Below are 135,383 nucleotides of genomic sequence, written 5' to 3' on the forward strand. Positions count from 1 at the left end.
ATTACAGAAACCGCCTACTTCGTCCCTGGAGCAAACTGGCTCACAGAAAATGCAGCCCTTGACTTCCTCATACACGAAAGGGTCCACTGGCTGGTCATCCGCATACCATGTACCAAGGGCTTCGTCCCCACTAAATCCAGATAGTTCGAGCACATCTCTTACGTATTTAAATTTATCTTTGTCCTTTGTGTCTAACCGATCTTTCAAAAAGTCACTGTCTAGATCCTTCTTTAGAGTCTCTACTTTCTCAAATTTAGCTCTGCCCTCAGCCACCTTAGGGAAATCCTTGAATTCATGTTCCTCATCAGCTAAAATGTCAAGTCTTGTGGGAAAGCCGTGACTTTGCGTTAGCTCCAAACCTGCTTCTAACAGTACCATAATTCATTTCAGCCACGAAACATGAAGATAAATTGATAAGGAAATCTAATCTTCCGCAAAAGAGTTCAAAAAGATCAAACAAGTTATAAGAATATGATCTGCTCCGTAAGGTGAGAAAAAGAATTAAGAGGGTATACCCTGTGATTTGGAAATTTCTGCAGGAGTACTGGCCGTTTTCCCTTCTAAATTGAAGTTGAGCAAAGGGATAGGACTTGGTTCTGCCAGCTTTGTGATAGGTACTACTATTTCAGGCTTACTGTCTTGTTCACTTTGAGAAACTATGTCCCCTATTATCAAGTTTCCCAACTCATCACTAGTTTTTCCCACTTGAGCTATTGTCTTACTATGTGTAGATGAGTTTGATGCTAACTGATCAGAAGAAACTGAAAGTGTTTCCCTAATGCCTGTCAAATTCTCTTGAGACTCGCTTTTTCCAAGGGTACCTAATTGTGAGTGGTAATCCAAAGCAGCCGAAACATCTAGATTGTTTTGTTCAGTTGAGCTGCTTATGCTTAAAGTGCTATCTGCAACAGTAGTTGGCATATCTGAAGAAAATGCATCAGAAGAGTCCTCACTCTGATAAAAGTAAGAATGTAGTTCAGGTGAGGAAAGAATTCTTCCCAGGGATTTTGGGGCACTCCTACGAGGCAAAACCATCTCTTCTTCTCTTCTTTCTTGTATCCTTTTGGAGATATGTTCTTTGGCTTCCCTGTTGAAACTAGATTCATACAACTGCGTATATCTATCCATAGACTCGTTAAAGGATGATGCTCTTCTTTCGTGCTGAATTCTTCTCTTGCTGGTAGAAGATTCAGAAAAAACATCTCTAATCCGTGAAGGGTTCTTAAAATAATCAACAATGTCCTTTGTCAAGTCCTTGGAAAACCCTTTCTTGTGAGGAATTTTGTGAAGGACCGCATCCATGGCAATCCTATGCCTCTCTTTCTTGCTCTCCCTAATTGCGTGTTTTATCTTCTGTTTAAGATGCTTGAATCTCTTTTTTGCCACTTGATTTCCATCGGATTTTTGCTTCAGATGGTTGGATGATGAACCTGAAGTAGTCATATCTGGAACTTCAGCGTTTGCTTGGTTTAGTTGGTGAATTCCATCTGCCCTGTGGTCTGCAGCTTTCAATGGCATCGACTTTCTACAGATATCTTCTGTAGACTCATGATCAGGCGGCTTTTGTCCATCCCGCACGTGGTTTTGTTTCCGTGGTCCCGAACCTCTTCTGCTCGATGAGCCATGTGAAGGGAAAGTCCCTGACTTGGTTATTCCCATTTTAGCACTGATAGCTTGTTGCTTATGGAAATAGTGAGCCAAAGGAGAGCCCGGATCCTGTAAAATTGTCAGTAAAAACCCTTTGTTCATGTTGATTATATCCCGAGCATCCGTGAAATACTTTGATTGATGTGCCGAACCATCTTTAGTTAGTTCTTTCGAAGAGATCGATTTCTGTTTCAAGAAAGCTTGCTTTCTGTCATTTAGATCATGACAAAAAATGGCCTTCTCAATCGAAAGTTTCTCACTTTCATCAACTTGTTCATGGCTTGAGTCGTTCCCACTAAACATGATACCACACTCTTCACCATTTTCATCACTGGTACATGGTTCCTCCGAAGACTTTGGTAAAACTTGATCCTCAGAACTGCTATCAGAGGAGATCTCCTTGTTCTCGTCACCCACTCTGGGGCTTTCATCATTCAGAGCTATTTCAGGGAGAGGATCATCAGTATGAGCTTCTGCAAGAAGGTCTGAACCAGTTCCTGTCAATTGTGATCCTGCAGGGCAGGTTGAACTTCGGCGATGCCGGCCTCGGCCCTTCCTTTTAGACATCTCTTCAGTAATAAGTGCCTTCAGTCGAGATTTCACTGAACTTTTACTTGCTGGACTGGACTGTCTCTTCTTACCTTCAACCTGCCAATTTTCAAATTAGATACAACTACACATTCCCCTATTTCTGGATGTAAAAAAGAGATCGATGAATCCTAATCAGTGGATTTCTGATTCAGATGCAATTGCAGATCAGAGTCCTTATCAAACAAAGAGAACAAGAACAAACCTTTTCAAGTCTTTACTAATGAAATGATATACAAATTCAAGGCATAAGTAAGCTCAAGAAATGTGCCAAGGAAAACCTTTTACATTCAAGATTCAACTCACCTTAGAGTTGGCCCCTTCAGCTTTCCTGCGTTTTGAAGAATCATCAGCAGTCGAGGCTTGTGCATCATCCCCAGGATTTTCAGCCACTATAAACCAGAAAGCTTATATCAGCATCCATGAAAGAAGAACAGATACTACGCTCAAAACCTCTGCCTAAAAGGCAAAAAGTAACCCTGGCTAAAATTATCATGTTGGCTCGACCTAGGCTAGGACGTTATTGTTGATCTAGATTCACTTAATAAAGTAACAATACAATTGATTAGACTATCTCAAACAGTCCAGCAAAGAGCATAAACACTGCTACTAGATCAAAGATGATTATGCCACTCTATAGCAATTTGTCGGACAATTTTCAGTTTAGAATGAGAACCAGGGCTGCTTACCTGCATCAGATTTTCTACCTTCATGCTTCTTATATGTAAGTCTTCTCTTAATAACACGCCAATGCCAATGTTGGTAGTTAAGTACTTGAAGCATACGCCACATGCATCCTGGATGACCATGCGGAAATGGGTTGCCAGCGCTCTTGTGCCGCATGTGCTTCCCCATTTCTCAGAGAAACTGCCTTTTCAAATCTACTTCGGTGACAAAATTACTTCAGCGACAAGCTTGTCTTTGAACCTGATTCAAGTTGAAACAGATTATCAGGTAACAATCAATGGTTTATTTCATCCAGCAACTCTTTAGCATTGGATTGGTCATAAAATGAATAGTAAAATCAACTAATTAAGATGGATTTTGCTGCTTCACTTGCTGCTCAGTTACCAGGAAAACAGGGGAAATGGTCTAAATCAGTATAAGCAACATGAAAGTTGGAATGAGAGAATAAAAAAAAAAGGAACCCAAAAACATTTGGTTTTGTTTTCTTATTCTGGGTTTTTCCAATACCCCATTTCCATCAACCAAAGCACATTAGCAAGGGGAAAAGAAAAAAGAATCAAAATCTCCAACTGAACATAAAAGAAACATGAATTACACGTAAAACAGACCCTGGAATTTCACTCTATATACAAGAATTATGATGATGAATTACGTGAAAAGAGAGATGGCTCAAAGTCATTATATTGATGTATACTTCATAAATACATACCTTTGACAGGAGAATCACATTCACATGTTAAGAAAACAGAGTCTTTGCTCTTTGTCGTCAGCCATGGTCGAGAAGTCAAATGATTAACAGGGACGAAGACAAAGGAAGGAATTCGAAGAATTGAAACATGGATTCCGGGTGAGGTGGGATCTTGTTTTGGTTTTGTCTGGTTCTTAATTAAAATTCTCCTCTTTATCAGTTTTCCTACTTTTGGGATGGCTATTTACCCGCCATCCCCTTCTCCCTCGTAAACGTCGGTTGCCCACTTGGCACTTGCCCCTTCTAACCAACTTAACTGTCTAACATCTCTCTCTTTAATTTTATATCAAAATATTTTCAATTCAAAAATTACTTATTTATTCACATTTAAAATATTCTTTAATTTTATTAAACAAAATTAACAGCTTTAACTCCCTATAAAAATTTATCTGTAGAGTACTAATTGACAAAAAAAAAATACTCTCACGATGGGTTAATAAAAAAAATTAATAAATATCATGTAAAAAAAATTAAAATCATAAGAGATATGACTAGAGGTTATATTTTCTTTTTAATACATAAATACTTAAATAGAAAAACCAAGTTTAAAATTGTGTAACATATTCATTTAAGTACAAATAAAAAAATCAATATGTTAATTAGTTTAAGAACAATCCCATCTCGTGAGAATCAATGGCAATTGATAAACAGTTAGGAGTAATGTTTTTCTCCATGCAAGGAAGGGACAATCTTCTCTTTTGTATGTTAATTAGAATTTGTGGTCCTTGAGGTCCAGATTAAGTGGGCCAGATAAGTTTTTCCCATGGGCCCAGTCTCCGTTAGCCTTCCACCTGGAAAAAAAAACAAAACATTTTGAGATTGGGATTTGAGCCCACATTATCTTTTATTCTCAAAACTCTTTTGGATAAACCCTTTTTTTTAATTATTTCAACATTTTACACATAAAAGAAATAATTTAGAGATCTTTTTAAAAATATTACATCTAAATAAATTTAAATTAAATTTTAAATTATTCAATTAAAAAAAATCTTTTGTAATTTCTCACTAAATAAACAAAACGGTCTCACAATCAATAGTATCTTTGGAATATCTTCGATAAATAGCTATTTTATTTAGATGTTGATTTTTTTGCAACAATTACATCCATTAATAATTTATCCTTCACTGGAAAAGAAATACCTTAATAATAATAATAAGAGCACAAATTTTGTTTTCCCTCATTGCCATTAATAGTATGTGAAGTCTGTAACTCAATTTAGAAATAACAAAAGAGCTAAAAGCTGGGTTTTTTTTTTTTTTTTAGCCCTTTTTCTTCTTTTGGTTGCTATGATTCTGGTAAAGAAAAGTGAATTTTTTTGGCAGTGGTCACCGAAGATTGAAGAACCTGAAAAGCAAAATAAAGTAGAATACTGTGGTCACACCCCAGAATTAAAAGGAGAGATACCAAATATATATATATAAACCTTGACAAAATGGATTCCTTGTTCTAAATCTTTTGATTCTCTAATGTCAAGGAAATTTGATTCTCTAAGGTTTTTGAATTGTTAATTTGATGATCAAAAGTGTTTGGGTTTATTTGATTAGCAAATTGCATAAATCTTTGCTTAATTAAATGAAATGTTGGTGTTAGAGAATTAAATGGAATCTGTCTTTGGTTGATTGAATCATTCATGCTTATGTTTGCTCGGTTTAAGTAGCTGTTTGTGTCCTGTTTTCAATTAATTATCTTCACCTAACTCTACAATTTATGATTTTTTTTTCCCTCTTATAAGATCATGAAAAATTACTTAATTATGTTTAGATGGTTACTAATATTAATCTCAAAACTCGTTATTAAAATAAAATTAAATATAAGTCATCTTAAATGGATTTATACGGTGAATAAATTTCACATGTCATCACTTAATTATAAAGTATCACTTTATCAATATGTAAATATAAAAGTTTATAAGTTTCTCAAAATAAATGTTTTTAAAAATTATGAGTTTTTTTTAAATTTTCAATTTTGATAACATTTGATTTCTTATTACTGTATAAGATTTATACACCAATAATCATATGATATAAAATCATAAATATATATAAATATATTTTTAAAGTAATATAAGACTATATATTAATTAAAAATAAACGTACACAGAAAAGTATTAATAAAATAATTAAAATATAATAATTCAACATGGAAGTAAAATCATTTATTAAGTTATTGTTATATACTATATTTAAGTAATGGTTTTCCATATTTACTTTAAAATTAAAACAAATAGAATCTCAATTAATTAACCCACTAATCTCTCAAACCTTTGACTTTCGGGATTTGCCTTCCCATTTTATTATGAATTTCGTCTCCCCTACGCGCTTACCATCATCGATAGTCAACTCCTCCATAAATTCCTAAAATAAATCAATTTGCAATTATTATAAATCCCCTCCCAAAAAACAATACCGCCCCCTTTGGCTTCTTCCAAACAAAGCTCTCCCAAAAGTCAACTCCCTCTTCCTCCTCCTCCTTGCAACGTTAAAGTAAACAAAAAAAACCAAAACCAATTGGGGAAGGAATTTAAATTTATGGGAAACAGTATTAGAAAGCTCAGCCATTGCTGTTCTTGCAATGGAGAAAGCCATGAAATGACGACTCACATTATGCCACACCCGACCCAAGATTTCGTTGGCCATTCTTTTTGTTACGTTCGACCCGACCCGGCTCGTCTCTCCTCCTCCAAAGTCCACTCTTTAAACGACTGTTCTTCCTCGACCGCTACTAAAGCGACAACGTTTCGTTCCATATCCGGAGCTTCCGTTGGTGCCAACATAACGACGGTTCCATTGGCGTCATCCCCGTTACCTGATCGTTCCTCCACGTTTGCAAGCTCTGAGTTATTTGCTTCCCTCACTCTCCAACCAGTGCCACGTGGCAGCTCCCATTGTTGGTCTGGTCCAATGGAACGAGGGTTCTTGTCAGGACCGATTGATAAGTTCCAGAGAAGCTTGTCTCATGGTAGTTTTAATTCGAAGAAGAAAAGTTTGAGTTTGATGAAGAGTTTCAAGAGAGCAATATCAAATAAAATGCTAAAAGCTTCTGTTTCAGATAAAGAATTATCATCAGATACAGAGAGGAGTAATGAGAATTTTCTTGTCAAAACTAATCCTAGCAGTAGGGGGAGTTTGAGTGTTGATGATCATGGTGATCAAAATGATGATGATGATGATGGTGATGATGGAGATCAGTTCTCGATGAAAAGTCAGAATTTGCAATGGGCACAAGGGAGGGCTGGTGAGGATCGGACCCATCTCGTTGTTTCAGAAGAAGATGGTTGGATTTTTGTAGGGATTTATGATGGTTTTAGTGGACCCGATGCACCTGATCATTTGCTTAGCAATCTTTTTAATGCTGTGTTCGAAGAGCTTAAAGGGTTGTTTTGGAATGATGACAAGGCTGAATCAGATGAAGCTTTGGGATTGGATTCTTTTGAAGGTAAAGAGAATTCTGGGAAAAGTTTGAAGAAGTGGAAGTGGGAATGGGATAGTGAGAGATTGGAGCTGTCGACGAATTCAATGGAAAGTGTTGATCATTCTGATGTTCTGAAGGCACTTTCAGAGGCTTTGAGTAAAACTGAGGAGGCTTATTTAAAGGTTGCTGATTTAAAACCTGAATTACATGTAATGGGTTCTTGTGTTTTGGTAGCTTTGTTGAATGGAGAAGATGTTTATTTGATGAATGTGGGGGATAGCAGAGCCATTCTGGCACAAAAAGCAGGGTCTATGACTAAGCCTGAGATCGAAACCCCTTTTAATTTGATTTCTCTTCAGCTCACAATGGATCATAATGCAGATGTAGAAGAGGTGATTTAGTATTTTCAATTGATGTTATGGTATTGCTCTGTTTGTTCCTTAACTTTCAAGGCTAACTGACAGGGGTTTCCTTAATACCAGGAAGTTGAGAGAATCAGGAAAGAACATCCAGATGATGATGAGGCAGTTGTGAATGAGAGAGTGAAAGGCTATTTGAAGGTCACTCGGGCTTTTGGGGCTGGCTTTCTCAAACAGGTAAGCACTGAAAAAAATGTAAAGCTTACTTGATTCATATGCTCTGTAATTTATACAAGTTTGTCTGAAATTTCGATATAAATAATATTCATCAAAAGGTCAAGCCTATTGTTTGTAAGTATCAGTGGTATTCTTTTTCATTTTGATCCTAAATCAGTTCAAAAGCAGAGGTCAAAAGATGGTTAAGTCCCTCTAAATGGTTTTGTGGGCGGTTCAATATTTTACTTCATATTTGGCTGATTTTCAATGTTTACTCTGTTGCCTTTTTGGCAGCCAAAATGGAATGATGCCCTCTATGAGATATTCAGAATCAATTATGTTGGGACATCCCCATACATCAGCTCTTCTCCTTCACTCTATCACTACAAACTGAGCCCCGATGACAGATTTCTGATACTGTCCTCTGATGGACTCTACCAATATTTCACCAACCAACAAGTTGTCTCTGAAGTGGAGTGGTTCACTGCTTCATTTCCTGATGGAGATCCCGCTCAGCATCTTGTTGAAGAAGTACTGATCCGAGCAGCTAAGAAAGCTGGTAAATTTCCCTGTCATAACAAGATTCTATTTATCTAGCAAACAAACTATAGCCTTAGTTTAACTCCCTCTTTTTTTTTTGTTCTTTTTGTGTCTTTCCCTTGGCAGGTCTTGAGTTTCATGAGTTGGTTGAGATCCCACCAGGGGAACGTCGAATGTACCACGATGATGTTTCTGTGATCATTATTTCTTTAGAAGGAAGGATATGGCGTTCATCAGTAAACAGAAATACCAGCTAGTAGTAATAAACAAAAGACATTAGAAAAAAAATTTAGGTTATATTGCAACCGATTTTCTTCTATATTTTGGTGTAGAGTTTCACTTGTCAGGTTAGTAAAATCCATTGATAGATCGGTCATCCATTAATTGGTAAGTCTAATTTCTTCCTCCCTTTCTTTCCTATTACTGAGGTAATTATAAGGGTAACTCGAGCGGAAAGAAGGAAGGCAGAAGAGTCAGCTTGAATGGAAAAATTTTGGTACTTTTGCATGGTTCCCTCTTCCTGCAATCATCATGGAGCCCTCTAATTATGCTAAATATTGAATGGAAAAGTCCCAAGGAATCATAATGTTGTGATCATAACTTAGTATCCTCCTGTTCTTTAGATTGGAATGCTTGATTCAATATTCAAAATTTTCTGTTAAACCTAATGGGTTAACAATCGTTTAGGAAAAATATTAAAGAATGAAGTCATCTTGCATCTACTTTCTTACCAAATCCAAGCTTATTTCAATACAACTTCATCAACTGCTTGTCTGTCATTATGCTTTGTCCTCTCCCTCACTATAATCTTCCTTATCTCAAACAGAAACCAATCGTCGATTTGTGTTCCTTAAAGTTGGGTCTCCACTAAGCAAAATCTGACCCGCGTTAATTGCATCATTGCACACTAACCTGTTTGGTTTGATTTTTTTTTAACTTGATTTTTTTTTAACTTAAAACTTATTATGAAGCTCTTATAAAAATAATAATTTTAAAATTAAGTTAAAATTATTTGATAAATTTACTTTTTATAAACTTTATTTTATAAATAAATTGTTTGACAAAATAATTTATATAAACTCTAAATCTAATTAAAATTATCATAAAAAGTATTTAATAAATAACTTTTTATTAATAACTAATTTTTTTGTTCAAAATTTAAAAAAATCAATTTAAATTTTTTATTTAAAATAAATTTTTGAAAATATAAANTTTTTAAAAAAAGAAGAAAAAAAAACTCCTCTTTAGTAGTTTTTTTTTAAACTTCTTTTTTTTTTTAATTTTTGTTTTTTTAAAAAAAGTTTTTTTTTAAGAGCTTTTCAAAAAATTGACTTTTACTTTTAAGAGATAGATTAAAAAAAGAGAAAAAAAAGCTCCTCTTTAGAGTTTTTTTTTAAACTTTTTTTTTAAAAATTTTGTTTTTTTAAAAAAAGTTTTTTTTTTAAGAGCTTTTCAAAAAATTGACTTTTACTTTTAAGAGATAGATAAGCTGAAAAAAAACTAAGCCAAACATGCATTTGGGTATGGAAAGATTGACAAATCATCTTTTTCTAATGGCGGAATACTTTTAAATTTTCTTCTAGAAAGGAAAAAATTTAAACAATTATATCATCTTATGACCCAATATAAAATTCAGATTTAGAGTGTGTAGTTGGATATGATAGCAACAGTCAATAACTCCTCTCATTTGTCTCTAAATCTCCAACTCCTTTATTGTTTATAATGCAAGGTTTGAAAACTAATATCTCAGACTTTCTGCAACACAGAAAAAAGTCAGCTAGCATGACTTCAGGGGTGAGTTTCAAACTCCCAAAACTCCCTTTTGAAATATTTTGTAGCAAGAAAACAAGTAACTGGGAAGATTTTGACCAACTAGGAGACAAAACTGTTGCTGTCCAAGCTTCCAGTTAACTCTTCCAGGCGTAGGATCTTTGGGGATGATAAAGAACACTTGGTTGGTTCATATGTAATAAATGAAGCTGCGTAGGGCCATGATTCATGTATCAGATTCATGCACAGAAAGTTAAGACCCATGCAGGTTAGTGGTTTTTGTGTGACAGTTGCCGGTTGGTTAAGGCCTTTAACATCCCGTGACCTACCCATTTAATGTTCAAAGGTAACTTGGGTTTGGATATTTAAGCTGTCATTGTCGAATTCCTTTTGTTGGAAAACCTGAAGAGAAGCCAACTGTAATCTGGATGGATTGGAGAAACTTTGACTCTTCATTCCTAATTCTAACAATGGCTCAAGTAATTTCAATTTGAAATGTAGTAGCTAAGATTTTAGGTTTTGGGTTGGAGAGAGAGAGAAACCAAATACCAGTTCTTCCAAATTCCAAAGGTCCTTTCTTGCTTCAGGTAAAGTGGATGGACCAATCCATAAGCCAACAAAGGAAAGTCAAACTTTATGTTTCCATTTTCAATTTATCTATAAACAGGAGTCAATCTCACGTTCCGTGACCCAAGAGGAAGGGAGGAATGGGAAGCAATTGGCAAGCCAGATGCTATGTTTAACCCACTAATCAAGGTTCATAGAAATAAGTATGCATGTTGGAGGCATCATTAGCCAGGTGGTAGTCATACCTCTCAACTTAATTACCAAATATTGATAAAAGGTGTGAAGATGAAATGCAATTGGATAAAAATCAAGACCTAAATTGAAGCTAAGTAAACAATTGGAGGATGATATACAAAGAGTGCATTGAATTTATCTCCAGATGAGGACAGAGGACAGTGTTCTGAACTTTGCAGGGTGTCTAAATTCTCAGTATATGAAACAACTCCGATGAAAGTTCACTTCCTCTGGTCAAATATAAACTCCACTTTTACAGCAGCAAATCAAGTGATGATCTGACATCAACTATGAAAAGTGATCTGATTCTACATACTGTCTTTCAATATCCAAGATCCTTCTTTGAATGCAGAGTGGAAAAATCTTCACCAGGATTATTTTTTAAATTGGAGATCTTGAGAAAATCAGTAATAGAGATGTGCTTCATAAACCTCGTGTGAAGTCCATGTTATAGCAAGTGGGATTGCATGGATATGGGCAATCAATCTGCTTCAATACTTTACGGTTGAAGTACCAATCACCCACAGACTCTGCAATGGTCTGTTCCAAAAACGTTACTCATACAAAATGGTTAATAATTATTAGAATTCCAAGTGCAGAGCAAGTATTGACCAAAGAACCATTAGCACAATCACCAGCCAGACCAGATAGAAGCCACGGATGTTGACATTCATAGAATCAGATGATAAGCCCTAAATCAATTGTTTTTAATTGTACCTTAATTGCAATTAAAATTTTTTATTTTGAGAATCATGATAGATCCTGAAAACTATCATTTTATCTCCATAATAGATGATAAAAACATTCCTTACCTTATTGTTGATTCTGGGCGAATGCCATGTCTCAGCCATCAATGTCTGGCAATGAATAAAGCAAGAATTTATAAACATACCCACTTCCTCGTTTTGCTGGAGCTCACTTAGTGCCTTAAGCAGAGAATTACGGAAACCTATATGTCAGAAGCGATAAGAAGATCAGGCCACAACATAAGAGCTGCTTTGTTGCTTGGAAATATTAATTGCAATGCATATCTCCAATTTCAATGTTCTAAAGTCTCCTTAGATTGTCAGGCAAAGTGTATTGGGTGCATATTACATATCCAACTAACCTTGTAGTGTTTCAATCTGGCTAGAATTACAATTCTGAATGTTCAATCTGCATCTGCTCCAGTAGCCATGAGGATCTGATGAATCAGGGACTAAGATATGTTGTATCTAAAGATTATCTGGTCAGCGTTAGAAGATATAAATGAAAAGGAAAATAGCATTACCTAATTAGCAAATAGTTTCGCCTTTCAAAAAGAAAAAAAATAGAAAATAGTTTCCAGTTTGATAACAAGGTACCTGCCAAAAATCATAAGCTGGGTTGACAATGAACAGTGGGGTCCTAACATTTTTGACAATTTCTTGAGGAAAGAAACACTGCAATGGCAATCAGCAACAGACCATGGCAGGTAAATATTTGCAATTCAAAACTTGTTGAACGTGAACAGCAAGTGAGATCAATGATCAAATAAAACAGTGACATGATTACCATTATGAAAAGAAAAGAAAAAAAGAAAAGTAAAAACCTGCCTTAGATGGTTCCATTCTTCCGACACAATTCTTGTGCAAACTTTTTGCTGTACCCTGACATGACATGTAAACAAAAGATATCAACAACTTTAGGAAGGGTGGAATAATAGAAGGAAAAAGAAAAAACCAAAAACAGGAACCACTGATTAGGACCCAGGGGGATGCACCCTATTGATCACCTTAAAATTTTAATGCCAGTCGTCAAAATGACCATAACCAACTAACTTATCATTTTCTAAGGATGAATAATCCATGGCAAGATATTATATAGGCATAATATATTGAGATTGGCAGAACCTGTAGTTGGACAACATCATGATAGAAAGCCCTCATGGTGCGTTTTCCAAGAATATCTGGCCTGCAATAGAGGAAACAGAAAGACTAAGTTTCAACATATGCAGTCAAGACTAAATTTAAGCAGGATTGTTAACTTAATGTATATGGGTAAATGAAGCAGTATTTGCTAAATCTGGATAAGTAAGTATCTCAGCACCCACTATATTTTTGTTGCAACATCAAAATGACTTATGATTTTGCATGAATGATTGCATAATACATATATACTTATAATCTATAAATATATATAAAAGCATGGATGTTGGTGGAACTTTTGATTGACAAAAATGGATATATTTGTTTTTTTTTATTTTTAAATTGTCATTTTAAATATTTTTTATAATAAATATAATAAATATCCAATTTATAAATAAGAACTCTAATTCATTAATGTCTTTCATTAAAAAAAAAATTTTTTTAGTTCTAATAGTACTGAATAATTTATAAATTAATATAACAAAATTTCAATTTTTTATACTTTAGAAACATTTGAAGTTATATATAATTACTATATTCGAAAATAAATAAAAAAAAAGTATGCATGCGTGACGCACATGACAACAAATACTAGTAAAAATACAAAAAACATATATAAATGTGTGTGTGTGTATTTTTACATCTGCTCATGTATATAGAACCGTATGATCAGTTCAAGTATAGCTTAAAAAGCATTGATATGTACCGAAAAAAAAAACATACTCATCAAGGAAAAAACCAGCATCAGCAAGACACTTGACAGTTGCATCGTTTGGCAGATGATCTCGAAAGTCGTCACAATGTATAAGAGTTGCCAACCCACCGGCAGAGCACCCTGAAAGAAGTGCCTGCAAAGTCATCGAATCCATCACCTTGCTACTAAAGATTGCATGACAACAATCATGAAAAATGAAGACAAATGTACTTAGTAACACTTTTTCACCTTCAAATAAGAAAACTCAACCAAAGCATCAATGTTGCTACCTGTTTAGCATTAGACAATCCAAGTGATAAGAGTTCATCCGTAAATGCTTCCCAAATGAGTTGGCCTCTGAAGAAAAGCTTTGTTCCATTCTACGAAAGACAATAAAACACCCCGAAAAATTAGAAATGTAGTCCAAATTTTCATTTTATGCAAAGAATTACTCCAATCTTAAATAAATAACTAAAAAGTTTTACCTTGAACTCACTTTCAGGGTGGCCAGCCAAAGATGCACCATCACAATAACGTATCTTAACCTTATTCCAATTATAAAAATCTGTAAAAAAAGAAAAAATCACTTTTTTTTTTGAAAGCATATTCTTTCAACAACATAATTTATCAAATTAAAAAAAAAAAGAAAATCAATGATGCAAAGAATATACCAGGATTTTGAGAAGGATGACGGCTTAAAATGCCAGAAAATTGAACTAGTTGGTCCATGTAATTTGAGGAACCTAAAGCTGTTCTTTTTCGATAATTACATGATTCTATCGAATTACACCAACCTCCACCCTAAACCCCAGAAAATAAAACTTGAAAACAAAGTCAAATTCTGGTGAAAAATCAAGAACCAAAAAAATTAAAAGTAAAAGTAAAAGTAATTGATTTACCTCAATGTGGAGAACCCAACTGTTAGAGCCAGATCCAAAGCCCTTCTGGAAATGGTATGCAGGTAAACTTCCATCTAAGCAAACTGAAAAATGAATTAAATTGAAAAGTTTATACTAATAATCAATTTTACAAGAAAAGAGAAAAAGGTTGAATTTTTGGTGGAGAAATAAGGGTGGGGTTGGGTACAGGCGCCTGTAGCTTTGGCTCTGTGGAGCAAAGTCAAGGGAACGAGATCGTCGGTGGAGTTGAGATCGGGGTTTCGAGAATCGAAGAGGAGAGTGAAAGCGAAGAGGATGATGGTGAATCCGACGGCTGCGATGGCCCAATCCCTCTTCGCCCACTTTCTCCACCAAGTCAAAGTGCGAATCCTTGGATTTGCCATTGTAAAAGAGCCTCTTCTTTTTTGCGTCAGGTGATTTTCCGTTGGTCGAAAGTCCTAACGAACTCAACGGACTACCAAGCTCATTCAATAGAATAAAAGAGAACATGGCCTAAAACGGCGTCGTTTTATTTTATTTTTGAATTTTTAGTTCCCCGCTTTCTTTTAGATATCACATTCAACATGATTATACTTGTGGATATTGCAAACATTCTATCTCCATTGAACATCTGAAATTACTGCTTCCTGCACATGTTGCTTGAGTTTCCCATGGACAACAAAGCTGGAAGATATTATGTCAGTCTTGATCTTGGACAGCTCAAAGCTGATAAATATTGATTTTATGTAACATTTTTCATCAGCCATGGCAATTATCAATGAAAAGAAAAAATGGAAAGGGGTACAAATACGCCAAATGAGTAACAGCAAGAATCTTAAAGTATGCTCACCACCAACATCATTTGGTTACAAACTGCATATCAAACAAGAACAAATTTCATTTGCTTGACATGAATGGAATTACAACATAAAAGAAGGGTTAGTTTTCCATGAACCAGTAAAGAATCCCAAGGGTGGAAATTGACAGGGTGAGGTGCTGATATAAGATTAGCAAAACCAGTGAGTTACGTGATGATAACCAACTGCCAGCACTTTTCTCATTAGGCTTTTAGTATTTGCTATCTACCATATGAACCTCTGGACCCCAGGCTCATGGTCCCAATGGAATGGCCGAAACAAGAACATTCTCATTGTGAAGACATTAAGCACTGTATATAGAATCCCCATCAGAAGCAAGCTTTGGCAGTCATTAATACCAGTATGAAGCATATAAAAATAGAATGGTATCGTATAGTATCTGAACTCAATTAGTGGAGCAGGAACAAGAACAGCAGAAGTAGCCAAGAAATACACCAATACCCAGATTCTCCTTTGAGTTTTATCTGCCAAGGAAAGGTATATAGCAACCTCAGAAAAGTTGGGATACACTATGTACAATAGATATGTAGTGCTATGTACTAACCCAATAGATGGAATATTGAGAACCATGAATAAACATAAACTGGCACCAGAAGATACTTCATTGACCAATGAAAATTGATTATCTTCCTCCAAAGATAGAAGGTATAATGCCGATTGTCAGCAAGTAGATAAGGGTGAGCAATGCTGCAAATCCATTAACCGCATGATGTAAAAGTATAAGTGTTTGATCTAAAAGGTAAGAAGAAGAAGAAGAGTAAAGCAGTTCCAAATTAATGTCAGATAACCTGGCATCAGTATATCATTTGTTGTTTGAACTAACCTGAAAAAATGTACAGAAAGGAGGCTAGCCATCAAAGCCAAGAATCCTAGGAAAAAACCAAGCAGCCTGTTCTTCCAGAATGACCAAAACAGATCTAGAGCTTGACCTATTGTGAAATGCAGAGGAGCCGCAAAAAGAGCAGAAACAATGCTAAAATACATTATTTGTGCAAAATGTGGAGAAACTGTGTGAGCTTCTTTTGCACCTGCAATATTAAAAGGCAGAGTGAGAAAGAAGAAAAGAAAAAAAAAAATAGAGGTAAAGGAACCAAAAACATGGTAATCAGAATGATACCTAAAACAACACTCCCATTACAAATGAGAAAACCAACAAATGCCAGCAATACAAAAAAGAATGGGCTAAAGGACACCAAAAGCTCCCACTTTATGCGCCATGCAGTGAAAACAATAGCCTGAATCTCATAAAGCAGACCTGCATTATAATGCCAAAAAAGGACGTCACATTAGCATAAATGACATCTTCTCTGGCAAAGAGTGATTTCTTAAACCCTATGAACAAGCAGTTGACAAGTAAGTCCATAACAATTCAACTGACATGGTTTTACAAATTAACTAACAAAAGCAAGATCAAAGATGTCAAAAGAACCCGATGTTTGGGATGTTGAAGAGGTGTTTGTCCTGTAAAAGGAATGCTTATTAGCCTCTGAATTTCCCCTGGACTTCCTTTTCCTCAAGTTTGAACTCACATTGACACTGGTAATGAGGGTTGACGGACTAATACCCTTATTTGCTTTTAAATTATATACTTTTGCACTATCTCTTTGATGCGCCAGTGTAATATCAATGACCCCAGAGCAGGTAACAAAAAGCATCCATATAATATTTGTCTGTCGAATAACAACTGCCATGGCCCCAAGCTGCAAGAACACAGGTGGAAACGAGTAAATACCTACATGAAACAACAAAGGAAATAACAACAACAGTCAGGAAAATGTGAAGCTATCCCCAAACTGTTTGATTTGATTGTCCTTTTAAAAAGTTGTACCTTCGGGGCCATGCATAGCAAGATTACTAAGTTTAAAACCTTAAGAATAGCTTAGCACTCAGTTTTCCATATGCAATCCAAAACATAGGCAGGTTATCTTCTTCCCAGGTAGTGTGTGAAATAATATCCAGGAAATTTTATCATTTATTGACAGCATAAAAAGAAAAATTTAAGCTGACTCATTTACCAATGCACTGAATAGATATTTCTTCTTCAGACATGCAAGATACATGGCGAGCACAGCAGTAAGTGATGCAACATCAGTGTAGTAAAAAAAAGTGAAGAACCAGTGGAGTGGATACAGGGCTAAAACTGCTGCAAAAAGCGTTGCTTTTCTATCATCAAGAGCTGGCCTCAAGTGGGTTATTATCTCATATACTAGAATGCTGCATAGTACTGCCAAGACTCCATTTAGAGAGCGAAGAGCAGCGGTGGAGCAAACTTCCGGGAATGATGAAGCCAACTGTAGAAAATAATTGCCCGGAAACAAAGCAGCAACATGAACAAGTGAAAGATAGTACCTGTAAAAGTATTTCTAACAAAGTTATAATAAAAGTTTACGACATTCAAGCAATAGAGTCAAAATAATAGGGAAAGCATGGAAGATAGCAATTGGTTCAAAAACCCATCTTTGCAGAAGGAGCAAAGAAATTCCTAATGCAACGTCAATTAATCTAATTGAATAGAGCACCATTAAGATTCAGTAAAGTAAATCCCAAACTTTTATCTAAGAAAAGGAATAGAATGGAATTGGAAACAGAGAAGAGAAAGAGCATTACAGGCCAGGTGGGGTAGTGATCATGGGATCCCAGCTCCTGAAATTGCCATTGCAGTATTGTTGAGCCTGAGGTATGTGGAAAATCTCATCCTGCCCACATAAAAAGATACGTGTCCGACTCAAAATGAACTATTTTTGTGACGATCAAAATCAATGGAAAGTAAGGAAGAAGATTCAAAGAGGAGAGCCAATTTGAACTGTTTCTCTTACCATGTAAGGATCAGGAACAATGCGATTCACCAGGATGGATATGGGAATTACCCAAACGCTGACTATTGCCGCTACTGCTATTCTACCCATCTTTTCTCTTCTCTTAGCAGAGTTCAGATATCCCCGCAATTTCAACAAGAAAAATCTATCATTTCTTAAGCTTTGGGTACAAAAAAGAAATTCTACTTTTCAATGCTTAATTCAGCTCGAGTGGATGCCGGGGCCGCTTCTATTCACAAACGGAAAGCAAAGGACGCGTTTCGTTGTGTAATCGTGCTGACAGATTGGGTTTCTCTTAAAAGGCAAAACGAGTCGTTTTTGCTTTTAGCATGATGCCTATGAAGAAAAAGGGTTCTAAGTTTCCAATCTTATTCTTAGGATTTATATCTCAATTATGTCGATTCAAAACTTTTAATAAAAACATAATCTGAGCTAAATTTTTTATACAGGTTTGAAACTTTTAATAAATAATATAATTTTGAAAAAAAATTAATCAAATAACCGATATAGATTCAAAACTTTTAATGGATAACATAACTTTTAAAAAAATTAAACTTTCGAACTATTTGAACCAAATGGTTAGATTCTAATTGGCTTAGAGCCAATTACTACAAATTTTAACCTAGTAGACTTATTACATCTAATTGAACACTTTACATGTGATTACTAAGATGTTAAGGACAATCACAACTCCAGAGATGTTAAGATTTTTAATTCTTGTTGCATTTCACAAGTTACTCCTTTCTCTCATGCATGACAACACAAATAGAGCCAAATGTGCTGGATATATTTTCACAATTTGCTGGAATTGTTTCATTCTATGGAAAAATTTATCATTAATTCATTCATAAAATTGGTGGTAGCTAACCAATAACATAGAGATTCAAAGAAAGAAAACAGATTAACATGAATTAACATGCTAACAACAAGTTTGTTGGGCAATTGTCCCTCACTAGGAAAAGAGAAAATGATAACTGAAAATATTCCAACAATCATCCATCCTTTCAAGGTTATTGTTCAAACAGGGAAGTGATGGGACAAGAAAAACAGATGATGAAACCAAAATATGAAAATGCAAGAAGCATTTTTACTCCCTATAACAGAGCAGAGAAAATGATAATATGAATTTTCTTTTCCTTGCCCGTGCTCAAAAACATTTCCTGTGCACAATTGAAGGCCCAGATTCATCATATTCAGCTTTGGCAATCCACATCTGCACTCGAGGGAAAACGTAGGGTTCCATGTTAGAAACTTTTCAGAAAGCGCTTTGATAAAAACATTTGATGGTAATTGCATAATTAACTTACCTGTTGGAAAGTGCTGAGGGATGCCAATATGGAACCTCCGATCCACACACTATACTTCCTCTCAGGAGGAGCAACCACCTTAATCTTCATGCTGCTAGGAGCCAAAGCTGTGATCTCTTTGCTCATTCTATCAGCAATACCGGGGAACATGGTGGTACCACCACTAAGCACGATATTGCCATACAAATCCTTTCTGATATCGACATCACACTTCATTATGGAGTTGTAAGTTGTTTCATGGATACCAGCAGCTTCCATCCCAATCATGGATGGCTGGAAAAGGACTTCTGGGCACCGGAATCGCTCAGCCCCGATGGTGATCACCTGACCATCAGGCAACTCATAGCTCTTCTCGACAGAAGAACTGGTCTTGGCAGTTTCTAGTTCTTGTTCATAGTCAAGGGCAATGTAAGCCAACTTTTCTTTCATGTCCCTCACAATTTCCCGTTCAGCTGTGGTGGTGAATGAGTAACCACGCTCAGTTAAAATCTTCATCAGGGCATCAGTGAGGTCACGACCAGCAAGATCAAGACGCAAGATTGCGTGTGGAAGAGCATATCCCTCGTAAATAGGGACTGTGTGGCTGACACCATCTCCAGAATCAAGCACAATACCTGCAACAAACACACAGCACAAAGATCTCACATAACTCTGCATTACCATAGTGAACTGAAAGCATAACTAAATAGTCACAAAAAACACGCAAAGAAAAATGAAACTGAGAATGTCAAAGATCTTTCATCACTGAAGTCATTGTTGGTTGGCTAAGTCAGGTGATCTACCCTCCGAGAGATCCCAAAACAAGGCATTGACACAAAATATTGGGAAACCAATTAAAACATATCATAGTTTAGACAAAATGAATGCTTACCAGTTGTTCGACCACTAGCATAAAGGGAAAGAACAGCCTGAATGGCAACATACATAGCAGGTGCATTGAAGGTTTCAAACATGATTTGAGTCATCTTCTCACGGTTGGCCTTTGGGTTGAGAGGGGCTTCAGTGAGGAGAACTGGGTGCTCCTCTGGAGCAACACGAAGTTCATTGTAAAAGGTATGATGCCAAATTTTCTCCATGTCATCCCAATTGCTGACAATGCCATGCTCAATTGGGTACTTCAAAGTCAAAATACCACGCTTAGATTGAGCCTCATCCCCAACATATGCATCTTTCTGTCCCATGCCAACCATCACTCCGGTATGACGCGGGCGACCAACAATGCTAGGAAACACCGCCCTTGGAGCATCGTCCCCAGCAAATCCAGCCTAAGCAACAATTTTAAAAACATATTTAAAAAACAGGTGTAAATTATATTATATAAACAAAAAAGGGAGGTACATTAGCTTATAGAAACAGCATTTAAATGATAAGGATTCCGGTCTAGTACCTTAACCATTCCAGTTCCATTATCGCAGACAAGGGGCTGAATGTCCTCACCATCGGCCATCTTCTAGACTTCTACAGCCAGAAAGAGAAGCAATATCATAACATCAGCATAGTTTACCGGTCAGAATAACAGCAATCCTAGCTTCATATCGATTCTTCTAAAACAGAAATCATATCCAACAGTACCGTACATTGGTCCGAAACAAACTTCTTAACAGCTCAATCACTAATACCCTCACATCTTGCAACCCAACCAACATTGCCATTTGGAAACTAAAAATGGATGAGACCCCAAAGGCAGAAGAACCAAACAAAAAGGAAAGAGAACAGTTTAATGTACAAAGACATCAATGTCAGCAAGTACCAATTACATATTGAATTTAATATAATGTACAAAGCGAAAAGCCCAAAAGAATTAACGCATTGCTTAACAATCTAATAGATCCACACAGTTTGAAAGGAACCCGAAATCGAAATTCAAATTTTCCCAACACGGTTTAAGAAAACATGAACAGAAACATGATTTAACAGAAGAAAACGACAGATCAAGAAAACATTGTCAGAGATCGAAGTGACAAGCTCCGAAAGGAGAACATTACCCAATGTGGGGAACAACAAATCTATAAATACTAATCAAGCAAACAAGAAAAGAAACAACCAAGATCGAAAAAAAAAAAAGAACCTAAAAACGATCGAAGATTATCGTAAAGGTTTCCGAGATTTCGCGTTCTTTGAGGTTGTCTTCTCAGCTGCTGTACCCGCCTTTAGAGCCTCAAGTTGTTTCAAAATAACATGAAAGAAATAAGCAAAAAAAGGGACAAAGTGGGTTTGTTTTGTCGACAAAAATAAATAAATAAATAAAAAGAATTATTAAAAGTTTTCAAAAAATCAAAATGAAACTCTGCCACAGTCGAAATGAAATGCGAATTAAATGGCACTAAATTCGGTATCGCACGAATTTCAGACCATTTGTTTTGTTCTCCTTTTTCTTGGTTATATATAGGTTTATAGGATCTAAAGGTCCAGATGAGGGGGCTTAGTCTGATCTGGCGGTTGTGGAAGATCCAGCTGTCGGTTATTTATTTTGAATTGTTGGGGTGACGGTTTTGCCATTATTATTTATCGGTATTCACTGATGGGGCCACTCACCACGTGGAATGATTTAGGTTTGGTGTGTGCCGGTGCCTCCGTACCATCGAGCTACATCTAACAAATCAGATGGAGTACATTAAAAGTCTATAATAATAATTAGAGTAATTTTTTATTTACATTTTTTGTGGTTTTATTTTTTTTACCTAATATTTTGTGGTTTAGTTTATTTTAATTAGCATTGCATTTATATATATATTTTAATTATTTTATGAATAATGTTTACTCTTACAAAGAGTTAAATCGTTAATTTTATTTATTAAAATTATGAAAATACCTTTAAAATTAACAAATGAACTAATTTTGAACTAAAAATATTTTGATAATTTTACTAAATCAAATTATCAGTTTAACCTATTGTAGTTATTCACATGATAAACAAAATTCAGAAAGTGCTAATTAAAAAATAAATTTTTTCTTATTAAACTTTTGGGTTATCTTTTTTTTTTTTAATTAGGATATCTTATAAGTTTTTTGTTTAAGTTTGTTCCTAAATTCAAGTTCATCTTCAAACTAATTTATCTAAAGGACTTGGGTTTTCTTTTTAGTATGCAATAATAAGATTCATCTCTTTCCAATTATTTGTTACATCATGACACTTTAAAATTATTTGCTTCAATTTTAGAGTTTTGAGTTAGAACTTAGCCTTTACAAAATTCCTCTTTTATATCAATTATTGGTTGAGACACAAAAAATCAGTGATAGTACATCGTATTTTATAAAGTGATCAATTGCATAGTTCAATTACACAATGTACTAAGTTTAAATCTTTTTTCTTTTTTCCTATAAAAAGATCTTTTCTTTTTGTTCAAAGATGTTAGCCAGATTTATACTTATATAGCACGTTTGGTTCGCGGAATAGATAGGAATGGAATAGAATAGTTATTACGTGAGAATAGAATGATGTGAGAATAAAATAGAATAAGTATTATGTAGTTTAGTATGATGAATGGAATAAAATAAGAATAATTATTATGACTTATTACAGTATTTGGCTGGTAACAATAGCTTTGGAATAGGAAAAGAATAGAAAATAAAAAGATAAAAATACCATTTATTAATATTTAATTATTTTTATTTATTTTTAAATATTAATAATTATAATTAATTAAATAATTAATAATTTAATAATTTAAGATATCAATATTTTAATATAATTTAATTACTAATATTTTAATTAATAATATTTTATTTATAATTTAAATATTAATATTTTTAAGTTAAAATAGTTTAAATTAAATAATTTTATTTTTTAATATTCATTAAAAATTTAATATATTAATATTATAAATAAAATATTAATAGTTTAAAATATTAATATTTAATATTTTAATCATATTAATATTAATAATGTTTAAATTATATATAAAATATTAATATTCTAAATTTTACAAATAATTTATTCCTTTTTTTTTTTTTTTTTTTCTTTTTTTCTTTTTCATGGGCCGGTCGTCGGAAAGGCGACCGGTGTAACAAAACGCCGATCTGAAGCACCATGTGGCCGGATCTGGCCACTACGGCGCCAGATCGGCGCTTCCCCGCGGCTGGATCTGGCCGTGGAGTGCCAGATCCAACCGTGGGATCTGGTCGGAAAGCACCAGATTCGGTNTCCGACCATATTCGGTCATAAAATCGCCGTCACAGCCGCTTCCGTCGCAGTCGCCGCCGTCGCCGCCGCCGCTAACATCATCTCCGGCGTTGATGCCACTTAGAGAGAGAATGAGAGAGGAAAAAACATGAGAAGAGAGAGACAAAATAAGGAAAAATGAAACTAATATATATATATATATATATATATATATATATATATATATATAGGTCTAGGGTTGTAATATTTTTAAATGATAAGGGGCATTTTAGTCTTATCATAATTCAGAGTTATTTTCATGATCACAGAATAGCCAAAACTATGGGAAACCTCGGGGTTTAATTATGCCTGAGTTTTACCCCTTTTGAGAAAATAGCTATTACTAGGTAATAGCTATTCTTTGTGATATTGCCATACCAAACGGAGGTAAGCTATTCCCTTGGGAATAGACAGAGAATAGCTTAGCTATTCCCTGTACCAAACATGCAGATAGAGTATTATTTAAAGCAATTTAATTTTGGGTTTTACTAGGATAATCTTTAAAGTTATTATATTAAATAATATTAACCCTTAGTTAACTTTAAAAAATATCTTTACAATACTTGATAATTGAACTTTTTAATTTTCATGTAGTATTCATGCTTCGGGGGAGATTAATAGAATAAAAATTCTTTGTCTTTCATTTAGTGTCTCATTTAGTATCCCTTTTATAATTTTGCATGTCTAATAAATTTCATATATTAAGATTACTTTTACCATTAAGTTATTTATTTCTATGATTAGAGTTCGAGAATCAAAATTTACGGTTTAAAGTTAAAAGATTAAAGTTTTTTATTGATAAAATACGACCGGACGAATATCACAAAATTAATCTAATATCAAATAAAAATAGGGAATTTTTATTCAAATTAAGGAAGGGGGCAATATTACCCTATCCTCTCACCTACCAAGTTAATAATCATAATCAGGCAGAGCTGCTAACTACTAAGCTTTAAAGGAGGGGGGATACTGCCTGTCAGGTGTCAAGCTCGAGTAAATACTTTGCACATTGTTTTCCCAATTCCCACTATGTTTCTTACTTGGATATATAACAATTTCTAATAATTTTTTTGGGACTTGGGAGCATATGGGAATGGGATGATATCTTTGTATGATTGTGGTCTGGAAATTTCTCTTCTATCAAAATTCAAACACCCTTTTACTACTACTTTTGCATGCCTCAACACTTTATGCATGGGAAAAGGAACTTTTAAAAGAGGATCTTACTATTCGATAATGCCTTTTTCTTTATTTAATTAAACTGTTTCTTCTCACTTTCTTGACTTAATTTTGAGCCAGGACTAATAATTGAACTGCATAATGTTCAGGCAAAGCTGATGTTAAAGTAATAAATTTAGATAGATTTCTGCAAAAGGATTTTTCTGTGATATGAGGAGAAACAGTACTGTTGCAAACAAGTGAAACAAGATGTGTTAAAGAAGCGATGAAGAAGAAGATCGGACGGAATGTGAGAAAATTAGGGAATACTACTTGGATCTTAGATCTCAGCTTCATTAGAGAGTGATAATAACAATTAGATGAAATCTGAATTAATGTTACTAAGAGAAAATGCAAGCAAACTAGAATCAAAATTCAAGGTACGTACTATGTACGCAGTAACCTCAGCACAAGGAGTTTGAATATGAGGAGTGTGATATAATGATGAAAACTATTCTTGGTAGCCCATTTAATACTACCTTACATTGGCTTAAACTCTTAGACAGTAAGACAGAGTGGTTTTTGTCTTGAAATGGCTAATATCAAAGCCTTCCAAGCTAGGAACTCTGGACTCTAAGCATAGTTCTATTGCAGTTTCTAGTTTCTAGTTTCTAGTTTCGATTTCGTACAAACCTTGGGACAGTTGTTATACCAGGTTTTGACCCAAGACAGAGTCGATCAAGTAGGAGAAATTATAGCTATCGTAGAATCCAATGTTGAATTGTTTTCCTGACTTTGAGTCGAACCGATCTGTTAGTTTCTGTTCCCACGGCATGGCCAGTTTCAGCTCCGTGATCTCCATGATCAAGTGTTCAAGTCAACCAAGCTGAAGCTTTTCAAGGTGACCCACACGGAGAAATGGAAAATTGAGGAATGCCCCACCATTATGGTTTCTGACTTTTAGACGAGGATGTGACTTGATACCCAAAAGAAAGAAATTGTTTTCAAGATGAAAAAAAGAAAGGTGGGGTGATAGAAAGTGATCAAAATCTTCTTAGAACTGTAAATCATGATGATGCAAGGTTGCCTAACAGGTTACATGGGTGTGTGGGAATCCTGACATGCGGATGCCTGAGTCGCTGGCAAGAGACACAACATAGTGGACAACATGACTTTTGTGTACCCAAAAGAAAAGTTCTGAACAACAAAACCCAACTGGCAATTGGCTAAGGCATCTTCCAAAAGTAAGGGAATCTATGCACCAGACAGCAGAGTATCTGGACCCAGATCCCCATCAGATATACATACTAATCTACTTCATATGTACATACTGTGTTTACACAAATTGCATGGAACAGTCTCAAATGATGAGGGGAAGATCTTTGAAGGGTTGTTGTGATGCAAGCTGTGAGATCTACACATCTTGCTTGAAACCAAGCCAGAAGCTGCAAATCTTGTTTCTGTCCATATTGTTGTTTGATTGAAGTACTCTGGTAAAAACCATATATTCTGTACGATATTCCTTCAACTTCAAAAATCAAAAACTTGTCCTTGCTGTGTAAATGGAGAAGGCAACAGCTTTTATACTCTTTTCATCCGAAAACTTACTGTTTACAGCGCTCTATGGTGTCACCTTACCAAGGACATATTTACTGTTCTGAAGCAGGCATCCTTTGATGGCGATATTGTGTGGGGAATAGCTGTGTAATAATAATCACCCTTCTGAAGCCTAAAAGAACTATCTTTCAGCTTCGTAATAATACTAATGTTACCATGGTATTTGGGGGTTAAATGTTTGGTTAATTAATCTCCCTTAGCTATCATTCTTTAGGTGTCCTAGACCCTATTATCTTCCCATGTTCCTTGTCTCCTACAGGACTTCCATTTCCTGGATTGATCAAGCAGTGTCATATGTGAGAAAGTGACCAGCAGTAAGAAGTTTCATGTGAGGTGTCCCCTGCATAATTTTTTTTTGTCCCATGCATCAGTTAAATCCACACTGACTGATGGTTTGCTAGAAGTAATGGTTTGAGGAGTTTGTGCCAGTAATAGGCTTTTCTTTCTTTTCTTTTTGGACCTTTCAAATGCAAAAGAATCTCACATGCAGACATATATACATAACTTTATAATCTTTAAACTAAACTACCCAATGTTTGTAATTCGAAATTGAGTTCATGATGATACGATTGGTAGCAGAATTTGCTTCAAGCAACTCTCTTGCAGACAATGAATTAGTGCCTCTGACCATCTCGAATAAGCTTTGCTTCCCTAGGTGTACTTGACAGCACTTTTCCTTGATCTAATCTCTTCCACCACAAACGCCAACCTTTCTCTTTCCTTTTTCCCCTAAAACACAAGCATAAAGATTCAATAAAATAAAGCATCCACATGCAAACCCAAAAAAATTTTAATGTTCTGATTTGCTGTGGGGTGGTCCAAAAATATAGATAGTTGGATCTTGGGTGCCAAATGGCAGCCTTATTGGAAAGGGGATATTATGAAAGTAAAACCAACTTGAAATGGAGATTTGTGGGGTTGGATTGGAAAATAAAAAGCAGGGGGAGTTGAATTTGAGAGAAAGAGGTAGAGATGATTGTGAGGCATGGAACATGCATGATGGTTGGCAATGGGGGCAATATCATGATCCATGTGCTTGACAAGCAATTATTCTGCATCAGGGAGTGCGTGCTTCAACAGTTTCTTCCCTCGTTATCCTGCTAAAACAGGCATTATTAAACTAGTTTTAACATGTACTTAAATCCCCTAAACCCCAAAAGTTCCAACCTCCAGGATTCACCTCCCTTTTGAATGGACCCTTCACCCACCCTCCAATCACGTAACAAGTGAAACCCATTTGCTGCAATGCTGGCATAATTTGACTGGAGAAGTATTGTTACATCAAGAAAGTGAGGGTGGGGATGGTAGGCTTTCTGAAAAAGCTGGCATGTAAAACAATCTGATGATGAAAACCATGCACCCCAAGGGCGGTCCCCTGCTTTGCACTCAAAGCATGGGATAAGCTTCCATGTTCTTCTCTTCAATTTATCATCTCCAAACAGTGTTGAGATTATGATCCATTTACTTATCCTTTTAGCTTTGTTGGGTTTGAAACAATTTGTTCACATTAAATTGATGATAACAGATATGGGGCTGGTGATAGTCGTTAGTTGAGAATGGAAGCTTACCAAATCTCAACTCCTGCCATTTTCAGGGCAGGAATCCAAAGTTACTGATCCCCAAAGACTGCGTATCAGTTACTCCACTGCAAGAAAAATTATGGAAAGCGACCTCGTTGGCAAAGCAGAGCATCCAATACAAAGCACAAATCTATCATCTATGTCTCACTGCCCAAAAAGCAAAACAAATTCATTCATTACTGCCACTCATTAACAAGCAGCATCATTCAGCTAGTGAATTTTTATTTTGGGTTTTATATTTGCCCTCCAAATTTTCTGTTTTTCAATCTTTTTTGAAGAAACTGACTGTTGACAATTAGTTGCTTTCTACTACAATATTGAAATAATAAATGCAACTAATAGAGGTACCAATAATTTAGCTTTTAAACATTGTGGTGCCATCCCATTTTGATTTTTGGTGATGGTACCTAATGATGTAACACTCTCCTGGGCTAAGCTACAAGAGAAAAAGGAAAATTTAAACCACCCAAAAAGGCCTATTTGGGTAGCATTTATAGTGCAAATATTAGATGGGGGCTAAATTTTGTTGATCTTTTAGCAAAAACAAGTAAGTACTGCAAAGAGTTAGCTGAATCAGTTAATTAGAAGATATACCATTTCTGTTAACTGAGCTGTTTGCTTTGAAAACCCCTGAAAAACTATCAGAATTCAAGTGCTCAGCATAGAGTTCTTTGTACCAAAAAAGGGAAAAAGGAAAAACAAAAGCCTTCCCCTTACCTAGTGCCTAAATCAAGCAAAAGTAAATGCATTGTGCCTAGCCAAACCCCTTAAACAAAGCAAATTAATATCAAAATTTGCATAGAATTCCCTCGGGGGGGGGGGGTGTTGGGGCGGGGCGGGAAGGAAGTGGGGAGTTGGTGAAGGAAATCCCGTGTATTAAGTTTTTTTGGTTTGACTGAAATGTGAGAACTATATTCAACATAGTTTCATACCACACGAGTGGTGAAGAAGTTGATCCATACATTGGACAAAGAATACAATCGATCAACCTATGATTCCAAAGATATGAATTTTGACAATGATTTCATGTGGGAAATGATGTTAAAAACAATATAAAAAACACAAAGTTGGGTAATAAGAAAATACAAAGTCAAAGTTAGTTGATCTCTTGCTTGCAAGATAAACAAAGCATCTGCTGTAAGTTCCGTGACAATATCATGAGATGGGGTTGATGATCATGTCAAAGACACCCCCTCCCTCCCAAATGGTCCCCAATGCATAGCAAACCACGTGCATAGATGCATCAAAGTTCGTAGAAACCCATCACAATATATATATATATATAATAGAGAGAGAGAGAGAGAGAGAGAGGAGAGGAGATGAAAAGTAAGTGCCAAAACAAAGATATTATAGTTCTAAAATTCTTTTACTTGAGAGAGAGAGAGAGAGAGAGAGAGAGAAGAGAGAGAGAGGGTAGTTGGTGAATGCGGAGGCTTTCAAAGCAACCTCTTGGGGCGAAGGATCCGATGCACACAAAACTAAAAACTCTATCTATCTCTCTCTTTATAAGCTGTCTGCTGAAACTGATTCCTCCTATTTTTCTCTTACTCTCACCAAAAGTGTAGAAAAAAGCCTCGAAGAAAATCTAAAATAATATGCAAACAGAGAGAGAAATCGAGTAAAGAAACAAGGAAAAAAGATGGTGATTTGATGATTATATTCCATTCTGTTTAGGATCTCTATATCAAACATCTTTTCCCTTCTTATAGTTTCGCCTTGCTTTGTCTCTTAGCAGCTCCTCCTCTCCCTCTCTCTCTCTCTCTCATTCCCTTCTCAATATTCTCCTGGCAAGTTTGATCTTAAATGTACGCAGAATTCAGCCAGGTTTCCGTTCTTAGCATGTCGAATTCAGAGGTCTTCCTGGTTAAAGATGATGGAGAAGGGATGGAACTAGGTATCGTGAAACGACCCGCATTGGAGTTTCGAGAGGAGTGTGCTCAGGCTACAGCTTCTTCACATAATCCTGATAAGGAACCACAAGTTGATGAAGAGAAAAAAGGAGGAGAACGCAGCGTTACAGCTTCTACGGAAAGCGAACAGAAGAAGCCATGTTTAGGAGAATTCAAGGCAATAGATGACGACGATGGGTTCAAAACTCCTACATCTTTGGATCACAAAATCCCAGTGATCAAACAATGCCCACCTGCACCGAGAAAACCCCAGCCGGCGCCACTCCCATCAAATAAAAGAAAAGCATCGTCATCGCCAATTACACGCAGGAATCTGCAAGTCGATCTTTCACTAGAGATCGAGTCCTTGTTTCCCAGGCCTCTTCTTGCTGATTTACACCGCAAGGTCAAGAAAGCTCGAAACGAAGACAACCATTGATTTTTACCAACTTATGTTTAGTAGAATAATAATATCTACTCAAATTAGGTGAGAATTATGTAAAATGAGAATCTATTTTGTTCATATGAGAATTGGTGCAGTGCTGGATATAAAAAATCCCATTACAGATATATGCATTTCTTCTTTATCATTTTCTCTTTCTTGGGTTCCTTACTTTCCCGGATCATGATCCTCATTCATGGTGGAATTGGTCTAAGAAACTTATGAGAATGCTGCTGTAAAGTTAATGTGCAGCAAAAGATGAGATAAGCAAGTACAGACCAAGAAAAAACATAAAGAGAAAAGATGTGTAGAAGAGTTCCAACTTCATCGCACCCCAGCTTCTTTTGTACTCAAGGTGTTATACTCCTTTAAAGAAGAGCTGGAATTTATTTCTAGACTTGGAATAAAACAGAAGTTGCTATCTTTGGTATCAAGCTTCTGATTTAGTTTAATCTTCTTCCTCTTTTTAATCAATATATTATTCTTCATTTTGATTTCTCTTTGGACTCTCTCAAGAACAATGGAAATCATGTCTTTTTAAATTGGAGATTAAAACAAAAAAGTTTGATGATTGTGTACTCTTTGATTATATTTGAGGGTCTTGGATAAAAAATAATATACATCCAAAGTCCCTTTTTTTAATGAAAATACTTTAAGAAAAGTTAGTCTAAAATCCTTAGATTTTTTTTATGATGAAAATATTATATAGTCGTATTCTTATATATTAGTGTATGTGTGTCATGGGTCATTACCCTCTTTTCAAAAGATTAATATGATAGAGTGTACAGCACTTCTAACTATGTATCAGATGTGAGATTAAAATAATTTATTTATTTATTTTTTTGAAATTTTTAGGATGACATATGTATGTATGTGAAAGTATCGTATTATCATTTGTATGGCAACTTTTGCATTATTATTTTTTTTTCAATTAAGGAAAATGGTGTTCATAAAATTTCAAACTCAGTTGTTTTTATAAGATTTTAAATTACAAGATTACGTTTCTTTTTTTTTAATTTTGTAATGTTTATTTATTATTTTAAACACATTCCGATATTTTACTATAAAATAGAAATACCTAGAATTAAGTTATTAAGTTGTTACCAATCTAGTAAAGTGCTATAATTATAGATTTAATTTCTTGAAGAAAAATATGGAAGAGAAATTTGAAGGAATATAAAAATAGGAAAAGCATAAACATGAAATTTAGGGCCTTTTCCTTCCCATCTTTTAAATGTGTGTGTGTGTGTATATACTTGAAGGCTTTGAGACTTGAGACTTGGATAGAAGTCTCACCTTGCAGTTTCTTTGCATGTAGATAAATAAAATAATGAAACTTTGTTTTGGATTAGTTTTGGTTTAATTAATTAATAAATATTAGTAGGAACTATCACAAAAAAATCCAAGAAAATTTTAACAGTGTGAATGGTATGAATATACTTCATTTTTGGAAAGGACATCTCGAAAAGTTAAGGAACTGTGTATAAGACATGGAGATTGGTTGCTAAATTGCATAATTGTGTAATTAAACCACATAAACATTAGAGTATTGAATACTAAATTTCTGAAAGGCCTCTGCCACAGTCGGTATGTCCGAGTGGTTAAGGAGACAGACTTGAAATCTGTTGGGTTTCACCCGCGCAGGTTCGAATCCTGCTGCCGACGAATTGTATTTTATTTCTGCATGCCAAGGCCCAAGTTGCAAATCTCTCTACTTTTCAACTCAAACCCAAGCCTAAACATTTACTAAACCCATCCGTTTTGTTTCTTCAAGACAAGGCCCAAAATACACAATCCTTCCTCTCAAGTCAATCCCCTGTTTCAGTTTTTTTCATTCAAAAAAGGGGAAAGGTAATCAATTTTGGGTTTTCTATCTATTCCTTAATGTTCTGGAGCATGGGATTTTGCAGGCTGGTCACCGCTGGTGTTGTGTGGAAGTCGGTCTCTTTAATGTCAATATTGTTGTGTTGGGATTTGAGGTTGAGCCCATCAGGATGAGAACTTGGAATTTATATTTGGTTTCATCAGGGCAATGAATGTAACTTTTCTGTTTCAAAAAAAATCTATTCCTTAATGCATCAAAATAATGACCACCCATAATTTAAAGAGTTGGAGTTGAGTTTTGACCGAATTAGAGCTGAAAATTGCTTAATTTGTACCAAAAAAATCACTAGTAAAACATTCCAATCATGAAACTAGTTTGTGGGAGACCATGAACCATGACCTTTGAATGATGAAGAAGGTAGCAAGAAACATGTGGCGACTTCATGCGGATGCACAACTCCACCTTATAGACGTGAGGAGACTGTATCAGGATACATGTCACAACTAAAACGACCCTGTTTGACCGTTTCTCTTCCTTGTCCCCACTCCATAACGGGAACCTCCCTTCTTTTTCTCTCTTCCATCCTTCCTCTTTCTCTTTCCTTCCCAATCCCTCCCAAACACATCAAACCAAGAAAGAACAAAGATTAGTGGAATCGAGATTTATTTTGTAACCCCAATCTTTCTTTTGAAACGTAAGTTTCAATCTGAAAAGGGTTTTCTTTTTGTTTCATCGAATGTGATGAAATGGATAGTCGCAAGATGGATCGAAGGAAAACTATGACCATGAATTGGGATGGCCTACGAGACGATGACGACGAGTTCTTTGAATCCTACGATCGAATGTCCTCCGTTGTGCCTCTCGACTTGGCTTCTTCGGGTTCCGAAGATGAAGATGAAGATTTCGATGATTGCCGCATTTCTTTCGCTTCCGCGGTGTCGTCGGTTCATACTCCACAGTTCCGAGCTTTTGCCACGAAAGCGACCCCAATGTCTCCTGACTATGATATTTGGATGGCGTCTCCAGGGTCCGTTAAGGAACGGAGGCAGCGGCTTTTCCAAGGAATGGGCTTATCTCCTGACAAAGAGCTTCTCAGTTTCAAACGTGTGGTTTCCAACAAGGTCCCTAACGGTCAGGTTCAGACAACAACTAAAGTGCCCGTAGCCGTTACGAGTGTTTCCACAACAGATAATCAAGATAACAATGAAGATTCTTCGAAACCGGAACTGCCTCACTCTCCGCTTCCCATCCTGTTCGTACGATCCCGGTCCGAAGGGGAGATCGAGTCACTTTCGATTGAAAAGAAAAGAAAAGAAGAGCTTCTTGGTTCCATATCAAAGCAACGTCTCACGAGAACATCTTCTTTAATATCAACCCCACATGCGAAATCGTATCCGTACCAGGAAAGCATTAGAGCTTCCCCTAGGGGTGCAGGGAATAGTCGTACAATTAAGCAAAACGGTGGTTTAACCTCGATGTTTTCGAAAAATAGGTTCGGAGCTTTTTTCTTGATTAAGAATTTGGATACAGGGAAAGAGTTTATAGTCAATGAGTATGATCAAGATGGGATGTGGAACAAGCTAAGTGATCTTCAAACAGGGAAGCAGTTGACAATGGAGGAATTTGAGAAATGTGTGGGGTATTCGCCAGTGGTCAAGGAGTTAATGCGTCGAGAAAATGTTAACAGGATGATCGGTGATTCCGGAATTGATCGGAAGTTTAATTCTTATCTTTCGAAGAGTTTGAGGATGAGCAAGAGAAGAGGTGCAGCCGTGTTGAGAAGTATAAAAGGGGTGGCCAATTCCATGACATTGAGGGGCGAGAAGGAAAGGGAGAGTGTGTTAGCGCCGGATCCAAAGAATGGCGGCAAGAATGGAAATAACCAGTGGGTGAAAGTTAGACAAACAGGGAAGTCTTATAAGGAGTTGAGTGCTTTGCATTTATGTCAAGAAATTCAAGCTCATGAGGGATCGATTTGGACCATCAGGTTTAGTACTGATACAAGGTTTTTAGCGAGTGCTGGCGAGGATAAGATAATTCATGTGTGGGAAGTTCAAGAATGTGAGGTTATGTCGATGAGTGAAGGGAGTTTAACCCCAGGGAATTTAACCCCACTTCATCCGTCGCTTTCTAGTTCACCACTTCATCCATCGCTCTCCATGTCCCAAGATCAATCAGGACTTTTGGAAGCTGTAGGTAACCTACATGAGAAAAAGAAGAAGGGAAAGGGCTCATCTAGTAAAAAAGGCAATCAAATTCCCGATTATGTCCATGTGCCAGAAACTGTGTTTTCCCTATCAGATAAACCAGTCTGTTCTTTCAAGGGCCATTTGGATGATGTTCTAGACTTGTCCTGGTCTAGATCTCAGGTTTGATTCTTAGAATTCTTGCCATTTTTATTTAGAAAATGTAGTAGATCAAGATAAAACCAAATAATTTTTATTTTTCCAATCAAATAATTGGCCCATGTCATTGAATGTTTGTCACATATTATCCACAGATTCAATCTATATATATAACCTGTAGGGTGACTTTTATGGATTTGCAGCAACTGCTTTCATCTTCAATGGACAAAACTGTTAGATTATGGGACCTGGAATCAAAGAGCTGTTTAAAATTATTTGCCCACAATGACTACGGTAAGATACCATTCCATTTCAATTTCAACTAGAGTTCATGTTGAGTCTATCAAACTACAAACCTACTAATGGCTTTTGGTCTTTGTTTTCTTTGGCAGTAACTTGCATACATTTCAATCCCATGGATGACGATTATTTCATAAGTGGTTCACTTGATGCCAAAGTTAGAATTTGGAACATACCAGATAGGCAAGTTGTTGATTGGACTGATCTACATGAAATGGCTACTTCTGCTTGCTACACCCCCGATGGCCAGGTCCTGCTAAGTAACTTTTGTTGTCTACTGATTGCTTGAAACTGTTCATCCTGGTACAACATTCATGGTTTTACTTGGCTTTATCTCCTTAATTATCTTCTGATAGTTATAGACTCTGTATGTTATAGTTCAACTTCACCGTCGGTATAATTCGTTAGAGGTGTTTTTGGTACCCAATAAGATTTGAAATGCTAATCAAGCTTATATTATACTACTTCCTTGAAGTTTCACAGTACTGCTTGACCTGATTAAATTTTTTTATGAAATGGTTTTCCTCAAAGATAAGCTCCTCCCCTTTCTAAATTATACATGTTTTTCATTACTGAAGGGTGCTATAATTGGTTCACATAAGGGCACTTGTCGCATGTACAGTACTGAGGGTATGGTTTGCTCTTTCGGGTTCAAATTTGTATACAGTTTTCTATTCAAAATTTACTATCTCACCATGAATACATTATAATTATTCTCATTTGAACTGGTGATCTAGATTACAAATTAACTCAGTTAGAACAGATTACCATTCAAACCAAGAAGAAGGCTCATGCTAAAAAGATTACTGGATTCCAGGTAACTTTACCAATTTTGCGTTCAAGTTCATATCCATATACTCTACCATTCCCCCATTGTTTTTTGGAGTTAAATTACTTATAACCTGAAGGCTTTCCTTCTGAACAGTTTTGCCCAATTAATCCATCCGAAGTACTCATTACCTCTGCTGATTCTCGAATACGAATTCTGGATGGTTCAGAGGTCATTTACAAATTTAAAGGTATCATTTCCGGAAAAAAACATTGGAGCCTTATTTTCTTACTTGTCAGTTCGAGTCAAAAATAATGCATATGTTCTTGGTTATCTGTCAGGGTTTCGAAATACCAGCAGTCAAATCTCAGCTTCATTTACTTCAGATGGAAAATATATCGTAAGTGCAAGTGAAGATTCTCAGGTATTTGTTTGGAGGTACGATGAGTCTCGGAATACAGGCGCAGGGAAAAGAAGTGTGATCACTGCTCGGGGTTACGAGTATTTCCCATGTAAAGATGTTTCGGTAGCAATCCCATGGCCTGGTACTATAAGAGGTGAAGCTCCATCAATGCCGATAGCACATTCGAAAAGGCACTCGAAACGATCCCCGCCGCAGCAAACTAATACTAACTGTGAATCGCCGACCAAAGAAGACAGCCCTCGAGCGAACAACAACAAGAAAGGCTTGCCCCCACTTCCCAAGAAAAACAACAACAACAACAACAATGTAGAGAGAAGTGTAACCCCTCCAGAAGAAGAGCTTCCTCAAATTTCTCGTACAGTTACTGGGATTGGCGAGTCACCGTCCATTTCGAAGTCTTCCTCCCTAAGGTATGGCGATTCGCCTTCTGTTTCCGCTGCTAGCAACCTAAATGCTTCTTCCTCGATACGAGCTGGGGATTCACCTTCTATCTCTTCTGCTTCCAATCCAAGTTCTGCCTCAATAAGATACGGTGATTCACCTTCTATCTCTTCCGCCACACCGTCGTCGTCTTGGTCTGCTTCTTGGTCTTGGTTCGATGTTGGCGGCCATGGAAATCATCATACGCAAGCAACAGCTTGGGGCCTAGTAATCGTCACGGCCACAGTGGGAGGTGAAATCAGGATTTACCAAAATTTCGGGTTACCACGTAGAATCGGCCGCCTCTAAGAATTTTTTTTACTTCCCTTCCTTTTACCCAAACAAAGCTTCTGACTTTAGAATATGAATTATACACAGGAATTTATAGAATTTTACATGACAAGCACCATGCAATTAAATTAAACTGCAAGAGTGGTTTTTTTTTTAATTTAATTTTGTAAAGGTTTAAGCTTTTTTATCAGATTCTTTTTGTAGATTAATTAATTCTGTTAATCGAATTTCATACACGATTATTCAATTATGATTTCATAATTGGTCAAAATCTAAATCTTTTGTTCACTTTTTTTTATCTCCTTTTCTGTCTCAACTTTAATAAATTATTTCGATAATTCTATAAAATATCACTGGCCTAATTATAAAATTTCAATTCATAAATATGTAAACATAGATATTCAAATAAACTTATGAGTATTTAATTTTTAGAATTTTTTATTTTAAATGTATTTATTTTTTAACGACAAGAGGCTGCTTCAGGCTTTAATATTTACCTTTTTAATAAAAAAAAGGGCTTAAAACTTGACGTTATTGGCTCATGACTGAGATTCAGTTCGCATTTGTGGCGCGAAAAGTATAGCAGAGAAAATAAGAATGGAAGATTCTGCTCCTTTGGCCACCGTAGAAGACATCCAAAAACGCCTCCTCCGCCCTCCCTCGCTTCACACTTCGCCGTACTCTCTTTTTTCTCTCCGTCTAGTCAAAGCGAATCCGGTTCCCTTGAATATCTGGTTTGATTAATTGAATATTTTCCTCTTTGCAGGGAAGGCTTAAACTCTTCGCAATTGAAAGTGAGTTTGAAACAGAGTGGAACGGTTAAAAAGAAGCTGGAAGATTACTTACATCCGGTCCTGCTGGCGGCAGTCTCATCCAAGATCGGTCATTCAAAGAAGGCAAAAGCAGAGACGGGATTGAAAAGAGAGGTTAGGGGATTCGAGTGGCCTGTCGATGAACTCAAGGTGTTCGTGGAAGACGATTCGAGGATCGCTAACAGAGCCAGTTGGAGAAATAGAGAAGCCGTTGACCTTAACAATGATTTCGATTCGATCGGCGACGGCGGAGATGAAAATGAAGAGATCGCTTCCCCGTTTCAGCGTTTCGAAAAAACGGCGTTGAAAAATTTCAAAACTTGAAGATTTAAAGAGTCAAAAGATTCAGGCCAGGTTCGTTTGTTCGTTATGATTGGCATACAGAGTGCTAAGAAATTCGCGCGTTGGCAGAGTAAATTTTCCATTTCTTACTTTTTACAATTTGTTTTAACCCCGAGGAGAAAAATACTTTCTTTATGGTTTGGTTTGATAATGGAAATTATTTTGACGAAAGATAATTTTTTTAAAAAATAATTATATTGAAAATTTTAATACATTTTATTGTTGAATAAATTGAAAAATAAAAACATAATATAAAAAAACACTTAAACTATTTAAGAAAATTCAAATAAATTTTTATATATTTTTTTACTTTTAATCATGCTCTTATAATTTTATTTTAAGTCAAATAAACTATTATATTTTTTATTTAGAATTATTAATTTAGTCAAAATATCATTTATTATTTTATGTTATATAACACTAATATGGTATACTAAAATATTGTTCTATATTGACATACAATAATTGATGATAATATAACATAGTAATTTAATATGATAACATGATCATGTGACATTTTTCACTTTTCATATTAATGTCATGTTAATGGCATATAAATGTAAAATGACAAATGATATTTTTACTAATGACAATAAATCAATTATTACTTATAATGGCTTGTTTAATCCAAAATAAAAGTATGAGAGCTTGATTAAATGTAATAAAAGAATAAAGATTTATTTAAATAATTTTAAATTATTTAAGAATTTATTTGAAAATTATGTCAAAAATATATGTTCTGACACTAATTGACAGAGGAGGTCGAGATAATGATGGATTGGTAGGCATGTCAAAGAGAGGAGGGAGGAGATGACAAAGGGTTTGGAAAATTATTTTACGTTTTTGGAAGATGTAAGATAAGTTTCTTAAAATATAAATTTAATTCGTTGACTCCAAAAATTTTCATATATTTCCTCTTCCAAATATGAAAAAATATTAAATGTTTTTCCTTTTCTCTTTAAGATTTGAAGCTTGATTTAGTTTACTAGGTTTTTTCTTTTATTTTTTTTCTATCTTTTTGCGTTCTCAAAATTTACTAGATAAATGATGAAAATGGCTTAAAACTAGAATTAATTCATTCAAACATAAAAAAAAATTACATCTGAAAACGATTTTCTTATTTTAATTTTGAAATTAAAAAAAAATAAAGTAAAAAATAAATTGATTTAAATTTTTTTTAATTTTATTTAATGTGTTGGACAATGAAACCCAAACAAAATGTGGATAAACCTTTTCAACTGAGGTGGGCCTGACCAATTCTGTGTGGACCAGTTGGCCCATTCTAACCAACATGTGGATCAAATTCCGCCTAACGAATCCTGAATTCCTTCACCCAGATAAGTGCCGTACCGGGGAAGCCTCTGGGAGTTTTTCTTAAATACGACCGCGTTTTACTTCCCTCTCCAGATTTGAATTCAAAATCAGATCCATTTCCCCGCGCCGCTTTCTCCCGAAAGTCTCGCTGCACTGTCCAGAAAAGCCATCGGTAATCCAATTAGATCTCTCCTTGTTTCCAAAAAATGAACTCAGTAAATTCACCAATAGCCTACACCGTCGAAGACAAAGACCTAGACGACGCCGCATTGTGGGCGGTAATTGACTCGGCCGCCGCCTCCCACTCCTCCTCCAAACACCGTAAAACCTTAGCAATCAAATTCCCCAACCACCAATCCCCGCTCACCCCCGCATCCCACCCCTCTCCGCCCCAAAAAATCCCCCATCAAAACCCTAGCCATCACCTTTATTCCCCACCTAACACCAATCACCGGCGACTCGCTAATGCCGGTGAAGACTACCACCGGCCATACAAGATAGCGAGGTCTTGCGCTTCCGAGGTCAGCGAGTCAAGCCCGATGGCAATAGTGCAGAGGACCCCAATCGCTTCTTTTCCGGAATACCGGTCACCGGAGACGTACTTGTCGCCGGGGTTCGGAGGTAATGGATCGGAGGTGTCTCTGGAGAGTTGCGGAAGGAGCGATGAAAAGGAAGGAATGAGGCATAGCTTGTCCGGGAAGTTTCCTTCGGTTGAGCTGTTTAAGGAGTATCAGAATGCAGCCATGGCGGTAATTAAAGCTTCTACCGTCAGAAATTATCCTTTAGCGTTTTAAAAACAAATTTACCTAACATTTGAAAAAAAAATGTGTCATTAAATGAACAGATATTGGAGAAATCTGATTATACTATGATATCTGGAAATCCTTTCATTAAAAAATCAGGTAAATTAAGTCTGGTTCTCCTCTTTACTCTTACCATAATTTGACATTAAAAGGTAAAATGGGGTGTGTTCATGTTATGTAGGTTGGAGGAAAATATCGTTTTATTTCAATCTCTCTTTTGAAATCAAAGACAAGAACATTGAATTCGATGAAAATCGAAATGTTCAGCGGGCTGAATTCGTGGTTCGGGCTTATATGCAGTATGTTCATTTTAAGCTCTTGAAGATCTACTTCTTTGATGTTTACTACTATTTTTTGCATTATTTTCTTTCATCATGTTACTAGGGGTGGACGGTTCTCGGATGGATGGGGCTCGTGTGAGCGGAGGGAGAAGAGATTTCTAAAACCAAACCATGATATACCAAGTACAGCAGAAACTAGAGCTAAGAACAAAGCATGTCAGGTGGGTGTTTTCTTTTGACTACTCTCACATTTCAAGTCCAGGTTTCATGTGGCATTTTAAGTTTGGGTTAATCTCATTTCTAAATGCTGTCCCAAGATTTTGCCTGCTGTTTGTTTACCTAGAAATATTAATCCTGCTAAAAATTATGTAAAGTTCAAGTATTTAGTTTGAGTTAGAACTCTTCAGGGTATTAATGCTTTATTCATGGTTGCATAATGACTTCTTATTTGGATTCTCTAGAAACTTGTTATTGTCACTAGTGAAAATATAGACTTGGCATGAGTTACAATTTCCATGGAAAAAGAAAAAATTTAACCTAAGACGGGGGAAATGGTGGGATTTTGATTTCTCAGAGATCATTGAGGATGCCTAGTTAAGAAGTATTACAACCATATACTAGTGTTTTTCCAGCAGAAAGCGGTTTCTTTTAACAAACCATCCTTAAGCTAATCAACAATCAGAAATATGGTGCTAATATAGTGCTTTTGTTCTTCCCCATTTTTCAATCTTAGGAAACCATAAATCTACAAGTTTTATTGGATCAGTTTATTCGTACCAATGAAGATTTATTTACACAGAAACTGACTCATTGTGAATCTGTGATGTTCATATGTTATTTTCTCTGCTTAAAGTTCAGATCTTTGTGAACATTGTTTGCAGGACCTGCTAGGAATTGGAGAGTATCGTCCTGGTGCAAGCCAATTTCGGCAATAAAGATACCCATTCATTGTTTTCACCTAATGCTGCACTTAATTCTCTGACATTAGAAGAATCACAGCCGGAGAGATCCATCAATTTAGATTTTCTTGCCTATAACTTGAGCAGGTAAAAAGAAAACAAAAAAGAAGAGAGAACATTTCAGCTTAAAATGCTATCTGAGGGTCAAGAATGCTAGTTGCCCCCCATATTACTCATCTGCCCTTCAAAGCTTGTCTTTTTAAATGATTAAAGGAAGAAAAAATAAAGAGTTTCTTGGTGAATTTAAAATAGAATGCTTTGTCTTCGAGGAGTTAAAACTCAGGGCAGTAGCTACTCTGTTTGTTCCCTGGTGCACTGGTACAAGTAAATTTATTACTGACAAATAGCCAATAATGAACTGGTCTCGACTCAAAGTTTCCCACCTGAGTATCACTGTTTTGATGATTGACATGAGGGGGGGAGCCACACACCATTTCTGGTGCTCCTGGAGCAGCACTTTATCGCCATTCATTAGTTTTAAGAATCAGACGTCTGAGGAATTGAGAAGCCTTTGGAACAGAGCTACAACAACAAACTGAACAGTGAACAGAGCTTGTGGACCAAAAGGAAAGAAAAAGGTAATCCCCCCCTTCTCTCGAAATGCAGGACGAAACAGTTCATGTGCACCAAAGCAGAACCATTTTCCTTTTTCCATGTGTTTTTTACAACTCTTTTTAACGGTATCTTTTGCTCTCTCCCCCTTATATTTAAAATATTACTAGTTACCGGTCGTGACAACGGGCGTGCTAGCTTTTTCAGAAATGGCTTCAGGGTCCCCATAAGGGATGAGTTCATAATGATGTCAATTTTTTTTATAAGTGATAGTTTGAATTTGATATTTATCAATATAAAATCTGAGCTTTTATTTCATCAATTATGTGATTCTTTTACTTTTGGTAATTGGTAGGAAGGAAGGGAAATAAAAAAAATAAAAGAGAAAGGAAAATTATTAATTTTAAATGTTTGATTCGAAAAATGAAAATTAAGAAAAATTATTTGAATGGGTGTATAGATTTTATTTATTATTAGTGAATTAAAATATTGTTAACTCACTGATAAACAAATTTAAAAGTTAAGAATTTTCGAAAATAAATATTTATAATTTTAAAAATATTTAACTTATATATTTATAAGTTAACGTTTTGTGATAAAATGATAGTCTATAGATATTATATATGGGCAATATATTAAATATAAATAAATAGATTATTTAAGTAAATAAGTGATTTCTTCCCATTTTTTAAGAAATCTGATTTAGAAAGAACGGAAAGATGCAAATCTCTTCATTTTTCTTCTCTTATTTATATCCAAGAAAAAAGAAACATTATTTTCCTTCTAGTTTCTCTCTTTCTTTCATCTTTCTTTCTCACCAAACACAATTGTTAGGGATGGAAATTATTCAGATTCCAGGATCAAATGTCACTCCCTTGACGATGAAACATACAAGTTGCAGGTTCAAACGTCCGTAGAACCATTGGCTTTTGGACTCTTAATTCATAAATTGGGCATTGGGACAATAATTTGCATTCCCACAGTCCTTTGATCCTCTCTAACATAACAGAAACTTTTGTTTACATTGCATTAATGGAAGTTCCAACATGATGGGGAATTTGCAAAAACAAGGGATCTTTGGGAAGAACGGGTATGAAACTATAAGGGGTATTTTGGTCATATGGGAAAGATACTGGCCCTGCCGTGGAGTCAAGAGTCAAGCTGGCCCACTCTGCATTGTCATGTTCTCTTTTCTCTCGCCCCGGGACAAAAAATTATTCCACTTCCTCTCCTTCCTCCTCCCCTTCTGTCTCCTCAACAGGGGAGATGTCCAAGTGAAAACGGTAACACGTCCCTTTCTTTTCCTTCCCCCTAGCTCTTTCTCTCTTGATTGTGATGTAATTTTCAGTTTGAATTGAAAATGCTCTTTGGCTTGGATTAGAGAAGGAAAGTTTACTTGGTTCTTTGATCTGCACTGTTTTGTACTATAAGCTGCCATTCTTTTCAACCCTTTTTCTTTTCATTTTCTTAATGGAGCTCGATGGTGGAAATAACATCTAATTCTCTATCTGAGGTGACTTCTCTCGGTACATCAATCAATCCTTGCGGTTTTCCAGTGTACTTGGAAAAAGAAGTGAAATCTCATGGCTCAACGGGTACTACTTGTCTCTCTTTCAGACCGATGGTTCTTACTTTCTTCTGGTTTTTTATTTGCTGTATTGAGAAGTTGACATGATGAATGAAACATTTTTGTCGGTGCAGGAAGAAGGGTGGCCGCTGGGCCTTCAACCATTGAATGCAAGAATTGGGTTGGTGAGAACTCGTGATTTCTCTGGTTCAGTTTCATTCAGTACTTTGCTTACCGCTTCTCCCAGTTCCTCTAGCATTTCTTCTTCAGATCTTGACACACAGGTCAGTCTTTTGTTCTCCTTAATACAAAGATTTTCCTGTTTCTTTTAGTTTTTAACAGAAGAGAAGCCACTGCCGTGTAGCCAACTGGTTTTAACAAACTTTATATTAGAGAACAAATGCTTGATTTTTTGTTTCCTTTTCCATATAAATGTACGAAAAACAATCAACAGGGCCGCCTGTGCTTTTAACTGAAGTTCTAACTGCAACTACAGTGAGTTAAAGACCACCTTTTTCTTTCTTTGTTGAATTCCTGAATCCTGAAAACTCTTAACATGCACTAGGAGAAAGCCAGACTAAAAGGGCACCCCTGCACCGTTTCTATCAATGTTCAATTCTGCTTTCCGTACACTAATGTTAAGTTTGTAAGGGGTTTTCACTCCCGTCCAGGTGTACCGTCTCTATTCAGTAAAAAGCAAAGCCTGATGCAGCAGCTTTGCTCCTTTTTCACATGGTCTTATTATGATTGTGTTTTGACTGCATTATGTTCTTCAATTGCTCCAACAATATATTAAACTTATATCAATATGTTTAACAAGATGAGAACAAAAGGGCAGATGCCCACAAGACCTCGGATCACTAGCTGATTGATCTGTTTAAAGTGGCTTGTCATGCTAGGTGAGGTGACTTTGGGGTCCCAGAGCATGGTCTAAAAGATCATTAAACTGTCACTTCCAAGCTTCTGCAATGATTCTTGCATGCATTGATCCAAAAACCTAGTTCCCATCTCTGCTTGTTCTTTATTAAAAAAAAAGGAGACAATCTGCAACACTTTTTTGAGAGTTTGGATGCAAACAAAGCTAAATTTCACAACTTATATTGCTTTACCTGGTTTTGTGTTTTTGATTAATTCTTTGTTTTTTCTTGTAATGATTTCAGTCCACGGGATCTTTCTTCCATGACAATAGCATCACGCTTGGAAGCCTCCTAGGAGCGTCTAGCTTTCTGGAGCTCTCTAGGAGATCAACCAGGAGAAGAACCACAGAAACCTTGAGAGACCAGAAGTCTAGGCCCTGGTTGTTCTCATTATGTTCAAAACTAAGCACCGACGCCGTGGACACTAACAACGCTCACTCTCTTGGTCATTTTCTTGAAGTAGAAAGGAGAGCCGCCAACATTTACAGAAGGAATCAAACCCCTACTGCCTATGGACCTGATGATTTCTCACAGGTAATGCATACTTCAGAACCGAATTCACTCTTCGTCGGTGACCAGATTGCTCCTGGTTCTAATGCTGCATTGAGTGCAGAAGATGGTAGGAAATCCGACAGGGAACTACTGGAACATGGCAATGGATATGGAGTTCCATTACTGCTTTCATGTTTGTGTGGACAACTCATCAAATGAGGACTTCTCACTGAACATTTATTATGTTTTCTTTATAAAATTTATTCTCGATCTCATTTTCGTTCTTTAAACTACAAATCTATATCTTAATTACACTGCTTGTTGACGAGATTCATTAAAGATACCAAAGGGTTTTTCCCTTGCAACGGTGTTGCATTCACAATCAGCCTTGCAGAACTTACAAACATAGATCAAACCAAGCTTGCCTCACTGGTCAGTCACAGACTCACAGCTCTGCTTTAAAGGGATGCAATGAAAAATGCAGTACAATAAACTCAGTTGGCTTTAAGTAATTAAAGTTTATATAACCGACAATTACGAGCATCCATTGAAAATATGACTCCATTATGTTTCTTGGGAAAAATAGTACTCCATCGCTTCTTCATTCGAAAGAGCAGACTGTGTTGACAAGATTCTACCAATTTGAACTTTACAAAAGTATTTAATGACTCTTGTGCTCATCTTCGCTCATTATATTCGATACAAACCACGATTAAAAATGGAGTTCAAAGTGCATACCAAATATACTCTCCATCCTGAAGCAACATGAACATCAGTACCTTGGCTGGTTCATCAACCAATAAGACAGGAAAGGAGATCCATGGCTGTTGCTTGTTGGAACTTCTCGTTCCCTTCACTGCATTCAGCTGGCACTTTTCCTACCACGGCTACCCATTTTCCCAAATGAGCTGATGGCCGATAAACCCTTTAAACTGCTGCTTCCTTCACTGAAATTGGACTTCCTAGATTTAATTGGCTTAGAGGGGCTAAATTCTGGTCCTGTATCATTGTTGGTGATATTTCCACAACTCAGCCTTAAAGGAGGACTAGCTTCAGCTGCTTCAGCTTCATTGTTGTTGATTTTGGCAACAGCTAGTTGGGTGATGCCCCTGCGGCAGAAGGGGCAAATTGGGACTACAGGAGATGATGTTAGTGGATTGGGCTTCTTGTGGCAGCAAAGAGCTAAGGTGCAATGAGCACACATCCGGTGACCACATTGTCTAATCTCTATTGTGCATAGCTGGTCAAAGCATATGCAGCATACATCGACATCACTAGCCTGTTTGAGAAGATTCACCAGTTAATTAAAAACAGAAAAACATACATATTCCAAATAGAATATTAATTCTTTATTCCTGCACATCACTACTCAAAATATAGTTTCTTTCAAGCCAAAATTAGCAATAAAATTTCCACAATGTAATATATAGAACAAATCAGATGGTGATGCTCCCTTATTATTCATCTTGGATTATTCACACCTGATAACCTTGCAATCCATACATGATACATCTTAATTTGTCTTTGTTTAGCCGTGAAAGTAAAACTGCAATTGTCCTGGTTGAGATTACCTCAGAGGTAGTGTCATGATCTGCTTCGACCTCAGAATCTGATGCACATGGAAGTGCATGAATTGTATCCTGCAAAATGGCTTTCTCCCTCTCTCGGTTTGCTTCCATTAAGGCCTTCTCCAACAATTCTTTTGCTTCTGGATTAAGATCGCTTATGAACCTTAAAGGCAATGGCCAAACAAGAGGTTCTGCAGATGCAGGGTCCAATAAAGCAGCACATGCCTCATGTTTGTGCTTCAAAGCAATTAAATATGGTATTCTCCTGCAGAAATGCAAACCACATGCCCGAAACTATTTTTTGTTAATCGATAACAAAAACAGAACAGTATTAAACAAATTAATGCCTATAGTGTTGAATGGAAGTTCAACAGTAGTTGTTATCACGGTTTTGGTATTGTACTGCTGCATTCATGATATAAATACTATTGACGAGAGTTCCGATTGATATTTTAATCAGAAAAGAAATTATTTCATAATTCTGCTGTCCTAAAACATAATAAAGTTTTAAAAAATTCAATTTCCTACAGATTTTAGGGTTTGAGAGCGCATCTAATCTTTGCTGGGCTTTGAAAGTTTATATTACTTGGCACATCATAAGCTTATAGTTTAAGTGTCAAGCTGAAATCAAGGTACTTTTCGTTAAAATCAAATCGACCTTCCGACCATGAAAGCTATATCCAGTGTGCCCAGAGCCAAGGTCTCTAAGTGGATAAACTAAAGGTATTGTCACTGTGGCTGATCTCACATCAGTCCATAATAATGCAGAAGTCATGAATGAAATTTTCTTTTAATTTATTTGTTAAAACAAGAAAGTAAAAATTGAATTTCCTCCCTCCTTTTCCACATTTGCTTATCAAGGCTTACCCATATGAATCTGGTTGAAGCCTATCTGCTCCCCAAGCAAGCAATTTCCTGATACACTCTATAGAACCCCCAGAGGCAGCAAAATGAAGAGGAGTGCTGCCAGGGTAGCTGCAGAGAGGCCTAAAATCAATTCAAATTCACGACTGACAATGATCAATGAATAGAATGGAAGCAAGATAATTACCCATTTCCACCAGTTGAAGCACAAACAAGAGCCCCATTATCTAAGAGGGCATGAACACAATTAGACCATCCTTGGCGAGCCGCCAAATGCAGTGGAGTAGCACCATTTTCATCCCTTATGTTCACAAATCTAGCAAAGCCCCTACAAATTTGCAATGCCATCAAACAATCAGAGAATAATCACATAGTTCACCGATTATTTTGCCAGTTTTTGCAAGTGTCAGAGGGAGAGACCAAGAATCTGCTAGGGGGCTGCTATGGGCAGCAGAAAGAAGAGCTTGCAGGCAATCAAAATGACCATAGTACGCAACATAATGCAAGCAGGTTCTTCCTTGGAGTGAATCAAACATCAATACCTGATTAATTATAAACATTACCATCGATCAATTTCTTTGTAACAGACAAAGTAGTAAAAAAATTGCAGCGGAAGAAAAAAAAAGAATCAAACTCGCCATACATATGCTCCTCTCTGGATTAACATTTTGACGCAATCAGTCTTCCCATGCATTGCAGCCAACATCAACGGGGTCTAAACCAAGCACAAGCATAACAGATCATGAGATAGAAATCAAAAGACAATCTATCAGAAACATGCAAAACAAGGATTCCATGTCTGAACTTATACCTGTCTATGGCGATTCAAGATATCTGAATTGGGACATCGATCTAACAGAAATGAGAGAACCTACACCAATGATCAAACCAAACACCAAAACCAAAGAATCCCAGAAAGAAGTCATCATCATTGTCTCCCCTCCAAAAAAAAAAAAACGCAGAGAAAATCCCAAAATCCAGCAAAATCAATTACGAAGCACCAAACCCACCTCGATCTGACCATAGACAGCTGCCACATGCAGAATAGACGACCTCCCATATCTAGTTGTCCTCTTTAAGGTATTTGGCTCTGCTTCAACCATTGCCTGCACCATCTCCAAGTCACCTGTCTGAACAGCACTGAACAAAGAAGTCTCATGGTTTTCTCCGCAACTAAGCTTTTGACCCATCACCTCCTTTCCACCTTATCTGTCACTTAACCGACGGAGGACTGTCCCAGAGACTGCCTCGCGCGCCACCTCTAGGTGGTGGTGGTGGTGGTGGCGGTGGTGGTGGTGATGGACCTGATGGTGATAGTGGTAGCAATGATTGAGAGTTTCTCAAAGTGGAATGGCTTATCTATTTGTACTAGACACAAAGGAACTGAAGCCTCGTAGTTTGGTCCGAGATTTCGGGCAATTATCAAAATTCAATTCGGACATATTAAGATTCTTTTTATGCATTGTTCTTTCGCCTTTCCCCCGAATTAGAATTGTTACGTGGTAACATTGTCTGAACAGTGTCAAGCACTCGTTTCCCCTCCATAACCGAAAGATCACTCGTCAAAAATAGAGACCATAATTGTTTGTTTCTTTTATTCTATCTTGTCCCTTTTAATGGATCTTCAAATAAAATTTTTTATTTTCATACTATAAAATATGATAGTATTATTAAAAAATATTTTGATTTTATTCAAAGATTTATGAGACAATAGCTTTTCTTCTTTAGACTCTACTTCCCTCATTGTCACCGTCCTTGGCATCAACATGGTTCAACCTTTTCCTTTTTGGTGTTTTGTGTTAATTAACTACAGCTCAAAAGCAAGGCAGCATCTGAGTATTAGGAAACAAAATTAAAACAAAAAGAGAGGTGATTAACACATTATGCTTTAAGGGGGTCACATTATTACACGTCCTTTTTTGCTCTGATTGCACGCATGTTTAAGAAAATATATTATATGTGATTTCGTTTATAATTTTACGCTATGTATTTATAATTAAGTTTTTTACATTAATATATTTTATTTTAATTGATAATATAAAATTACAAAAAAATATCAAATAGAATAAAAAATTTTAATTCCGATAAAATTACTTTAGAAAGGGATGGACCATGCATGACAAGAATATCATGTTCCAACACATAATACATCGAGAAGGTGATAAAAAAAATAAATAACTAAATCCAATCAAAACCCATAAGCAATTAAAAGTTTGTTTTTCGAATGCTTGCTTTAAAACATTGATTCCTTTCGCATCTTTCCTAATATTTTAAGTACATATTTTAATGTTCTTAAGCAATGTTTTTTCTTTGTTTAGACTTTGATTAACTAATATTAGCAAAGTACATCGCGCCAAAGCCTTTTGAACATCAAGAAAAAATCAAAAGACATTAATCAGATGGGGAAGACGATAAAATCAAACAGAAAGAGCCATCAACGTTGGCGATTACCACAGCACTGTTTCATCAAATTTACAATCGAAAAATCTTGAATGCAAACAACTCCTAGAAATAAAGAAAAAAAAAAAAAAAAAAACAGAAACAGATTCAAGCAATAACAGAAATTTGCCCAAAGAAAAGAAGTGATCAAAACGAGCTCTACTTGGAAGAAACCCAGTTGCCATCGCACCATTCCAGATTATTTCTCAACTGAGAAACAGGATACAAGATCTCATCCCCGGTGGTAGGAAAATAGACCAAATACCTTGACCCTTGTCTCCCGGTAATCCTCCCAACCCACCAACCATCATTGTCGAAAGCATCCACTCTTTGGAGATAAAAGAAAAACCAAGTAACTTCCCCTATGGTTTTTGGTGGCACTGGTCGGACCTCGTCAGCAGTAACTATCTCAACCAGAGGCCGAGACTGATCTTCCTCTTCGACCAAGGTCTTGTACTGAACCTTGTAGTGGCTGTCCTTCAGTCGGGATATCACCGTGGCTTCGTAGTATGAGCCCAAGAAGCCTTCTTCCTTGCTGCACACTTCAACTTCATCGCCTTCGCAAAACACCGCCATTGTTGCACACAAGGAAACAAAGAAGAACTAGAGAATGCTCTGCGAGATTTGTGAAGAAAAAAGAAGGAAGAATGCAAGTGTGCGAAGCTATCATCTTCAGGGTTTCTTTTTTATAGACGCGTAGAGGCGGTTTAGGTGGTTTTCCTGATCATAAAAGAAGAAGAAAGTTGTTCAGGTCGTGAAGTAGGATGATGGGCCTTTGACCAATCCTTAATCGCCAAAACCAGGCCTGCCAATTGGGTTTGTATGGGCCCATGATCGCGGCCCAATGGACAATCAATTTACATTTGATTCAGGGCTCAGCTAATTAAAACAATTTTAAAATCAACTTTTATGTATACTATTTAATAAATATTAAAGTTGATCCATAAAAAGATAAATTTAAGTTTAAAATCATATTTTAAATGATTAATAAATTTTAGTAAGTATTATGTTAATTATAAGGAATTTAGAAATAAAAAATATATACAATTAAATTTTAATATTAAAATTTATTATTTATAATCAGATTTGAGTAGTGAGTATTCTAAGACCATTAGTCAAATTCGTGACGAATAGTAGTTTTACTATTCAAATCCTACTCGAATTCAATTATAAATTATAGTAATTTTACTTAATCAAGTTAGATAATGTAAGATATCCAATTATAAAATATCCATTGACATCTCTAAAATTAGAGTTCTAAAATTAGTGGAGATATGATAATAACATTAGCTGCCACTTTGGGTTCTGTTATTATTTCTTGATTATCATCTCTCTAAACTTAACTGTGTTAACGTCCTTTCTATCTCTTTCTAGTTTTAGTAGTTCATAGGATCATTGTTTTATGCTGCTGTCCGATGATGCAGTACAGAAACTCAGAAAGTACAAGCCCATGCACTTACTTAATTACCAGAGTCCTGATTGAAGGTATGCCACAAAAGAACAAGGTAACACACGTTCCTCTCTGCTTTTGTCTTATGCAAGACGTGTTGAACATATAGTAGTATTTCATAATATTTCAATATCTCACATTATTAAGGTATAAAAAAAATGAGTACTTTAAAAAAATAAATCTATTATGAACTTGTTGTAAGGAAGGAAAAATGAATGAGTTTGAGTGCATACGAAATTAGACCAAGTTTTGAGAAATTCAGATTTCTTCTTATGCGCGAAAGTTTATTCGAGTAAATCAAGTTTTTGAACTTTTATTTTAAACTAAATAAATATTTTTATTACGTTTAATTAAATATTTATATTTTTATTTTAAATCAAATAAATCTTTATACTTTTTATTTTGAATTTATCTTCTTGATTTGGTGGAACGTTCTGTGCTTCGTTATTTTTCTCAAGGCATAAAATACAAAAAGTCTTTAAATTATTTGAAAAAATTCAAATAAGTCTTTATATTTTTATTACGTTTAATAAAGTTTTTGTATTTTTATTTTAAACCAAATAAACTCCTATATTTTTTATTTTGAATCAAATAAACCTTTATAACTAATTATTGACAAATAAGTCAAAATATCATTTATTATTCTATGTTAATTATGATGTAGTATGCTAGCATATCATGTCAATGACTTATGAATATAAAATGACAAGTGATTTTTTTACTAATGTTAATTTGTCAATCATTAGTCATAAAAGCTCATTTGATCCAAAATCAAAATACGAGATTTGAGTAAACTTAATAAAAAAATAAGAGCTTATTTGAATATTCTTAAATAATTTAGAGATTTATTTAAATGTTATGGTTGTTTTTTACAACAAGAGAATCATTTAATTACTTAAGCAAGAAAGCACCACCGACACAAAGCCATTGATGATAAACATCAAAAGGATAAGAGCAAGGGGTAGAAATCATGAGGAGAATTAGAAGATGTCTAATCTTTGAGGTTGTAAAAAGTAACAATAGCTAAATCCAATCAAAAAAAACTACGAACATTGTCAATTAACACAGCACTGTTCCATCAAATTTACAATCCAGAGATCTTGAATGCAAATAACTCATTGAAATAAAGAAACAAAACAGAAAGAACAGAAACAGATTCAAGCAATAACAGAAATTTGCCCTAAGAAAAGAAGTGATCAAAACAAGCTCTACTTGGAAGAAACCCAGTTGCCATCGCACCATTCCAGATTATTTCTCAACTGAGAAACAGGATACGCAATGTCATCCCCGGTGGTAGGAAAATAGACCCAGTACTTTAACCCTTGACGCCCGGTAATCCTCCCAACCCACCAACCATCATTGTCGAAAGCATTCACTCTTTGGAGATAAGAGAAAAACCGAGTAGCTCCCCCTGTCTGTTTTGGTGGCAGTGGTCGGACCTCGTCAGCAGTAACTATCTCAACCAGGGGCCGAGAGTGATCTTCCTCTTCGACCAAGTTCTTGTACTGAACCTTGTAATGGCTGCCCTTCAGTCGGGATATCACGTGTGGCTTCGTAGTATGAGCCCAAGAAGCCTTCTTCCTTGCTGCACACTTCAACCTCATCGCCCTTGCAAAACACCGCCATTGTTGCACACGAGGAAAGAAAGAAGAACTTGAGAATGCTCTGGAAAATTTGTGGAGAATAAAGAAGAAAGAATGCAAGTGTGCGAAGCTATCATCTTCAGGATTTTTATAGTGTGTAGAGGCGGTTTCGGTGTTCTCCTAATCATGAAAGAAAAAGAAAGTTGTTTCAAGTCGTGAAGTAGGACTGAAACTCATCTATTATGGGCCTTAGCCCAATCCTTGATCCACAAAACTAGGCCTGCTCTTGGGTTGTTTGGGCCACGATCGTGGCCCAATGGCCAATCAATTTACATTGATTCAGGGCTCAACTAATTAAAATAATTTTAAAATCAACTTTTATGTATATTATTAATAAATATTAAAGTTGATCTATAAAAAGATAAATTTAAGTTTAAAATCATATTTTAAATAATTAATAAATTTTAGTAAGTATTACGTTAATTATAAAAAATAATATATAAATTTTAATTTTAATATCGAATTCGGGTAATAGGATATTATAAAACTATTGCTCGAATCTGTAATGAAGAGTTGTGTTACTATCAGAATTCGATTATAGAGTACATTAATTTTACTTAATTGATTCAGATAATGTAAGATTCTGATTATAAAAATATCTATTGACAACTCTAAAATTAGAGCTCTAAATCGATAATGTAATTTTAAAATGTAATGAAACTATCTCTATGTAATTAGCAACCCTGCTTGATGACCCTCGCATGTATATGATCTTGAATTCTTATATCTCAGTCAGTTGTATTCTGTAGAAGCAAGAACGATAATGCATGCTTTGGTACAGAAAAATTGCAGCCAACATTTAACTGTCTATGGCAATTCAAGATATCAGAAAACCATTATTCTATGAAATAAAATGTTTATTAATGGAAAAAATATGAGGAAAGTCATTAGTGATATATATATATATATAAAACCTTCAATTTTCATTAAAATCATGTCTATGCCATGTATCATGAGGAGGAGAATTAGAGATGTCTAATCTTTGAGGTTGTTAAAGTAGCAATAGCAATGACTCTGATAGTACGTTTGGTTCGTAGAATAGATAGGAATGGAATAGAATAACTATTACGTGGGAATAGAATGAGATGAAAGAATAGAGTAGAATAGGTATTACATGGTTTTGGTATGATCAATGGAATAGAGTAAAAATAGTTATTATGATTTATTGCAGTATTTGGTTGGTAAAAATAACTTTGGAATAAGAAAAGAATAAAAATAAAAAGACAAAAATACCTTTTATATAATGATTATTTAATTTTTTTTTATTTTTAATATTAATTTTATTTATAATCTAATCATTAATATTACAAAATATTGATATTTTATTTATAATTTAAATGTTATAATGATTATTTATTTTTAAATTATTTTATTTTTAAACATTAATAATTTATAATTTATTTAAAATATTAAAAATTGATAATTTAAANATTTTAAAATATTATATTTTTATTTATAATTTAAATGTTATAATGATTATTTATTTTTAAATTTTTTTATTTTTTAAACATTAATAATTATAATATTAAAATATAAAAATTGATATTTATATTAATATTTTATTTATACTTTAATCATTAATATTAAATGTTATTGTGATTATTTATTTTATTTTATTTTATCTTTTAAATATTAATCAATTTATTTTTTAAATATTAATAGTTGATTATTTAAGTATTAATATTTTATTTGTAATTTAATCATTAATATTATAAAATACTACTATTTTATTTATAATTTAAATGTTATTATGATTATTTGTTTTTATTTTTATTTTTAAATATTAATAATTTATAATTGATTGAAAATATTAATAATTGGTAATTTAATTTATAATTTAATATTATTATGATTAAAATATTAATACTTTTAATTAATTTTTAAATTTAAAATATTTTATAATATATAATTAATAACTTAACCTTTTATTATAATAAGATTTATTTTTCTCTATTTTCATTTTTCATTTTTTAATTTAAATTTCACTTAATAATTTAAAAATTAATATTTTAAAATACTAATATTTTATTTATAATTTAATATTAATTAAAATATAAAAATATTAATATTTTTTAATTTTTTAATTTAAAATATTAATTTTATAAATTTAAATTTTTTATTTTTAAAAATAAATAATGACATTTTAGTCCAAAATGTATAAATTTTATTCCCATAAGTGTGGAATAGCTAATACTATGGGGGATGGTGGTATTAGCTATTCCAAGCTTTTGCCTAATTTTAAAGAATAGCCATACCTTTTGGAATGGCTATTCCTTCCCCAAGAACAAACCAAACAAGGGGATAAAATTTTATAAGGAATAGAGAGGGAATGGCTTAGCCATTCCACCTACCAAACATGACCTGAGTTCCTGGAAGTGATCATAACCGAAAGATGATCACTTGTCAAAAATAGAGATCAAAATCGTTTCCTTTTAATTTTCATAATACAAAATATCATAATAGATTACTTCTATTAATTGGATTTTATTGATTTATAAAAGCATCAAAATCAAAATTTTAAAAAAGTGCATTTGTTCATGAAAATTAGATTAACTTTGAAAGGGTTTATTCTCATGAGTTTAAGCATTAATTAAAACATATTTTGATTTTATTCAAATTAAGTTTTAGTTGCTTTCAAGCTTCTCAATTCAAACACCAAGATTTTTTTAATATATCTTTTTCAAAAATTCTAATATAAAAAATAGTTCATCATGCATGGTCATGGATAATGCCATGTATTTACTAGTATTTGTTTTACAAATAATTAAATCTCTGATGCTTTGATTTTATTTGCATGGAAAGTTAAATTTGAAGCTGAGTTTGCATTGCAATGAATTATAAAATCAGCATTAAAAAAGAGTGTATATATATATGCTTGGGGTTCACATTATAGTGTATTTGATGGTCATAATTAATTTTTTTTTTATATGCAATGACTGATTTATTGGATAATATGACAAATAACATTAGCTTACACTCCAAGAAAGCAGTAAAAATCTTGTCAATTACTAAATCCACTCAAAAAGAGTCATCAACATTGTCAATTACCTTAGCACTGTTCTATCGAATTTACAATTAATCTAAAAACCTTGAATGCTAATAACGGAAATTTCCCCTAAAAAAAAAATGAAGTGATCAAAATACGCTGTCGGAAAATCACACGCCATTGCACCATTCCAAATGAATTCTCAACTGAGAAGGAGGAAACTCGATCTCCTCCCTGGTGAGAGGAAAATAGACCCAATACTTGAACCCTTCTTCCCCGGTAATCCTCCCAACCCGCCGCCAACCATCATTGTGGAATGCATCCCCTCTACCGGAGTAAGTGAAAATCCGAGTGGCTTCCCTTGCGGTTCTTGGTGGCAGTGGTCGGACCTCGTCAGCAGTAACTATCTCAACCAGGGGCCGAGATTGATCTTCCTCTTCGACCAGATTCTTGTCATGGACCTTGTAACGGCTGTCCTTCAGTCGCGATATCACCTTGGCTTCGATGTATGACCCCAGGAAGCCTTCCTCGTTGCTGCATACTTCAACCTCATCGCCTTTGCAAAATACCGCCATTGTGGCACACGAGGAAAAACGAAGAACTCGAGAATGCTCTGCCAAATTTCTTAAGGAAAAAATAAATGGAGAGTGCAAGTGAGTGAAGCTATCATCTTCAAGGATTTGTATAGATGTGTAAAGCAGAAGTTGTTTCGGGTAAAGTTGAACGGCAACACATCTCTGATGGGCCTAGGGCCAATCCTTAAACTACAAAATATGCCTGAGGCTTGGGTTTGTTTGGGCCAATGATCTCCGCCCAATGGACAGTCAATTTACATTTGATTTGGGCCAAGAAACAAAAGAGAGAGGGACGGTGAAGACTCGTGAAACTAAATTTGGGTTTCAAATAATATTAAGTCGACATGCAATAACTGCAGTTTTTTTGTAACTTCGGCTTCGGTTTGCATTCTTCAACTGATAACCAAAACAGAGATGGGCTCCATGCTACCCCAACTCAGGGCTCAAATGGCATCAGAGCTCTTGATAATATGATCTTGAATCCTTGATCTCAGTGTTCATTGAGCGGAAGCAAGACTGATAAATGCATGCTGCAGGGCAGAAAAAAATTCCCATCCGGAATCATCAGAAGTGGTTTTAACTGATGATGAATGGGGCATCGACAGTGAAGATTGTAATGTGCCCTCAGATGGATAAGAGGGCATCAACTCTCAACTTTTTTGGGATATCTTAAAGGGGATTTGCAAACAAAAACCATTAGCCAACTTTGAGGTTCTCTCCCAAATTAGTGGCTAGAGTAAGGAAGATGCATCCATCAAGCAACAGTGAGAGATAACTGAACAAAAAGCAAAGACTACTACTATATTAAAGCAAAGGTGGCGCAATTATATTACAGTCTAGTGCTAATCAACATCAATTAGAAAGAGAGAGGTGTATTGCCACTAAAAGAGTCTGGAGAATCTGTGGCTAAGATGATACAGGAAAAACTTCGACGTGGTATCAAGCTGGATTAATTTGGTAAAAACCAAATTGTTACATCTTTCTCTGTTTGTTCCTTGACATGCTTACCAACTTTTGGAGGGTTTACTTCACAACAAAGGCAACCGTTTTGGAAGGGAAATTCCAATTTGTCGGCTCGGGTGGGCAGGAGTTCATGGATTTCCGCAAGCCCTGGCCCAGTTCTCATGAGTCCCACATGCAGGCTACACAGCTTGGCCTGTCACTTGTGCTTGCTGATTACTATTGAGATGATTTCCTGGTGTTGTAATACATAAATGGTGATGATACAACTATGATGAAATATATATCAAATGGAAATTGACCTTGTAACTCGTCTTGACAAGTTACCTTTGTGTCTTGTAGGCAGGCAACAAAAATAAAATTTTTAAGGTTGTTGAATGGGCAGCTTCAGACTGAGCTGGAAGAGGATTTCATGTGTTTGTCTAGCGTCTAATGCTAAAAGGTCTTTCATTTCAATAGGCAGAGTTGACACCAAACTACCAACTATACAATACTGTATGAAAGGCTGAACACTATGACCATAAGGTCATTTTCCCTATAGCCAAATTGTTTACCTCTTTCTTCAACTCTTTTCTTTCCATATATATATAATTACTTTTTTCTATAATTTCATGTACGATTAATATTTCAACAAACTAATTATTGAATTAAACAATCTACTCATACCTGTCATACATCTAAAGTTTCCAATCAATTCAATATCTATATTATATCGATTGAGAATACTGTTTTTTTATAAAACATATTTAATAATAAAAATTTTATTATATATCAAATAAGTAGTTAAATATTTTTAATTTGAAATTTGACATGTATGATTAACGATGAACAAAACATGATATCCAGAGTTCATAATTTTATATTGATCAAAACTAATTGATCATGAATGTGGGTTCAAAGACGAAGAAAGACAAAAGCTAATTAAGATACACACAATAAAAGAAAATGTAATTTGTAAAAGAAACTAGGCAAGAGAGAGAGAGAGAGAGAGGCAATATTTGATCTTTGATGTTTACTACTGTCACCATGTGAAACACCCACGAGAGTGAAGAATGAATGGGGGGCCAAGCACCCACAATGAATTGATTAGATCTTACAGGTCTAATTGCTTCCTCATTAATTCTTCTTAGTCTATATAGATTACAGCCTAATTAATTAATTAATTTACTATAATAAGCTTAAATTGTTTCGCATTGACTCCTGATAATGATGGGTCAAACAAAAATCTTTCTTTTCCCCACCAATCAGTGGGACAGAAACAAACAAACTAAACAATCATAATCAAATTGAGTGCTTCCTCACGCAAGCATCCATTCTCATTTCCATGCAGATGTCTCAAGCTTGTTCTTAATTTGCATGAGTCATTCCATTAGAATCAGAATACAGTGTAAAGGCATACGAGAGAGAGAGAGAATGTTTTCAAGATATGTTTCATGAAACATTAAAAAATACAGTAACGCAATCAAGAAAAGTCTGTTTTGCATGAACAACAAGACAACCCACTTTGCCAAAAAAGATTCAAAAGCATATTATTGTGGGAATTAAAATTACTTCTCCTTTTCTCTTTTCTTTTGACAAATCCCATTTGCTTCTTATTCATTCATCAATTTACAACCCAATTAACTACTACTAAATTAGGACGTACCTATTGCTTTATTACTTGAACTAAGATATTTTTATTATCACGTATGGATGTCACAATTAATTTTTTATTATATTAATAACAATTTTTTAGGATAAAGTCCACTTACACCTCTTGTTGTTTTTATTTTTTTCATATGACACTTTGTCATTATCACTTTTTTTTTGCAATTATTAATTTTTTTAATAAAATTATCAAAATAACATCAATTCAAATTTAACCTATTTATTCACAATTAAAGATATTTTTGTAATATTTTAACTTAAAATTAATAACCTAACCCTTTGTAGAAACATAAATTATTTACAAGATACTAATTACGAAAAAAAGATATCCACACAATACTAATTAAAAATTAAAATCACAAAAATATCATATGAAAAAAGTTAAAATAACGGACGATATTGATGAAATTTACTCAAAATTTTACAGATTTATATTGCGATCTTTGCTAGTGAAGGAGAAATTGCAACGTTGTTTCATGACGAATGCAGCCTAGAAATAATGGCATTATGAGATTTGAAAATTAAATATAAAATAAATTTGATTTATGATACATGATATAATATAGGTAGTGCAATCATAAGAGTCATTTACCTAAGTTGGTATGATATTCCCCATGTACTAATTCTTCATTAATAAGTATATAAATTGAATATTCATGCACGTGGATTAGTGAGTCATAAATTAACAGCCAAACAAAGGAAAAAAAAAAAAACAAACTATTGATGAATCATGTACATGATGCCTTAAGAACTAAGCCCAAATAATTCATCTTAAAAAAATAGTAATGTTGTCGACCCATATCGCAATTTAATCATATAAAATTATAGTCTTGCACGGAATTGCCACCTAGATTTGGCATCCATCAAGGCTAAAACAGGTTAAGCTAATGATGCATGTTGCTGGTTGTTAGTGCCCACCGGAGGGAGGGGTTGGGTGCTAATTGGTCATATCCATGTGTTTTTTCTTTGGACAGCTAAAAAGTGACACCTTAGGATGCTACTCAGCTAAAAAGAAATCTATCACCGGATTTGATTGGTTTATTCAATAAGGGGGTCCAAGCAAAACTCCAAAGCCAGCCACAAAAATGGAGGATTCGTGATGAGATGAAGATACCCGAGGTCCTTCTCGGCAAAGGCAAATCCCCCCTTCCCCATTTTCCATGATGGAGACAGCAAACAAAGGTTCCCTTAGCGACATTGTTTTGAAATACAGTACAAGGATATTTCTGCTTATACTTTTCAATTTTACCTTGTTAAGGAAAGGGTCATGCAAAAAAAAAAAAGACAGAAGAAAGAAATTGAGACTATTTCATATGGTTACTGTTATAGTATTTGTGTTCTCTCAGCACCAAATTTGTTTCTTTTTTTTATATGACAAACACTAGTAGCAGTTCTTTCCCTGTTAAGGAAACTAAACTATGGAGTAGCAGTTAGGCTAGCATAGCAAAGCCTGAATCCGGGTCCTTTAGGTGGGGCTCAGAGGCCAGAGCAGGCAAAAATTTTTAAGGGTAAGGAGAGAAGTGACTGGCTGGGGCTGGAGGAATATAAAATTTCATGGGACATGTGTATCATTGAGAGCACATGTGGGAGAACGTGAAGGATTCAGACTTCAGAAGCAGTTGGAATCTCAGTCTCTTTCTTTCGTCCTTTATTTATTTTCTTTCATGTAGTTAGTTTTCCACATATTAGACTGGATAGAGGCGATGAGATCAGAATTCAGATAGATAAGGCTAGGAACATATTGTTAGGAGATGAGATGTTGTAATACAAAAGCGAAAGCTGCAGCCATGCTCTATTTGCACACAGTTCCATGTACCCCATCAAATATGGGAGAACTCATTGAATACAGAGTTTTAGATTTGATTTCCCACCTTGGGTTTCCGAGCCCTCCCTCCCTCCCCCTACTTGCTACCTCTTTCCTGCTTCACGTACGAAGGGCTTTTCTTTTCTTTTCTTTTTTACATGGCGGGGTTAACGTTGATTTCAACATCGACAATTTCGGGATCATTGTTAAAAATTCTATTCCTTTGATTACTGAGATAACGAGGATGATGACTAACCGACCGACCGACCAAACCATAACGTTGTGATCTGTCTCTCTATGACTAATTGTTTTGTGAGTGAGTGTGTGTGTGTGTGTGAGAGAGAGAGAGAGAGAGAGAGAGAGAGAGAGAGGAAGTCTTTNAGAGAGAGAGAGAGAGAGAAAGCTTTTTCCTTTGACGGTCTTGAATGTGCTTTATTCGTTCTTGGTAAGCAGCCTTGGTTCTTGCAAAAGCAAACCCCCCCCTAACCTCCTCTCAGATTCCTTTCTTTCAACATGACCAATTCCAGTTGGAATATATAAAATATATATTACAAGTAGAATTGTGACTGATGTTTGCGGTTAGACGATCGAGGAGGTTCCTAAGAAACTAAGATATGATAGATGGAATTTAGTATTGGTTTTGTGCATTGGACCAACACCACCCATGATTTCTAATCATGAAAATTTTGGTTTTTTAAATTATTTTTTGGGGCTGATTTGCCACCTTTTATGCTCTTTTACTCAATTGTACATCAGCCCCATATTGCTGAATATTTTGTCCAGCTTTCTGCAAACATCAAGCCCAAATTTATCGGGCAATTGAAAAAACTTTCAATTAGGAAAATATTTAGAAAGGCAAGAGCAGATCATGTTTGCATCAGGTCATTCATTTAATCATCTTTGGAAGTTCAAGGCAATCATTTCTGTTATAACCTTAGCATAGGTGAAAATCGATGTCTCTAATTCAAATGTAGGTGTGAAGTAGAACAAAGTAAAAGGAACCGATTGTGTACTGATTTAATTAATGAATAATAAAAGATCAAACAAAAATTAACAAGGGGGAATAATAAAAAACCTTTTCTTTTCAAGAATTGAAAATGAAAAAGGGGTTTCTAGCTAGTAGCTAGGTTGTTTCTTTATACACTGACTAAGGGCTAATTCAAAGTCTATTATTCATTGTCTTAAGTCAGGAATATGTAACAAAAGTTTGCACACAAGATATTATTCCCATGTTGACAATGCTATTATTTACTATTGTGTTAACTTTATGACGGATAGATTGTCTCGTATTAGAGTTTTTTGGTCGATATCCGTTGGGTTTTTTTGGTTAATTTCGTTCTTCTTTTCATGTCTTTCCAAAAAAAAAGGTATTGAGTTAACTTAAATCAACCTACCAAATGGTCTAAACCAAATCAATACTATATATAAACATTTACACATGAGCTACTTTGCCTTATGCCCTTAGCCTTAACAAAAGTTACTATAATTAGAATTTGGAATGAAGTTTTAAACAAAAAGATTAGTTAAAGCTTTTTGGGTTCATGATTAATCAAAGAAAGTGTTTTTGAGAGTAATATTACCTCAAAAATAGATTATTTACATGTTTCTTGCCTTAACCCATATACTTACAAATTATAACATACTTTTTTGGAAAAATTTAATTATTTGAATAAAGAATTATAGTACTCATAATTTATATTTATATCTATACATTAATAAAAATATATCAGAAAAACTTTTAAGGATGTACTCGATTTTGTAATATCTAAAGAGAGAATCAAATCAATTTAAAATATTTTTGGACCCCTTTGGGGCTTTCAGTTCACAGGTTTAGCCGCGTACTAAGGCAAGTCAAGCCGTCCATGTGGAATGTGTTTCGACCAAAGCACTGAAGAGAGAGTGTGATGTGTCAGTGACATGAGCGAATGACAAGCGAGAGCATGACAGAGCATGAGGATATCTGCAGAGTTACTAGAGCCAAAACAAAAGAAAAAAAAAAAGAAAGGAAACTGCAGCCATGAAGCGCGTGCATTGTAAGATCCAATCACGGAGACCAAGACTCAAGCGGTCAGGTCCACATGCTGACAAACCAGTACTTTGTCTCATAGTGAGCAGTGAAACCAACAGGCTCTAACGCGCGTCAAAGTTTGGAAATGGGTCAGACATTCCATTCGCTTGTCCGAAAGCCAACAGTAGCCTTACTAAATCTCTGTCTTTGACCCTGTTGCTTTGGCAGTCTTTTTACGTTTTTCTTCTTCTTCTACTCCTCTCTCCCAGTCCGAATAGTTAATTAATTATTTATTTATTTAATTCGAATTTAGGAACACTATGATGATTTTTGGTTATAGATTTGAGTGGGATTTTGGAGTCTTTTGAGACTCTTGTCCATTAATTAGTTAATTATTATTTTTCTAATAAATTACATTTAAATCTAATATACCCATGATTTCACTTCATTTCACCCTCTCTTTCTCACATCTCAACAAAAGCAAGTACGTTCCCAAATTATTACAAAATCATTCCCTTTTCACAATTGGCAGTATTCTCATATCTCACCTAATTATGATCAGAGAGAGCTTCTGTCATTACCAAAATAGATTTATGCAGAATTTTCTCTTTCCTCTCTGTCTCATGCAATAATGGCAGTAATCACATAGTATGAACATGCATCGTGAAACAAGTCTCTTGAAATTTAGGGTGAAAGAAATGGGATTCAAAACAGCAGTCTCTAAGCAACTAAGCAAACCCCCCAAGGGGCAGGCCCTCTTGCATATACATATATATTTGCTTAAAGAAGGTTAAACGCTTTTGTTTCTTTCTCTCTGTGTGTCTCTCTTGGTTTATGTGGGGAGTGGAACCAATATTTTCCTTTAAAAGGAACAAGTGAAGTCAGCTATGGCTGCAGAAAATGGAAAAATGCATTCCTTTTTGGGAAATATATTTTGAGAGTATCATCATCAACTATCAACTGTCCAATTATTTGAAGCAATATGACAAGCCTGAGCTTTTTCTCCAACTCCCCGAATCTTTGCAGACTTAAACGAGAAGGAAAGAGTAAAAAAGGAAGAAAGAAAGAATGAAAAACCTGAAAACTGATAACAATGATGTCGACCATATATACACTATAAAATATAGATGGCTGTGTAACTTCATCACATTTCTGGCATTACAAGTAGAATGTAACATCAAACACATTGCAATATGCCAAAAATTTCTTGATCATCATCTCCTGCTTTGGAAAATGAAATCCATATAGGTAAAATTAATCATGGATGAACAGGTAAACGCTAATTTATTCATAGCTACTAAGTTCAACCAGAAATCCAGAAAGTAGAAACAACTATATTGATCTTTGAGTAATAGAGAAGCATTGCTTTCAGTTATTTGCTTATAAAGAGATTCTGCTTTTGGGATAATGATATTAACTTGTAGGGTGCTTGTTACTGGAAATGAACTATCAGAGAAGAATGTTTATTGTCTCTGATAAAATAAGGGCTAAAGAGTAATGGAAAAATGTTCTGATAAAGTAACAGCTAAAGAGCAAGTTAATTAATCATTTGAAATGCGGTCCAAATCAACTAAACGAGCTTTGAATTCCCATGGTCTGTTGTTCAAGAATTCATTTGTGAAGAGGACGAAATGACACTTTGCATATTGGTAGACTTATGATTTTAAATGAAGTTATAACTTTAATAAGATTTCTTAAAGCTTTGCACCCTTTAAACTTGAGAATAAAATGAAAGTTTAAAAGGTAGAAACAATCAAAAGAAAGAAAGAAAGGAAGAAGGGTTGTAAACATGTAAAAAGGAAGTTATTAACTCCTACCAAATGAATCTCAGTATAATTCTATGACCTCCGGATTTTGAATAAATTGTTCAATGCAAATGATTAATAATTCAATTATGTAAAGTAACTTGGTAATGTAACGTTAATTTGCTGCCCTTGTAGAAGGTCATCAAGAGACATTAAATTGTCATATGATAGGACTTAAAACAGATATATTTTGCTTAGTGCATATCATCAGTATATGCCCGATACAAGAAGCTCCGGAAACTGATACACTCACTATGGAAAAACATGCTCATACATTGAAATCTACCAATTCTAGTAAAAGCAGAAGAAGAAGAAGAAAGAAAAAAGCCTACCAATTCTAGGGTTTTAGTTGATTTTTGAGGAGCTAAGTCCTCGATGATCCATCTTTGGATAAGGTGTCTGCAGGTTTGATCACTGATGCCATATGGAGTTGGAAAGTGAGTAACTGTGTCTTCATCATAGTTAATTTTTCTTTAATTGAAGCTACACTAACAAAAAAACCGAAGCTTTAGCACGAGGCTCTCGAAGAAAGAGAGAGAGAAACCAAATTTATAAAGGATTGCTGGTGGATGAAGAGCTGAAACTGGAAAGATCTGTCCATGCAGTTCCACTCCAGTACTGATCATTTCCTGGAACCCCCAAAAATTGCCTTGACAAATTCAGCTCCTGCTGATTATTGTCTTCCATTTTCACTGAAGCCAACTGGGTTGCCGATGAGCTTGATATCTTAGGCCGAACCTGATGACCAGCTCCACCTCCATAACCCGATGGCTCGACACCCCCGCTTTCAAATTGATACAACCCAGAAGAAGATTCCAAGCCACCTAGGAAGGGAAATTGCGGCGCTTGTTGTTGTAGCCGCCATTGATCCAAACCACTCATAGTCAAAAGAGAAGTACCAGGAGCAGCTGCAGCACCACCTCCCCCACCAGCTCCTCCACTAGCTAAAGCACTTCCTATTTGAAAAGTTAAGTCACTTGCCCCTCCAAGTGGAGCTGAAATTGTCCCATAATTCAACCCAATATCGCTGCCACCAAATTCGGAAAGATGATGCAAAGGAGCCATGAACCTCAGTGGAGGAAGCTGAGGTCCAAGGCCTAAAATATCAGCAGTGCTTCCACTATTTGAAGAAATTGTACTCGAGGAACCGGAAGCTGTCTGTCGGTCACCGCTGACCGGAGATTTCGAGCTACTTCCGGCTTTGCTTCTTTTGTTCCTGCGGCATCCACCTCCAACCGGAACATTTCTTAGGGCACCTCCTCTAGTCCAGTACCTTCTACAAGTTTTGCAAAAGTGACGAGGCTGTGTGAGACTGTAGTTGTTGAAGTAGCAAAACTTTGTGTTAGTTGATTCACATCTTGGGCATTTTGTTGCTACTTCTGGCATCGGTATGTTGGCCATACGAGCTCGATCGGCCATCGAACCCGGCCGGATCGAGCCGGCCCCACCTCCTCCATGAGGCTGTGGAGGTGGTGGTGGTGGTGGGGGAGGGGGAAGCTGATGGGCGCTTGCACCGCTACTCGCACCAGGTTGATGATTCGGATGCTGTAAAACAGAAGAAAAAGAAGCAATCAAATATCTGGTATATTCAACACGATATAACAAAAGTAATAGGAATATTTATCTTTTGAATTTTTTGCTTTTTTGGCAAAGAAACCTTCGAAACAAATCCAAAGAAAAACAAACAAAAGAAAAAACACCCCTTACTTGTTGCCAGTTGGCTGGATCAAGATAAGCTGGGATGGAGGTAAAAACCATGGTTTCCTTCCTTCTTTCTTTTCCTTTTTGTAAAGGTTTGTTGCGTTTTTGTGAGCTAATAGTGGAGAATCACATCAAACAAGAGTGTTACAGAAAGAGAGAGAGAGAGAGAGAAAAGAGAAAGGGAAAGAAAGAAGGAGGGAGGAAGATGTGGAATGAAAGAGAGAAGCAAAAAAAATTAAAAGGAAGGTCCTTTATATATACTATATTATATATCTACTTATATATATACATATATAATTAATTAAGTTCTTGTTCCTTCTCACTCGACCTCTTTTTGTTTTGTTACTTTTTAGGGTTTAGAGAAGGCGATGTTTCTTAACCTATAAGCTTCTTTTTCTTCATGTTTTTATTTATTTATACTGAGGAGAGTGAGTACAGTGTAGTGATACTAAGTGATCAGAAAAATAAGAGTAGTGGTTCTCCTCCTGCATGCAAAAAAAATTGGTGCTATTTAGAAATGTACGGAAGAGAGAGAGTGCAAACCAGCTTACATGAATTAATTAATTAACTAACAAGGTTTAATTATGATTTATGGTGAGATTAAGAGTTTAATTACTTTAGAATTAAGCAGTTTTTTTTTAATTATTAAATTAAAAGAAGAAGAAGAAAAAGTTGCTTCTTGGGGGGTGCTTTGGTGGTGTGCAACAATCGAAGTGTCCCGACCGAGTGAACCTTTTTCCCGGTCCGGCCTGTTCCCCTTCCCCACTCGTTTCCTTTATATTTGCATGGGAATATATAAATTTCAGTGCTATTTTTTAACGCTCCTTTTGAGGCGCGTGCCTTTTACGCTCTCCAACGCGGCACATGTCCTCGCCGCTTTGGCCCTGCTGTATGAGCTTCAGGAAAGGAAGTTTCAAACTCTACTCACTAATCAGGTTCTTTATACCCTAATCAAGTTCCTAAACCATGTTTTCTAAGGGATAAATCTATATTCTTAATTCACTTAATAAGCACATCTTTTAGATTAAAAATCTAGATCCATGACATTGAGACTAAACCATCCATTGCGGTCCAAAATTCATATTCTTAAACAAGATTAATTTAAGATCGAATCGGCTTCTTCCATTAGAGATAAAATGGAAAAGAAAAAAGACTATTTGTTGAATTTGCACAGCATTAGCAGTTAAAATAACTTGCATAATCTTAAAAAAATTTTACTACCATTATCCTGAGTCCTCAGCATTTCCTCCACTAGGTCCTCACAAAAATCCCAAATCTCAAATACAAGTCCCCCAGCCTCCCACTCAGCCCAATATTCGAAAAACATATTGAGAGAAGATCTCATAAGAGATGCAAAATAATCACTTACTTTTTTTAATTGAATAACACTGTACATGTACCATGGATTTGGTTTTACATGTGTTTGTTAGGGGCTATAGTGATTCTATTCATCTTTCGGATATTCTGTCATCTGGGAGTCTCTGTTTCAGAATTCCAGTAAAATGGTTTTACAGTTGCCTTGCAAGAGCTTGAAGATGAATGAATTGAAGAACTTTGTGAAGTGTTTCTACTTTCTGGTCGTTGGTAGTAGCGCATTAACTTCAGAACATAAGCATCATCATGCAAGGAGAACGGTGTACTGCCCATAAGATAAAAATAATGAGAACAAAAGCTGAGACTGCTGAGGTAAAAATCAAAATTAGAAAGAAAAAAACAAGTGGTATTTTCCATGGTAAAATGAGGTATACTTGCCTGTTGAAGTCAAGGTGTACCAGTTGCATGTCCTCAGAAATCTCAATCTCAACAGTAGCATGTGGGCTAGTCTGTAGACAGGAGAAAGGGGAGAGCAAATGAGTACTGCTGAAATTAATAACAAACCTGAAAATAAATTGTCACACTCATACACACAGATTAAAGCAGAAAAAAAGAGAAGGGAACAATGAACATTGTAACTTTTAACTAGTTAGGAAAGATAGAAACATGCATACTTGAACCAGTATAAATGGCAATGTAAATCCTTCTTTAGGAGCACTACTTTTCTTGAGCAACTGCTGGTTTCGTTCTATAATATTCTGGAGACCTGCAATCTTTTTTATTTTTCCACAGACACTTTAGGCATAGCATTAAGCTGATAAAGCCACTCCATTAGCAGAAAAAAATGAGCAGAAAAATAACTTCAGACAGTTGTCACCCCAAGTTTCTCTAGGAGGTAAAGATGCCTATGATGAAAATTGAACCAGATCTCCTGCTCAAGTAATTCAGAACATTTCCTAAATGGTCAACCATGGCTTTTGAAGAACACACAAAATAAAAAAGAGAAAGTAAAACAAAAGGATTTATGCACTTAAGTTGTCAATGGCTCATGAGTATAGATCTCCAATCTCTCTCCAGATCTATAGCACAAAGGTTTCTATTAATGCCAGTGTGTTTTCTAAAAAGTATCAAAAGAAACTTACTTGTTCTTCTAAATCTTTCAAATAGGCTGCTTTTTTTGCAATCCCTGTCATCAGCTGAACATGAAGTGCCTACAAGTATAAAAGAATAAGTCACAGTCATGCAGTTTATAGAACAATCTTTCCTCATGTAAATTCATGTGTTCATAGTAATGTGTGAGTTCTATCAAACAATGTTGTTACATAAAATAATTAATGCTCCAAAGGTTATCAACCTTAAGTTCTTCCAAATTCTTCGCTTGTGTAGTAGTAGAAAGTCCCTTCCACCTGATTTCCTTCTTCTCCCTTGTAATGATATCCAATGCCATAAGTACATTTAGTGCATCATAAACCCGCCGTCGAACATTCTTCTCGTGGAACTGAATACCATAAAATGTTCAATTCGATTGCAATACATTTAAGTGGCAAGCATCCCATAATTAAAGAATAAGTACTTAAAATTCATGGGGAAATTAAACCTCATCCAAAGATCTTGCTGTGTTAGTCTGAGCAGTGGCAAACTCTTCTATAATTTCATCTGCGACCTGAGAATCATAAACCACTCAACTCAACTCGTAAAATTATGGGTTGCTTTAGAAAAGATATGGCAAGAGATACTGTAATCAAGATATAAAATCTTATCTCAGGAAAGGACTGAAACCTTATATATATTATATTGACCACAGTGATTTACAATGACAGATTTGGTAACACAGCATATTACACAGTTCTAGAGCATCATAACCGTATCTTATGTGATATATTACTTAAAAGATGTGATTCCAAATTTTAAGACTCCAACAGCAACCATATCTTCATGTTTATAAAAAGCAATAGTAACCAAGTTCTCTGAGGTTCTCAGAATATACTATTCTGAACGTTCATAACTACAGCACATTATATAGCTTCCCAGAACTTAATAAAATTCCTATTTGAGCCACCATATCATTCACATTCACATGATGAACATCAACAGTAACTGAAGCCTCATATACCTAGAAGAGAAAAACAATTACTAAAGTCAAATTTTAAATATTCTGCCTCATGACTTCCTTCTGAGGTCTTACAAACTCATTCACCTAAACAAATCTGAATGAGAATACATACCTCAGCATATGTAGTGCTCCCCTTACTCTCCAACTTCTTACAAACTGAGAAAATCATTCAAGTCAATAAAGATGAACATGGAAGCCAAAAATAGTCATCAATGGTGCCAGAAAAAATCAATAATTTAAGTACATAAACCTCACTAAATCTTTACCATACCTAGCTTTCCTATATTTCTCAAGGAATGTATCAAGAATTTGAGATATCATAAAAAATACAAAAGAAAATAGATTACATGTAATCTAATATATAAGAAAAAGAATTACTAACCCATAACACTGAACTGGCGCAGCCCCCCACCAGGCATTCTTGATACCTTTTTCCTCGTTGTACTGGTTATTTGGAAGAAAAAAATGTAAAAGAAACAAAAAGGAACGAGAGTATCACAAATTGAGATTTAAGAAGAAGGGAAAGAAACTTAAGAAATAACAAGCCTGAAGTACCAACTTCTTGCAGGCTAACAGAACCAGTACTCACTGGCTCAAGTTCTTAAGTAGAGCTACTAAAACAGATATAGAACATCTGATTAACGGAAAGGTGCAGAACAAAGAAAAACAGAATTTATATGAAAACTGTAATCACCCATCAACAACATCAGCACCCGCATTCCTCTGCTTGACTGCTGACTGATTCAATCCACGAGCACTCCCAGAAGTTGAAGCATTTGATGGAGTTGCAACCGGACTTTGCTCACAAGAAGGACTATCTTCTAAATATGGGTCGTCCATGATATTCAGTCACTAACTTCCTTACCAGAAAACGAAGCAATTAACCCTTTTTCAGCCGAATTACCAAGAGACCATACAAACTCTAAATAAAGCTAACCCAAAATTCATCAGACAAGATTCCAACGAAAGCAAATGCAAGTCAATCTAAGCAAGAATTGACTAAAACAATTGAAATTGAATCAAAATTGTAATAATTCAAGCGATGCTGCTACTTTTACTTAGCATCTGTTGATTATGAACTTTGCGTAAATTTTTTAGATTCTCTCATTGGTTGATTTACAATGACTAAGATTAACTCCTATTAAGAACTTTGAAATTAAAATTGCCCATTATTCACATTGCGTCAACCAAAAATAACCCTAAAACTACAGATCAGAATGCAATACTAAAATATAAGGAAAAAAAATTGTGAAAGAAAAGGTCGTAAGGAGGTTTGATCACAAATTATAAACAAAATTAACGTTGATAAACAAAAGAAAAAAGGGGACGAACCTGATGATTGGTCAGTGAATTAAGATTAAAAGCAGAGAAAAAAACCCTAAAAAAGAGCTAAAGATATGAAGCTTTTAAACGAAACAGAAACGAATTGTGTTCCCGCTAAATGTTTATGTTTCCATGAATAGATCCGTCGTCAAGAGTTAAGGAACTACCAAATTACAGAATTACCCCTTACTTTTTTTTTGAAATTACAAATTAGTCCATGGGGGACCGCGTGTCACCAATTGGTTGAGTTGTTGATCGGGCTTTTCAAGGGGGTGTACCAAATCAACCCGGATCCATTGACCGGTCCGACAGCACTTAGTCAACGTCCTTGTTTCTTTTTTGTGCTTTATTATTTATGGTTTATGATTTCAATTTCAGTATGGAGAAGCTCTCCTTGTTGGTGGCAACTTAGATCATAATGTTGAGCAATTTGGAACATGAATCTTCCTTCTTTCAGGGTACTGCTACATTGTTTCAAGGGACAAGGATGTGGGAAAAGAGGAGGAAGGAGGAAGGCATTCATGTGTGTGGGCTGTGCCAAGCAAGAATCATTTTGACATGCTTCTTAGATTGAATTCAGACCCTAATGAGAGCATATAGACAGCAGCCTGTCGGTTCTGTTATAATGTTTCATGACAGAATCAAATTCTCTCACTTTTCCCGGTCTTCCACTGCATTAGATCTTCAAAGGAACAATGACCATCTCGACAAAAGAAGCTACCATGATAGGTGAAAAAAATTGGGGGGAAATATATTGAGTATTACAAAAAAATTATTTACACTGTTTTGATCTAAAACTTTCAGAATCAAGAAGTTTCACCAACAGCTTCTCTAGCCTCTTTGAACTTACAGAAGGTTTAACAGCATTTGGATTACCATAAACTACACAAGGATCTTTACCCGAATAGGAACCCCCAACACACCAACCCCCAGGAGTAAGCTGACCATAGGACCTCCGTAAGAGCTCCTTGTCGATTTTGTTAAGGACTGGATCATCCTTGGCAAACTTGCGAGCGAAAGGGGCTCCACTTTGAACCATGTCATCAAAATGTTCCAATGTTAGAGTCATTGGGTGCTGCTTTGGAGGATTATCCCATCTTATATAATGCAAGTCGTGATTTACCGTTGTATTCTGGTAGTCTTTGTTATTGCAGATTACAGTGTGGAAGTAGCCTTCTGGAGATGACAGGAAATTTGTATAGTACATAAGGAGAGTTCGAGGGAGATTATCCCATCCCCAGACACAGAATTCAAGAAATGATTTTGTCAGCACCACCCATTCGGACCCTGGAATTATATATCAACATTTCAGGATATATAATGAATCTATTGCGGATACAAACATGACTTCGTAAAATTTATAAATAAGCAAATATTTACAACATATGCTTATGTTCAAAGTTCATGCAACCTACTCTGGCTATGTTATTTCTAGATCAGACGATAATTTCAAAGGCCAGCAATCTAGAATACAAGCAAATTTTCCTCCTGAAAGAACTTGTCTTGGAGCCGGCGTAACCGACTGTAACAAAGAGCTAAAACAAACTCTAAAACAGTGATTTACTTCCATCAGAAGCTTATCAAAATGTAAGGTTGCATAAGGATCCCTAAAGAAACGTTGAAAATGTTACTATTCTGTCGCAAAAAAATATTACATGACACAGTTTAACTTGTACTCAATGTTTCAGGAGATTTATGTCTGACTAGCAGTTCTAAAAAACCCCTCCACACTATTTCCCCTATTATATTAGATGATCTACCAAAACACAGATACCAATCTTCAACAGCAAAAGTAAAATCAGAGAATTGCAAATTTATCTCTAATAATCGTTCATTAACCATATCTACTATTTCTCAAGTATCTAACATTGCATCCATTAATTGAATCTCCTACATCTACTTAAATCTAATGAAAACCATTTGTTGCACCTGCAGGCTTCTATACACTCAGCTGATAAGTGACAACTTATCCGAGAATGTTCTAACATCAAGTTTTACTAGATAAAGAGGTTGGAGTGGACAGATCAATGAAAAATAAAAAGGAAAATATAAAAGCATCACCCATGAATAACTTGAAAGAAGCAGGCAAGGATCTTTTCTCCTTAGCCCAAAATACACCAGATTTTTTTGAATGATATAAGCCTGGATCTATAATGATGGGCCTTGCTCTTTGGTATCTGCAAACACAAAATGAACTTACATTCAGAGAAAGCCACAGAGGTGAGTAATCACAGCAGAAAACACCGTACAGAAAGTGGAACACATGTATTGGATCCTTACTCTTTCCAACCAATGCTACTTGTATGCTCCAGGAAGTTCAGATCCCTAGGCAAGTAAGAAAAGATGTGCACAATATCTGAAACAAAAATTAATACACAATTAGCATGATTACTGAAGCATGCCTAGCAAAATTTTATATTTGTCAATCTTTTCAAGAGAATGAAAAAGCTATAGTTGCTGCAATTGCAGGTGGCAATGATTGCTGATTCACAAAGGGGAAAAGCCAAGTTAAAACACACTGAATAATGAAGACACCTCCTGAAGAAACAAGCTTGCACTTAATCACCCACATACGATAAGCAGTTGCTTTTAATAACCATTTCATGCAAACTCATCACCAAATATATGCCACGGCCAAGGAATTAGATATCGATATCATATATCGCCATCGGGCCCTCCAAATTACAGAGATATGAGGGATATATCAGCGGATATAAAAATATAGACAAATATCGGTAAAAAATGGAAAAAGAAACAAACACATATTTCAGAAAATGTTGGAAGTTTGAAACGAAATTTCGGCATATGTTTATTCATTTATTCATACATATTTTAGAATCATAATATAGGAATTATAGCATACTAAAAGGATACACAAGTATATTGGTAAATATTTATCCTGTATCAAGATTAATATATTATATAATAGATTTAGAAATAAATTGAAAAAATTTGTAAAATATTGAGTTTCCTAAACACCAAATAATATAAAGTTGAAATGTTTAAGAATACTTAATACCTCATTGAATTCCATGGAAGCTCATTTGCCTCACTCTCATTGGTAAGTTGAGTTATTAGACAATATTGAGGCATGTCCTAATATTTTGATAACCAATTAAATAATTTTCCTCATGAGTAACATATTCATCATGACTAACTTGCATCAAATATCTAAGTAGGGGAACCGACTTTAATCCACCTATGGTTTTGTTGGTTGAATCATACTCCAAATGTTTGCTTCCCAAGTTGGTAGTATGATGGATTATGATCATGAGCATATGATTGCCCATAGTCATGTAACTCACCGAGACCATCATACCAGGTAGTAATACTTGATCTCCTTCTCGTTCCATTTTATACGTACCATATAAAATCGAAATTTTCTTTACTATAATATAAAAATAAACATACAAAAAGAGTTAGATTATAATTTTCTGCTCTATCACTGTCAAACACTACCAAAATTCCAATAACAATATCTAAATTCTACTTATTATGAATTTTAAAAGGGAATACAAGCTTTGACACCCGTTTCAAATCATTCAATCCCTCTCATTGCCAACCCATTTATGCTCACACCACAACTATCCAAATTATCCATCCAATGGCTACAAAAGAATAAAAAATTTCAACCGTGGCCAAGTCTCAACAACTTAACATTTGCAAGTCAGAGTATAATAAAAATGTTTCTTACCATCTTGAGACATGAGGGGATAATCTGATGCGCTAAGGTTCAAGAACCAATCCCACTCTTTCGCTTTTTTCAGCAAAATCGCCACCGCATGAAGCGTGCTAGCAATCATGGTGGGCCCCTTATAAGTCACCAAATCAGCCTTCCCGATCACCATCACGTTCCCAAACTCTCTAAACACGCCCTCCGACTTCACGTACTTAGCCAGCTCCAGCCGCTCGGAGTCCGAGGCTTCTAGATCAAGATGGAGCACATAGTAATTTCTAGGATGATAAACCGACTGCAGCAATCGCTTGACACGTGGCCCATCCCCTTTCGTCCCCGATATCAGATAAGCAAATCTCGGTAACTTGGGTAAACGGCGGTAATCCCGTTCAGAGAAAGTAAATTTCGGTTGGTGAAAAGAGAAATCGGTTTCGGAAGAAGAGGATTTACCTTGGGTAAAAGTTAACGCGAGAAGAAACGTGAGTGAAATGATTGAGATTACAAGTACTGGCAAAAGCCATGATCGATCTGGAGAATAAGGAAACTGAGTTCTTTTCATTAATCTATTATTTGGGGAAATTTTCCGGACCAGAGAGCTAAAACTTAGGGGGTGAGATTCGATTTTTTATTTGGAGAAGGTAAAGTGTCGGATTGGGTGTCGGCGTGACAGGTTTCTGTTGAAGAGGTATGAAAAGAAGACGAGTTCGCTTACTTCGTACTGTACTCGGAGAGGGAAACAACATTGGTCGGAATTTTAATTTGAATCGTCGGTTACCATCTGGTGTTACGCGTTGCCTTGGTAATCTTGTTGTTAATTTATTCGTAACCGTCGATTGGTTTGATCTAACGCTTATAATTTTTAAAGATCTTTGTCTTAATAAATGGTTAATATATTTAAATAATACAATACTCTTATTCCCTCTTTCCTTTTATATGTCTCAAAATGAAATTTTCCTTCTCATTTTATGTTTTATATTAAAAAAATAATTTTTCATATTTTTTATTTTTTACTTTNAAATTTAGTTTTCATTTTAAAAGTATTAAATAATTCATTTTTAATATAAAATATATTAAATTTAAAATTTTTATCTTAATTTTCATAGAAGTGAAAAAAAAAAAAACTTATGGCAGATAAATTTAATAATATTAAAAAATAATTTTACATGCAAGGACTATAACTTTTCAACTGATTAAAAAATTTTAAAAATTTTTATTATAAATGTTGGCATATTGTATAAGGTCTTGATGTTTCTCAAGTGATAGGGCTTCCTTTTTCTATCCCTTTTAATTAAGATTTAGTAGATGCATAGCCTTTCACTTGAAAGTGAAGAAGAAGAATCGCCATTATAAAAATCTTTCTTCTTGATTATTTTATTTCTTCTTCTGTCATTTTCCTTACATGAAATCAAGTTGCGCTCAAAAGTGATTAGATTGAAAAGTAGGATTAATGTTTCTATAATTAAATAATTTGACAATGACAATTATTAGATGATTAAGGGTTTGGAATATTCTCTTTTGATTGGTTCATTGCATTTAATCAAGAACCAAATTTAATTATCTCCAACAGATTTTAAAGTGAAAATCAAGTAAGTGTGCCATTGGATCTTGGAGCACAAGCCATCTGTAACCCAATATCTAAGGAAACCCTTTTGTCACCAAACTAGAAGTTGAACTAGATATCCCAAGCAAAAAACAAAAAAATTTTTTTTTTTTCTCACATTTTCTGAGAAAATGGTACAACTACTTTACATTCTATGATGAATGACAAAGGAAATTTCCTGCTGCAATTGAAAGATATTGGTATCACAGGACAAGATGTTAAGATGAATGGGTCGTATACTTTGTGTGGGCTTGAGATGTCATGAATAAAAAGCTCGTGTTTTCAAGATTTATTTTGAAAGTATTATAATCCGAATTTTATTATTTAATAAAATATCTCAATTTTATAAATATTTAATTAAATTTTTAATTTATAATTCAAATTTGTATTCGAACCTTTGAGACTCTACTTGTTAAATATTCTATTAAAATAAATTTAAAATTAATTTTTATGTATATTATTAATACAAATTAAGTTAATAAATTAAAATTTAAAATTATATTTAAAACAATTAATAAATTTTAATAAGTAGTACATTAAATATAAGAAATTTATAAACAAAAAGTAAAATATATAAAACTTAAATTTTATATTAAAAATTATTATTTATAATCTAATTTGAATAATAAGCATAAAAAATTATTATTCAAAAATGAAGGATTGAACCACCCCTTGGTAAAATGCGTAGATCGGACAAGAATGGCTTTGTTTTTTCTTTTGATTGTCACTAAATATACTTTCCGTTGACAAGATCAGAAATCTCAGAGATTTTGCGTAACTAGTTATTGAATTTGCAGTGTTAAACAGAAGAGAGCTTCTGTAATTTACAATGGAAACAACCAAAAATAAAAGTGACAGATTAGCTGTCGAGGCATTGAGATTTGGAGACATCCGCTACCAAAGCAAAGCACGAAAATTGACTTTGCGACATTATTAACCAAAGCAAACCATCAAGATTTCAAGATGCATTATGCACAAACACATGCTGCAACAATCATGGACCCTCTTGACTGCAGCAACAGCAGAATCCAGATTCCACAGACGAGAAAATCTAGAGCCTTTTTTCTCTGAGATATTGCTTTCTATCAAAGAGTAGCCACGCACCTTCGGGCCCCCCGAATGGGGCCCTGGAAACCGTGAAACCAGGTCAATTGAACAATTAATATACAGAAACAAATAGCTAAAGCATATATTCCAATGCAATTCAGTGATCGGCAAGAGCAGTACGTACACCTGTATTGCACTCTTGATTTCTTTGCTTAGCCTTTAGAAAAGTAACTTGTTTATCAATAAGCATGATGTCGAGGCCCAAAACACCAAACGAGGATCACGCGTGTCGGATCCGACTGTGTTTTTGCTTTTGGTAAATGAAAGAAAAAGAATTACAAGACTGATGAAGTAGTTGAGACAAGACAATTGCTGAAGCTATTCAGAATCATGAACAAAAAAAAGCCCTAAAAGGAAAAGATAAGGAATGCAGGGAAAAAAGAGAGGATCAGATACTTCCATTTATGACTTCCATTCATTTCTTCCCAAAGCAGAATCACAGAAAACAAAAGCAAAAGTAACTCAATTTTGCACCTGTGAATCAGGAATTTACTTCAGGGTAAATGACCAGTCCGATTTTCTGTCTGAAGAGTTCAAGCAATTGTCTCTATGCTGCCTGGATTCTAGATTACCAATTCTTGGTGAAGTATGGAATACCAAATCTTCCATTTTCCATTCTCACTTTCCATATAGCCTCAGAAGGCCAAAATGTAAAAACAAAAATTAAGCAAGAAAGGGAAACAAAAATCAAAAAATCAAGCTAGAAATGTCAAACCAAACTGGTTGCATCTGGCAAACCTTGTTGGAGATCACTCTCTCTAGATCTAGCTGAACCCGACGCCGTACCATGGTTATTAGGCCTCTTTACAGTAACAGAAGCCCGGCAAACCGGACAATTGTTATGATTGTTCAGCCACATATCAATGCAAGTAGCATGAAACGAGTGCTTGCATCCACTCAACTGCCTTACTTCTTCCCCATCAGCAAAAACTGATAAACAAACAGGACACTCATTCCCAATATCTTTAGAATGAGTCTCTTTTTGGTACTTAACAGCTGAAACAGGCTCCCTCCTCCTCTCAATTACTTCAACGCCACTTCCACGGCTGTCCCTGGGAAGCTCCCTGGGGCTGTCGGGACGTTCCCTGGAAGTCCAAGGAGGGCACTTGACAGCAAAAAAGAAAGCATAGATTATAGCGGGGATCGTTATGACAGCCATTAGTGCAAGTATGAATTCAAGTGGGGATAAATCGACGCTTCTTGGTGAATCGGGGAAAGGTGGAGGTGGATTGCTTGACACTATAGATACGGTTCCGTTTTGATCTATAGGGTATATCTGGGGTGTTGAAGAGAAAGGTAACGGCGGAGGTGACCTGATACTAGTACTGTTAGTGGTGTTATCAAGCTGGGAAACTGGTGGTGATGCAACGAAGGACGGCGGTGGTTGAGGTGGTGGTGGTGGTGGCCTGATAACGGTAGGTGAGTTCTCCATTGATAAGGAGAAAAAACACAAAAGAAAAAGAACACGATAGTAAAAGACTAAAATCGGTGGCTTTTCAATTTTTATTCCAGCAGGTAAAGGAACAGATGGTGCGGTGGCCGGTAGCGTTGATTTGTTTTTCTGGAATTTTCAATAGCAATAATTGAAGGGAAAATGTGGGGTTGTGGGACAAAACTCACGTAACATCATGAAAGCAAAGCATGTTACTGGTTTATGAACTTTGTTTTTAAGCCGAAAAAAATGTTGACCCATTTGGTCCTTGTTTTATGCTTTGGACTGAACCAAAGTCAATACCTAATCTACTACTGGGAAAAAGAGGCCCATATTAAATGTAACCAGACCCAGTAGAATTCATGATCCCTGACCTCGATTGTAATGGGATAATCAGACCCAATTGAAAGCAGGCTTTGAAACCAGGAAACCTACTAATATACGTTTTCATCCTTAGCCTCGACAGGACCAGAGGATTGTCAGGGATTCTATTAAGATATATTTACAGAACATGCGATAATATTTTAATTCTGCTTGATCTTATCGACGAGTTTGTGCTAATGTTGTTAAGGGGCTTAAATTCAAATTTGAATGAATCTTATCTTACTATGATGAATGTTGGACTTTTGGGCATTAGAAACTGTTCTTAAGCTTTCTTCGTTTGAAGCGTTTGAAGTGTTTGACGTTTGAAACATGAATATCCAAGAGAATGAACGTGGAGAGGGAAGATAAGGGTGGGTTGAGGGCAGGGACCAAAAGTCATAGAAAAGAATGATGCTCTATTTATATCTCTTTTTGACATTAACGAAATATATGCATGTAATTTGTTTCTCATTCGCTAGGCATTTTATTTTCTCTCGCTTTGAGTCACTTCCAAGCAAAAAAAACAATCATTAATGAAGGGTAGCTAAGCAAGCTAGCCAGCTAGCTAGCTCCACAGTAAAGCCACCATCCATCTCATCATTTGAAAGTTACAACCCAAAATCCGGCAACCGGTTAAGTTCCATAGGTTGTGGTCCGTCAGAATCCGGCAAGGGCACGGCCACTTGCTCCGGAGGTGAAGTATCGGCACGACAGAGCGGGCAATTGGAGTGCAAATTTAGCCACGCATCGATACATGCCACATGAAAAATGTGCAAGCAGTCTGGCAATACCCGAATTTGCTCCCCTTCCTTGAAATCACTCAAGCAAACAGCACAAGTTTCTTCATTGCAATCCTTGCTGTATCTAAATATTGGAATTAACCTCGGCGTGGAAGGGCTTCTGATTCTGTCACTAGCCCTTTCCTGCTGATTACGTTCAACATTTTGGCTTGTATTGGCAGTGTCTACCACCTGCCTGCGATAGCAATTACAAACGGAGGAAACTAAATGAAATGTAGCAAACATGATGGCTCCGGCAATGACCCCAAGAAGGCCGACGAGAATCGGGTTCAATCGGAACCCTTGTTTACCTTCTTCATCCATCGTGCGAGGAATTGGGCACGGTTGCAGTACCGGTAGGAAAGTTTGGTGGACGAGTTATTATTGGCATTGATTGCTAGGCGACTTGACGCCATGTCTTTTATATACGTATATTGGAAAAATGTATGCTAACAAATCAAAGGCTTCACTTTCACTATCATCCTTTGACGTGGGTGGCACGGACATGGAAATGTATACGGTGGTCGGGGAGGAAACCACCATTTTTAGGTTCAGGATTTGGTACCAAAACGCCGTGTGATCTTAGCCTTCTGCAGGTCAAATCAATGACCTTCAAAAAATGTGTTACTTGATTGGAAAATTGTTTGAGTTGTATTGGCAAGAAAACAGAGTCAAAATTAGCAAGAAGAAAGCGAAAGAAACATTATCTTGATGACTTAATCCTTTTGAGCTAAAGACATTCCAATAAAATTATACAAACCCTTTTCCGAGGGACAAAGAAAACCTCGAAAATCAAAAGCAAAAAGTTGGTCGTTTTGCTTGATGCAAGGAAAACAGTTGCAGCAGCCGCTTGTTTTGAAAACCTTTTGTCCAAGATAATAGTAAATATCTTGACTCCATTAAAGGTATAAAGAGCACTAATTGATCAGTCATGAGAAGAGATATGGAAAAATGGGCACTTGGTAGATCCAAAGCACAAGTGGCAGTTAATCGAGAAAGTCGGTGACTTGCTGATGTTGATAAGAAGACTGATAACAATTGCTCAGCAGCTAGCCTACATTATTGCACATGGGACTGGAATATACCTATATAAGCCATGGCCCATATCATTTTTCTTATTGCAAATTACCCCAAGTTTAGCTACTAAATAAAGCCAGAAAATCATGATGCTAGGCTGCTACCTGCTTAACTAAACAATGCAATTTTCTCCTTTCATACTTTCATTGGTCAAAATCTGCTTAGTTGATACTGGGTATTTGCCTCTTTGCAGTAAACTTCTAATTGCTGCTAGTTCCAACAGAATGCAAATGAATTTTCTCGGTGAAATAGCATTGGCCTGTTAAAGGGGTAGTTGTTAAGGGAAGGTGATGTGCTGCTGATGCTTTCTTACATAGCAAAGTTCATTATGTTTGATTACTAAAATGCGAACAAAAGCAGCACCTCGATATGTCACAATATAGACATGTGAATCTCCTTGCAGCACATTAAACTTAATAAATATATGAAGCAATAGGCTAAAAGAAGCCAAGATGAAGAGAGATAGAAAACATATAATGGTCAAAATTCACCCACCCCCCCCCCCCAAAAAAAAAAAAAAGAANCTAAGCACCTGAAAATTTACCCCCTCGTGCATGTTGCCACGTGGACAACACCCATCTCAAAAATTTGGCGGGTGTTCCTCTCCCGACAACCCCCCCCCCCCCCCCCCAAAAAAAAAAAAAAACCCGAAAACTGCTCCACTGGACATTTCTTAATTCCCAATATTCTACTCCATTGCTGGCTGCTAGATGCATCAAATCACAACAAGGCAGATTGCAATAAACCCGTTTCCTGTGGGGAAAAAAGGGAAAGAAAAAGAAAAAGAAATGCAAATTTACATCCGGGTGCTTTGAAAGATTTGATTCCCACCAACTGATTTGATATGGACTATGATGTTGCTGTTCATATGTTAAAAGAGTTGAAAAAGTAAACACTTTTAAGCTTAGTGAGACGACTAGGATCCCAAATCTGACCAATCTCCTTCATGATCTCTATAATAAGTTGTTTCAATTATTGAGTTTTAAATAGTGAAAATTGTTTCTTTCAGATTTTTTAACATTATCTCACATATAAAATTTTCCTTTTGCATGTTGCAACTTACTTAATTATGCATTCTAAGTGACAAATAAGGCATCCCCAGTTAACCCTGTTTAGTTCTCATAGTGTTTAAGTATTCCACCACTTTAGGCATCTCGAATATTTAACTTATTAGTTGATGCATGATTTTTTTGCTTAAAAAATAAAATTCGAATTCACTTTCTCTCAATTAAAAAAAAAATACAAAAACTGATATTCTTTTTTTTTTGTTGACTTGTTTTGAGTTTTCTTCCTCAAGTAAATGTGTTATTATGTTGATTAGGACCCAAGGTTTCATATAATAATAATGAAAGTAATTCCTTACAAAATCAATTAAGTTGATTAAAAGCATATATAAATATGCTCTTTATATTCCTAAAATATAGAAATAAGTCACCATCTTCATAAATTATCCATTTGATAAACTATGTGTTGGATACAAGTTGCCTTTTCAAGCCATGAAGAAAGGCAACAGCATATGCCATATGGCATCCCATATGCATTTTGGACTCATTTACAAATGGTAACCAGATCCCATTTATTTCTTTCTTTCAAAGGTACATCATGACTGTCTATCAGTCCATATCCAAGGAAGGTTGCATCCAATTTCTCGCATAAATTAATTAACTTTGCATTTAAAAAAATATATCAAATTATAACCATATTTAAAAACAAATACAAAATTTTACATAAAAAATAATTAAAAGATATTTCTGATCATATTAAACTTTGTCTCTTTATATCTTTAAAAAGACATTTAACAATTAAAAATTAAAAAAAAACGTAACTTTTATGTATATAACTAGATGTCTGTATATATAAAAATAAAACAAATCACGCGTGTTATTATAATTATTTAATCAAATGATATTTAATACCTATTGGTCCAAGACAAAGCATGTACGTGTGAAAACAGTTCATATCCCTTGCAGCCGTTGCATAATAAGAATACATATATAGTATATATATATATATAACCAGGATTAGACGGCCTTAGACTTTTACTACCCCATATATTGATGTTGCAGAAGTCAAATTATCAAAAGCACCTTTCAGACATTTTGGCCAAGGCATGACTCTCCATAAATACGTATATATTAATATATTATAAGTAATTAAGAGAGCAACAAGACCCAAGGGCACGGCCCCACTTTCTATTTTTCCTCGTACGTATCTGAAACTAGAAACTACCGAGGTAATTTTCACAACAAGACAAGACAGGGGCTCTGAGCAAAGCTCCTAGGTGATATCTGAGCCATTTTTATTCATTTATAATGATGAAAGTAAGTGACCTTAAATATGTACTTTGTGATGTAAACAAACCCAATTTCCCTTTTTCTTCTTAGATAAGAAGATTAGGGTCCACCCCCCCCCCCCCCCCCCTTCCAATCATCAAACATTTGTCAAAACCATATTTTTGTTCCTCTTGTTAATGTTTAGGGTCATCCCGTTGTCTTAAAAGTGTGTATCCTAATTAGAAATCCAGTTCATCTGTCAAACTCTTTGTCTGTTTATGAAGAAAATAGAGATTTGTGGTTCTCCTTATAAAACCCAAGAAGGGAACAAAACCAAATCTATCCATATTTGGTACTGTTTGATCTTGGGTCAATGAAGATTAAAATCTTTCATACATATATTACAACCTATGAAATTCAAGCCTATTTGAAGATCTTTGTCTTGAATCAGTTTGCAATAGTTCATGCTCCGTCACAGAGTTATAAACATATTCATACAAAAAACTGTTGCAATGGCTGCAAATGTTGTGAAATGATTGAAATTCAAGGAAAAAAAATTCCACAAATCAAGGAAAGACAATGTGGTAAGCGTGGGAAAATTATATCTTATAAATGAGTGTGTTATGGATTTAACATTAATAAAAAATGAGATGAGTATTTTCTCTATTTAATAAGTATGTTTTTGAATTGAAATTGTCAATTTTTTTTAATTGAGAGAAGAAAAATTAAAATATTATTTTTAAATAAAAAATCACGAATTAATCAATAAACTAAATACTTAAGTATAAATTGAAATTATCATATCGTGATAAATGTATTAATTATTTAAATAATAATAAAATAGTACAAATGCATTATATGAACTCTTAACTTAATGATTTTTTTTATAATATTTGAAAATTAAAAGAAGGTTCAAATCTTTTTCTTACATGAGCCCAAACAAGAAGTTCTCAAAGTTAAGTGCATATTCACAACACTATAAAAGCAACCCCACTTTTCAGTAGAGGGAGATTTTTAGGTTTTAGGCAAATATTGGTGAGGTCCCTTTGTGAAAGGACTGATAGGCACACCCACAATCAAAAGAGTGGCAGAGTGGGAGAGTGGAGACACTTTCTTCTTTTGGGCTTAAGCATGAAAGGGAGGTTCCAATCACCATATCAACCCATGGAAAATTCTCAAAATAATCAAGGATGAGTGAAGAAAACAACAAAAGCAAAGATTTGTAAAGATATTCATTGAATAGTTATTGTTATTCCTCTAGATGTTAATTGCTTTTCTACTTCTTTTACATTTTTTAACAAATTGTACTTCTTTACCCCCATGGGGGGAAATTTCTAAATTTAAAAAATAAAAATAAAAATCATTTAAATAGATTGGTGGCAGAATATGTATCAATCTCAACTATTTGTTAGTAGAATGTGATAGAAATTAATTGAAAAAAAAAACCATAATATTAAATTTCATCCCTAATGGAAGCAACCCAAGAGACCCATTTTTGATATTAGTCTACAAATGTAGACTTTCATCTCTTTTTCCATTGTTTTAAATTAAAAAAAAAAACAAATTTTACCAAAAATCAAACAATGGGTAATGACATAATTTATGCATCCTGCGAAAATACATTATTTTCATAGAGAAGGTTCACTTTTAATATTAATAGATTTTAAGTGAATTAAGATAAAACCCTCAGGATTTGGATTATTTTTATTTTTTTAAAAGATAAAAGCTTTATAAAAAAATCCAATAGTGTGATAATGATAGGATTTATTAATTTAGTGAAATTATTTTGAATACTAATGAATTCAAGATGAATTTTTTATTATTATTAAAAAAATTGTCCCAAAACCATTGAAAAAAGAAAATTTTTATCTTCCATGCTAGTTAAGCTAGATTTTTTTAATTAATTTATCTACTTATTTATTCAAATTGAAAGTAGAAAGGGAAAAAATTAAAAGAAATACAAGAAAAAGTAAAAATCGAAAAGATAAGTAAAATCTGGTTAGAGGAGACTGTGGAGTATTGACCTCTCAAAAATGACGCGAGGAAAAGTGCACCGTTACCGTTACTTAACGGCGAGTTCAATCGGTGCTATCTAGTGTAGGCTTTTACTAACCGAACCTCTCTATATTGAGACGGTGCCTCACGGTTCTGTTTCCCTCTTCTCATTCACTTTCTTCTTTCTCCTTTTCTTTTTTTTTTCCTCGCTTCTCTGTTTGCCCTGTTCGGCTGTTCCTCTTTGCTCAGCTCTGTTTCTTTTTTTACGGCAAAACAAAGGAAGAAAACAAAATAGTGTTAAGCGTACCATAGAGGGAAGACAAGAAATAAAAAGAGAGATAGAGAGAAAGAAAGGGAAAAAAATGGTGGGTAAGGTTGTGGATGATGATGATTTGGTGGAGATGAGCATCATAATCGCTCATGGAGGTCCCTCTTCATCTCGATTCCTCGATGCTTATCCCAAAAGGTACTCTTTGAAGATCCCTTCATTTCTCTTCTAGAAAAAATTTCCTCCTTTCTTGGTTTTTCTTATCTTTTCAAAGTTGGGTCCTTTTTGTTAAACTCTTAAGATACAAATTTTTATCTTTTTTTTTTCATAAAAAGAGAAAATAAAAATTTGGTTTTTGTTCTTTTTGATGGATTTGATGTTTTTGATTCAGTCATTCCCACCTGTGTTTGGAGGATTTCGGGAGATTCTTGGGTTAGGGTTAGATATTGTCTTTCTTTAGCAGCTTTTTTAGAAAATCTCTTTCTGTCTCTCCCTAGGTAGAGATTGAAGAGATTTTTTGTTAGAAATATAGACTTCTTTTTTTCAAAACTGTATTTATACATGTTGTCGTTTTATTGATCTTTAGGGGGAAACCGGTTAGTTTTTCTTTTTAATGTTGGTTTTCTTGTATTTTTAATAAGTTGGGGTTATTGAATTGATAATTCTGTTAATTTTTGTGGGTTGTGTGGGGATTGTTGTTTTTTTTTTTTCTGATTGACAAATTCTAGGGTTTTGATGGAGGGGAGATCATGTGGTGATTGATTTGATGATAGTGATGATGATGATGATGATGATGATGAAGGTGTTTAAAAGGTTGTTATTTTGTTGAATTCTTTGTTTTTTGGGGGAAATGGAAAAACTCAATCCACCAGCAACAACACCTACCCCTCCCAACGGATAAGCTGAAATGGGAGATTCTCTCCTCACGGCCTTGTCAATGGAGAATCATCACCCTTCCACTCTCTTATCCATGGATTCAAGCGCTTCCTCTCATGACGAATTGGATTTGGAAATGAATAGGCAAATTGTTCTTTCTCGTCCGCCTGATATCAATCTGCCTCTCTCTGCTGAGCGTAGCCCTCCCCTACAGCAATGGAACTCTGACCAGTGTGATATTTTGGATGTCGGGCTCCATTCACAAGTTTATGAGACTGAGAGCTACCTCACTGTTCCCAAGCCAGGACGAAAATGTGCCAAGCGGGTAGATAGCATCTGGGGTGCTTGGTTTTTCTTTAGCTTTTACTTTAAGCCTGCTTTGAATGACAAATCGAAGGCCAAGATTATCCGTGATAGCAACGGTGTTACTGGTTTTGATAAATCAGATCTCAAGCTGGATGTTTTTATGGTTCAGCATGACATGGAGAACATGTACATGTGGGTTTTCAAGGAGAGACCTGAGAATGCATTGGGTAAGATGCAGCTTAGAAGTTACATGAATGGGCATTCTCGGCAAGGGGAGCGTCCATTTCCGTTCAGTGCAGATAAGGGATTTGTCCGATCACACAGGATGCAACGGAAGCATTACAGAGGACTGTCAAACCCCCAGTGTGTGCATGGAATTGAGGTTATTCCATCACCAAATCTCATGGCTCTTGACGAGGAAGAACAGAAAAGATGGATGGATCTTACTGCACGGGATTTAAATTTTACAATTCCACCTGAAGCTAGTGATTTTAGTTCATGGAGAAACCTTCCAAACACAGATTTTGAGCTAGAGAGGCCTCCTACCATAAAGAGTGTATCAAATTCCCACTCAAAGAAGCTGCTTAATGGATCTGGGCTCAATTTGTCTACTCAGCCATCTAGCCATAGCAACGGTGATGGAATGGACTTGTCACTTGTCAGCAACAAAAGGAGGAAAGACTTTTTCCCTCACGGAAGTGATGAAGATTTCATTTTATCTGTCATTCCTCCATCTGACCGAATTCCTGATATGGAAATTCACCCCAGTGAGCCACTCTGGTTGAATGACTTCAGTGGGGTAATGAAAAATGTCTATGGGCCTGTTACAGCTGCAAAAACTATCTATGAGGATGAAGCAGGTTACTTGATCATTATAAGCTTGCCTTTTGTTGATCTTCAGAGGGTTAAGGTCTCTTGGAGGAATACTCTCACTCGTGGTATCATAAAGGTATCTTGTGTGAGCACATCTCGCATGCCTTTCATCAAGAGACATGATAGAACTTTCAAACTAACAGATCCTGCTTCTGAGCATTGCCCTCCTGGGGAGTTTGTTAGAGAAATTCCATTGTCAACTCGAATTCCTGAAGACGCTAACATAGAAGCATATTATGATAGGCCAGGATCTGTGCTAGAGATTATGGTGCCAAAACTGCGGGTGATGCCTGAAGAACATGAAGTCCGTGTTTGCCTTCGCCCTAATCTTGGAGGGAGTGATCTCATGTTGAAATGAAGTAGAGCATCTATGGAGAATTGTAAGGGTAGTTGCTATGGTTGGTGCTTAATTGTTTTTACTAACTTTGTACCATACAGTGTAATCTATGAAACAGAATGTATTCTCTCACTTGTCTCTTTCGCAATTTTTGCTCGCTAATTTTTGTGGTTTTTTCTCCATGATTCTGGTTAGCATTTGACTGTAACCATAATATATTTCAGACTTACATTTGATTTATTTATAACGATACTATACCTTTTGGCTATTCAGCTCCTCTCTTAGTTTGGCTGTGTTTGTGGTAGCAATATCTCTCTCTAAGCACCTCTTGCAGCTTATTGAGTTTATTGAATGTTACTATCTGGACTCAATTCGCAGCTTGCTGGGTATTACTAGTATTTTGATGGGAGTTTGAACTTGCAGAGGAATGCTTCCTTGGCCAACAGATGATCCACTGATATTTCCTGTTTCCTTTCATAAGAATTTTTGTTGGATTTTCCAACTGCTCCTCTTGGGACATGGCCAGTCACAGGTAAATTCCCAACGAGGAAAAGTAGATGTAACCCCTTTTATTTGATTCATTTGAACAACCCCTTCAGCCACGGAATAAGAAAATGGAGAAGTCGACCCCAACCAGAAGGCGACATTGACAAGACTTGGGTCGTCTGGTTCCAAAAACAAGCTGATTTTGCTAGGAATGCTACCTAATACAGGAAGGGCAAAAACCTTGTCGAGACAAAAAAAAAGCCCACACAGTGATGACACCTAACAACCTTTTTATCTATAACAAAGATCTAAAATGTTATTTTGGGTATAAAGATCTGTGCTAATAAGCTATCGTGGGGACTAAGTCTGGTGGCGTCAGCCATGTCTTTTCGCAAGCGTAAGACTAGTTGGGTGAAATGTGGTGAGGAGAGGGCCCCCCCTCCCCGAAAGGGTCCTGGAGGGGTCAGGGTTTAGGCAAACTCTGTTGGTTAAAGAGCGCAAGGTCAAGTTTGGCGTCTGCTTAGAATGACAGACGCTTCTTCCTCTTTTGGTAACTAGCAACTTCCCCAATGTCGTACTACTACTTTATCATCTTACGCGCTTTTCTTTCTCATCCGCGTTCTGAGATTGGATTTATCTCATTCATCATCTCCAGTTAGTGACTCAACATGTCTTTCTGTTTTTTTATCTGTTTCTCCCTTTTTCTATTGTCGGTTAGAGATAAACTATTCTTTGTCTTCTGCTTCGCTTTTCCTTTCTCCTCAATCTGTCTGTCACAGACTCAGCAGCAAGTAGTGACAAGGGGAAGGCTATTTTTCTATCATATTTCCTAAAATATGTGAGCAGGAACAACTCCTATCAAAGCAGTCAATCAATGATAATGTGAGCGAGGTTGAGAAAAGAAAACCAAAATGGAGGAGTAGAATTTAGAAAGAATCGACATTTTGGGGAGAATTATTCAAAGGTAGATTTTGTGTATATATAAAAATCATGACTTATCTTTGTACTAAGTTTGCGTGCCGACACAGTGATAAGAAAGGAATCGTCCAAACTCCAAAAAGCCAAATCCCCCCATCTTTCATTTCCCCCGAGATTTTTCGACCCCCGGTCATTTAGTTAACGGTGGGGACTGTTAGAATATTGAAACGGAACTCTTCATTTCTATAAGCAAATTCGGCTTTTCAAATGAAAAGCAGCCACGAGAGCAGTTGGGTCAAATTTTGGGCATGAGCCATGCCGACTCAAAGTCCAAATCCATCCACAAACCCTTCTCCTACCAAATCCATTTCCTTATCAAAAACAACCCCACTCCGTGCGTACAACGAACAAGACACTCAAAAAAGAACAAACGAGGGGCCACGGCCATGAGTCCATGAGTGCCATTGGCCCACCGCCTCCTGTGAATCGAATGAACTTGAGAAGCACATGCGAATATCCTAGACGATTTTGCAACATAAGATTTTCCCTTCACGTGATTTTATTGACAATAAAAAGTAAAATCCCAGTGCCATAATAACCATAAAAAATGCAAAACAAATAGCCAGAAATAGGCAGGCAACGAAAGTCTTTATAAAAGTGCCTGGACCTGGCAATAGAATGTATAGGATGCTTAAAAACTGGCTTTAGACAAACTACTTAAAAGGAGTTCAAAGCCAGAAAATGATAGTTAAAACTCCGATTCAAAATACAAGAGAGAGAAAATATAAACCAAAGCCCTAACAGATTGGGGTAATAGAAGCAGATAAAAAAAAGGGCTGCTGAAATTTCTTAGTCCACTTCCTCAATCTTTGGGCCAGCACCGTTTCCACCAGCTGGGACATCCTCATCCATGCCACCCATGTCAGCACCAGCGCCTTGGTACATCTTGGCGATGATGGGGTTGCAGATGCTCTCCAATTCTTTCATCTTGTCTTCAAATTCATCTGCCTCGGCAAGCTGGTTGCTGTCGAGCCATTGGATGGCCTGCTCAATTGCGTCTTCAATCTTCTTCTTATCTGCTGGGGGGAGTTTGGCACCGATCTTCTCATCCTTCACTGTGTTCCTCATGTTGTAAGCATAGTTCTCCAATGCGTTCTTTGCCTCGACCTTCTTCTTATGCTCTTCATCCTCAGACTTGTACTTCTCTGCCTCCTGAACCATCTTCTCAATTTCTTCCTTGGAGAGCCTTCCCTTGTCATTTGTAATGGTGATTTTGTTCTTCTGCCCAGTGGTTTTGTCCTCAGCAGATACGTTCAAGATACCGTTGGCATCAATATCAAAGCACACTGTGATCTGTGGAACACCCCTGGGAGCTGGTGGGATGCCAGAGAGCTCGAATTTACCAAGCAAGTTGTTATCCCTGGTCCTTGTTCTCTCACCTTCGTAGACCTGGATCAACACACCAGGCTGGTTGTCGGAGTAGGTAGAGAAAACCTGCTCCTTCTTGGTGGGAATGGTGGTGTTCCTTGGAATCAAAACGGTCATGACACCACCAGCAGTTTCCAAACCAAGGGACAAGGGGGTGACATCCAAGAGCAGCAGATCCTGCACCTTCTCATTACCCTCACCACTCAAGATAGCAGCTTGGACTGCAGCACCGTAGGCAACAGCCTCATCGGGGTTGATGCTCTTGCAGAGCTCCTTCCCGTTGAAGAAATCCTGCAAAAGCTGCTGAACCTTGGGAATTCTAGTAGAACCACCAACAAGCACAACATCATGGACAGTGCTCTTGTCCATCTTGGCATCCCTCAAACACTTCTCAACTGGTTCCATACACTTTCTGAAGAGATCCATGTTAAGTTCCTCAAATCTGGCACGGGTAATGGTGGAGTAAAAGTCAATACCCTCGTACAAGGAGTCAATTTCAATGGTGGTTTGGGCAGTGGATGAGAGAGTTCTCTTTGCCCTCTCACATGCTGTCCTCAACCTCCTAAGAGCTCGGGGGTTACCACTAATGTCCTTCTTGTTCTTTCTCTTGAACTCCTGTACAAAGTGGTTCACCATTCTGTTATCAAAATCTTCACCTCCGAGGTGAGTGTCTCCAGCAGTGGCCTTCACCTCAAAGATACCCTCTTCAATGGTAAGAAGAGAGACATCAAAAGTACCACCACCAAGATCGAAGATCAAGACATTCTTTTCGCCGACACTGGTAGCCTTCTTGTCAAGACCGTAAGCAATGGCTGCAGCCGTGGGTTCATTAATAATACGCATGACATTAAGACCGGCAATGACACCAGCATCCTTTGTTGCCTGACGCTGAGAGTCATTGAAGTATGCGGGGACAGTAACCACGGCATTCTTAACTGCAAAGCCGAGGTATGCCTCGGCAATTTCCCTCATCTTCATGAGGACCATAGAAGAGATCTCCTCAGCAGCAAATTGCTTCTCCTCACCCTTGTAAGAAACAACAATCATGGGCTTGTCACCAGGTCCAGAAATGACCTTGAATGGCCACAACTTAATATCACTCTGAACAGAGGCATCACTGAATCTACGACCAATCAACCTCTTTGCATCTGTAAGGTAAAGACAAATTAAATTAGTTCAACCAAAACAAATAACAAAAAAAAAAAACTAACCAGAAAACTTCAATCTATAACCCAGTTATTCATACATAATAAACCATTCGAATGACCATCAAAGCACAAAAATCTTTTACTTTCACCACGTAACTTCACATACAGGAATTGTTAATTCATTTCAAACAATTGCCAATATGCAGTTTATAACTAACTTAGTTTAAGCGTAACGCGTAACTTCAATTAGAACGAGCACATATCCAATATTTTGAGCTTAAACTAAAAAATAAGAAGCTAAGTTATTACTAATACGTATTAAGCAAAAATATTGACCACACAACGTATATAATATTATAATTAAACTAAGTTGTACACTAAGAGATAATAAACGCAGATCAATAAAATTTCAAAGATTAAGACAATAAACAATTAAACGAAAATTATAATCATCAAAATAATAATTTTCTTTAATTTTAAACGGCTCTGTTTAAAAGTAAGAGTCAAGGTCAAACAAAACTATGACTAAAACTAAAACTACACAATAACAGATCTAATAATCAAGTCAGAAGCTCTCATTTATTGAAAAGGTAACAGCACCTTAAGTTTAAAATGAACGAAGAGAGATTTAGATCTGAACTAAAAAGTCAGCTCAAGCTACAGCGATGCCTTATTAAATCTTAGCACTCTTAGCTCGTAAAGTTCAGATCTGTATTTTTTTTTTCTTAACAAAAACTAACCGTCGCATAGATCTATCTAAACATTTCCAGATCCAATCAAAACACAATATCTAAACAAAACAGACGAAAGCAAATTTCAAAATTAAATGAAAGAGTCGAAGCTTACCGAAGACAGTGTTCACGGGGTTCATGGCGACCTGGTTCTTTGCTGCATCTCCAATCAAACGCTCGGTATCTGTAAATCCAACATAGGACGGCGTCGTTCTGTTACCTTGATCGTTAGCTATGATCTCAACACGATCATGTTGCCAAACGCCAACGCAAGAATAAGTGGTTCCGAGATCGATTCCGATCGCTGGACCTTCTCCTTTACCGGCCATTACTTTCTCTTCTTTGGCTGTGTCGACGAAAAAGAATATAAAAAACGAAAGGAAGCAAAAAAAATATAGAATAAAAGAGAGAAACAGCTACGCACAGCTAGGGTTTCAAGTGGCCGAGCAAGAAGAAAAGAGTTGGTTTATATAGAGTTTTTTTAGTCTTGTTTCGAGAATGTTCTAATCCCTGGACTCTAGGAACCGTCCGATCTTATAAATGATTTAACGGTTCTAGATTGTATTTTCTTATTTTGCCGCGAGTGTACGGGGGCTTTTAAATACTCGGTTAAAATTATCGAGTAAATTCCTGCCACGTCTTTAAAATGAATAGTGTACAGAAATTTGATGGGATCTAGACCGTCCGTTCAGAAATCTCTCAGGTTCAATGGCTGGAAAGGGTGCATGAACCAGGGGCGTCTTGTTATGGCTGTTCTCATTGGACTGTCACCGTCCAGAAGATTCTACGGAGACAAAGCTAAAGGAAATTCAAAGACTTAAACTTTTGTCTTCGTCGGACAACACGCAAATTAGGATTGGGGAAAAGACGTAAAAGGACACCACGAATGGGCCATGTTCCTTTTTGGTTCACGTGATGGAATTGTTGAAGGAAGTGTTCGGAAGTTGCTAAAATAGGAAAGTTAGCTGAAGAAAATGATGGGTTACAAATGTATAAATCTACTTATATAATGAAAAATGTTTTTTCTTTTCTCGAGATATTTACATGTAGATGTAAATGAAGAGATACATCACAGATGTCCGCTTTTATTTACAATAACTTAAAATTAAACTCCGAATATTTTTCAAAACCATCAAATAAAAATAAATTGGCATGCTATTTTAAAAAATATATAAATTATTTTAAAAAATTAAAATAAATCTTCAATCTTTTATTATATTTAATTAAATTTTTATATTTTTATTTTAAATCAAATAAGTCTTTATAGTTAATAAATTATTAACTAACATTATTGAAAATGTCACATATCATCTTTTATTCACATAACATTAATATAAATAATAAAAAATATAATATAATCATGTCATCTGTCATATCAACATTCACTATAAAATATTATTATACCATATCAACATTATATTATATAAAATAATAAATAATATTTTAATTAATATTAATTAATTAATTATAAATTATAAGAATTTATTAAATTTAAAATAAAAATAAAAAAAGTTATTAAATATGATAAAATAATAAAATTTATTTAAAATTTTTAAAATAATTTAATAACTTATTTAAATATTATATCATATAAATTTTGTCTACATGTGATCCAATATCAAATCATAATCGTTACTTCATCTTCTTAGCCATAAAATTTTAATGGCTAGAGAAGCACAAGTGAAATTAAGATTAAATGCCTCGATGACACTTTGGAGCATCTTTTCCGTCAAGTTGCCAAAATCAAGCCTTGTAGTTGTTGCCAAAATCAAGCCTTGTAGTTGTTGCCAAGTTGAAACGAATAGAATTGTCTTGCGTCGTCTTGGTTTGTGGTTAAATTTTGCCCATCAAATTGTCAAATTGCATACTTATTTGTCACAGTTGGAGACTCAAGCTTCGATCCTCCATGTTTTCTGACCAGTGGAGTGGAATTTGGGCGCTGACACATTTCCCGTGCCCATGTATAAAAATTTTCTCCTTTGGGCTGAGATAGGACGCCCAGCCAGGGCCGGCGAGCTTGTACACAACAGACATGATCAAACACGTTGGTGCCCAATGTGTTCCACCAGGCCCGTTCTGGCCGAATCAGTAGGCAAGAATTCATGACCAGGCCGGCTGCCCTGCTCATTATAAGTTCCAACTCAAAACTTTGATTGAATTGTCAAATGGTAAGTTAAACTGCTAACTTGGATGATAGGTTTAGTTCGCGAATTAAAATAAAAATATTATTATGCATGTAGTTTAATTGATAATAAATAAAATAAAAATTATTATTATAATTTATTACAATATTTACTTAGTAAAAATAATTTTAAAATAATAAAAAATAGAAGATAAAAAGATAAATTTATCTTTTATTATAATATATTTTTTAAAATATTTTAAATTATTAATTATTAATTTTTATTTATAATTTAAATATCATTATAATTAAAAGTATTAATAATTTTAATTAATTTTTAATTTTAAAAATATTATTTTAATAATATATAATTAAAATTTTATTTTTTATTTTTTAAGTTTCTTTTATTCTCTTTTGGCCCACCATTGAAGATGTGACCAATGTAACGGTGCGTCGATCTGGCATTTTTTATGGCCAAGCCTAGCTACTAGGGCATTAGATCAACATTTCTTGGTGGTCGAATTTGACCACTAAGGCATTAGACTGGCACTCAAATGGTTGAATCTGGCCATGGAGTATCAGATCTAATTAAAAAGCACTTGATGCTTAGATTTGACACTGTTCGTAACCAAATTTGATCGTAGATGCCAAATTTAGCATTTTCTCAATTAGATTTGGATGAAGAGTTCTAGATTTGGTCCTAAAATTGCCTCTGTCGGTGTCGCAACCCTATGATGGTGGGTGAAAGATTAAAAAAAAAAAAGGAGAAATGTAGAAATTGAAATGGGGAGAGAATCGGAAGAGAGAGAAAAAAACAATGTTTTTATATAAGTAAGATTGTAATTTTTCAAACTTGTAAAGGGTATTTTAATTTTATCATTTTTAAATATCATAAGGGTTGATATTAGCTATTAATTGATTTTATGTGATTTTGAAGAATAGAGGTTTCAAAGAAATGACTATTCCTTGAAATATTTGGCAATCAAACGGACAAACAAATATTTCTTAAAAATAGAACCTTTCCTCCAACCAAATATGCAGAGTATATAACCAAATAAATTAGATTTTGTATAATCATATTCGTGTTATAATTGTAATAACTTATTAATGGTACCAAACTATTTGTATCTTATTTGGATTAACAATTTTAATTTATATATGATAAGTTTATGCATATTTTATTAATTGTATAAATAAATTAACTCGTACTAGTACTCAATATAATTAACTAACTTAAATCCATTTATAGGATTTTTTATATTAATGTATATAATATATTTAAATTTGTTAATTGCATTCAAATAAATTAATTGTGTCGTGTATAAAAAATTTATTTTTTCTTTTTGAACGAATGTTATTTTATTTATTAAATTTTTTAATTTAGTTAAAAAATAATAAAATTAGCGTATTTAGTAAAATATTATTTATTATCAATTTTTACCGTTTGTAAATAAATTAAAAAAATAATAAAATTACACCTATTAAAAAATAATAAATTGAATCCCATAAATTTAGACAACATTTCCATATTAAAATAAATAAAATAGCTTAGCGCGGTGACTTTATTGTCTGCATATCAAAAACCAAGAACGTACCTGACAATTCCATCGGCGAGAGAGTGGGCTGCTGCACTCACCACATGGAAGCTGTCACGGTATCTGACAATTCCGTTGAGCTGGAAGCTAAGCGCAAAGAGGACTCCTCTTGGCACCCGTGTCGAGTTTCTCTCAGGTCAGTCCCCCTAGTTTTTTTTTTTTTTGCTCTGGCCCCATTTCTTTCTTCTTTGTTGTTCCCATGGAGCTGTCCTTTTTCACCATTTTTGGGCAACATTTGTCTCTCAGTTATCAAATTTTCCTGTTCCATTTTGAGAAACAATCATGGGTTGTTTTGTGAATAGTGGGTTGATAATTTCCCGACTTGAAGATATTAGTGATCATTGGTTTTTATTTCATTCATTCAATCAGAAAGGAAAAGAAAAAACAAAGAAAAAAAGAGACAAGATTTCTCCTAATACAATTATTCAAATGTTGCAGGACAATCTAGCCAAAGGGCTTTAAGCTTGTGTTTTGAATTGGCTTTTGTGCTTAAAAAATGGGTTGCATTGATGATCGTATGAGTAATTTGTTTGGATCCCTTTTAGAACTATGATTCAATATTGAAATGTTTAGGTTCATATGGTTGATATCTTTGCTTTTTACTATTTGTTTTTATTTTTCTATTTATTCATTTTATTGCAAAAAAAAAAAAAAGCGAGAAAGTATAAACCCAATGGAGCTTAATGATTAAGTATGACTTCTGATTTCATGCACAGCTCTTCTGGAGATAGTCTGATAGTAAATTTCGGAAGACAGGAGTTGGACGATATGCTTTTGCAGAAGGAAGAAGTTCTTATGCATCTTCGCTTTCGTTCTATGCCTCTTCAAGTTGATGACTGTTTCCACATTGACGAAGGTGAACGTGTTCTTGCCGACCGCAAGTCACAATTCAAGATCCTCTTCCATGATGCTGTGGTGGTAAAGGTCCACTTCCGTCTTCACCTAACTAATAAATCTGCAAGACAAGTATCAGGGTCCTCAATGATGAAGCAAAGTAGCATTCTCATGTGCTTTAATATATTCATTCGGTATTAAGATTATATCCATGATTGTCAATTGAAGTAACATCACTATATTTGTTTGTAGAGATAAGTAGCATGTAGCTATATTATTCGAAAGGCCAGGTGCTATGATGAGTTTACTTTTCTATGTGGTGTGAAACGTCAAACTTTGGTCTAGATGATAATGAAAAGATGATGGCTGATATATGAAGCCCAGGTCTCAAAACTTATAGTGTAAATGTTGGTGAAAATCTCATTAAACTTGTCGAGGATTAGAAATCAGCTATGGTATCTGATATGTCTTTTCCACAGTTTAAAAAAATGATATACTTGGTTTAACCATGGTGTCCTTTGAATAGTGTACTTTAATCTGGTTCGATTGAGGTTTAAGTTTATATTATGTGAGTTGCCTTTAGCACATCTAAACTGTTATGCTTGTTCATTTCTTATCCCAATTTTCATTATTTGCAGGTGGACAGAGTACGACACTCAAAAAGGGGCTGTAGATGCACTTTCATGATCAAATGGCTCGATCAAGACCTTGAAGGACAAACCTTTACCTTGCCATCAAGCTCGATCATGAAACTTGCAACCAAAAGTATCAGTGCCCATCCAATCATCAATAAACTCTTAAAACCAGAAAAACATAGAGGTTTATCATATTCTTCTCCTTTATTGACCATTCTTGAGGGAACCGATTCTGAAATAGACCTTAATAAGTTGCTACAAAAGCAAATAGAACAGATTAGCAATTTAGCTGATGCATCTAAGAAAGATTTTCTAGAGGATATTCCGTGGAGAAACAAAGGTAAGCATCCTTGCCATTGACATTATCTGAAGATATTGATGTGGGGCTTTTCACCAATTTGTTTTACATTAAACATGGTCCATGCAAATAATTATGACTGGGTTCATCTGTGTGCTTTGGTTTTTTACTTTTGCTTTCAGCATATTTTACCTGACATGCTGAACCTTATAATTTATTTTTACTTGTCCTTGGCAATGAACTGAGACATGGCTCTATCTGTTAATATTCTGGTTGACTTTTACTGCCCAAAGTACATCTGACTTTTGTCTGTTTCTTTACTGATTGTAAATTTCATTTTTTTTGGTAAGGGAATTGGCGATTCTGTCTCAATGGCTCTCACCTTTCCTATTTCCATCCTTCCTCTGAAACCCCCCACCCTCTCAACTCCGCCACCAATCTCCTTTCAGTTCCCCCACTAAACCCAAAACCAAGACCAACCCAATCCCTGAAAATGGCCAAAATAAAGACAATTCTGCCTTAAGACCAATATTTTGCTAGCATTTGATAAGTGCTATTTATGTCTTTTTGCATCTGATGATTTTAGTGGTTTCTGTCTCTGGTATAATGAGCATTTTATGCTGATATAAGAGCTGTTAATGTTATAAGTGCTCATGTCCAGTATTTATTCTACACAGTGAGTTCCATATGCTACAGCTCACAATAAGTCAATGTCTTATATCTTTTTGCAAGTAGTTAATGTGACCCTGTCACTAATTCAGGTGTTAACAAGGGACAATCACCTCACAAACCTGCCGCTGAATCCAATGCATGTGTTCCAGCTGTTGCTGATCACCATAATCATTTGAAGAGAACAACTCGGAGTACAAGGAAACTGCAAATAAATATAGAAGCCAAGAATCAATCAGGCCATACTATATCCATGAAAGAAGCTTTCATACAAAGTAGGTCTCATCTAAGCCCTCTTGCTTCACGTGCAGCTCTAGCATCATCCCTGTTAACTGCTAAGAAGTGTCTTGATATGGATCTTAGTTCCTCTATGACTGCGAGCATGTTTATGAAGGGTAAAGATTCCTCAGATGTATTGGCTGTTTCCATTCCACTTGTTTCAGAAGCTTCCCATGCGATATCACCACACATTTCAACCCAAGGGGATGCTTCATGCGAGCCTCAACCTACTAAACCTTCCTCTTGTATACCAACTAAGGGTTGGGAAAATGAAAATAAGACCTCAGATGAAATTAACTGTAATGCTGAACAGAGGACCTATTCTCCTGTAAAAATTACTGCTGAAAGTGTTACCTCAGGAGTTGCTACCTCGACTGCTGAGCTTCCAATTTCTAGAGCTAAAAAGTCCTTGGTACATGCAAATTTTAACGCAAGCTCTACAGCTCCTATAAGACTAACTCGCTCAGCAACACGGAAAGGGGCTGTGATTCCAAACAATTGTGTCCAGGTGAAGATCTGCATTAATGACACAAAGAGAAGGATGCCTGGGAATAAAAACCAGTTAAGTCGTTCAGCAGTTTTCCAGGGAAATGAAAATTTGGCCAATGAAGAGGAGAACAACTCAACTCATATTATAGATTCAGATTCATCTGAAGGAAACATTGCTGCTCCTGATCAGAGCAATGTGGCTACAACGAAAAGCACATCAGAAAAGATGAAAGCTGCCCTTACACCATGTAATCCTGAGATTCATATCCTTACCAAGGAAGGCAATAAAAGCTGGGTTGTACACATGTTGTGTTAGTTGTTAGACATGTCTATTTAAGAAAAGCCTGTAACTGCAATACTTACTGTTTGTTATTTTGTTGGTTTATAAGTAATTTGCTTAGTGAATATTTTCTTAATTTAAACCCTTGAAATGATTCTAATGCTGTGGAATATATTGCAGGCAAAGATATGGACAGTGGTAGGAGTAATCAAGGCCAGAAGAGAAAAGCAGTTCATCATATTAAGCAAGACCGGCGATTTTCTCCTCGAAATTTTCTACCTCGCACTCGCTCTCAGAATAAGGCCCAGCCTGGGAAGTATAGAGGAGCCATTAGTAGTTAATACTTACAGAACTTATATTTCTAGCTCCAAGTGTAGCAGACATCAACTCTCTAGTAGAAGTTAATTGCTCTATAGATTGTAAAGAAGGTTGAGAATAATATGAAGATGCTGCAGACTAGCTTGCTTGTTAAATGATTCTGAGTTGCTTCCCTATGAAGTGAATCTGCTATCTTTTGAACTAAGCAATGTGTTTATTCTTTTCCATTTTCATTTTTGGTGTGTGATGCTGAATTGTTTAATGGTTAAGTTCACAGCAGACTGGAGGGTCTGTGCAGAGTAAAAGTCCTGAATCCCACTTTCATCAGTATATTGCTGTAAGATTGTTTTTGTGTTTCCTATGTTATTAGATGCAGTGAAGAAGGATATGTTTGCAACTAAAAAGGGCTCAATCAATGATTAATTTTAAGTACATCAAAATTTCCTGCAGCAAATTTGAGGCTGAACTTCCAAGTGATGTACGTGCTATATTTAATAATGCGTACACATTTTGCTTCCCTGGTTTCCCCTCCTTAAGGGCGAGGGAGCTCCGGCAACCATATAGCTTCTTCTTCTTCTTTTTTCAACTATTGTCAACAACTTCAATACGTAGAACCTAAAGTGGATGAGGGAAGTTCATTAGTTTCTAGAGGGTGTAACATGTTCCTCGAAATACTTTCATATTCACAAACATTCAAGTATGCATGCATGTATAAAGGACATAAACAATGCCAAAGAAATGTGAGAAAATGGAACCATAGTATTGAAAGGAATTTGATCCCATCAACAAACAGAAGATTGATTAGACATTTGGTCTTCTTTCTTGTTTTGCTTCAGTCCACGGAAGTCACGATGTTAGGGAAATAAATATTTTCCTGCTTTTTCACTGGTTATGGCGGTCGGGATGAAATGATATTTCAGATTTTTTTTTCTTTTTGCAATTTTCCACACTGATGGGGGACGATCAGCAATCTGTCGCCAACCAGGAAAGTGGTTGGTTTAGCATCTTTCAGGGTATTCTGCTTCAACCTTTTCCCAGTCCGCAACAAGTGCCACCATTTGCATACATGGAAGGCAAAGAGGAACTTATTCCAAATGCAAGTGCTTTGGCATTTCTTCTCTTCTCATTGATCAGAATCATCATCTTTTAGAATTTGCCAAGCCACCCTTTCACCCTAAAAGTCTAGGTACATCAAATTAACATCAACGTTTTGCATTTGTTATGAGTCATGCATTCTCCTTGGTTGATCTTTCCAAAGAACTTAACGAAAAAGTTTGTAGTCGTTGCTCAGAAGGAAGTGTTCCTGAAACGTGGGATTTGGGAATATAAGGACAAACAAAAGCAACGGGGGACAATATTCCAGATTCTCTCATTCGTGCTAAAAGCTACAAGGCCAACAGGGAGATAGTCACAGAAGCATCAAATTCATATGTGATGACGATTAACAGCAAAGGTTTCCCTTAATGATCACATAATCCCATTAGCATCACCATAGTTTGCTTAAACTGACATTCGATTTTGTCATTTGCCATGTTAGAATTGCAATTTTTAAAAGTTTATCAGAACTTTTTGAAATGTTTTTCAAAGTAATTTTCATAATTGTTGGGGTTGTTGGAAATTATAGTCCATGCGGCCGATTGAACTAAAACCGTTAACGGGTTGGAATTAATACTTTAAAAAGAAAAAAAATGTGCAATCAATCACCTCATGGATCATGATCAGCAAAGAGAGAAATCCCACTACCTTGGGAATGTTCACTCGATATAGACACGGCTGTTAATCCTTATTAATCTTCCAGGCTTCAAAGTTAGTACCATTGAGCAGGCTCTTCCTTTAAGAAATCTGCAGTGTGCCCTTTTTTTTTATTATGCAAAACCTCCTGCCTACTGATCTTGATTCTTGACACACATAGCTTCACGTACAGAAACACAATAACTTTTACTTTTGCCACTCAATTCAAGGCCTGCTGCAAGAAACCAACATGGATACTCCCAAAGCTCTGTGGCGTGTACGCCTAGGATCTGCGTTCCGGACTGTGCTAGCCTGCACAATAGTGGGTTGCACCACCCTCTACGGGCCAGAACCTGCCCGGCGTTTCTTAACATTTCCCGCCTTTTCCTATGTGACAACTATCTTAATTGTCTCAGATGCTACACTTGGTGATGCCCTGAGAGGTTGCTGGCATGTTTTATACGCAAGCATTCAAGTACTGCTCCCTTCTATGCTCAGCCTCTGGTTGATCGGACCAGCCAGGTTCAGCCATGGACTAGCTGCTATGGCTGTTGCACTTAGTTCTTTCACGATTGCGTTGCCTGATTCCACACATTTGATGGCTAAGAGGATTGCCTTCGGGCAGACTGTGATTGTTTATGTAGGTGCAGTCATTCAAGGAGCAGAAACTAGAGTCTTGATGCACCCAATTCATGTGGCGTCGAGCACAGCTCTTGGTGCCTTGGCTTCTGTTTTGGCAATGTTGTTTCCATACCCTCACTTAGCCTACATCGAGGCAAGTAGCTAATTAAGCTGATTCATGAATCATGAATGCTTTGCTTTGTTTTGCATGCTACATATCTTGGTTCATTAGATTTTGTTTTTCCGACAACTATAAGCTTGGCCCTGCATCCATCTTCATCAATATTAATGTTCTTGCCATAATCATAACCGAATATAGGGAAAAACAAAGCTCACTATTCAGGATCACCTTTCATGGTTCTTCTCAGCCTAGTGCAGCAAGAATACTTAACAAAGCGAACGAATAAATTAACAGTGCTGCCATGAAAATATGATATGAAAAAGCTCATGGACCTCAAACCCTCTCGGCCTCATGAGAGAAAAAGGAATTAAGAGAGAGAAGAAAAAAAAATTGATGAGAAATCATTTTGTGAGAGACAAACGAGTGTTAGTGTCAGTATTAGTGAGAGTACAGATTGCGTAATATTATTGAAGGAACAGGGCAAGTGGCACCCATTTGGCTTTGGAGATTTTCATTCCTTGGGGTCCATTCAGTATCCAAAATTCTCCTTTCATATTTATTGAGGGGTTGATAGGCCAATTTTGGTGATTTGATTGATTCCTTTTAATGGGTTTAGAGTGATTGGGGTGACTTGAATGATTTTGGGCCATACATGGAGAGTGAACAGGCCACTGTCATGATAATGATTCTGTTAATATCTTTTCTTTGTTAAAGGGTAAATCTAAAAGCTTGATATTTCATGAGGTGTGAGAATAATAAAAATTTTTTTTCCTTGTTTATTATCTTGTTTGGTGTTATTTTATTTTATAATTTTACAATACGTATCCCTTAAAACATGATCAATTAAAAATTAAAAACTTTAGTCTTACATTAAACTTTAATGATAGCAACAAACAATTTTACAATAAGAGTGACATTAATATAAAAATTTATTAAATATGTAATATAAAATTATGAAAGAGACAATAAACGAGATAAAAGATTTTACCCGCGTAAATATGGAAGTAAAAATAAAAGAATAAAGCTATGAAGCATTTGATTCAGAATAATGCTTATATCTGCATTCTTTCCATTCTAGTATTGTTTGATTACATATTGCTTCAATGGTATCATGCACTTTATGCTCCAAGTTGAACTGATAATTTAATTCTCAAACGTCTTCCACTCCATTTGATAATTTACTACCTTGGTTCACTCGATTTAGACCCGGCTGTAAATCCTTATTAATCTTCCAGGCTGTGAAACCAGTACCATTGAGCAGGCTTGTCCTTTAAGAAACCTGCACTGCAGTGTGCCTTTTTTTTTTCTTTTGCAAAGCCTCTTGCTATGATCTTGATTCTTGATACGCCTAGCTTCGTGTACAGAAACACAATAACTCTGCCAAACTGAAAACCAAAGTCATTTCTTTTGCCACCCAATTCAAGGCCCGCTGCTTGAAAATGAGTTGCGAATGAAAACCAAACTCCGCCAAACTGAAAACAACATGGGTACTCCCCAAGCTCTGTGGCGTGCACGCATAGGTTCTGCTTTCCGGACTGTGCTAGCCTGCATCATAGTGGGTTGCACCACCCTCTACGGGCCAGAACCTGTCCGGCGTTTCTTAACATTTCCCGCCTTCCTACGTGACAACTATCTTAATTGTCCCGGATACTACGCTTGGTGATGCCCTGAGAGGTTGCTGGCATGTTTTATTTGCCAGCATTCAAGTCATGCTCCCTTCTATGCTCAGCCTCTGGTTGATAGGACCAGCCAGGTTCAGCCGTGGACTAGCTGCTATGGCTGTTGCACTTAGTTCTTTCGCGATTGCGTTGCCTGATTCCACACATTTGATGGCGAAGAGGATTGCCTTTGGGCAGACTGTGATTGTTTATGTAGGTGCAGTCATTCAAGGAGCAGAAACTGGAGTCTTAATGCACCCAATTCATGTGGCGTCGAACTCAGCTCTTGGTGCCTTGGCTTCTGTTTTGGCAATGTTGTTTCCATACCCTCACCTACCCTACCTCGAGGCAAGTAGCTAATTAAGCTGATTCATGAATCATGAATACTTTGCTTTGTTTTGCATGCTACATATCTCGATCGGTTCATTAGATTTTGTTTTTCCGACAGCTAGACGCTTGGCCCTGCATCCATCTTCATCAATATTTATGTTCTTGCCATAAGCATAACCGAATATAAGGCAAAATAAAGCTCACTATTCAGGATCACATTTTATGGTTCTTCTCACCCTAGTGCAGCAAGAATACTTGACAGAGAGAACGAATAAATGAACAGTGCTACCGTGAAAAAATGAAATGACAAAGCTCATGGACGTCAAACCATCTCGGCCTTGGGGCCCTGCAGTACCCAAAATTTTCCTTTCACATATATTGAGGGGTTTTTTTTTTAAAGTTGTTCATTTCAAAGCAGAGGGAGCCAAAGGAACTCCTCTGGGAACAGTACATACTTGATTAAAGTCTGTTACTCACCAATTTGGGGGTAACAGACCTTAATCATCACATACCCCATTCGCCAAGGCCTGAAAACAAGTAGAACTCAAGCACACAAGCCTACCATACACCTCCCAGAACAAAACAACCAGCCCTACCTAAACCCTTCCAAACGTCAAACAAAAGTAAATCCCACCACCCTCACAACAAAAAGAGCAGGGTCGTAAACTGTACACAACCTTCCAAGTCCACACCTACCTAACAGCCAAACAAAACTATGGAGTAGCCATACTGTGCTAGCCTACCTCCTAAAAGCCCAGATCCTGCAGGTTTTTGCATCAAAAAAGAACCCCTGATTCATTAATATTCACAATCTGTGGTTGCCCTTCAAAAGAGAATCCATCGTCGTCATCTGTACATCACAGAGGTTAGAATCCATCACTCAGCCCCAAATCACAAAAGGCATAAACATTCACTGTCACCGTAGCCTCTTAAAGGTCAAAAGCAAGCAACTCCACTCACGAAACCTCTCGTTGAAACGCAAGACTAAAGGTACAGACCTTTCCAGGTATCCAAACACAAACAGAGAAACATCACCCTTCATGGCAACACACAAGACCACCGGACTCTACCACCAAACAGACATCCAATGACCCATACACCAGCATTAATCGTAGATATTCAACAAGACAACCTGACGTTGCACACCTCCCTTTGTCACACTATCAGCAATTTGATTAGTTTATATGTAGATGTGTTTGACATCCCATTTCTTTTCCTCCTTTTTTAGTCTTTCAATGTGCAGAATCCACTTCCTAAGCCTGCGGGGAGCTTCAGAAGGCTTGTTAGTCCATTTGACAGCATTTTTTGAATCATTTTCAATAATCAAGGAATATGTGGCAACCTATTTTGAACCTGCGAAAGTCAGGAACGCCTCCCTAATTGCTCTGACTTCTACTACACTAGCATCTTCCACCCCTATAGCTTTAGAAAAGACAATTTTGGTGTTTCCTTCCTCGTCTCTCATGATGCCCCCAATTCCTACCTTCCCAGGGCACCCTGGAGCTGCCCCATCCACATTGTATTTCATCTCTCCTTTGCGTGGTTTGCTCCACTCCTCAACGATTCTGGTTCTCATCCTTCTCTTAATTACCGTGCCTTCAGCTGGATATCTTTAAGTATCAAGTACCACACCATATTCGTGGGGCCACTTAGCTTGAGCCCATGTGGCGACTCTCTGCTTAAGAAGATAAAAAACCTGATCGACATTCCAGGTGACTCTTCTAAAGACCGTGTCGTTTCTGTACAACCACACAGACCACACAATAGCATAAAAGGCCATGCACCAGATTTTGAGCTCACTTTTCCCCACAGAACCAGCATTTCAAGTATTAAACGAGCTGAGTAAATCCTTTGGGACAACCCAAGCAACCCCCCACTCTTTACACCATCTCATCCACACATGCCAAACCTCAGAACAATGGAGGAACAGGTGTCTCACCGACTCCGGTTCACTCTGGCAGAGCCCACACACGACTCCCTCCTGGTTGATTAAGTTCCTTTTCAGAAGCTCCTGCTTGACAGCAAGCCTCTCGTGTAGTACCTGCCAACAAAAGATCTCAATACGATGAGGCACCAAGTTTTTCCAGATATTGAGGGGTTAATAGGCCAAATTTTGGTGATTTGATTGACTCTTTTTAATGGATTAAGAATGATTTGGTAATTTGATTGATTTTAGGTCATTTATGGGGAGTGAATAGCCCCGTATATGAGATGATGATTCCTTGTTAAAATTAAGAGAGTGTAAGCTAAGTAGATAAAAAGTTAAATTAATATAAGAAGTTTATTAGATAAGTAATGTAAAATTACGAAAAAAACATCAAATGAGACAGAAGATTTTTTCATGTAAATATTAAAAAGAAAAAAAAGAAATGATTCTGAATAATGCTTATATCTAAGTTCTTTCCATTCTAGTATTGTTTTATTGCATTTCGCTTTAATGGTATCATGAACTTTATGCTCAAAGTTGAACTAATAATTTAATATTCTCAAACGTCTCCCACTCCCTTTGATAACAGGCCTTATGGCATGTTGGCAAGTGGCGACAATAGGAATTTAGTCTGATATCTAACATGGGATTAGGCCCCAACTATTCTTGAATCTTATTAGTGATAATACTTGATGTTGCCTTTGGATATTCGATCTCCACTGGCCAGTAAATCAAACTCCAAATTAAGCCTGTCGATACCTGTGATCTAGTCATCATGGAGCCTTTCAGAACTGGGGTTTGGGTTTACGGGTTACAGCAAGTCTTTTGGTTCAATCAGGGTATCTAATTTAACTGATAAAGGCTTTTCAACGATTGTACAAAAGATGTTGGCTGTCTTCAGGAATGAGGATATCAAGATTTAGTGATTTAAAAGAAGGGAAAAAAGTGCATACAGTAGCTTGACTCGTGGCCAAGCTGGTTGCTAATATTATGCCTGTACAGGTCAGAAAGACATGCAGATCTTATGCAGAAAATGCTTCAAACAGGCTAAATCTCTTAGTGGAAGCTTTCTGTGCACGAGACAACGTTGCAGCACTTGATTTAATCGCAGAAGCAAGGTTATTTTCTAAAACAGGAGCCAAGCTTCTTCGAAGTATCAAAGGCAAACATGTAAGCTAATGTCTGAACTTTTGCTTAGAGTTTGAGTTTCCGTCTGCCGAGTAGGTCAATGAGGTGTTTTCTGTTAACAGGAAGGCATGCTTTGGGAGAAACCTCGGTTCAGATTCTTGAAACCTAAGCGCTCGGACCCTGGAGAGAAATTACAAGAGATGGAAATGCCAATTCGAGGGATGGAAGTGGCCTTATCTACTTGCATCTCCTTCCCCGTCAGAATGTTGGATGAAGAGCTCCAAGGTGTTCTACAAATTTCAAAGAAACAGATAGCTCTAAAACTTGAACAAGCCAAGTGTTCCGTGCCTTTCGATGCAGCAACAGCTCCGGAGACGAAAGGAGAATACACAGACAGGTCCTCCTGGACCCAGAAAGCCATTTCAACATCCCATGAAGATCTGTCACCCTTCTTCTTCTTGTACTGTATGGAACTCCTTCAGGATGATCCTGAGTGCATTGTAGAGAATGAGGACGGTAAAAGTAAAAAACAAGAATCAAGTCAGCCAAAGAAGCAAGGAAAAAGTAGAGTGGAACTGATCTGGTGCAGCCTGCTGAGTTTCAGCAGGCGGCTAAGCAGTGAAAGATTGGTTTTTGCAATCAAGTGCTCATTTTCTCTAGGTCTTGCTGTGCTGCTTGGTTTGATATATAACAAAGAGAACGGATACTGGTCAGGACTAACCATTGCAATAAGTTTTGCAACAGGGCGACAAGCAACATTTACAATGGCTAATGCACGAGCACAGGGGACGGCAATGGGATCAGTATATGGAATTCTATGTTGCTTTATTTTCCAAAAGCTCGCGGATTTAAGGTTCTTCCTTCTACTTCCTTGGATCATTTTCACCAGTTTTCTGAGGCATAGTCGCATGTACGGCCAAGCTGGTGGGATTTCAGCGGTTATAGGGGCATTACTGATCTTAGGAAGGAAAAATTATGGCACACCAAGCGAATTCGCAATTGCTAGAATCACAGAGGCTACCATTGGACTAATCTGTTTCATTACAGTGGAACTTCTCTTGCATCCAGCGAGATCTGCTACCCTAGCAAAAACAGAACTTTCAAGGACCATAGGAGCACTTCAGGATTGCTTTGAGGTAATAGGTCTTTATGACAGACAAAAGGAAATTTCGACGGAACAAAGAGAAAAGCTGCAGAAGCTGAAATATCATGTCAGTAAATTGGAGAATTTCATTGCAGAGGCTGAGTTGGAGCCTAATTTCTGGTTCCTGCCTTTTCATTGCAGTTGCTACAAAAAGCTTCTAAGCTCTCTATCCAAAATGGCAGATTTATTACCCTTTGCGATCCATCAAATTGAATTTCTCTCACAAGCATCCCAGAGGTTGGGAATTCATTGGGAGGAGATCCAAGAACAGATTAACAATGATCTAGAACATCTCAGGGACAAAATTGGCTCTTTAGTGAAATGCCTGGATGAAGTGTTACTAATCAAATCCCTAGAAGAGCTTGATAATGAGTTGCAAAAGGAAAATGCATCCCATGACCTCGAGTTGGGCAAATCAGCAAATGGAGATTTCTCTATCCGTTTGGGGCATGAAAGAAACAGCATCGCCGAGATTGTATGGCCTTCCCTTCAACATATGATGGAAGTTGCCAATGAGACCGAGGGTAATGAAGTTGAAGCGAAGCTTAAGAGCCAAGTGCTTCTCTGCCTGTGCAGCCTAGGGTTCTGCATTAATAATATGAACAGGGAAGCAATAGAAACAGAGGGAACAATTGGGGAACTACTGAAATGGGTGTATCCAGCAAGGCATGTAAATTTGCATGAACTGTTACCTAAGCTCAAATAACTAGGGAGTGGCTTTGCAGCAACCTAGCTACCCACAATCTTGTGTACAAAAAAAAGCACTTGATCCTCAATTAATATCACCATAATGCAAAAGCATTTTTTTTCTTTCTTTTCCCTCTGTTACTAGATAAGAGAGAGAGAGGGTTCTCATAATCTATTATGTATACATATCAAGCAGGATTCAGTGCAATTTACCAAATTCTTTAGGAATTATCTGTTTCCTTAAGGCTGTATTTGAAACAGCATGGACCAAATGATCAACAACCACCCTCCATTACAATGCCACCGCCACTTTCAGCTCCAAGACATTAGCTGCATTTCCAGCAAACTGCTGCCTCAAGTGCACTATATGTTTAAAGCAGTTGCCTAGGGAAGTCGGTGTCCATCAATTGCTGCTAAAGCACTTGAGAACACGTGCATGTAAAGCAAAAAACTGATATAAATATCATGCAAAACATAAGCATTAAGATGGCATTTATAAGAATAATTTGTTGAAGGTTTTTAACAACATTGATTTGTCTCCTTTTCTGAAACAACTCAGTCTAAAAAACTACCATCAAAATGTTCATTGCAGACACCTAAAAAAGAATTGTAAAAAATTTTCAATTGCCTTCATATTTTGGGTCAGCCATCACATAATGATATGCTATAACCAGAATGAAAATGAAGACTCCAAGGAAATTCGCAAAGAAGCCCAGGTCTTGATCGTCAATCATCTGGAAAAAAACATTTCAAGCAAAAATAACAGAACAAATCAGCTTCAGAACATAATTTGCTTCTTATTCATACGCATATCCGGCAGCCAAAAGAACAGAAAGTGACCCAAAACAGAAACAAAAGCACTCATGAATGATATCTGAGGGAATATAAATTCTAATTGACTCTGTACTCTTGTTCTCTGTATCCTTAACCTAATGTCATTTTATTCAAAAGTTCAAAACAGAAACCATACAGGCATATCAAAAACAGAAGACGGCCTAATTAGAACATCGAGCCCACTTTTCTTAATTAACAAACCTAATTAAACAAGAAATTACTCACATAAAAACAGTATTACTAAGTATTAACTTAATCAAATAGTGACTACTTACAACCATTCTACACACTCGAATTCAACACATTTTCATAATGTAGTGATGCCAGCATATTGATTATTCAGATCAAAGCTTAAAAATAGGAAAATTATGGAATAAACTACAAAGTAAATCTCTTAAGAAGCAATTACGGATCAGTTCATGGACCATTAGGGAAAAGATTAAATCTTTCTTGAACTACAAGATCATAGAACTAAAAAATAGTCAGTGATTATGATTATCAAATAACGGAAATTACAATCTTAATTGTCTCCAAAACGTAACCTAAAAATAGGACAGAAAAAAAATAAAAAAATCTAGAAAATTGGGAAATGGAAAAATTGCATTAAAATTATGAGAAAAGAGCATGAAATTTGTTGCTAAATAAGAAAAAAGATGTAAAATTTAGGGTTCTTACCATGACAGTTGGTGAGTAATGAGTAAGACGATCCCGAAGACTCCAAAGATGGTTAGAACTCGAAAGACTAGAACTACTAACACCCTAACAGCGTTTATACAGGAGTGTTCGAGAGCGGCCTCTAAAACGAGGCCGTTTTGTATGTTGCTCTGCAGATTTTTTTAATCACTAAAATAAAATTCCCGAAAAAAGAAAAGTTACTGTGGCTGCTGGGATTCGAGCCCAGGTCTCCACGGCCACAACGTGGAATTCTTACCACTAAACTACAGCCACAATTGGATAAAAAAGTGGTATAGAAATTCTGACAGACCTATATTTAGCAATTTCTTTAAAAAATTATCTGAATTATTCAAGAAAATACAAAAAAAAGTTCTTACGGTCTCTATTGCATCCAATCAAACTATTTTATTTTTATTTTTGACTAAATATATTCTTATAACTAAAAATTGATCAATTATCATTAGTTAAAATATCATTTATCATTTATGTTTTTGTAGCATTAATGTGGAGGGTAAAAATATTATGTAATTATGTCATTATATCATATCATAATATAATATAATATATTAATATAACACGTCATCATTTACTATTACATATTAATATTTTACGTCAATATCATTTAATATAAAATAATATTTTAATAAATAACAATGAATCATAAGATCTCAGTTACTCCAAAATTTAAACTCAATTGTCATTTTTACCTCTTTTCTAGTTATTCCTTAACAAACCAACTATTGCAATTAACCTCTGTTCTACTCCCTTGCGTGTTGGAAAAGGAATCTCAACTTTTTCTTCTTTATGTTTTTGTTCATTAGTTTGGTGTTTTCCTAAATAGCTAATTTTCTGTTATTAATGGTTTATTTAAATCAACAAACAAAATGAAGATTTCTACACAATTGTACTAAGAGCCTATTTGGTCTGATTTTTTTTTAGCTTAAAAGCTATTATGAAGCTCTTATGAAAAATAATAGTTTTTAAAATTAAGCTAAAATTATTTGGTAAATTTTTTTTAATAAGTTTTTTTTATAAATTATAATTTTAGTTAAAATTATCATAAAGAGTATTTTTTTAAAAAGATAATATTGTAATTATTTTAACATATGAGAATATTTTAAAATAAAAATAAAAATTCTCTTACATTAAAAAAAGAAGAAGAAAAAGCTCCTCATATGAGTTTTTCCTAAAATTCTTTTTTTTTAATTTTATTATTTAAAAAAAATTACTTTTTTTAAGAGCTTTCACAATTTTATGTTTGGCTTGACTTTTGTTTTTAAGAGGTAGATAAACTGGAAAAATCCAGGTCAAACAAGCACTCATGCGTGTAGTTTGTATAACTTAAGCCAAATGTCAGTTTATGCACAACTTCCGGTTGGAGTCACTAGCCAGATGGAAGGACTGACTTTGACTTCCATTTTAGGGGTTGGGTGGATAGCTAATTAAGCTTCTTAGCTTGGCTCAACTTGTTTTGCTTAGGCTCAGCCCGTTGTTGAATCATGGTCAGGCTTCTAATTTAAACATGAGCTAGTATCCGGATCACTCTCTGGGGTTGCTGATTGCCCCTTAGTAGCTTTTGGTCGTCTGCATACTCTGCAAATATCTCCAATCCAAATCGAGAAACTGCAGCATCAAAGAACATACAGACTGATGCCATGGAAGTTAGTTCACATTATAACAAGGAACACACTTCAAAAACATTACTGAAAAATCAAAATCCACTGCAATCATCAAGTTGCCACACTCTATTAAACCCCTCGACTACCTATGTAGGGGTAATAACTAATAACAGAATGCAGAATCATCAACAAAGCAGTAGAAACAGACACAGTTCCAATAAAAATACAGAATCCCATGTGTCTCTTGGCTGGAAATATGATAGCAATAAGAAAGCAGACAAACCTGTGCTTCCCTTCCTTTGATTCCCTTTTCTGCATGTTCTAAATTAGCATATATCACAAACCCAAAGCCTTGCGTGTATTTAGTTATGCGATCTGCAACCACATTAGCTAAACCATAAGCAAATTTAAAACAGGCCATCTCCCTTCAGTCTAAGACCTTAGTACCATGATGTTAAACCTTAAAACTAATCCAGACAATTGGAATAACAGAATTTTTTATAAATTTTATTACTTTCTATTACCGAAGGAAGTTTGATTCTTTCTAATAAAACCATTTCAAGTCCATTTAGAGGAAGACAAGAAACTAATTACCATGAATAACATGATCAAATTTAGCAAACGCTTCACGAAGTTCTTGGTTTCTGGTTCTGTTGCTAAGCCGTGAAAAACCATCAAGAATGATCATTGCAAAGATCATTTTTGATGAACTATATTAGAATTTTAACTAGAACAAGAAGAAGAAGGAGGGTCGTTTAAGGTGGGGCTTGTTCAGCAACAAGAGATGCGGCAGAGGCAGTGGCAGCAGAGGACTGATCAAATAAGACGAATTTGTTGGAAAAAAAAATGGCCTCAAAATTCCACTTTTCATAGCCATTTTCTCCTCCCTATAAGGCCCTGATCAAAAAGATTGGTGCTTCAATGTCCAAAAAGATAAAAATGAAAAACCCCTAAACCCTGGAGAGGTCTGAAACAGATAAAAACGACATCGCTCAATAGCCCATGGGGATGGGCGATGGTTGCCTTTCTAACTTACCGTGTAGTAAAAGTATTTAAGTTGTAATTTGGTTTGTTGGCTTCAGTGCTTCATTTCCCGCCCCCTGACAATCCCCAGAGTTTATAATTTAATCCTTAAATATCAGATTAAAGTGAAATACTTTTCGTTTTGAAACCTGGAAAAACAAAAACCCAATCAGCTCCCGTTTAGCGCCCATGGCTCCCAAAACTCGCAGCCAAAAAGACTACAATGGCGCCCAAAACGACAGCAAGGATGGCGGTTCATCTTACTTCCAGAAAACAGTAAACTTTCTTCTTTTTGTTTCCTGAAACAAAAACTCTCTCTCTCTTTCTCTCTCTTTCAAACGCACTCTTTTCTGAGTTTTAATTTCCGTTTATTTTTTATTTAAAAAAAAATAAGGTTTCTTTGCACGATTGGTGGTTGGTGAAAGCTGACAAAGATTTTGAAGGGAAGAGATTAGCTGTTGCAGGGTCCACATCAAGAGAGTAAGCTCTCTCCTTCTGCCTTCAGGGTTTCTGAACTTGTAATGGGAGGGCTTTTCGTTTTATGTTTTTAAGTTGGGTGAAACAGGTTAGAAGCCGTTCGGTTGTTTACCTCAGCACCGATTGTGAAAAGATACGATGTTTTTACTCTGGAGACAGCTGATGGGATTTGTGTTTGCATCAAAGGTTTCATCAATAGACATCGTACCGAAGAAAATGGGTTTTCTTCTGAGGTATCAAAGGTTTTCCTTTCTTTCTCTGTTTTAAGTAAATGGGAGAATTTGGAATCTTTTATGTTATCATTTACAGTTCTTGACGGAACAAAAATGATGGTGCTTGCAAATAATTGCTATTGCCAAATGATTAATTTCATAGTGTTCCCTGATATAGGATTTAAGGTTATAGAAATTTGTCTTTTAATCTGAACAGGTCTTCACTCATTTCTCCTTTGGCTTTCCTCCTTACTGGGAAGAATATGCTAAAAAGTGTTTGGGGGAAAATGGTACCACTGACATTGAATTAGAAGTTGTCCGCAATCCTAGCAAGCCAGCGAGAGATTCAGGTTTATATACGTGCATCCTTGATCTGGTTGCGTAAGACTTAGATTGTAGTTTCATACCCATCATTTTTAAAAGAATTCCAGTAATATTGGCTTATTTCTCTTTGTATATCTGTCTATTGGAATGGTAGATCCTAGCTTAATTTTGACTCCAATTGAGCATGTGGAGGTTGCTAGTCAAGATAAGCATGTTCAAATGAGCTGTTTTCAGACTGCATCAAAAGGTTCTGATGTGCTCAACCCTGCTGTTAACTTGTCAAGTAAGGTTGAAAAGAGATCAAACCTCAACATTGGAGTTGCAATTGATTGTTCACATAATTTATCTGAGCAAATTGCTGCTGCTGTTGATGCCTCAAATGCTTCCAATACACAGGACCCTGCAGCTAAGTTGTTAACATCTGTTGAAGAGAGAATAAATCATTCTCCATCGAACATAGAAACTGATAATGTAAATGTCAGGAAAAAGAAAAATAGAGCAAACATCAGCCCCTATATTTCTGGAAATAGAAGAACCAGAAGTCAGATTATAAAAGGCAGTCCAAATGAGAGCTCTGGGGTTGGATGTTCTATGACTCCAAAGGAAAGAGCTTCAGCGACAGAGCTTCAAGATGAGCAAAAACTAAGTAGGAGAATAACACGCAGCTTTCCCTCTATGTTAAGCCATGTCAATGAAAGATGCTCATCCGGGAAGGAGACTCGGAGAAAACTTGATTTTGAAAAAGTTGTAAGCTTTCTTGTTCTTTGTTTCTAGTTTAAGTGTTCCCCATGACTTATTGGCAGTAATATCATATTTCATACTTGCCTGGCTGTACTTGAGATGTAACCATTTCACTCTGCTCCTTGGATATGGCATATGATAATCTGTTAATCACTTACAAAAACAGCCTGACACATCCTGCTTGCTTGATATTATCTCTGATGAAGACTGACCAGGTTGTATTCACATTTTGACGTGAATTCTGCCCCCTGGATAATGGTTTTTTGCCCCATTTTACTTTGTTATTCTGTTGTTATTTTCCTCCACTATATTTGTGTATGAGTGTTTTCCATTCCTTGAATTTTTTTACTGTGTCTATTTCTACTTAGGCAAGTCCTGTATCCCGAGAAAGAAAAGGGAAGCAATCTGTTATCTCTCCTGAGTCTCTGAGTCTCAAATGTTCAAGATCAGGTGAGTTTACCATCTAATTTTTAAAAATTATCTTACCCATTGGTCCAAAACAGTCTTCGTGCTTCTTTTCAAACCCCCCCCCCCCCCCCTCCGATGCTGTTCCTTTATAATTTGTAATTAAATATCCTTTTGAATTTAGATTTGTGTTGTCACTTGTCAACTAAATACTTTTTTTTTTTGAAAATCAGTCAACTAAATACTGATCAGCTAAAGAATCCATTTTCAGTGAATTTTGCTCACAACTTGAAAATGCACTTTACTAATCTTATTGTAATCATTTTTAGGACCTAAGCAAATGACACCAGTAATAATCTTTCTTCTCTGCTTTAATGGTAGAATTATTGTCATTTGAACTTAATTTTACCAAATAATATTCTTAAAGTGAAGGTTCCTCTGATGGGGAAAAATATAACTGACATTATTCTATGGGGCCTGAATATCATTGCATAAATTATCATTTTCACTAGATATGTGCTCACTGAACTCTTTAACTTATTTCTATATGATGCAGGTAGACTCCTCTTACCTCGATTGGAATTTTGGCGCAACCAAATTGCGGTTTATGATCAGGTTTGTAGTTTCATTTTGGCTTATATGTTGCTTGTCTTGAATTTTAATCCCCCACGTCCAGTTTGAGAAATTACTCTCTCCTTTCCACACCAGTCTCTCTCGTTGGTCATATTTTAAGGAAGACTAACTTTTGTGTCTCTACCTCAAATATTTAGACTCGTAAAATCACAGGAATTAGGGAAGAGGCGGATGTCGTGAAACCATCAGGTTTGTATTTTAAAACATGATTAGTTTTCCATGGCTTCTAGAAGAAAATAAATTCTTATAGGTTGGTTTATCTGTACTGTTTCAAATAATGTTAACTTATATCGAAAAGTTCATTCAAGTTTGGTCATAGTTAAGTAACTTTAGTTATATCCAATCCCTATTCCCTTCCATTTGGAAATGGCAGCATTGATCAACACAGGTATTAAGTTTGTTTCCTATAAAGTTCCATCCCTGCCATTTGCAGTTAGCAGTGGTCTCGTTTCTCTAACATTTGGCTCAGAAAACAGTTTTTTTTTAAAGAATATATGTTTCTTGCCACTTATAGCAGTACACTTTCAGTATATTGCATCTTATTTTGGTACATTCAGGTAGTTATACTGGGTTATTTGAATGGATATGCATGCTGCTGATTATTCTGGTTTCCACTTTGTAATTAGGGAGTAGATCTGAGCCTCAGAAAAGGCAAAAGCGTCTGTCAAGAGTTTCATAAAGAGATTTGGCCTTTACAGTGGAATTACAAAGCTTAAGAAGGTAGGCGATAATGGCATGTTAGGTGCTAAAAATTGTGACTCGTGCATACCTGGTTTCTATACCCCTCTCCTGCCTTTAGAAGTAAAGGCAGATATTGTTAGTTGTGGCAGGTTTTATGAATTAATACAATAAGGCTACACTTTCCATGTTCGTAACTAGCCATCAATAATATGACAGAATGCTGCATATAGTATATGAATAATATAATTACCTTGTTTATCATTGCAAAATGGTGAACTATTTTGTGGGATGCAGGTGGAACTTGCAACAAGGAGTGCCGGTAATAGATCATCATTTTTGGTCCCATATCTCCATGGTTATCTGCTCAGCAGTGGGTAGCTTAAATGGTTTGGTTTTTCCCTTGGTCACCACATATCTATCATTTCTGGTTAAGCTGTGCTGTAGTGACCATGTTACTTTAGCTGGTCTCCGAAATGGGATCATTACACAGCCGGCCGTCACTTGTAAAGTTTGTTCTCTCATCCCTTATTCCAAATCTTCTCAGACAATCAGCAGTATATCCTTGTTAACTCGTTCATATGCTGTAAACATGAATTTGACTAGTGATTGTAAATGATTGGTATGGTAAATAGGAATCAGGCAATTGTTTTTGCAGATAGTACTGTTTATTACGTGGGAAATAGGTTGGAATCCCCACCCGCTTTTTTATTACCACTATTTGTCTTTGTTAAATGGGCAAAAAGCCATTTAAAAAGGCTAGAGCTCGGGCACAACGCAGGTCTAAAGGTACTTCCCCTTGGATTTAATATGAATCATTGAAACAAAATCTTGTTCCAGCAATGACCTATTTGAGACGCTGCTTAACATAACATTCTTGAAGGAGAAGAAAGACTCACCCCTAAGGAAAAATTCTCCAGTACCATTTACAAAGGAGATCACACAACATGAAAAGTAGTAGCATCAAGAAAAGAATTCCGTTGATCAGATGATCCATTGATAAACAGCACTGGAAGTATTTCTCCGTAACAGGATGGCAGTCATAAGCAGAAAAACTTTCACATTAAGCAGAGATCTGAATAAATATAAGGGCATTTAAAGAGCACACAATACATATTCATTCCTGGCCAAAAGATTAGCTTTAGCTCCCATTCAATCAGTTAGATATTGTTCAAGTTTAAAAGGCATCAGCATGTGGTGCAGACAAAATTTAAGCCATAACAAACTGAAGAGGCATTGCAGATGTCTTTATAAGATTTGGTCATGCAAAAGACAACTAAGTTGCCTCCAAGATAGAGAGTCTCCCGATTTAACTGGATTCAAGGCTGACCTTGCATGCTACTTTCTAATTCCATTCTTCCACTTGTGTTGTCAGTGGCTAAAGTAGCATATATATCAACCGATCTCAGTTAATAACTTTTCAAGGGCCTCAGTTGCAAGAGGTATATACAAACAATCCTGGCCATCAGAATTCCTTCGGGTCTTGACTAGCTCATGATCTTTGAACTCAGTCAAGTGGGCATTCAGTGTAACCTGGCTACTGACAAGGAAACGCTCTCGAGAGACTGAGTACAAATTATCAATTGCCATCCCTAAAAGGTTAAAGGATATGATTGAGTATATTAAGAACTAAAATAATGAAAATGATACGCCAGATCCCAAACAACTAACTACTTACCTTCATCATCAGGATGAGACAGTTGATATTCTGCAAGAATCCTGAACACACTCTGAGCATTAGGTGTCAAACTCTGTAAAACTATTGCGGCTGTTTTGGCACTCTGGTTACTACTGCCATGTGCAAGAATCATAGGAAAGAAGAGCCCCTCAACCTTGTATGGTGCAAATGTAGGAACATGAAACCAGTACCAGTTAAATTGTGCATGAACCATCTTCTTGTCCCACACTAACATCAAAGCCAAGTGGAAGTTATCAGGATCAATGACATGGAAAAATCTTTAATAGTCTACAATGCTAAGTGTCTGCATTTCTAAAGAGAAGGGAATTTATTACATTTATCGAAAACCCACATAAGAGTATTACTGAAGACCCCTAACCTCCCAACAGAGGCCTAAAAATGATATTCTAAAGATTACAGTGCAAGGGGGAACTAAAACTATGTTTTCCATTTCTACCTTAGCCACCTGCACTATCAAGATAACTAATAAGAATTGATATCAACATTTAAAACAGATAAGTAAGCAAGCTAACCTATCTATTGATTGACAATAGAAACAAGAGTTTACTTACAAAGAGCTGCATTCACATGGTCAATAGAGGCAACAACACGAACATTAGAACAAGAAGCAAGTTGTGCGAGATATTGTTGAGTTTCAGAATCTCTTAACCCAGGCCCATCAATATTGTGAATGACAATGCATATAAAACTATCACACTCCATCACTGATCCATCTAAAAAGGCTAAAAGATCATCCATAGATAGAGAACTAAATGGCTGTTGAACCTTAGGCAAGTTCCCGGATGAGTTCCTTCGTTTTGATTTCAATTGTTCCCATAAAATCTCAGCCAAGCCTATTACAACCTACATTCAAAACATTGAGTTCTTAATGAAATGAGAGCTCAATAAACATTTATGGAGAAAAAAACATTTGAACATAAAAAATGTGCAAACTGATAGATGAAAATATAGTTTGAGTACCTAATTGCAAATTTATTCTTCAAGTACCAAATTGACAATTTCACTATAGTTTGAATACCAAATGTGTTTTTAACACTTAAACTAATAAAGCAGCCTTGGAATATTATCTAATAAAATTGCACCTGTTTAATATTAACTGATTGAAGGTAGCCATTGATTACAACAACAGAATACTCTGTCAAAGCTGTAGAAGCAAAATCTTCAAGCAACGCTTTTTTTGATCCAAACCCATACATTAGAAGGCCAAAACCACACCTGGAAATTTATTAAAAAACACAATAAGTAGTGGAACATTAAGCCATTACTTAATTTCAAGGTATCATCTTGGAATAAAATAAAATAACTTTAAACTACCTTAGCTCAAAAATCCATTTTGGGTATAAGCATTTGTAACTTTTTATTAGAGCTGTAATGTCTTTTTGATGCTTTGGTTCAATATTAGCTGCAGCTGCTCTGAGTTCCTGCAATTTTAAAATAACCAACAATAAATGAAAGCTCAAGGTGAGGAGATGGGAGTAATGGGAATTTCAAGGCAAGTACCTGTTCATCGACTACATTGATATCAGAGAGTTTATGGGCAGATTTTTTTCCAGAACTACCTAGTTCTTTAGCCAAGAAATAGTTTCTTGAGAATCCAAATTCCTCTTCATCTACCTCGTTAAAATCCATGTCTTCCAATCTGTTTAAACTGTAAAAATTGCAAAGCTGAGCCAAATTGGGTGTGAATTGTTACACCAAAAAAAGAACAAAAAATTCACTAAACCCAAGAAAAATTTCTTTTTCCTAATAGGAAAAGGCTTTCTACTCACCCCCACCAGAAACAATTCCTAGTGAATCCCCCTTGTTGCTTTGTTTTTGATGATTTAATAAACAATAATCACAATGGCGTAAACCAGAGCATAAAGAAGGTTTGTACAAGGAAATGCAAGGGTGAGAGTTTAGGTGTCTTTGTGTGAAGATGTAAATGAGCATATTGAAGCTTACTAGCTTAGTGCATTTTTAAATTGAATATTTATGGTAGGATCTCCCCAACATAAAGAACTCGCATATCCTCATGCGAGTGGTTAACTTATATGACTATATTCCACAATGTGCTTTGAAAAGCAGAAGTCAAACACATCTAAAATAAACAATATGGGAATGGATTGGGGAACAACATGGCTGCCCTTAAACTAGCAAATATGTCAAGAACACGTAAAGACAATATTAAACCAGATACTTGCATACTTAATCACCTGCCTGATATGTTCATTTGAAAAAATACAGCATATGTAAAAACAAAACCTACGGCCTATAAATAAACAAAGAACTCAACAAAATAAACTTAAACACACAAGTAGTTGGCTTACATGAATATCGGTTTATATGACAAAAAAATAGACAGCTTCAAATAATTACACAGAACAATATCCAAAACAAGCCAAAAATTCCATATGTCATATAAATAAAGTTCATGATGCCAAAGAAGAAGCATACCTTAACTGCAAAGAACACAGACTGATGGCAATGTCAAGATCAATTGACAATAAGACTAATCTTTTAACTGCTTAGTTTGTTCAATAGAGTGGGGAGAAATGTGGTTTCTATATGACTGGAGCAAAAAAACCTGCTTAGCAATGAAATTTAGATATTAGCTTCTAGAATACATCAACTATTATTTTTCCACACATGCTTAATGTTATACAAACAAAATTACCTAAATTTTCTGAATGATGAGCATCATTAACTCTATATCTGTCTCCACTGCCGGTACCTTTATCGCTCAAGTGCCCAATATCGCCTGCGATAATAAGAAATAATATTAGTACCCAACTGAATTATCCATTGCGGACATCAAATCCCACGAAAGGAATCATTCTTCTTTTTTTTTTTTTGCATGCATTTCATGAGTAAGATAATTATACATTTTGTTTACTTAATCTAAGCAATTTCAGATGAGTTAGGCCAAAGACAAGACAGTGAATAGTGCCTCACAAGCCTTCTGAGACGTGATGATAAATTCTTAAAATGAGCATCTTAAACAACATGATAAAAGACCAAAGACGCTGACAATCAAAAGTAGGGAAAGATTGGCTACGGACTGAAACGAAGGCATCCCTCCCATACGAAAGGGATCAAACAAACTATTACTAACCGATTCACGGTTTATGAATAATCTCTGGCCTTTGACTGGGAGGAGGTAGTGGTTGGTGGAGGTGCGACGCTGAGAAAGCTACTGTGATGAGATGGTGCCTTCAGCTGCGAGGCGGGGGTTCGCCTGAGAACCAGCCGCAGCGAACGGGAGAAAGAGGGAAACGGAAGAGCGGAAGAAAAAGGGGAGAGGCGGGAAATGGAAGCGGGAAGGAAAAGAGGGCAAAGGAGAATGAAAGAAAGGTAAGGGAAAAGTGACAGCTGATCTGGAAAGGACAAGTGGAAAAAACGGGGCTGCTTGGTGGAGCGAAAGGGGAAAAGATGGACGGAGAAAAATAAAATAATGGCATAATATTTAAATAAAATTTAAAAATATTTAAATAATTTTTATTTTTATTATATTTAATTAAATCTCATATTTTTATTTTAAATAAATAAACTTTTATGATTAATGATTTATCAATTTTCATATGACATTAATATGATATTAATGTAAAAGATAAAAAAGTCACATAATTAAGTTATTATACCAAATTAGCATCATATACTATTATCAATTATAATATATTAACATATCACATCATAATCAATTATAATATTTTAATATATCACGTTAGTGTCATGAGATATAAAATAATAAATAATATTTTAATTAAATTAATCATTATTAATAAGATTTTATTTGACTTAAAATAAAAAGTATAAAGATTTATTGAATGCAATAAAAATATAAGAACTCATTTGAATTTTCTTAAATAATTTAGTAACTTTTTTGTATATTATGCCTAAAATAAATATACAACAATCTTACTTAAATATATTTTAGTATTTGTTAAAATTAAAAAAATAAAATATTAAAGAAATAAAAAAGTTTTTTTTAATTTTTAATAATATTGAAACTTAAGAAATAACCATTATATATTAATTTAATTCGATCACATAAAAATTTACCAATGATAAATGTTGTAAATTAATTTTAGTATTCGTATTCATTATAAAAAATCATAATTGTTTTAATTTACTATTAATTAATCAAAATATTTATTATAATCATATAATAAATTATGTAATATATTTTAATAGGATAAACCGGTCAACCAACAAGTATTAATTAATTAAATGCATTTTCTTTAAAATGAAATTTTTAGGATTAAAACTTAAAATTTTAAATCAATGGATTTTATAAGACGAGAATCTAAGATCACTTGTACTCGTTAGGAATAATGTTCGAAAAAACATATGAACTATTTAAGAATATTCAAATAAGATTTTATTCTTCTATTACGTACAATCAAACCATTAATTTTTATTTTTGTCAAAGAAACTTTTATAAAAAATAGTTGACTAATTACTATTAATCAAATTGAGCAAAAAAATTATAAAAATAGATGTTATTTGTCATTTTATATTCATATAATATTTGATATAAAGAGTAAAAATGTCATATTGCTATGTTATCATACTACATCAATATGTCATGTCACAATTAATTATGACACATCAACATCACATGACTTAAAATAATAAATGGTATTATGGTTAACAATAATTAGTAAACCATTAGTTATAAATACTTAGTTGGGTTAAAATAAAAATATAATCACTTGATTAAATGTAATAAAAAATAGTTTATTTAAATTTTCTTAAATCATTTATAAGCTTTTTTTTTATATATTTAATGAAAAGGGAATTCAAACCCTACTCTTTTTTATAGAGATCATGCATCAATCAATGAACCAAATACTCAAGTACTTGAATCATTTAGAAGCTTTTATAAGAAATATGTATTTATTTTATGAGAAAATTAAACTTCCTTATAACATGATTTAAGATATATTTATTTATTTACAAATGCAACTCATGAAGTACAAAAAATTTGAGAAGGTAAAAATATTATCATTTTATGACTTTTGCCAATTTTGCAAGAAGAACGTAAGTTTAAATTCTTATTGAGACTAGACACAAGAAGCCAAGAATTAACAATAATTGTGTTGACAACATGACTAAAAGGATGTCCAAATCGTTGATGCTATACATCAGCAGAAACACGTTCATCAACTAGAGCTGTAGGAGAGTTTTTATGGAGCCAAGTGAGTATGGAGGTGATAATGACCTTTTTAAGATTGCCTTGAAAAAGGAGCATCCCCAAGTAATCCTTGACAAAACAACGGAGTCATGAAACTTAAAATAAACATTGTTATCGAAACAAAATTTTGAAACACTCAAAATATTTGAATGAATGTTAAGACAGTGGAGAATTTTAGATAAAACAAGAGGTTGGTGTGAGGAATGAAGAATGGAGGAACCAATGTTGGTTATTAAGATACCTGCTCCATTACCAACTTTCACCTGATCACTACCAGTGTAAGGAAAGGATAATTGCAAGTTGTTGAGGTCATTTATGATATGGTTAGTGGCTCTAGAATCTAGTATCCAGTCGGTGTCAAAAGGAGAGCTTTGACCAACAAAAAAGGCTGTAGTAATCTCTTGAGATGGAACCTGATATCCAGGATCAAACTAGTGCCAACATTGTAGTGTAGAGTGGTTCGATTTATAGCATACTTGACAAATAATTTTTGGTCCCTACATAGAATATGGGCACTGCCCTACTCTATCCTTTTTAGTACCACGCTAATTGCCTTGAAAATTGCTTATTCACTAAGAACCACTGGATCACCTGAAACAAAACCACTATGAGAAGAATAATGAGTACAACATTGATTAGAAAACCTCTACGTAATGTTAGCAGATGGTAAAAGGCCTTCAAAATGATTTAATATTTCCATATTGGCTTCATGGGATAATAAGAGTGACAATAATTCTTCAATAGTGATAGGTTTTGTTCAAATGTTCATGGAGAAAACAAGAGGTTGATATTCAGCTTCTGAGCTTGTGAGTATGTAAAGCAATAGGTTTTCATTAGAAAGGGCTTGAGAGGCTACTACCAAGGCATCTACAAGAGCTTTCGTATTCAAAAAATATTCAATGATGGTGGAAGTTCCTTTTTTTGTTGTTTGAAGTTGGAGTGTAATTTGAAATAATTTTGTTCATGATTGGGAAAGAGTACAATAGAATAAAGGCAATCTAAAGGCATGAGAAATATCATGGCTGATGACTTGAGACAAGATACTTGCAAATAGGGATGAAATGAGCCAGCCTACTAATAATTAGTCTTGTTTCTTCCAAGACAAAAAATTGGGATTAAGAATGGTGGGGTTTGCAGCAGTATGTTTGGGAAGGCAAAGGAAGGTTCCATCTATGTAACCTTCGAGATCGTGTCATTTGATAAAGGGAAAATATACCTATGACTTCTATAAGAGATAATTATCTTTGTCAAGTTTAATATGTGGGGAGTGAGATAGTAAGGGAGTAAGGGAATTTAAGGTGAGGTTATTTGTTATGGAGTCAGTGGTCGTTAATGAGGCATCTAGAGAAAAAGCCATTTAAGAATCGTAGGATCAGAAAAAAATAAATGAAGAATAGGCGTTTATCTTGTTGCTAGCTCTGATACCATGAACAAACTTACTAAGTTTTAGTATATTTTCTTCATTAAACACATATGTACAACATTGATATATAACAGTTTACATTGCTTAAACTAAGGCTACAAACATGGTAAGATATTGTTGATCAGTGTTGAGTAATTTTTTCTTAATCTTAGTTAATATGATTTTATTTGTTGATATTTTAATTTTGACAATCTGTAGAATCTAAGATTTATGGTTTGACTTGCATGCTTGGTGGCTTCTTGATTTTTGGTTTGACTTGCTTGCTTGGTGACTTAACAAGTAAAACCTCATTTTTAAACAAGCCCATGCAGTAGGTATAGAATAATTGTACTTCAATGTAGGCAATAACACCAGACCAATTAAAACACTAAGGTATGAGAATTTTAGATAGAAATATGGATTCCAAGCTCTCATTACAAAATAGGACCTCAAATATTTTGACAGAAAGAATGGGGTGTGTGGTTCAACATGGAAAGGAAGATAAACCTTGGACAGAATAAGCTCAATCAGAATTTATCGTACAGTTTTGAAAAAAAAAGGGTAAAAAGAAGGTCTTCAGCGTCGAGTGACTAGCGAAGTTCACTTTCAAACTTGTTAGTTGATGAGGGCTTGCATTCAAAAAATTCTATTGCAAGTTAAGCAATTGGATTGGTCGATAATGCTAAGGGACAAGAAATTAATGAGTCTTTGATGTTTGTGGACGATAGTAGGATTGCTTTGTAAGTTTACCCATCTCATTCTTTCGATTTTTATTTTTACTAATGGATGTTAGATTTTTTGTTTGGAATTTTCAGGGGGCAAATGATAAAAGATTTGTCTAAGTGATGAAAGATTTCGTAAAGCAATATGAAGTTCATATGCTAGTATTAGCCCAACCACTCCTTAGTGGGGTTTTAGTTGATAGAATCATTTATAAGATGGCTTTTGATAGATTCCATCAGGTTGAAGCTAAAGATTTTTTTTGGTGGAATCTAGGTAATATGGAAGGAAGGTGTTCATATCTCCATTATCAAAATCCATTTTCAATGTATTCATATGTTTGTGGATCTCTTACCAAACTCTTATTGGTATCTCTCGACAATTTATGGACACCCTACATCACTTCTTAGGTGTAACTTGTGGGAGGAGTTAGCCTTTTTTGAGTCGACAATAAATGGCCTGTGGTTGTTGGCAAGAGATTTCAAAGCGTATTTGTTTTCACATGAAAAATCAGTGGTTTTTTGTGTGGTAGTTGTCCATGTCCTGTTTTTCAACATTTTATAAATGATTTTGGTTTATTGGATCTTGGTTTTTAGGGTTTGAGATTTGCTTGACAATGTGGATTGGTTTCAAAAAGGTTGGATAGAGTCATTTGTAATTCGGCTTGGCAACTTATGTTTCATGAAGCTACTATCCAACACTTACCAAGAATTTGCTCATATCATAACCCAATATTGATTTGTTTAAAGGATAGAAGAATAGTGCATGGGGATGGCAATATTTGGTTCCATGTTGCATGGTTAATTCACGGTGACTTTAACAACCTTGTGCGGCAATCATGGGATGGTTCGATGGGTATTTAGGAAGCTATGTCGAGTTTTGCTCTTAAAGCAAAGGAATGGAATAAAGCGATATTCGGCAACATTTTTTATAGGAAGAAAAGAATTTTGGTGTGGCTTGGGGGTGTTGAAAAAGCTCTTAATATTAGATCATCTAGGCATCTTAAATAGTTGGAATTTAATTTACATCTTGAATATGAGACAATCTTGTGAAAATATGAGTTTTTTTTATGCAGACATCAAAAGCAAATTGATTGAAAATGGGTGATTGTAATACAAACTATTTTAATATTCGAGCGACACGTAGGTGATGCAAATTCAAAATCATCCATTTTCGATCTTTGAATGGAAATTGGTGTGATGATTAAAAGTCATTGAAAGCTCAAATAGTTGAATTTTTCAAGAATTTATACACTAAGGAAAATAATGTACTTCCTTTATTTTTGATCAGTGGGTCTTTCCTTTTGTTGGATGATACTGATTTAGCTAGAATAGCCAGATCAGTGAAGGATAATGAGGTTCATTAGGCACTTTTTAAGATAAAGCCTCGTAAAGCTCTAAGTTTGGATGGTTTCTTTGCTCTGTTTTTTTAACCGCAATGGAGTGTTATATGTCAAGATCTCTTTAATTTGAGTTGAAGTAAAGTATAAGTGAACGATATCCCATGAGGTAAAGTGTTTGGAATTATATGTTGGTTTCTTTGGAAAATGATAAATTTTTTTATTTTCGAATATAAGGTAGTTTCCATAAAAAGATGATTGAATTTAATTCACAGTTGGTCTACGGTAATCCATTCGGCTTGTTCTCTCAATTTGGTGGATGGGAAGTAATTCAGGCAATCTAGAGCTTACTTCAATGCCAATGGGAAGTGATTCCATGTCATGTTTTTTGAGAAGGTAATAAATTAGCTAATTTCATGGCCAATAAGGGTTTTACTATAAAAGAGAGATATTTAGTGTTTAATAGTTCACTTGTGAACACTAGAGATTTATTGATGTATGATGTAATAAGATTTTGTTTTCCTCAAATGCTTAGAATATAGAATGTTCTTACTTAAAAAAAAATTACACGGAATATATTCAATTATTTACCAAATAATCCCTAAATAAGTTCTGTGGCCAAATGCCACCAATAAAATGTAGGAGTTGATTGAGTTAGTTTTGCTAAATGTAATTATTGTACCAAATTTAGGATTATATTTGTTGTACTTACAACAATCCCCTCCCAAATAATGAAAAGTGGGTTACCCAATTCCAAATTAATATTTTGTCGTAAATGTTATTGCCAAAATACATAATTCACACCAAATAATAATCGATGAATTCTTATAAATTTTTTAAAATTTCCATTGATATTATTGTTGAAATTCATAAAATTAATTTATAAAAAATTCATCAATAATGCCATAGTATTTTCGATAAATTAATTTTAACAGAATTTTTTCCTTTGAAAATAAACTATTATCTTGTAGTGGGTCAACTTTGCATCGCAGAGGCATATTCTTTAGTGTATTTATAAAACCATGGTTATATCAATATAACTAGTGCTCATGAACATGATGAAATTTTGGTCGCTCTTGCTCTGTCTTGGTGTTTTTTTTTCTCATAGGCATTTAAATTAATTTTTAAAATTTGTTAACACCATTTGGTGTTTTGAGATAGAGTGTTTATATTTCAATATTAACGAAGTCAAAATAAATTAGGATAGAACCCTAAAGAGGTTAAGGTAATTTAAACTTTGGAGTAAAATGTACTATTGTCAATTTTAATGTATTACTATACTATTAATCTATAGTAAATATATGTTAATTCCAAGAAAAAAAAAACCAAAAGTTGGGAAAGCAAAAAAAAAACATCTGGGCGGGAATTTGGATTTTATGGAATTAATCCACCTAAGCGATCCGAGCATACCACGCCAACTAGATCCCTTTGGGAACCGAGAGCCGTAGATGAGAACTTAATCGACGGTGCAAAACCGCATATATACACACAACATGGATCGCTACATTAACCGTTGGATAAAATATTAATCTAACGGCTATCCTCTTGCAGCCACTTCAATTTCAATCTCCAACAAATAAAATCAAAAGCCACGGATCCCCAATATTAGCCGTTTATAACTTTCCAATCCGACGGCATATATTCTCTTCGCCCTTTGCTAACCGCAAAAAACACACCCCCACCGACCTCCCTATTTAAACCCCCTCCACGTATTCCTACGCCTCCCAACAGCCTAAACTCGAAACAAAAACCGTTGTCAGACTTTCAGTCTCTCGAAACCAATTTTCACAAGAAAATGTCTGGCCGTGGAAAGGGAGGTAAGGGATTGGGAAAGGGTGGAGCCAAGAGGCACAGGAAGGTGCTTCGAGATAACATTCAGGGTATCACCAAGCCGGCGATTCGAAGGTTGGCTCGTAGAGGTGGTGTGAAGAGGATCAGCGGCTTGATCTACGAGGAGACACGTGGCGTCCTTAAGATCTTTCTGGAAAATGTGATCCGTGACGCCGTTACCTATACGGAGCACGCTAGGCGCAAGACTGTTACCGCCATGGACGTCGTGTACGCTCTCAAGAGGCAGGGCAGGACTCTCTACGGTTTCGGTGGTTAGGTTGATTTAGCCGGGTTGATTGGTTGGATTGTAAATCTTTTGCAACAGTTTGTTGTAGGCTTTTGTTTCACTCTTTTGTAGTTTGATGGTTTAGTTTTTTAATTTTTAGTTTCTATTATTAGAATGTATTTTGATTTCAATCTGAAATGAAATTTGTCTCAGAATTTCATGTTGAAATCCAATTTGAGTTCTTAATATTTGCTTTTAAAAATTGGGATTTCCTGGTCTCATTTCTAGGGTTCCTTTAAAATTGGGATATCTGTTGGTAGCTTGGATTATACCAGTGGGCTATCCGGTAGAATCCCCTAAACTGGTTAATTGAGCTATAAATCGTCGGATAACAAATCAAGAAATTGCATTGGTATGCCGACATTAACATCTTCAAGGAATTGAACTCTAAATTAATTAGTTGATTTTTTTCCTAAGACTGGTTATTAATTGGTCAATCCATGTTTAACTCAGTTCTCATTCCATGCCTTTGCTGGAGTGAAGAGAAGACACGTGCTGATGGGTGATGGAAGTGTAAATCATAAAGCTGAAGGAAAATTAGCCGCCAAGCCACATTTGTCAATCAACTCAGATATTTTTTACTAATTACTCTATATTTTATTTGATTTCTTTTATTTTAGCTTAGTAGTTTTATAATCTTTTAATTCGAAATCAAATAATTTAATTTAATTTTATCTTTCATTTTACAGTTTTTTTATCAATCTTCATTTTGAAAATATTTATTTGAATTAAAAAATATTGAGACATAAAATTAGAACACAAATCATTTCATTGTTGAAGTCTAACTTGGATGAAATTAAATTAAACGTGGTTGGGAGTTTGAAAGACTGATTTCAAAACGCTGTAGGGGTGTCGCACGTGACTATACAAGTATGCTTCTTTTTGGGTTTTCTAAAAATTTTAAATCTCATAGTTTTTGAAAGTTGAATTGCTTGCACTTCAAAGACAATTTTGCGTATGCCGTGACCACAATATTTTTGTTATTTGGATTGAGATGGATGATAAGATAGTAGTAAATATGACATGGTTAAAATACGTATCAAGTTTCTGTATATATATATTTTGTTCAATTTAATATTTGTAATCATAATCACAATATTGTAGTCTCTTGATTTAAAAATTATTTTAATTTAGTCTCTTTTTTAATAGTATCTAATTTTGCCAATAAACATATCAATATCAATATCGACATTGTGAGACCCTGTCAAGCTCGATTAAAAGACAGTATTGTATCAAGTGGTACAACTAAGTTACATCGAGCCTTGAACTAGTTCAAATAGAAATTTTAAGAGGAATTTGAAAATTTTGAAACCCACAGAATGACTTAGAATAGTGATTCGGAGTTCAAGATCCAGTTTGAAGTCCATCAGGAAAATTGACCGATTAAGGACAAAACGGTCATTTTATCATTTGATGATAAAATAGAGATTTTTAGCCAAGATTTGATCACATTTGACCAAGAATAATTATATGAAATATAATTATGATTATTGGAGTATAAAATGATGTTTATTAGTGAAAAATTGTGATTCTCGGTATTTTTGGAGTACAAAGGTAAAATGATAATTTTGCCACTAAATGACTAAACGGGAATTTTTATAAAATGATTTTTGCCCCATTTGGTTAATATTGATCAATATTAGTGTTATTTGAGGTTGAAAAATAGAAATAATTTGATTCTGATACATTTCAGAGTATAGGGGCAAAATCGTAATTTTTCAGCCCCGGGGGCAAATCGATAAATTATTCTCCCCAACACTTGTCAAGACCAAGAGATTTTAATTGTGGTAGGATTGGATAAATACCAGAATATTTGTGGTGGAAAATTAAGAAGAAAAAGTCAAAAAGTTAAAAATTTGGGCCAATAAGCATGTGACACGTGGCATGCTTGATTATTTTATTATTTTCTATAGAAATCAGCTCATTAAATCCCCAATTCTCTCACCATATTCGTCCTAGGCAACCAGCAACAAGAACAAAGGAAGAACAAAGGGAAAAACAAGAAAACTTAGGTGGAAATTCAAAGAAAAAGTGAAGAAATTAAGAAAACAAGTTGGGTAAGTTAGAATTTCTTTAATTCTCCTTGATACCTAGCTTACCCATGCTTTTGTTCTTGATTTCCATAGTTGAATATTGAGTTATCATGATGAATTCAATTCTGAAAAATGGGTATGGAAGAGGAATTGTTGTTGGAATAATTTGATTTTAGACTATGTTAGTGTTTAGGGATAGTTAAGCATGGTTATTAACAAAAACACAAAAGAAATATTCAATTTCTCTAGGGTTCCTTGTTGGTCGAACTATGAGGGTTGAATATCAATAGAAGATTGTCTTTATTTCAAGGAAAATAGCTTGAAAAATGATGAATTAAGGTGAAACAATTATGTAAAAAAAATTTTGGTGCATGTGCACCAAATGACCGAATTTTTCTATAAGGAACTGTGCGAGTTTTAATGCTAAATTTAGCTTTATTTAAATGGTATATGGTAAATTAAGGTATTAGAGGAAAAATAGATTAATTTGGAAGTGATTTGGACACAATCGCCAATTAATCGGGTGATCGATCAAATTTAATCGATATTGCGATTAAGCGATAATCAGACGTATTTTTTCATTTACATATCAAGCATTAGTAATTTAAATTAGTTTATGTCAATTTAGGGACAATATAGTAAATTCTTCGATTTTGTTATTTGTCAAGGTAGTGAGACATCCGAAAAAGGTAAAGGAATTGCGCTTGAGGACTATTAGTCCGAGTGCACCAGGAATCTGAATTTTTTGACACTTGTGAGTGGACTGCCTTCAAAACTTGTTTTGGGAAATATAATATAATTGTCACCAATTTGAATGAATTATAAAGTTTTTCATGAAAACAAGTACCTTGGGAACAAGCTTTTGAAAAATGGTTTTATGTTGTAATATGTGATTGCTATGGATTCGTGCACTATTGTATTATGATGATATATATATATATATATATATGTGTGTGTGTGTGTGTGTTGTGCATGATGAATGATATTGTATATAATGATTGTAACCGTGTGTGTGCACGAGGTGGAGAATGCACATGTCGGTGATGGTGGTGGCGTGAGAGATAGATGATGATAGTGCCCGTGTGCACGATGTAGGGGGATGTACACGATAGCACTGATTGTGCACGATGTAGGGGGATGCACATGATGGTGCCGCCTATGTACACGATGTGGGGGGATGTACATGAGCTAGGAGTGATTATGATGATATTGATGTTTGTCTATGTAATTATGTATATCTAGATTTATAAAATGAAAGCTTATGAATGTGATATATGGTTGGCATATATGTGAAATTTGACACATTGTACTTTGAGAATTTTCATGAGTTTTATGTTGATTTTGTTAGTTTAGCAAGATGGCTTTTTGTTGAGTGAGGGAAAATGTTTCTCTTGTTGCTCTATTTTCGCTGCAGCAAAAGTCATACTCGCTGCAGCCAGAAACTCTCAAGTTTGAGGACCTTTCACCAGAACTGGTTCTCACTGCAGCGAAAAACTTTTTGTTTTTGGGTAACAATTTCGCTGCAGCGAAAAACTTTCTGTTTTGTCTCCTATCTTGTCCAATTGCTGCCCTATTTTTCACTTCTTTGCTACCATATCTGAGCATGGACTTCCAACATTTATGATAAAATGAGTTAAGTTTAAAATGATGGGTTTTTAATATGAATGAAACTAAATTGCATTGTTTTGAAACAAGTGCATCATGATTTTAAATTATCCCTTATTGTTGTTGCTTGTTCCCTTTCTTGTTCACTCACTGGGTTTATACTCACCATTTTCAAATTCGTATTTTCAGATCACGAGGCAGCCGATAACTAGGACAAGGTGTCCTTGTAGACCTGTGTCCATCTTTTGGTAGGTGTCTCGGCATTCGGTAGCTGTATATTCATCCGAGTCACTCCGCTGGAAGTCGAGTGTTATTTTGTTTTGTATAGACGAACTTAATGTAAATTATTAGAATACATGTTGTAGACATTGTATGTAAATTTTTAAGGAGCAATGCCAGTACGAGTTGGCAATGTATATCACTATTTTGATTCAAAGTTATGAAATATGACTTAGTGATATTAGATGGAATTATAAGTAAGATAAATAATAGGCTTACTTAGGTTTAGTGGATTACGTCCATTGGGCCATTGCGCCGGTCATAGCCCGAAATTTGGGTCGTGACAGACATAGTACATTTTGATGATGTGGCATGACTCGTGGCACTAATATGATGACGTGGTGCCATGTGGCAAATCAAAAATTTTTTTAAAAAAATTGTGTCACGTCATAAGAACTAAATTTAATAAAAATATATAATATGGAAACTAAAGTGAACAAAATTGAGATGTTGAGAGACTAAATTAATTTATTTTTTTGAAAAACAAAATTTTAAGTGAATGATAGATATACTTATTAGTAAGCCAAATACTTAAGTGTAAAAATTTGATGGTGTTAAAAAATATATATATAATTTTCTTACTTGATTATTTGATTATAGAACATGTACATTACTTTATCTTCTTTTCAAAAATTAAGTTTGAATTCTCCTTCTATAAAAAAAATTTTGAAAAAAATTTATTAGTTAAATTCAAATTTAGATAAATGAATTGCATTATGTTGGACTAAAATAATATAAAAAGTCTAAATAATTTTTTTCGTTTATTTATAATAGTACAAAAATTTGAAATTTATTTGACTTAGTTTTTAACTTTTAACTAAACTCAAATTAGCAAAATATGTTGATTTAGTTATTTCTTTCAAAAAATAGAAAAGGCAGATACGAAGTTTGTAATGATTATAAAAATAAATTTTCGTTCTTACTTATTTAATTGAAACATGACAAACCTCTTATTACAACTATAGAATCTAAGTTAATTCACTCCTTTAATTTTTTATTTATTTTTATGTTTTTATTTTGTTTAATATTTCAGATTATATTTTTTAAGTTGAAATTTTCTAGATTAAATACTACATTTATGGTTGATAATGTTAAATATAACTGTAAATATTTATACCATTTTATTTTGTATTTAAAAATTTTTTGTATATCCAAAATAATAATTTAAATTTAAATTAAATTTAACAGAATTTGATTGTAGTATTTGAATTAATGAAATCGTTTTATGAGAAACTTTGAGTAAATTTAAATAAAAGGTAAATTAAGTAAAAATTGAATAATTCCAAAAGAATGGGTATTTGTAAAGTGTGAAAGTTGTAACTAAATTAACCTATTTTGCTAATTTAAGTTCAGTTCAAGTTAAAAACTAAGTCAAATAAATTTTAAATTTTTATACTATTATAAATAGAAGAAAAAAAAATTATTTAGTCTTTTATATTATTTTATTCCAACATAATGTAAGTTATTAATCTAAATTTAACTTTAGGTATGAATTTTTTTTCAAAAATTTTTAGTATAGAATTCAAACTTAATTTTTATAAAAAAAAATTAATATACATGTTCTAGAATCAAATAATCAAGTAAGAAAATATTTATATATATTTTTTAACACAATTCATCTTTTATACTTAAATATTTAGCTTATTAATAAGTATATCTATTATTTACTTAAGTATTTATATTTTTCAATTTTTTTTTACAATTTAGTCTTTCTACATTTCAATTTTGTTACTTTTAAAAAAAAATCTCAATTTTGTTCAATTTAGTCCTTATACTATGTCATGACACAAATTTTTTTTAATTTTTTTTTATATGCCACGTGACATTGACATGTCAGCATTGGCACTTCATTATATCAGTGCCCATGGCACTACCACATCATCATGTTTGTATCATGTCATCAAAACGTGCCACGTTAACATTGATGTCACTGTTGACGTCATTTCTTTTAATAGTAAAATTATATATCATTAAGAGGAGGGACTAAATTTAAGCAATTTTCAAAATCAATGGAGTAAATTGTTTCGATTTTGAGTACAAAAACTAAATTGAACAAAATGTATAAGTATAAGGACTTCATGGATATTCTGACCAATATGGTATTAAAAAGGAGGACTAGATCATATAACATTCAATATATCTTAACTTCTATTGGAAAATGCTTAC

The 135,383-nt window shown here is 35.3% G+C and overlaps 25 protein-coding genes, 2 non-coding genes and 1 pseudogene across 43 annotated transcripts in view; 11 read left to right on the forward strand and 17 right to left on the reverse strand.

The window, feature by feature from the left end:
• The window catches only part of LOC18597762, a 4,507-nt gene extending 688 nt beyond the window's left edge, over window positions 1–3,819 (reverse strand). For 3 of the 5 annotated variants that reach the window (XM_018120663.1, XM_018120662.1, XM_007026966.2), the window contains exons 1-5: window positions 3,632–3,819; window positions 2,925–3,162; window positions 2,542–2,627; window positions 516–2,295; window positions 1–365 (exon numbers count right to left, since the gene is read on the reverse strand). The exon at window positions 1–365 is cut by the window's left edge. In XM_018120663.1, the coding sequence (XP_017976152.1) occupies window positions 1–365; window positions 516–2,295; window positions 2,542–2,627; window positions 2,925–3,090 (2,397 nt within the window). In that variant the 5' untranslated portion in view covers window positions 3,091–3,162; window positions 3,632–3,819. The remainder of the gene's footprint in view (window positions 366–515; window positions 2,296–2,541; window positions 2,628–2,924; window positions 3,163–3,631) is intronic. The other 2 variants (XM_018120665.1, XM_018120664.1) reach the window with 2 other exon arrangements.
• On the forward strand, window positions 6,144–8,765 carry LOC18597763 (probable protein phosphatase 2C 23). Its single transcript, XM_007026967.2, has 4 exons — window positions 6,144–7,474; window positions 7,565–7,678; window positions 7,952–8,216; window positions 8,324–8,765. The coding sequence occupies exons 1-4, from the start codon at window positions 6,200–6,202 to the stop codon at window positions 8,452–8,454; spliced, it is 1,785 nt and encodes a 594-aa protein (XP_007027029.2). The 5' UTR covers window positions 6,144–6,199; the 3' UTR covers window positions 8,455–8,765.
• Window positions 10,759–14,703, reverse strand: LOC18597764 (pectin acetylesterase 5). The gene is made up of 12 exons (XM_007026968.2): window positions 14,435–14,703; window positions 14,248–14,330; window positions 14,020–14,149; window positions 13,834–13,913; window positions 13,639–13,728; window positions 13,378–13,502; window positions 12,640–12,700; window positions 12,343–12,396; window positions 12,112–12,189; window positions 11,877–11,982; window positions 11,581–11,717; window positions 10,759–11,308 (listed from the first exon to the last, which is right to left on the reverse strand). The coding sequence occupies exons 1-12, from the start codon at window positions 14,628–14,630 to the stop codon at window positions 11,192–11,194; spliced, it is 1,257 nt and encodes a 418-aa protein (XP_007027030.2). The 5' UTR covers window positions 14,631–14,703; the 3' UTR covers window positions 10,759–11,191.
• Window positions 15,008–18,189, reverse strand: LOC18597765 (dol-P-Glc:Glc(2)Man(9)GlcNAc(2)-PP-Dol alpha-1,2-glucosyltransferase). Its single transcript, XM_007026972.2, has 8 exons — window positions 17,921–18,189; window positions 17,712–17,800; window positions 17,120–17,453; window positions 16,534–16,804; window positions 16,222–16,359; window positions 15,928–16,132; window positions 15,649–15,791; window positions 15,008–15,568 (listed from the first exon to the last, which is right to left on the reverse strand). Exons 1-8 carry the CDS (start codon window positions 18,008–18,010, stop codon window positions 15,309–15,311), a joined length of 1,530 nt encoding a protein of 509 aa, XP_007027034.2. The 5' UTR covers window positions 18,011–18,189; the 3' UTR covers window positions 15,008–15,308.
• LOC18597766 (actin) lies at window positions 18,761–21,451 on the reverse strand. Its single transcript, XM_007026973.2, has 5 exons — window positions 21,296–21,451; window positions 20,615–20,685; window positions 20,099–20,492; window positions 19,228–19,841; window positions 18,761–19,133 (listed from the first exon to the last, which is right to left on the reverse strand). The coding sequence occupies exons 2-5, from the start codon at window positions 20,672–20,674 to the stop codon at window positions 19,068–19,070; spliced, it is 1,134 nt and encodes a 377-aa protein (XP_007027035.1). The 5' UTR covers window positions 20,675–20,685; window positions 21,296–21,451; the 3' UTR covers window positions 18,761–19,067.
• Window positions 29,067–30,223, forward strand: LOC18597768. Its single transcript, XM_007026975.2, has one exon. The coding sequence runs from the start codon at window positions 29,548–29,550 to the stop codon at window positions 30,070–30,072; it is 525 nt and encodes a 174-aa protein (XP_007027037.2). The 5' UTR covers window positions 29,067–29,547; the 3' UTR covers window positions 30,073–30,223.
• TRNAS-UGA lies at window positions 31,659–31,740 on the forward strand. The gene has a single exon. It is a non-coding gene; the product is annotated as a tRNA-Ser (tRNA).
• On the forward strand, window positions 32,209–37,711 carry LOC18597769 (WD repeat-containing protein 44). 2 transcript variants are annotated; one of them, XM_018120659.1, is made up of 8 exons: window positions 32,209–34,269; window positions 34,449–34,539; window positions 34,638–34,795; window positions 35,124–35,175; window positions 35,283–35,362; window positions 35,471–35,564; window positions 35,656–36,148; window positions 37,216–37,711. In XM_018120659.1, the coding sequence occupies exons 1-8, from the start codon at window positions 32,647–32,649 to the stop codon at window positions 37,583–37,585; spliced, it is 2,961 nt and encodes a 986-aa protein (XP_017976148.1). In that variant the 5' UTR covers window positions 32,209–32,646; the 3' UTR covers window positions 37,586–37,711. The 2 variants fall into 2 exon arrangements, with proteins under 2 accessions (XP_017976148.1, XP_017976149.1); XM_018120660.1 differs by lacking the exon at window positions 37,216–37,711 and having other exon boundaries at window positions 35,656–36,553.
• LOC18597770 lies at window positions 39,019–42,793 on the forward strand. Of its 3 annotated transcripts, XM_007026977.2 has the most exons (6): window positions 39,019–39,666; window positions 39,762–39,819; window positions 39,902–40,019; window positions 40,105–40,222; window positions 40,883–41,538; window positions 42,552–42,793. In XM_007026977.2, exons 1-5 carry the CDS (start codon window positions 39,124–39,126, stop codon window positions 40,934–40,936), a joined length of 891 nt encoding a protein of 296 aa, XP_007027039.1. In that variant the 5' UTR covers window positions 39,019–39,123; the 3' UTR covers window positions 40,937–41,538; window positions 42,552–42,793. The 3 variants fall into 3 exon arrangements, with proteins under 3 accessions (XP_007027039.1, XP_017977376.1, XP_017977378.1); XM_018121887.1 differs by lacking the exon at window positions 39,762–39,819 and having other exon boundaries at window positions 39,902–40,002; XM_018121889.1 differs by lacking the exons at window positions 40,883–41,538; window positions 42,552–42,793 and having other exon boundaries at window positions 39,902–40,002; window positions 40,105–40,191.
• On the forward strand, window positions 42,715–44,778 carry LOC18597771. The gene is made up of 4 exons (XM_007026979.2): window positions 42,715–42,795; window positions 43,069–43,107; window positions 43,214–43,363; window positions 44,240–44,778. Exons 2-4 carry the CDS (start codon window positions 43,096–43,098, stop codon window positions 44,705–44,707), a joined length of 630 nt encoding a protein of 209 aa, XP_007027041.1. The 5' UTR covers window positions 42,715–42,795; window positions 43,069–43,095; the 3' UTR covers window positions 44,708–44,778.
• LOC18597772 (putative E3 ubiquitin-protein ligase XBAT31) lies at window positions 44,956–48,456 on the reverse strand. Its single transcript, XM_007026980.2, has 8 exons — window positions 47,931–48,456; window positions 47,732–47,791; window positions 47,564–47,635; window positions 47,341–47,462; window positions 47,108–47,248; window positions 46,924–47,031; window positions 46,060–46,321; window positions 44,956–45,767 (listed from the first exon to the last, which is right to left on the reverse strand). Exons 1-8 carry the CDS (start codon window positions 48,108–48,110, stop codon window positions 45,351–45,353), a joined length of 1,362 nt encoding a protein of 453 aa, XP_007027042.1. The 5' UTR covers window positions 48,111–48,456; the 3' UTR covers window positions 44,956–45,350.
• LOC18597773 (DUF724 domain-containing protein 3) lies at window positions 49,329–50,035 on the reverse strand. The gene has a single exon (XM_007026981.2). The coding sequence runs from the start codon at window positions 49,933–49,935 to the stop codon at window positions 49,519–49,521; it is 417 nt and encodes a 138-aa protein (XP_007027043.2). The 5' UTR covers window positions 49,936–50,035; the 3' UTR covers window positions 49,329–49,518.
• On the reverse strand, window positions 51,974–52,477 carry LOC108662212 (annotated as a pseudogene).
• LOC18597774 (DUF724 domain-containing protein 6) lies at window positions 55,450–56,067 on the reverse strand. Its single transcript, XM_007026982.2, has one exon. It carries the CDS (start codon window positions 56,011–56,013, stop codon window positions 55,609–55,611), a length of 405 nt encoding a protein of 134 aa, XP_007027044.2. The 5' UTR covers window positions 56,014–56,067; the 3' UTR covers window positions 55,450–55,608.
• LOC18597775 (dof zinc finger protein DOF2.4) lies at window positions 64,403–66,148 on the reverse strand. The gene is made up of 2 exons (XM_018120763.1): window positions 65,945–66,148; window positions 64,403–65,782 (listed from the first exon to the last, which is right to left on the reverse strand). Exons 1-2 carry the CDS (start codon window positions 65,993–65,995, stop codon window positions 64,787–64,789), a joined length of 1,047 nt encoding a protein of 348 aa, XP_017976252.1. The 5' UTR covers window positions 65,996–66,148; the 3' UTR covers window positions 64,403–64,786.
• On the reverse strand, window positions 67,115–70,796 carry LOC18597776 (transcription factor-like protein DPA). 2 transcript variants are annotated; one of them, XM_018120839.1, is made up of 10 exons: window positions 70,698–70,796; window positions 70,060–70,221; window positions 69,748–69,809; window positions 69,478–69,521; window positions 68,850–68,915; window positions 68,607–68,750; window positions 68,395–68,463; window positions 67,927–68,025; window positions 67,691–67,761; window positions 67,115–67,577 (listed from the first exon to the last, which is right to left on the reverse strand). In XM_018120839.1, the coding sequence occupies exons 2-10, from the start codon at window positions 70,203–70,205 to the stop codon at window positions 67,406–67,408; spliced, it is 873 nt and encodes a 290-aa protein (XP_017976328.1). In that variant the 5' UTR covers window positions 70,206–70,221; window positions 70,698–70,796; the 3' UTR covers window positions 67,115–67,405. The 2 variants fall into 2 exon arrangements, with proteins under 2 accessions (XP_017976328.1, XP_007027046.2); XM_007026984.2 differs by having other exon boundaries at window positions 70,060–70,287.
• Window positions 71,412–75,128, reverse strand: LOC18597777 (beta-glucuronosyltransferase GlcAT14C). The gene is made up of 4 exons (XM_018121808.1): window positions 74,383–75,128; window positions 72,969–73,044; window positions 72,750–72,865; window positions 71,412–71,975 (listed from the first exon to the last, which is right to left on the reverse strand). The coding sequence occupies exons 1-4, from the start codon at window positions 74,921–74,923 to the stop codon at window positions 71,461–71,463; spliced, it is 1,248 nt and encodes a 415-aa protein (XP_017977297.1). The 5' UTR covers window positions 74,924–75,128; the 3' UTR covers window positions 71,412–71,460.
• On the reverse strand, window positions 77,266–78,709 carry LOC18597778 (RING-H2 finger protein ATL33). Its single transcript, XM_018121809.1, has one exon. The coding sequence runs from the start codon at window positions 78,501–78,503 to the stop codon at window positions 77,781–77,783; it is 723 nt and encodes a 240-aa protein (XP_017977298.1). The 5' UTR covers window positions 78,504–78,709; the 3' UTR covers window positions 77,266–77,780.
• LOC18597779 (RING-H2 finger protein ATL39) lies at window positions 79,266–80,336 on the reverse strand. Its single transcript, XM_007026988.2, has one exon. The coding sequence runs from the start codon at window positions 79,967–79,969 to the stop codon at window positions 79,475–79,477; it is 495 nt and encodes a 164-aa protein (XP_007027050.1). The 5' UTR covers window positions 79,970–80,336; the 3' UTR covers window positions 79,266–79,474.
• LOC18597780 lies at window positions 85,149–87,918 on the forward strand. The gene is made up of 2 exons (XM_018121954.1): window positions 85,149–85,456; window positions 85,987–87,918. The coding sequence occupies exon 2, from the start codon at window positions 86,166–86,168 to the stop codon at window positions 87,669–87,671; it is 1,506 nt and encodes a 501-aa protein (XP_017977443.1). The 5' UTR covers window positions 85,149–85,456; window positions 85,987–86,165; the 3' UTR covers window positions 87,672–87,918.
• Window positions 89,663–92,819, reverse strand: LOC18597781 (heat shock cognate 70 kDa protein 2). Its single transcript, XM_007026990.2, has 2 exons — window positions 92,477–92,819; window positions 89,663–91,630 (listed from the first exon to the last, which is right to left on the reverse strand). The coding sequence occupies exons 1-2, from the start codon at window positions 92,688–92,690 to the stop codon at window positions 89,904–89,906; spliced, it is 1,941 nt and encodes a 646-aa protein (XP_007027052.2). The 5' UTR covers window positions 92,691–92,819; the 3' UTR covers window positions 89,663–89,903.
• LOC18597782 lies at window positions 96,030–100,210 on the forward strand. 6 transcript variants are annotated; one of them, XM_018122453.1, is made up of 5 exons: window positions 96,030–96,214; window positions 96,795–97,062; window positions 97,551–97,887; window positions 98,607–99,593; window positions 99,743–100,210. In XM_018122453.1, exons 1-5 carry the CDS (start codon window positions 96,123–96,125, stop codon window positions 99,901–99,903), a joined length of 1,845 nt encoding a protein of 614 aa, XP_017977942.1. In that variant the 5' UTR covers window positions 96,030–96,122; the 3' UTR covers window positions 99,904–100,210. The 6 variants fall into 6 exon arrangements, with proteins under 6 accessions (XP_017977942.1, XP_017977941.1, XP_017977944.1 ...); XM_018122452.1 differs by having other exon boundaries at window positions 98,607–99,577; XM_018122455.1 differs by having other exon boundaries at window positions 98,607–99,563.
• LOC18597785 lies at window positions 101,615–109,600 on the forward strand. The gene is made up of 3 exons (XM_018120511.1): window positions 101,615–102,386; window positions 107,271–107,438; window positions 107,519–109,600. The coding sequence occupies exons 1-3, from the start codon at window positions 101,862–101,864 to the stop codon at window positions 109,244–109,246; spliced, it is 2,421 nt and encodes an 806-aa protein (XP_017976000.1). The 5' UTR covers window positions 101,615–101,861; the 3' UTR covers window positions 109,247–109,600.
• Window positions 109,691–110,819, reverse strand: LOC108661847 (dolichyl-diphosphooligosaccharide--protein glycosyltransferase subunit 4A). Its single transcript, XM_018120510.1, has 2 exons — window positions 110,737–110,819; window positions 109,691–109,961 (listed from the first exon to the last, which is right to left on the reverse strand). The coding sequence occupies exons 1-2, from the start codon at window positions 110,737–110,739 to the stop codon at window positions 109,848–109,850; spliced, it is 117 nt and encodes a 38-aa protein (XP_017975999.1). The 5' UTR covers window positions 110,740–110,819; the 3' UTR covers window positions 109,691–109,847.
• Window positions 110,938–111,009, reverse strand: TRNAH-GUG. Its single transcript has one exon. It is a non-coding gene; the product is annotated as a tRNA-His (tRNA).
• LOC18597787 lies at window positions 113,461–117,505 on the forward strand. 3 transcript variants are annotated; one of them, XM_018121959.1, is made up of 10 exons: window positions 113,461–113,654; window positions 113,773–113,858; window positions 113,944–114,097; window positions 114,285–114,417; window positions 114,546–115,138; window positions 115,501–115,582; window positions 116,094–116,152; window positions 116,308–116,359; window positions 116,797–116,890; window positions 117,146–117,505. In XM_018121959.1, the coding sequence occupies exons 1-9, from the start codon at window positions 113,568–113,570 to the stop codon at window positions 116,847–116,849; spliced, it is 1,299 nt and encodes a 432-aa protein (XP_017977448.1). In that variant the 5' UTR covers window positions 113,461–113,567; the 3' UTR covers window positions 116,850–116,890; window positions 117,146–117,505. The 3 variants fall into 3 exon arrangements, with proteins under 3 accessions (XP_017977448.1, XP_017977449.1, XP_007027063.2); XM_007027001.2 differs by having other exon boundaries at window positions 113,462–113,654; window positions 113,944–114,088; XM_018121960.1 differs by lacking the exon at window positions 116,308–116,359.
• LOC18597788 (origin of replication complex subunit 2) lies at window positions 117,797–121,951 on the reverse strand. Of its 2 annotated transcripts, XM_007027004.2 has the most exons (9): window positions 121,642–121,951; window positions 121,204–121,287; window positions 120,984–121,113; window positions 120,048–120,195; window positions 119,862–119,968; window positions 119,630–119,762; window positions 119,099–119,390; window positions 118,527–118,754; window positions 117,797–118,440 (listed from the first exon to the last, which is right to left on the reverse strand). In XM_007027004.2, exons 4-9 carry the CDS (start codon window positions 120,174–120,176, stop codon window positions 118,244–118,246), a joined length of 1,086 nt encoding a protein of 361 aa, XP_007027066.2. In that variant the 5' UTR covers window positions 120,177–120,195; window positions 120,984–121,113; window positions 121,204–121,287; window positions 121,642–121,951; the 3' UTR covers window positions 117,797–118,243. The 2 variants fall into 2 exon arrangements, with proteins under 2 accessions (XP_007027066.2, XP_017977450.1); XM_018121961.1 differs by lacking the exon at window positions 120,984–121,113.
• On the forward strand, window positions 128,892–129,518 carry LOC18597789 (histone H4). The gene has a single exon (XM_007027005.2). The coding sequence runs from the start codon at window positions 128,980–128,982 to the stop codon at window positions 129,289–129,291; it is 312 nt and encodes a 103-aa protein (XP_007027067.1). The 5' UTR covers window positions 128,892–128,979; the 3' UTR covers window positions 129,292–129,518.

This window comes from Theobroma cacao, chromosome 5 (assembly GCF_000208745.1).
Source record: "Theobroma cacao cultivar B97-61/B2 chromosome 5, Criollo_cocoa_genome_V2, whole genome shotgun sequence".
NCBI classification, from domain to species: Eukaryota; Viridiplantae; Streptophyta; class Magnoliopsida; order Malvales; family Malvaceae; genus Theobroma; species Theobroma cacao.

What these genes read in the sequence shown, in the direction of transcription:
- LOC18597771 (XM_007026979.2), top strand. An exon ending in CTTCAGATCTTGACACACAG is followed by an intron (nt 43,364 to 44,239) that starts GTCAGTCTTTTG and finishes TAATGATTTCAG; the next exon opens with TCCACGGGATCTTTCTTCCA.
- LOC18597782 (XM_018122452.1), top strand. Translation starts at nt 96,123, where the DNA reads ATGGAAGCTGTCACGGTATCTGACAATTCCGTTGAGCTGGAAGCTAAG. An exon ending in CCGTGTCGAGTTTCTCTCAG is followed by an intron (nt 96,215 to 96,794) that starts GTCAGTCCCCCT and finishes TTTCATGCACAG; the next exon opens with CTCTTCTGGAGATAGTCTGA. An exon ending in AAGTATCAGGGTCCTCAATG is followed by an intron (nt 97,063 to 97,550) that starts ATGAAGCAAAGT and finishes CATTATTTGCAG; the next exon opens with GTGGACAGAGTACGACACTC.
- LOC18597769 (XM_018120659.1), top strand. Translation starts at nt 32,647, where the DNA reads ATGGATAGTCGCAAGATGGATCGAAGGAAAACTATGACCATGAATTGG. An exon ending in TGTCCTGGTCTAGATCTCAG is followed by an intron (nt 34,270 to 34,448) that starts GTTTGATTCTTA and finishes ATGGATTTGCAG; the next exon opens with CAACTGCTTTCATCTTCAAT. An exon ending in AAAAGATTACTGGATTCCAG is followed by an intron (nt 35,363 to 35,470) that starts GTAACTTTACCA and finishes CCTTCTGAACAG; the next exon opens with TTTTGCCCAATTAATCCATC.
- LOC18597774 (XM_007026982.2), bottom strand. Translation starts at nt 56,013, where the DNA reads ATGGCGGTATTTTGCAAAGGCGATGAGGTTGAAGTATGCAGCAACGAG.
- LOC18597789 (XM_007027005.2), top strand. Translation starts at nt 128,980, where the DNA reads ATGTCTGGCCGTGGAAAGGGAGGTAAGGGATTGGGAAAGGGTGGAGCC.
- LOC18597787 (XM_018121959.1), top strand. Translation starts at nt 113,568, where the DNA reads ATGGCTCCCAAAACTCGCAGCCAAAAAGACTACAATGGCGCCCAAAAC. An exon ending in GCAGGGTCCACATCAAGAGA is followed by an intron (nt 113,859 to 113,943) that starts GTAAGCTCTCTC and finishes TGGGTGAAACAG; the next exon opens with GTTAGAAGCCGTTCGGTTGT. An exon ending in CAAGCCAGCGAGAGATTCAG is followed by an intron (nt 114,418 to 114,545) that starts GTTTATATACGT and finishes TTGGAATGGTAG; the next exon opens with ATCCTAGCTTAATTTTGACT.
- LOC18597775 (XM_018120763.1), bottom strand. Translation starts at nt 65,995, where the DNA reads ATGGTTTTTACCTCCATCCCAGCTTATCTTGATCCAGCCAACTGGCAA. An exon ending in ATCCAGCCAACTGGCAACAA is followed by an intron (nt 65,783 to 65,944) that starts GTAAGGGGTGTT and finishes TCTGTTTTACAG; the next exon opens with CATCCGAATCATCAACCTGG.
- LOC18597764 (XM_007026968.2), bottom strand. Translation starts at nt 14,630, where the DNA reads ATGGCAAATCCAAGGATTCGCACTTTGACTTGGTGGAGAAAGTGGGCG. An exon ending in TCATCCTTCTCAAAATCCTG is followed by an intron (nt 13,914 to 14,019) that starts GTATATTCTTTG and finishes CTTTTTTTACAG; the next exon opens with ATTTTTATAATTGGAATAAG. An exon ending in GATTGTCTAATGCTAAACAG is followed by an intron (nt 13,503 to 13,638) that starts GTAGCAACATTG and finishes ATGACTTTGCAG; the next exon opens with GCACTTCTTTCAGGGTGCTC.
- LOC18597765 (XM_007026972.2), bottom strand. Translation starts at nt 18,010, where the DNA reads ATGGGTAGAATAGCAGTAGCGGCAATAGTCAGCGTTTGGGTAATTCCC. An exon ending in TTGTTCCTGATCCTTACATG is followed by an intron (nt 17,801 to 17,920) that starts GTAAGAGAAACA and finishes TTATGTGGGCAG; the next exon opens with GATGAGATTTTCCACATACC. An exon ending in CTTTCTGTACATTTTTTCAG is followed by an intron (nt 15,792 to 15,927) that starts GTTAGTTCAAAC and finishes ATGGATTTGCAG; the next exon opens with CATTGCTCACCCTTATCTAC.
- LOC18597770 (XM_007026977.2), top strand. Translation starts at nt 39,124, where the DNA reads ATGAACTCAGTAAATTCACCAATAGCCTACACCGTCGAAGACAAAGAC. An exon ending in ATCAGAATGCAGCCATGGCG is followed by an intron (nt 39,667 to 39,761) that starts GTAATTAAAGCT and finishes TTAAATGAACAG; the next exon opens with ATATTGGAGAAATCTGATTA. An exon ending in GTGGTTCGGGCTTATATGCA is followed by an intron (nt 40,020 to 40,104) that starts GTATGTTCATTT and finishes TCATGTTACTAG; the next exon opens with GGGTGGACGGTTCTCGGATG.
- LOC18597772 (XM_007026980.2), bottom strand. Translation starts at nt 48,110, where the DNA reads ATGGGTCAAAAGCTTAGTTGCGGAGAAAACCATGAGACTTCTTTGTTC. An exon ending in GCTTCAACTGGTGGAAATGG is followed by an intron (nt 47,032 to 47,107) that starts GTAATTATCTTG and finishes GCCTCTCTGCAG; the next exon opens with CTACCCTGGCAGCACTCCTC. An exon ending in CTTCAACCAGATTCATATGG is followed by an intron (nt 46,322 to 46,923) that starts GTAAGCCTTGAT and finishes GCATTTCTGCAG; the next exon opens with GAGAATACCATATTTAATTG.
- LOC18597776 (XM_018120839.1), bottom strand. Translation starts at nt 70,205, where the DNA reads ATGGACGACCCATATTTAGAAGATAGTCCTTCTTGTGAGCAAAGTCCG. An exon ending in CAGCAAGATCTTTGGATGAG is followed by an intron (nt 68,751 to 68,849) that starts GTTTAATTTCCC and finishes TATGGTATTCAG; the next exon opens with TTCCACGAGAAGAATGTTCG. An exon ending in AGAATTTGGAAGAACTTAAG is followed by an intron (nt 68,464 to 68,606) that starts GTTGATAACCTT and finishes TTATACTTGTAG; the next exon opens with GCACTTCATGTTCAGCTGAT.
- LOC18597788 (XM_018121961.1), bottom strand. Translation starts at nt 120,176, where the DNA reads ATGGATTTTAACGAGGTAGATGAAGAGGAATTTGGATTCTCAAGAAAC. An exon ending in AATCAGTTAATATTAAACAG is followed by an intron (nt 119,391 to 119,629) that starts GTGCAATTTTAT and finishes TTTTGAATGTAG; the next exon opens with GTTGTAATAGGCTTGGCTGA. An exon ending in GTCTCATCCTGATGATGAAG is followed by an intron (nt 118,441 to 118,526) that starts GTAAGTAGTTAG and finishes TTAACCTTTTAG; the next exon opens with GGATGGCAATTGATAATTTG.
- LOC18597780 (XM_018121954.1), top strand. Translation starts at nt 86,166, where the DNA reads ATGGGAGATTCTCTCCTCACGGCCTTGTCAATGGAGAATCATCACCCT.
- LOC18597768 (XM_007026975.2), top strand. Translation starts at nt 29,548, where the DNA reads ATGTACGCAGAATTCAGCCAGGTTTCCGTTCTTAGCATGTCGAATTCA.
- LOC18597779 (XM_007026988.2), bottom strand. Translation starts at nt 79,969, where the DNA reads ATGGATGAAGAAGGTAAACAAGGGTTCCGATTGAACCCGATTCTCGTC.
- LOC18597766 (XM_007026973.2), bottom strand. Translation starts at nt 20,674, where the DNA reads ATGGCCGATGGTGAGGACATTCAGCCCCTTGTCTGCGATAATGGAACT. An exon ending in ATGGAACTGGAATGGTTAAG is followed by an intron (nt 20,493 to 20,614) that starts GTACTAGACCGG and finishes ATTGTTGCTTAG; the next exon opens with GCTGGATTTGCTGGGGACGA. An exon ending in CCCTCAGCACTTTCCAACAG is followed by an intron (nt 19,134 to 19,227) that starts GTAAGTTAATTA and finishes CCTCGAGTGCAG; the next exon opens with ATGTGGATTGCCAAAGCTGA.
- LOC18597773 (XM_007026981.2), bottom strand. Translation starts at nt 49,935, where the DNA reads ATGGCGGTGTTTTGCGAAGGCGATGAAGTTGAAGTGTGCAGCAAGGAA.
- LOC18597778 (XM_018121809.1), bottom strand. Translation starts at nt 78,503, where the DNA reads ATGGAGAACTCACCTACCGTTATCAGGCCACCACCACCACCACCTCAA.
- LOC18597777 (XM_018121808.1), bottom strand. Translation starts at nt 74,923, where the DNA reads ATGAAAAGAACTCAGTTTCCTTATTCTCCAGATCGATCATGGCTTTTG. An exon ending in TCCCCTCATGTCTCAAGATG is followed by an intron (nt 73,045 to 74,382) that starts GTAAGAAACATT and finishes TTTTTGTTTCAG; the next exon opens with ATATTGTGCACATCTTTTCT. An exon ending in TTCTTTCAAGTTATTCATGG is followed by an intron (nt 71,976 to 72,749) that starts GTGATGCTTTTA and finishes ATATAATTCCAG; the next exon opens with GGTCCGAATGGGTGGTGCTG.
- LOC18597785 (XM_018120511.1), top strand. Translation starts at nt 101,862, where the DNA reads ATGGATACTCCCAAAGCTCTGTGGCGTGTACGCCTAGGATCTGCGTTC. An exon ending in CTCACTTAGCCTACATCGAG is followed by an intron (nt 102,387 to 107,270) that starts GCAAGTAGCTAA and finishes ATGCCTGTACAG; the next exon opens with GTCAGAAAGACATGCAGATC. An exon ending in GAAGTATCAAAGGCAAACAT is followed by an intron (nt 107,439 to 107,518) that starts GTAAGCTAATGT and finishes TTCTGTTAACAG; the next exon opens with GAAGGCATGCTTTGGGAGAA.
- LOC18597781 (XM_007026990.2), bottom strand. Translation starts at nt 92,690, where the DNA reads ATGGCCGGTAAAGGAGAAGGTCCAGCGATCGGAATCGATCTCGGAACC. An exon ending in CCCCGTGAACACTGTCTTCG is followed by an intron (nt 91,631 to 92,476) that starts GTAAGCTTCGAC and finishes TTTACCTTACAG; the next exon opens with ATGCAAAGAGGTTGATTGGT.
- LOC18597763 (XM_007026967.2), top strand. Translation starts at nt 6,200, where the DNA reads ATGGGAAACAGTATTAGAAAGCTCAGCCATTGCTGTTCTTGCAATGGA. An exon ending in GGGCTGGCTTTCTCAAACAG is followed by an intron (nt 7,679 to 7,951) that starts GTAAGCACTGAA and finishes CCTTTTTGGCAG; the next exon opens with CCAAAATGGAATGATGCCCT. An exon ending in CCGAGCAGCTAAGAAAGCTG is followed by an intron (nt 8,217 to 8,323) that starts GTAAATTTCCCT and finishes TTCCCTTGGCAG; the next exon opens with GTCTTGAGTTTCATGAGTTG.